The sequence below is a fragment of the Notolabrus celidotus genome, chromosome 6, assembly GCF_009762535.1.
Source record: "Notolabrus celidotus isolate fNotCel1 chromosome 6, fNotCel1.pri, whole genome shotgun sequence".
NCBI classification, from domain to species: Eukaryota; Metazoa; Chordata; class Actinopteri; order Labriformes; family Labridae; genus Notolabrus; species Notolabrus celidotus.
Window position 1 is genome coordinate 9,190,288 of NC_048277.1, and position 144,179 is coordinate 9,334,466.

At 41.3% G+C, this 144,179-nt stretch overlaps 3 protein-coding genes and 1 long non-coding RNA gene across 7 annotated transcripts; 2 read left to right on the plus strand and 2 right to left on the minus strand.

The window, feature by feature from the left end:
* Positions 1-5,692: 5,692 nt before the first annotated feature.
* btbd11b (BTB (POZ) domain containing 11b) lies at positions 5,693-107,566 on the minus strand. Of its 2 annotated transcripts, none has more exons than XM_034684861.1 (17): positions 106,525-107,566; positions 44,677-44,853; positions 32,873-33,077; positions 26,416-26,568; positions 26,007-26,172; positions 23,845-23,934; positions 20,701-20,802; positions 19,462-19,555; positions 19,035-19,170; positions 16,531-16,751; positions 16,257-16,435; positions 12,267-12,372; positions 10,270-10,372; positions 8,893-8,974; positions 8,713-8,781; positions 8,478-8,591; positions 5,693-7,426 (listed from the first exon to the last, which is right to left on the minus strand). In XM_034684861.1, exons 1-17 carry the CDS (start codon positions 107,375-107,377, stop codon positions 7,217-7,219), a joined length of 3,060 nt encoding a protein of 1,019 aa, XP_034540752.1. In that variant the 5' UTR covers positions 107,378-107,566; the 3' UTR covers positions 5,693-7,216. The 2 variants fall into 2 exon arrangements, with proteins under 2 accessions (XP_034540752.1, XP_034540751.1); XM_034684860.1 differs by having other exon boundaries at positions 8,457-8,591.
* A 7,185-nt stretch (positions 107,567-114,751) lies between these two features.
* cry1b (cryptochrome circadian regulator 1b) lies at positions 114,752-126,570 on the plus strand. The gene is made up of 11 exons (XM_034685562.1): positions 114,752-115,709; positions 120,190-120,298; positions 120,577-120,719; positions 120,826-121,010; positions 121,100-121,188; positions 122,547-122,687; positions 122,983-123,294; positions 123,699-123,850; positions 124,026-124,228; positions 124,652-124,768; positions 125,028-126,570. The coding sequence occupies exons 1-11, from the start codon at positions 115,552-115,554 to the stop codon at positions 125,108-125,110; spliced, it is 1,692 nt and encodes a 563-aa protein (XP_034541453.1). The 5' UTR covers positions 114,752-115,551; the 3' UTR covers positions 125,111-126,570.
* On the minus strand, positions 125,712-128,401 carry LOC117814310. The gene is made up of 3 exons (XR_004631554.1): positions 127,945-128,401; positions 127,071-127,144; positions 125,712-126,966 (listed from the first exon to the last, which is right to left on the minus strand). It is a non-coding gene; the product is annotated as an uncharacterized LOC117814310 (long non-coding RNA).
* Positions 127,607-134,122, plus strand: zgc:153031 (uncharacterized protein LOC557552 homolog). Of its 3 annotated transcripts, XM_034685564.1 has the most exons (7): positions 127,645-127,720; positions 127,835-128,213; positions 129,858-129,907; positions 130,744-130,849; positions 131,044-131,170; positions 132,061-132,176; positions 133,601-134,122. In XM_034685564.1, the coding sequence occupies exons 2-7, from the start codon at positions 128,107-128,109 to the stop codon at positions 133,689-133,691; spliced, it is 597 nt and encodes a 198-aa protein (XP_034541455.1). In that variant the 5' UTR covers positions 127,645-127,720; positions 127,835-128,106; the 3' UTR covers positions 133,692-134,122. The 3 variants fall into 3 exon arrangements, with proteins under 3 accessions (XP_034541456.1, XP_034541455.1, XP_034541454.1); XM_034685565.1 differs by lacking the exon at positions 127,835-128,213 and having other exon boundaries at positions 127,607-127,720; XM_034685563.1 differs by lacking the exon at positions 127,645-127,720 and having other exon boundaries at positions 127,805-128,213.
* The last annotated feature ends 10,057 nt before the right edge of the window (positions 134,123-144,179 follow it).

Sequence of the window (144,179 nt, forward strand, 5' to 3'; positions counted from 1 at the left end):
GCAACAGGGATAACCGTAGCCTTGACAGGAATGTCAAGAAATGTTGAGTCAAGAGCTTTGGAGAGCTTTACGAGAGGTGGACTGAGGCTGGAGTCAGAGCATTAAGAACCACCATACACAGACGTCTTCAGGAAAGAGAGTACACCTGTCACATTACTAATATCAAGACACTCCTGAACCAGAGACAGAAAAGTCTTACCTAGGCTCATGAGAGAAAGAACTGGACTGTTGCTTAGGGGTCCAAAGTCCTCTTTTTTATATGAAAGTTAGCATTTCATTTGTAAATTCTGGAGGAAGAGTGGAGAGGCACAGAATCCAAGGTGATTGAAGTCCAGTGTGAAGTTTCTGCAGTCTGTGATGATTTGGGGTACCATGTCATCAGCTGGTCTTGTTCCACTGTGTGTTATCAAGCCCGAAGTCACAGCAGTGTCTACCTTTGCGCGCAGGATTTAGCACCTGCCAAAAATACCACCAAATGATTTGCTGACCATGATATTACTGTGCTAGATTGGCCTGCCAACTCACACCATACAACCCACCAGCTACAAATGTTCACCTCCATGCCACACTGCACTGATGCAATAGGTCGTAATAATGGAACCCCAGACAAGGACTGGGTGTATATTTTGACATTTCTGTATTTTAATTCCTTTTTTTGATTGATTCTTGGAAATGATCTGATAATTTGAGACTCGGATTTCAGATTTCCATGATATATTAGCCAAAGTAATCAAAATTCAAATGAAAATAAAAAAGAAAATAACTTTTCCATGCCCCAGTTCGCAGCCACAGAGCCACGACTGGGGTAACAAAACTGGGGCACTGACTTTGCAGGAGTGACCAAGTGCGGTAAACGTCACAATTAGCCCAAACCTAGGAGTGTTATCTCTAATCATATCTACTTTAACTCAGAATATAAATGTATCCAATCAATGTTATACTGTGTGTATCATTTTAAACATTACAAGGTAACTCAACAGAGTTGCAACGTTTAAATCTGCTGAACTTCAATCTCCAAGGTTTTCATTTCTTATTTTAGGACCATGGAGCTCTGAAGTCTCTTGTTGCTGTTTCAGTAATTGTTTTCTTAAACTGCTTCTCTTCATCATTTCTCTCAATTGTTAAAAATATATATAATTATCATATTTTTGCATTTTTGTATGTCAAGTTTAACGTTAATCTTGCATCATATTTGACTCCAATACAGAAGTTAACAGGTAGTGACAGTTTTAAGGCACATTTCTGCAATGTTTTTTAAGCAAAATTGCTGAGTGAAGTTAGAAAAAAGAAGAATTACAGCCTTAGTGGGGATTAAAAATGAGAGCTAAGTTTATGAGAAATTCAAATGTTGCTTTTGACCTGTTTGCACCTTCTGTCTGCAGAGCTGGTTAACCAAAAATAATTACATGAATAAAATCTGTCAGGATGTGGTTGAAATCATTTATGTAATCTCCAAAAGTTAAAGAAATGTGCGGAATCCAAAAGACAATGATTCATTAATTTACTCATTATGCAATATCCCCCAAACAACTCCTCCTTTCTGTCTCTCTCAGCCAAAAGGACACCACCTGATCCATCTTCCTTTATTCCCTGCTCATTCCCTTCATTCTTCCTCTCCACACTCACCTGATGTTGATCCTCTTGAAAATACTTCCAAAATATTGTCCAACAAAAGTTTCCTCCAACAACTGCTCAGCTCAGCACATGTTGTCCAGTTTGTTTGGGTCTGCAGCTCCTCCTGTTCCCCATGCCCTCACCCTCCCTGTCACCCCCACTCTCCTCCTCTCTTTTCACCCCTCTCTTTCTCTCTCTCCGACACGTCATTCCTCTGAAACAGCTCTGAAAGTTTTTTGGAGCTCTTCAAAGCGTGGAGCTCAAACACATGGCTGTTGTGCTGCCAGTTCACTTTGTGCCAGAGGGAGAGCGCCTGTGCATGACAACAAGGGGAGGATGAAGGGGCTCGCGCTGGGGGCAAACACCCTTTCTACGCTGCCATTCGCTCATGCACACACATGCACAACAACCCACTCAGAGGAGTGAACAAAAGACACTCAGAGAGGAGCAACACACAAAGTTACGTGTGCAGGAATTCCAGTTCATGGGAAGAAAAGTGGGGAGAAGTTCACAGAAACAACTTCATATGTTAGTTTCTTCCACTGCAGCTGAATGTGAACCCTGTGGAGCTCCTCTTCTTGTTACTTAGTGCCCTGCATGCACTTCACAGCTCAGTAAATTAAGATGCCCTGCAGAGCTTTAGAAAAGAGGCAACAGAGACATTTCCAGCTTAATCACACACTCCCCTGTCTGACACGAGTAATCTGATGACAGATCATTTTTCCTTTAAAGAAAGATTATCCTAACTACTCGATCAGTGCATGATGTTCGTGTTAAAGTGTGTGTTCATTGTGTTAGTGTATAAATGTTTACATGTATGAGCGCCTCAGGAATCCATTCAGTCTTTTGAACACTACATTCTCAGCTCAGCATTGTTCCTGGGCGGCGGTAACCATAGAGACTCCTTAACAACTGCTGTCACCCTGTCCCTCGCCATTTTAATGTCCGGCCCAACTCACACACACACAACGACACACACAGTGCAAACCTCATACACACCTAAAGAGGGGGAGCATTTTGAGACTGCTAACAGAGCACAAAGAAGGAGATTAGTGAAACACAGATTACATGAGACACAGTTTAATTTGTAGTCTGTGGACAATGTTACAAAAAGCCTCTGTGCACACAGTGGTTTTCTTAATGTGTCTTTCATATGAGAGTTCACAGTTTCATGATTGTGTAGCCTAAAAGGAATAAAGCAAAATGAACTCCTCCTGCACATCTTATCATATTGTATTGTATGTATCATATTGTATCGTATCGTATGTATTGTATGTATCGTATCGTATCATATCGTATCGTCTGATATGTATTGTATCGTATTGTATTGTATGTATCATATTGTATCGTATCGTATCATATCATATCGTATGTATTGTATTGTATTGTATTGTATTGTATTGTATTGTATCGTATGTATTGTATTGTACTGTATTGTATTGTATTGTGTTGTATTGTAATGTATTGTATCGTCGGTATCGTATCATATCCTATGAATCATATTGTATCATATTGTATGTATTGTATGTATCATATCGTATCATATCGTATGTATCGTATTGTATTGTATTGTATTGTATTGTATTGTATTGTATTGTATGTATCGTATGTATTGTATCCTATTGTATTATATTGAGTTTATCAGATGGTATGGTATTGCACCTTATATGCGAGCGATTATGTAGCCTACAGTGAGCAAGTTGTATTGGGCATAAGTTCCCAGCACGGTGAGAGAAGACCCCCGACATGAAGCAGAGTGGTCTTGTCTTTTCACATATACAACCTGCTCACTATACATTATCTTTCTTATTACCTGGGCCACCACTCAAATATACAAACAAGTTGACTCCAATCATTGATCTAGAGTTGATTTTTTTTGAATTAAAAATGATTTATTTATGCAGCTAAAAAAGCCTGCCTTATTAACAGTGTCCTTATCAGCATGCTTACGAGTGGAATTAACATTAAACATAACGTTTTCATTCTCTGGCCAGAACAATCAGAGTCAAGTATTTAACTCAGCCAGGTGATTAGGAAGAAAGCAAGTAATAACATATCATGATGTATCAGATTGTGATAGTGTAATCCTAACGGCATTACTGATTGTATCGTTGAGTCCTTTGTATTGTGCTGAAGTATTTCATAACTTATGTTATTATATCATCTGTTAAATTATTGTATTGCATTGTACCATATTGTACAGCATTGTACGATGTCTTATCCTAATAAATGGTATCAAACTGTTATGTAATGTTCCTAACGCTTTAATTACATACCATGTTGTATTGTTTTGACATTCATGTTGACTCATGAAGAATGTATGTCATCCATTTTTAGTTTTATTTTCCATCTGTTGGTTCTGAAGTGAGGCACTCTGGGCTGCAGGTTTATATAAAAGGTGCTTATTAAAGCCGCTGTCAGGAACTTAACTTTGTGATGATGTTGGCGCCCCCTGTGGCCGTCAAAGGCATTAAAGATTACAATATAGAAATTGTCATTCGTATTGCTGATGGTCTTGTTTGCTTTTGAAGCTCATGAAGATGCATCACTGTTCATTTCAGTGTTTATTTATTTATTTATTTATTTTGTATTGGTCCGTTTTGTTCCGAAACCTTTATAACAAACTCAAAGTGTAGTGCAGATTTTTAATGGTTTGATGCAAGACTCGATCCTATTGTGCATATTTTGGAGAGAGGTCAAATGTTGTGCTGTGTGCCTGTGAACGCAGTGCGCAGAATGGCTTACCCCTTGTTAAAACTGCAAAATGTATATCTAAAGTCAATGTAGGCTCCTGGTTTTATGAGCAGATATGTTCATGAGAAGAAAGAAATTATCATCAGCAGCACGTCTTGTGAACAGCAGAGCAGATACACCGCACAGCAAGGTGTTCACTGCTGTTCACTGCTGTTTTCAACCTTTTAATTAAAGCGCAATGAGAATAAGGACACGAGGACAGGTCTGTCCATCACAGCTTTGATTTTCTCTCCATTCAGTAAATGTCCTTCCTCTGACTGCATTTAAACCACTGATTTACTCTACACCTTTACACCTCTTTCTGCCTGTCTCTCTCTCTCCTCACTGTGAACACACACAGCTCTGTCTTTGAACTTTCAGGCTCATGCTCAAACTGCTTCAACCCACATAAAATATGCAGCATGTTGTGTCTGCTGCACGGTGAAATGACAGATTTCACCTCATGTAACATCACCCAAAAACTGACAGAATGGAAGAGAAAAAGGATTTCTGACAAAATAAATAAACCGGAATACATCACAAATCAATATCAATAAACAAACAAACAAGCAAAAAAAAAAAACCGCTGTAAAGCCTAATGGACATGTTGATTTCCGCCCATCTGCCCACAGCGCCAAAACTACCTTTAAATGGTTTACTGACCGTGACAATACTGTGCTTGTTAGGCCAACTCACCTGACACTATCCTAAATAGAATCTTTGAGATATTTGTCAAGGGAAACACCAGACAAAAAAATACAGACTAGCTGAAGGCCGCTATCAAAGCGACCTGGTCTTGCATAACACCTCAGCAGAACTAGTACTGATGCAGTACTTCATGGCAAAGGGGCCCCCAAGTATTGAGTGTATAAATTAACACACTCATTGGACATTTCTACATTTTAATTCCTTTTATTGATACATTTTGGGAAACAGTTCTAATAGATTGAGATACTGGATTTCAGATTTTTATGAGCTATAAGCCAAAATCATCATAATTATGTAAAACAAAAAAATGCTTGAAATATTTCACTTCACATGTAATTAATATAAGAATATATGAAAGTGAACCTTTTTGAGTTAAATTACAAAATGTGCATTTTTTCATGTTATTCCTTGTTTGTTTTTTAGCTGCACCTGTCTTTTAGCAAGATGATGTATTTCTCCTCAATGTGCATCAATGATTGTCATTAGGTGCTGCCACTTCAAACCACCTCACCAAAGAGATCTAACCTTTCAGCAGTGAGGAGAAAATAATGAGACAGACTTCAAACTTTTGCGTCAAACAGAATACGAGATGCCCTCTCGCAGGCTGCACCAGAAGAAACCAAGACAGACGAAAATACTCGTTAAATTAATCTTTATAGAGGAAAGATAAATCAAGTCACACATTTACAACTCATTTGGTTTCACAATCCCTGGAAAACAAAAAGCTAACAGCATCATGTTCCTCAGACACTTTTGGGCTGTTACACATTTAGTGACCCATGCTGATGACAAAAATACTCTCTCTTGTGTTTCAGTCTTTACGATGTGAACGCAGCTCCTCTGTTAGATCTCAACATTTCAAACAGAAACAAAACAAAACACAGTCATCCCTCTGACATGCAACATTTAAACACTGTTATTTAAAAGTTGTTTTTACAGCAATATCCAATAAGACACATGAGAAAACATCTGTGGATATATACATTAACTTACATCTTCAATAGCTCTGTTTTTATGAACAATATTTACACCTTAGCAGAGGAAGGAAGAGTCCTGTTTCCTCTTGGCTGAGAGAGTTCTTCTACTGCATCGGTCACATTACAGGAACGTGTCAGTGGTTTGGCTTTGAGAGTATTAGCACAAGTGATGCTAAGTGACAAATATACACATCAATGACTCTGTACAGGTCCATGTGTTAAAGCGAGTGATCACAACATGGGGCAGCAGTTCTTCCCCGCAGACAGGGGGAGACACGCTGATGGCTTATTGTCTCTATCAAGGACTGTATAAAAAGAATGATGGCATCACAGCTCCCCCAAAGTGAAGCCAAAACATTTGGAGCTGCCCTCAATGGCTGGCTGCAGTACAGGTCGTAATCCCCGCCTCCTCCATGTTAACAGATGGGGCATGGGTCAAACTCTAATCTCAAAATTCAGGTTAAATAAATGTTTGTCAAACATGGTTTCTGTCATCATAGTTAGTTCTTATCACACTGATTTATGTCACAGTGTTTATTTTTCTGACTAATTTCGTTTGAATTAGTTATTTGATGCTATAAAAAGAGGGGTTGTGGCATCATGATTGACTGATCTGTTGACCAAGGAGGCTCCTGCAGTGCTGTGCTCACACACAAGGATCTGTTCTGCTGAGGACTGGAACCACCTGAGGGAGCTCTGATCACTCAGGTATATGTTTGGTTAGAGGAAGGATGTCAACAGAGCAGCTCCACCAGTCCATCTTTGCTCAGACTCTGGCCAGGATGTCAGCGTCTGTCTTGGAGGGTGTTTTGGCTTCACTTTTGTACAACAGACCAGGGGGCAGAGGTGGAGACCATCTCCATATACAGTCAATGGTCTCCACACACTGCTGCCAACGTCTCTCACCTGATCCATCTAGATCACTGTACATTGTTACAGTAATGAATGTTATTTTGGCATAATGCAGCTATCTTACGACAGTCATCTAGTACTGTAATTATTGACAGATATCTCCTAACAATCTGTGATAACAGGAAGCATATTAGCAACTGATGAGCTCCACAGAGACAAAGATCGTAACTGGACGGTCCACAAGTCTTATTTTGGTCTTGCTTCAGATGTAGCTCTCAGCACAGAGTCACATTTCTGCTGTCTCTCTGAAGATAACCTCTGCGCTCAGGGGATCAGACGATGGAGCCCTTAGAGGACGACAGGTGGATGGACTGGATGCGGCTGGCTAAAGATTTCTCCAGGTCTTGCAGGATTTCACAGCCCGGGCTGTCTGGAGGAGTGTCGTAGAGCAGCTGTTTGAACGGCTCCAGCTCGATCAGCATCACCATGTTCTTCAAGAAGTAGCCCTGGATGTAGGATGCCAGGTCTGGAGCATCCAGAAACTGAAGAATAAAACATAAGAAGAAAAACATGATACTCTGAAATCAGCACATTTTAAAGAAACTTTTGTTACACGGCTTTGTAAAGTTCAATACCCACAGCAACAATCTGTTATTTATGATAGCAGACTAATTTCCATCAGCTGTTTAAGAAAGAGATTTATGGTAAAAGAGTCTCAACTGAGTACTGAGTGTTTAAATGTATTTAAACAGATGATGCAAGTCACTCAGAGGCAGGAGTGACAGGATGTGGGGTTGCAGGTCAGGCAAAAAGAGTGTGCATTAATAGAAGAGCATGCAGCAGGTTGGGGGGTAACACAGAGGACATCGTGGCAGGGTAGATCTAAAGTGGGTGGTGGCAACTTTCCAAGTTAATACAGTTATGTGTTCAGATTCTTCCTGAGGTTTGGAAAGTTTAACATTATTTCAATTTGACAGACAGTAAGGTGTACTACATAAGGTCAACAGGAATAACAAATAAGGGGGTGACATGAAGGCAGATGAGTTGGCAAAGAGGGCACCAAAGAAAGGTACAGGGAATATGCAGGTTGGTACTAGTATGGCAGAAGTGAAGAGTGTAATTGAGAGGAAAATGTATCAGTTATGGCAAAAAAAAGTGGGACAGAGAGGACAAAGGGAGACATATTTAAGACATTGAAATTGGTAGGAGAGAGGAGTGGGCAGAGCATGTCATACTGCAGGGTAGGAGGTAGGAGGCATAAAGAGAGGTGTTGAGGAACTAGCTGAGGGAATTAGGGGTAAAGGAAGTCATACTGAAGGGGTGACTGAACAAGAGTGAGAGGACACAGGTAAAGGGGGCGCAAACAAAGGCACTACTGGTCTGCATGCTGTAAATTGCATTCTGACACCGACCCCTCGCGGCATATACAGTCAATGTATTCTATAGTCAGTTTTTTCCCCCTAATGGTCTGGTTTGCTTCTATAGCTCATATCACGATCATTAGTAATCATTTCAGTCTGTTTCATAAGCAGAAAAAAACCCTTACAGGAGCTTTAAGTCATGCATTCTTACATATTCTCTTCTATTTTTCACCTTCGTGTGGTTGTAGATCTCCACACACGTCTCAGTGTTGATGTTTTTGGAGCAGATGATCTCACAGTGTCTCTGCAGCGCCTCCAGCTGGAAGAACTTGGCTGCAGACAGGAGCTGGATAAAGCACATTCATTTTATTGAATTTAAAGAACACAATCTATTTCTCTTCTTCATCACCAGACGTGTAGAAGTTAAACAATGCTGAAGGTTTTACAGAGAAAGCTCTAACACTGACCTCCATGACGTCTGTGTTTCTGATGTGCAGAGCATCTGTCCCTCCAAAGTAGAGATACTGCATCACCAGCTGAGAGGATGAGACATATTTCACAGCTCTCATACAAAGATGAACACAGGATTAATCAAAATCATGAAAGGAGAGTGAATGCGAGGTTCAGGGGTCAGAGGAGAGTCTCACCTGGAAAATATGATATTTGACATTACTGATTTCGATGCATGTGTTTTCACCACAAGGTCTGTTTGCTAGGAGAGTTTTAAACCTTGAGGAAAGAGAGACAGAAAGCAGTCAGTGGAGGTGAATTTATTAAAAAAATACATCCAGCAGTAGCAGCACAGAGTACAGAGAGAAAGAAAGCATACTAAACCTTGGACCACCATGAGGGATGTGTTAGCTTTTATACGTAGCTTTAATCTTAATACGTGCCTCCTGTGGATGTTAGTGACCCTCCCCACACACTGCCACCTACAGGCCAGATGTTTCAAGTGTACCAGAAACTTCTCAAAGTCAAGATGGCCGACAGAAGGTCAAAAGTGTCTTGCAGTTTAGGAAAGTCTTTTAAATCCTTCTGCTAAGGAGCAATGTAAGAGTTGAAATTTCTCGGTATTGATTTAAGTTTGGAGAATTTATGATCAATCATCTGTCAACCAGACTGGACGTCATGCATGGCTGACTTTATTTCTGTTACAATTAACATCAATATGAATATTCAGATTTTGCAGTTCTTGAAAATATTTGATAAGGAGTGACTTTTCAGTTGATTTATCGTATCTGTGTCTTTCAGTTTTTCTCAACAAATAAATACTTTTGCGTGTCATTGCATCGGTTTCAAGGTCTTTCAAGGTCGTTTTACAGGTAGACCTTAAGTCCGAAAATCAGATCAGTGTCTCCTGTTGTGCTGCTCTTGCAGCCTCAAGGTACAATCTGTCGAGGTGGTTCAATCTCCGTGATATAATTTTCCCCTGAATAAGACAAAAAAACTCAAAGCTAAAATTAAAAAGACCTATAATTACTGCTCTGCATCCTGGTTAATGTGACAAATTGAAAATGTGTTGCTAAAAGAAATAAAGTTATATAATTTCCTTAACGTTATGAATACCAAACAAACTGTTTATCACTTTGCATGTGCTAGAAGTCAAAAATAACCTCAAAAATAATACAGCTCTATTTTTCAATGATTCATGCGTGTTGGTCAGTCATACGTTTGTTTTCTCTGAGGACATCTTGTCATCAACAACACATGTGAGTGATTTGTCATTTATCTTCAGGCATGCTGCGACAGTATGGATTGATTTTTTTGATGTTGTATGACATGAGAGTGAAATGGATGTCCTTTCTGGATCCCGATGTGCAGAGAAAATGAATTTATGGATCAGCACTGACATCACCTTTCAGCTGCAGATCAACACAGTAAAGAAGTGGCAGGGTTTCCTCATTGTGTTATAGATTGATGTATCTTTGTCTGTTATTGCAGCAAAGCAATGCTTCATGAGGCATGATGTGCAGGCTACACACATGTGCACAGAGTATTTCATGTTCACGTGTTTGTGAGTGTACCTGTTGGAGGCTGTGAAGAGCAGGACTTTGTGGGCGTAGAAAGGTTTCCCCTCCACCAAAAAAGTCACATCTGACATCTCTTTGTTGTTCAGGAAGTGAGGATCTGAAAGACACGTGGCCAGAAAACTTCATGTTTTTCTGATAATCATAGCTAACAAAAAAAACAAACAAATGTGGTGTAGGACTTAGCCTTATGGGCCTTTTTAGACACATTTCAGCTACACTCAGATGTTTGTGTGCTTATCACACACCACAAAAAAGTCTAATCTAACCGAGTGTTTTTATCTCATTTGTCACATTACACTTGAAGGGATAGTTAGGTTGTTATGAAGTGTATTTGTATGAGGCACTTGTCAATAGTAAATGTATCACCTACCGGGGAACCCGCTCAGTTCAGCCCCTTTAGTGAGAAACCTGAACAGAAGCTAGACAACCTCTGCAGACAGGGTCAGCTCGATCACCTCATTCAGATCAGTTTAACAAACTCTGATACAAAGACTGATGTCAATGTAAGTGTACGTTCTATTTAGAAAATATTCAGCACTTTGCTTTGATGTAAGAAAGCCACTTTGTTTTACACTAATCAAGGACACACCACACGTGTTCCTCCACCTACAGTGCACTGACCAACTGTTCAAGTCTGCGACTTTAAAGAGACAAAAATACAACCAAACTAAAAGTTGAGTGATTCTGACAGAGACGATGACATGCTGTTTACTGTGGACATAAGAGGACACCTTTATGAGCCAGAGTTTACACATGAAGAAGGAGAATCAACAGAACGAAGCAGAGAGGGAAGAAACTTCTGTTCTAACTGAGAGCAGGAGAGATCCCAAGTTACCTGATGGTGCAGATTTGTAAACGGTGAGACCATGGACCCAGAGAGTGGGACTTGGTAACAACAGTACTTCAGGACCTTTCTGAATCAGATGATACCAGTGGCTCACATACAGCTGCAGTCTGCGTCACTCACTTGCTGTTTTACCCACTTTCTTCAATTTTCAGAAGTTACATCAGAAAACCAAAAAAAGCTGAGTGCAAGAGCGTCTTCAAAGTATTTTTTTTTTTTAATGACACAACCCATGGTCAACCCCGTATGTTTATCTTATCAAAATACACTGTGATGCTAATGTATCAAAATGCACAATACATCAGTGACTTGTTAACCATAGACCCAACCAGCTGATCAGTGCACTGCAGGCATAGGAACATTTATGTGTTGCGTCAGAGAACAGCGCTGAAACAAAGTGGCTTTCTGACTGCAAAGTAAAGTGCTGAAAAATATCTAAATAGTGTGCACTTAAACTGACATTAGTGTTTGACTCTTACAATGAGCTAAATTATGTAGTAGTGTTGACCCCGTCTGCAGAGGTTGATAGTCTAGCTTCTGTTCTGGTTCTCCAGTCAGTTTCTCAACAAAGGGCCGAGCTGACCTTTAATACACTTACTGTTAACTAGTACCTCAGACAACCACACTTCACAGAAACCAAACTGTCACTTTAATGTAAGCTACATTGACCTGTCAAGGCCTGATATAAATATTATGCATTAGTTATGGGTAAAAATATCTGCCAATGCAGTAAACTAGATTTTCTCCTCAAGTGTCTTCAAATAGGAGTCACATCCTGTTTCAAGAAACTTATCAGGAAAACTTTGCTTGCTGCATTGGCAGATATTACCTTACTTTTGTTTTTTAATATCTTTAAATAAGATTTAAATCTGGCCTTGTCAGGTTAATGAGCTTATATTAAGGGTGATAAGACATTTTGACTTGCACTGAAGTGAGTACAGTTGGTAAGATTTGAGCTTAAGCAGTGCAGTCTCTGAACACTAGATGGCATCATATGCACTTTCTATTTCCTGCATTATAAACTCAAATGAGAAACAAACCACCAGAAAACATACATCCCAGTATTGGTTGTGCTCTTCCTTCCAGCTTTATTTTTAGGCTGTTATAATGTAAAGGTTTCACTGCAGGAAAAGAGACCGGCCCTCACCCAGACGTGACGCCGGCTTCCTCTTGATCTCGACCAGTTTGGGGATGGGGTACGGGCCGTAACACTGGGTGAAGATGGCCGACAGCTGCTGGCTGATCACCTCATTCTGAAACAAACACAGACAGAGGAACCAAACATCAGAAGGAGAGGGAAGCTGCCTGGGCGGGCGGCGCTCAGCCAACATCCAGGAGTTCATGTTACGCAAGAATTCAGGTACTTACTGTAACGCTGCTCTCCCACACAAACATCCCCAACACAATTATCTCCACAGTGAGAGGGAGACAACTCCTGCAGCCCTGTTTCTCACTCTGTATTCATTTCATGCAGCTAAATGTTCCAGTGCGACACATTTCCAGGGATTTCTCACACCTTAAAATGGAATCAGATGAATATCAGACTAAATTCCTACACCCTCATTTCCCCAGAGATCACCATATCAGTGAACTCCACCACAGTCTGAGCTGCTGTAGGAGTATGAAAAGGAGAAAGAGAGGAGAGGGAGAGCTTCTTATCCTGATACTAAACTTTCCATTTAGTTTGTTGGGAGCTTAAACTGAGGAAGAAGCAGGGGGTGTCTTTTCTCTGCAACACAGGGAACAGCAACCCCCCATGAGTGCATACAGACTGCTGTTCTTATTGAAGCACGACACAAACAACAGATATTTTCACAGCTACTCTTTCAGCCAGGGACGGACGCGCATGTCTGTGACTTCAGCAAACACAATGTGAGACAACTGACCTGGCTGGAGCCCGAGCCTGCAAGGGTTTCTCTGGATACTCTGCTTCCTCCCACAGTCTGAGTCAAAATTAATTTGAGATTGTTATTGTCCTGCAGGTGTGAAGATGAGTGTGAATAGTTTTCTGTCTCTATATGTCAGCCCCTGTGATTGACTGGGGACTTGTCTAAGCTGTAAACCCTCAGTCGTGTACACTCAAACCTCCCACAGCCCTCTGAGGATTTAGCAGTGAAGATTATTCTTGTATTGGACTAAAGTGAAATTATTTGTATTCAAGTTAAACTGCATCAAAATAATAAGAACTGAAATAAATATAAAATTGAGTCTTTATGCAGTTTTATGAGGTTTATTTTATTGTTCATATTGAGAGGGTATATATTTCTTATATTTTATGGCATACTTGTTTGTATTTATGGTTGTTGTTTTGTGTGCAATGTTTGTTTTTGTTTTTTCAAGTTGCTGAAACCAGTTTGTTCCTCTATTCTATTGCTCAAAGCAACGTTCCCCTCAGGAATTATGAATTATATCTAAAAAATTGAATGCTGTTAATAATCTCAGCCGCCATTGGTTGAAAGGCAGGGTTACACCTGGACCGTTTATCACCTGTTTATCACAAGGCTGGCACAAAGAGAGACAAACAACCTGACAAATTCACACCTACAAGCAATTAAGAGTGACCAGTTGGCCTGGAAGCATGTCAAGGGACAGTGGGATGAGGCTCGAGTACCCAGAGGCAAGCTATGCATGTACAGGCAGAACGTGCTAACTCCACACAGAACCAGACAGCACTACCCACTGCACCACCGTGCAGCCCTCAAACTGACTTAAGTGTATATAAGTAAATTGCTGAATGAAGGATTCAGCTGGACTTCCTGCAGATGAAAGATGAGCCGCCCCTGCCAGAATGACTGTGGTCCTCTTGGTGGAGCTCTGCCAGGGGTCCCTGAGGCCCCTCATAGAAATGAGGGTCAGTGAACCCTCCATACATCAGCAGAGACAGTCAGGGACTCACACTGCAGAGCTCCACTGACGGATGAGAGGGCTGAATGTGTGGTTTTGTGTTTGAAAGAGTCAGCATGTGAGTCTCAGCACGTCTACTTATGTGTGTTATTTATATTTGTGTGTGTGTGCAGATATTTGTTTACACTACGATCAGGCCCGCAGAGCAGTACTTAGCCAGGCAAACAGAGGAGCCAGACAGGGCAGCTTGCTGTTTTAGATCTAATATGGCTGCACCAAGGGGATCATAATCTAAAGTAATGAGAGCGGGACCTGATGTAAGAAGCAGTAACAAAAGGAGCTGAGGGCTTGTCATAAATCATTACCATTGTTAGTAATTGATATTGAATGGGCCTCTGAGGCTCTGTCAGTCTATGTGAAGCTTATGACCTAACTTCTTAATGACATCTTACTAATGGAGAGGAGCTCGGCAAACCAAGGAGATTTATTTAAGAGTATGGGGGAAAAAGTAAAATGAAAACATGTTAAAGACGGATAAAAATAGAGTTCAGAAGGATGTTTGTAAACAGTTTTTTGAAGGACTGTATCATAGAAGAAAGAAGTGTTGAGGAGCCAGATATTAACATGCCCTGTGTCAGGTCTGTAACTCTGGGGACTTTGGGAAAACATCTGTCCACCTTCCAAATTTAGAAGTGAGACAGGAAAGTTGTTTTAATCAATAAGTGGATATTTTAAATATATATTTCTTAATATCTTTAAACTTGACTGCATTAAATATGCATTTCTGTGCACTAAGACTGATCCGATAGAATTGTAAGAGGCAAGACATGAAACACTGTAGGTTACAAGACAGCAGGATATACAATACTAAGAGAGGCGATGCAATACAATATGATACCACAGATTACGCTGAGATACATACTGTATGTATATCCTATACAAACCCAAATTATCCTATATGATACTAAATGATATGATATGAAACAACACACAGGACACGACCCGACCATTATAATATGATACCAAATAACTCGACCTGATACGATGTGCTGCGATGCAATGAAATATGATACATTACGACAAGAAACAGCATCACACGACATGATGACATAATGAAACGACATGACACTACACGAAACAGCCTGTCCCACAAAAAGATATGATACCATTCTATATGAAACAATATCCCAATCCGGAACAAGACACGATTTGATACAAAGATACGATATGGTACCATGGGACACGATACAACTCAATTAGATAAGATACAGACGGGATACAATAAGAATTATACATTATGATAAAAAACAATGCACTATGATAGGATATAATGCAACTATTCAATCTAAATGATGAAGGTGGCTGTATTTTAACAAATAATTTAAATTTTTTATTACTTTGATTAAGATTTATGACTCATATTACTGCTGATATATTAAAGCAAAGGATTTAATCCAATACCAACGGTACGATGCAATGCGATACAGTTGGATACTATACAATACATTAAGATACAGTAAATGACATGATATGTTGCCCTTTTGAATTTTAGAGAATATGTATGTTGTTTCAGTAAACAAAATTTGGAACTGAACATTTAAATCAGATTAAGTTGAATGCATATTACTGCAGGAAAACTGAAAATTTTTAATATTTATTATCAAATCCTTTATTGTGTTGATGCAATACAATTGCATACAATAGGATATGATACAATATGATGCATTTGATAAGTTCGGATATGATCTGATATAATACGGTATGACAGAATAAACATTACAATATTGTCCAAATAGAGGGATTTGTCTTGGACTCAACAGCCACTATATTTAGCAGCTACTGCGTATTTATTAATGAAAAACAATTTTAAAAAGTCAACATAGAACAGTATGCTATATGATAGGATACGAGACAAGAAACGCTACAAGAAACGACTCGACTAGATACAAAATGGCCAGACCTAACACGACCTAACACGACACGACAGGTTTTAATACAATACATTAAGATAGGATTAGATTAGATTTGATTTGACCAGTAGGGCACAGTATGATATGGTTATTTTCACCAGAATTAAATTTCTCATGAACACTAATGCAGCTCACAGTTAGCTGCCTTTACTGTGGAATAAAGAACTATAAAGATAACAACCAACAAACATAAACATGTAAACAGAGTGGCACATACTAATGACATGAGCCTTGTAATAAACTGATGATCTTCTAACAAAACCATGTAAACCAGAAAAAGTACATACAATGACACTCTGTTTAATAAGCTGTATTTTCAGTACCTTGCTGGCTCTGAGGATCTGGAACATCAGAGGCAGGCCGTGCGTGATGAGCTCCTCAGTGTACTCCTCTTCCTCGATGCAGCTGAACTCTTTGAGCAGACCCTGGATCAGAGGTCGCCGGTGCTGACTGAAGCAGGTCCTCAGAGACTCCAACCAAGTGTGCAGAGTCCATGGAATACCTGAGACGCAGTAACAGAGGTAAACAAACATAAAAGAAAGTCTGACTGATGCATGCAGAATGCGATGCAGCTGCTGAGGGTTCGCAGAAACTGACCAAGGCTCCGTATGTCTATGGTGATGTCTACATGCCCGTGTTCTGAGCTGTGGTACATGGCTTCTTTCAGGGCTTTGAGTTTGGCCTTCCCGGTCCGGATCAGGTCAATCTGAGATGAACTACGACCTTCCAGCTCCGACCCCTCCGCTAAAATCTCCTCCAGTGATAGCACATCCCCTTTCCCTTTCTCTGTGTGGGACAGCAGCTTGCGGAACACGTTTCTGCAGGAACAAAATCACAGGAGCCAAAAATTCAGTTTGATTGGTCTGCACAGATTGTGACTCTGCTTTATTGCCTTTTATTGTTTGTGCCTTCTGTCCAATAACACCACAAGTGGGTACAGGTGCATTTGAAATCAAACCCACAGTTCTGTGTTTGTTTTCAGAGTGATATGACAGCCTCTGAGTCATGGCCATTACCGATAGGCCACCGCTATCTGAAATGAAATGCCTCACTGCTTTAATTGTTTTTGCTGCATAAAGCTCTGTTTTAATGAGCAATTATGTCCGATAAAAAATTCTTACCACATATGAACAAACAGAAAAATATCTCCAGGGCACAAGCGTTTAATTTTATGCTAATGTGCACTTGTCTGTCTTAAGAGGCTGCAGACAAAGAGGTGTAGATTGATCGAATGGACGTTTCGATGTGTTTGGCATTATTAAATGTAAAAAAGAAAACAGGGAGCAACACTTTACAGGCTCAAGCTATGTCTCATAGTTTTGCGTTTGTTAACTTAGAATGAGTCTTTTATATCTACAGAGGAACAGGTCCTCTTCCATGGAAGCTGCCATCTTGCACCACCATGTTTCTACGGTAGCACAGAACGGACAAACTAGCAACACGTGTTTTTGTGTTTAGTGAGTGGCCGTGTGAAATGCAATGGTTAGAAGAAGAAGAACAGAGAAGAATTTGTATTGATAGATGTTTTAGATGGTAAAAACTTGACAAATGGAGGGTGACATTCATCATGCATGATGGAAGCTTCTTGTCCTCCAAGGCCACTGTCCCTGCACCGACAGGAGGGGTGAGCAAGACAGCGTTTCAGACTAGAATCTGACCACTACATATCGCTAAATATTCCCATTTCCACAAACCAAACCTTTACAATAAATTAAGCTTTGCGTTATTTCATGCAGGACATAGACGTCATATGGCTGCTGGTTGAATCATTGTTTCCAATCACTCACAGCCAATCACAGCTCACACTAACGTAAAAGCAGTCCATTTAAACACGTCTTCCCTCTCACCCATGCTGCTCACTCTCTGCTGCTGTCGGTTAGCTTTGCCTCCTTTTCTCTAGTCTACCCTTGCAAGGGGGTTTGCAATGCATGGTTAAAATATGTGGTTAAAAAACACAGGAGGACAAAGACACTATTTTTTGTGCAAGCTTTTTGAATTAGACAGTGTTTTTTCATTTGTACAAGTTTAGTAGGTGCAAAAGTCTTGCAGTCCTTTGATGAATCTGGCCCTGAATCTCTTAGTAAGTGCGCAGTTAGCAAACATGAAACAGGCTCAATGTTTATGCAGGCAAGTGAAAATTAAGCACTGTGGGGCGCCGCTGGCCTAGCGGACTAAGCGCGCGCCCGATAAGGTCATGGCCCTCGTCCCAGAGGTCACAGGCTCAATTCTAGCCTCGACCATTTACTGCATTTCCTCCTCCGCTATCTACTCCCTGCATTTCCTGTCTCTCTTCAGCTGTCCCATATAATAAAGGCAAAAATGCCCCAAAATATTACTTCAAACACTCTGCAATAAAGCATGACAAAAAAATATTCTTCAAACATGCTTATGCATTGCAAAAGAGAGATAAAATGTTGAAAATATATAATTTTATGGACTTTGGAGATTCTTTCCCGCTGTGTTTGTAAATTAAATATGAGTACGTTATTCCTCCTCTGTTTTCTCTCTGCTGTGTTTTGCTCCTTGGACATGATTTTATGCTCTTCTGTCTCATTACCTCAGTCTTTGGTTGGTCTGATTTTGAATGATTTTGCTCCTTGTTCTCCTATCAACAAATAAATGAAATACATTTAAAAAATTTGGTCAGGTCAGATTGTGGATTGTTGTTCAAAATCTGGAGTCACCATACCGTGAGGTGTAACAGTGAATATGAAGAGGGTAAAATAAGTTAATGATATAAATGAAGCACTGTGTGGTGTCTTCATTTTCACATTTGTCAGATTGTGATGTTCTTGGTCTCACTCTGTTATATCTCAAACATAATCACAGTAAAAACACAGAGGCAAGAGAACGTTTGATCTGATGACACAAACTGAATCAGCATCAGAGGGGTTAATTTCATGGAGGAGTTGTGCTGAGTTTGTGTTAGTGCATAAACAAGATTACATGCCAAACAAACTGTGTATTCACTTAGGATTGGGTACTCATGACATAACAGGAATGTGTGATTTTGTGTGTGTGTGTGTGTGTGTGTGTGTGTGTGTGTGTGTGTGTGTGTGTGTGTGTGTGTGTGTGTGTGTGTGTGTGTGTGTGTTTCATACCTGTGTCCATGAGCTGCTGCCAGGCTGTAAGAGTTCATATCTCCCTGTGGTGCTGTTGAGATGCCGTTACGGTACATGGTTCCCACCATGGGGTCGGCCCCCCGCTCCAGCAGAAGACTCACCAGCTCGAAGTTCCCTGTGTTTACACCCACACACACACACACACACACACACACACACACACACACACACACACACACACACACACACACACACACACACACACGCACGCACACACACACACACACACACACACACACACACAGATGAGAGCGTGGAGCGCATTTGATCATTACTCTGTGTGCACGGCTCCTGCTGACTGTCAGGTGTTATTATCAGCTGTCTATAGAAGGCCAGCTGGTGTTGTCAGCGTGCTTCAGCAAGGTGTGATGGGTGGAGGGGGTGAAGTCATGCTGAGTCTCTGTACCTGCAGCCGCAGCCAGCTGCAGCGGGGTCTCTGTGTAGTTCTCCATCCCGTCCTGCAGGGAGCCCTCTACGTTGGCTTTGGCATCAAGCAGCAGCTGCAGAGGGGATGATGGAGGAGAAAGAGAGGATGAGAGGAGGTGGAGAGACGAAGGGAAAGTCATGTTAGATTATTGTTGAGATTCCCTCATCTGCAGATTGTTCATATGTCTCACTAATCAGTGCAGGGAGGAGAAGATATTTTCATTAACAGCTAACTTACAGCTCGGCCTGCAATCTACCACTAGATTTCAGTTTTCAGAAAGGAGTGTTTTCTAATTATTCATCCTTTCTTTGACTATATTATACAATTTACATCCTGGAATATTAAAGGACATATTCTTTTATGATTTGCAATATCCTCCCTCCTGGATCAGGGTTTGTTTTGACTGGTGGGATCGTCCGTTTTACACTGTAAACCACAAAACAGAAAATGATGGCGGAGTTATTATAAAAATGAAAAAACAGCTGTGTAGATCTGTTTTCTTGTTTGGAGGTTAAACGGAAAAATTAGAGGATGATCCTCTTCTTGTTTTTGCCTGAGTCTGTTACATCAAAGCAACAGATGTACAAAAAACTTCAAAAAAGTTGCTCATGTTCAATCTCAGAGACATTTACCATCTCATTAAGATACTGTAACTCATCTGGGCAATAATATTTTATAATTATATTTCTGAACAAGCCTTTGAATTTCATACCTTTGTGATGTCTAAAAACATCAAAATTACTTTAATTAGACATAAATGTGGAAAACTGAGTATAAAATACCTACAGTTTTATTGCTCTATGGTTTTGGTCTGAAATCAATCTGACTTTCTTTATTGTGATGCGTTCAAGTTGTCAAACTGGTGTGGGCATTATCAGTTACACTTGAATGATAACGGTTGTACCGCCTTGTTTCCTCTTTCCACTCAGTAAATACAGATGAAGCTTTCTGCAGGATTACAAGGAGGCCACGTTTGACAGACCCATTCAGACGTACGGTAAATATTGACCTGATAAATCCTCTGTACAGAAAACAAATCAAAGTTAACTTCCTGATTAATTTTGAGAAATGAAAATAAGAAAGAGAGACAGGAAGACAGTCGTTGTGGAGAACCATTTTCATCATCAACACTTTGATGCTTCGATGACCAAAATGACAATGACAACCAACCATGAGCTGAAGCACAACAAGAAGTCAGGATGAGAGAGACGTCACTACCTGCACCACAGGCACATGTCCATGTAACACAGCGAATGTGAGGGGCGTCGCCTGCCGCGTTTCGGGAAAGACTGAGGGGTGCTTGTGCACTGAGTTTGGCACCTGGGGAAGGGACACAGGTGGGTGGGGTTGGGAGAGAGGTGAGGGAGAGAGATATGAAGCCATTAACAAGACTACAGAGCACAAGACAAGCAGCTGCAGGGGGGAGAGGGGGGGCAGGGGAGAGTGGAGTGATTTACTGGGAACCCCGGGGCTGCAGAGAACACACTGTCTCTGTCTCTGTTTTTAATGAACACTGGTTTGATCCAGTCTACAAAGTTCTGGTCTTACTGGTTCCACTCTAATCTTTCCCCTCTCCTCTGCGGGGTTTAGCCCTCACAGGACTCTGAACAAAAGTCCCCCAGGTTCATCTCTCTGCTCAGGCTGGAGAGGCAAACTGTGGGCTGAATGAAAGCATGACACATGGGCACACGAGACACAGTCACATGACCAAAGCACAAAGACACTCGTCTTCTTCATGCTGCTTTAGGAACAAGGGGGAATAATGTTTGATACTGTGTGAAACTTTAACCTGTAGCTTTTGTTTTTGGAGCTTTGAAAAGCTGCTTCTTTTATCTTTAGGTAGATTTCAGTTTGATATCGGGATAATGTCACTACCACCTGCTTTGATTTGTTATTTTGTACTTGTATTATAATAAGTTTGTTTAACATGTTTAGTCTCCTGAAGTACATTCTTGTGCACTACAAACATTTGAAAAGTCCCTCATTATTCCCAAACTTGCACAAATTTTCTCCAAATCTAATAAACTAGAGCGTCATCTCTGTATATCTGATATACTTGTCTTGTCTAGTGACTCATTTTCGCTCGCTATCTGCTTCGTCTAAAGGTCTAACTCACAAAGCACATTGAGCTTAAGATCTTCAAGCGCAAACAGGCCAATAGAGTTCAGCAGCTCTGTGCGGTATGCTCTTGTTTTGCATCTGATTGCAGTGATGAGCTGTCAGCATCTCTCCTCTCTGCTGCACAGAGCTGTGCTGTGCACTCTCACCCTTACAGAGCTCAAATCTGTCCAAATAAAGATGATGAAATGGAGGGGACACTTCTGATCAGTTTAACGGATTCATGACAGATTTCACTGTTTATAACAAAGCTTCTTCTGTGGAGTGAACCAAAATGGCTTTGTCAAAAATGACCATCTCCACACATGGAGAAGTGTCCCTTCATGTGCCGTAGTAGAGCCTCGGACAGCCACCGCCAGACTGATTTGACTCCTGATTATAACTATAATAGATATGCCAAAGCAATATTCATAGCCTTAATGTACAGATGTGGTGTTTTTAGGTCATCCAGAAGTGGAATTGTTGTCATTATCTCTGGAAAAGTTAGGCATGACATCCCTTATAAATACTGCAGTAGAGTTATGACCAAATATTTCACTCTAACTGTGAGTGGCTGTTAGTGCTGGTGTTTGGGAACTACATTTATTTTTATAATGAGACTCTTTCGCTTAGGAAGAGGATGATTTTGATCCATTTGATTTCAAATGTATGGTGCACAGTGACTATGTTGCCTATGTGCAGTCCAGCTTAGAGAGCAATACACTTTTGTGTATGTTTTGTGAATCAGAAAATGTCTTTTCATCTCATTTGCAGGTTTAGTTGAAAAGCTGAACAACCACTCTGTGAATCAAACCTTTGGTGGCATGTATCATGCTGCTGTGTATTAGCTAAAAATGACCTCACAGTCTTAAACATGATTAAAGCCCTGTGCTTCTGTCACCTGTGCTGCTCCTTCTAGTCATTTTACAAGCGCTAAGTTAAACTTTCAGAAAGACAAGATTTTTGCAAAGCAGCAACATGCCACCACATAATCAGAATTGATAGACTGATCATACCTTAACTACTTTATCGATCTCTGCAGGATACGGGTGAGTAAACACGATTCCCCCAGACTTACTCGAAAGGATCCCACGCTCTCTGTTAATCTGTGTTTCTAACGTTAGAGATGATTCTAGACGAGATAATTCAAACTTCATTTATGACGGAATCTTTGAGGATTGAGTCTTTATGTGTCAGTGCTTTGTGCTTTGATCATAACTGATGAATGCATTAACTCAGTGGCTGATGGGACATGTAGTTGTTAGTGAGGATCATGAGGCCTTAACTGAACTGGCTCTGAAGTCTGCACAGTCAGAGGATGATATCTCGATTCTTTGAAGACTCTGTGAGGAATTCAGTTTGATTTAAGTCAGCTGATCTTTATCACTGTTTCATCTGATGGCTCAGCAGTAAATCTCTGTGACACGTTTTCTCTCTGAAAACTCATAAAATTGAGTCTCACTGCATTTTTAACTTGTGAGTCTGTTGTAACGTTTCCTCTAATGCAGCCGTGCAGTCAGAACCTCATGATCCAGCTCATACACATTTAGCACAGTGATGTAACACATAGGTGAGATGTGGGACAACATGTTTGGTGTCTCCTTTATAAGAGTTTTCAGTACTTAAAAAATCACTAAGCTATAACTTTAAGACTGAGGCCAACAAAGCAAACTGATCCTCAATGACTGATATACATCGGGAGAAATGTGCTGCAAATTCATGAACACATGCAAAATAAAATATAACAGCTGAAACTTACTGCAAAAAAAAACCTGTCCTTCAAAAAGCCAAAACAGCTGTATGAATATCAAACATGCTGCAAATCCAATGATTGCATCATTTTTTGCATTTGCAGAGTGTTTTGCCATTCATGCAGCTGTTTTGTCTTTAAGTGTCTTAATTTTCATTCACATCACTTTTAGACTTTTGCGTGTGTTTCTGATTTCCCAGCACTATTCTCCTAATCAAGATCACTGTGGATGTTGAAGATCAGTTACCCCTGTTTGCCATCATATTAGACTACTTCACTTAAAATGGACACACTAAGGTCATAAGATCCTGTCACAACCTCTCTCCTGTCTTTAGCTTTCCTTCTTGACATGCAGCCTCACTTGATCGATCAGTCAAAAGAAAGATAAAGATAAAGATATTCCTGTTTATTTGATAACAGCAGTCTGTACTTTGTGTGGAAATAATCTTTCATCTGACTTTGATTTAACCAAATGTCAAAACAATAACGGCGGTAAAATCTTCATCCTCACTGACCTCGCTGTTAATATCCGCTCCTGCATCCAGCAGCATCTGCACCATGGCCTCGTCTCCACGGACGCAGGCGTACATCAGCGGGGTCATTCCCTGCGCAAAAACACACAAACACAAACACACGCATGCAGAGAATATGAGCAAACACACTATATCAGAAGGTAAAGATACACTTCAGCTTCAACTGTATTGTCCCTAGGTTGAAATTAATCTTGCAGGCAGATAAAAACATCAACTGTATCAAACACATGGACTCAAAAACAATAAATTACTGTAAATAATGTGAAACCTCTCATCAGTCATTAACAGTGCAGAGGAAAATGCTCCTTAAAAAATAAAGACGGATGAAATACATTTTTATCCTGCTGCATTTCGCCTCAAGTAATCTGTTTCTCTGCTGGAGGGTAGGAGCTTCAATTAACCACGAAAGAGGATATGGAGGAGCCTTGGTTGTTACTCACTTAGAGGAGATGTGAAAGAGATCAGGTAAATTATCCTGGTGTCTATTAACAGTCAACTCATGTTGAGCGTTTGTTGTGGAAAAAGTAACAAAAGAGAGACTAGTTTACAGATCAGAAACACTCACAATGAGAACAATATCTAACACAGCTAAACACAGATCACAGAGTCTGTGGGCAAATGATGTTGCATTGTTTGCAGAGTGTGGCTAAGGTTAGCAGAGCTAGCACCACCAGCCTTCAGTCCTCCTTGCAGGTTAGGGTCCACATGCCTGTGCTGGTTCCTGGTTGCTCTAGTGGAGTGGTTATATGTCAGTTTAACCAGACACAGCCTACATACAACTTCATCTCCATTTACTAGATCAACATACTGATAAACCACGCCATGCTACCAGATGACATCTGTGCTTGTTTACATCCAGGTAGTAGAGCATTGTAGCATTATGGCAGCAGACATTAACCAGAGCTCCAGCTCCAGCTAGTGGAGGGAGGCTGCACTAGAGCTTAGACACAACGAATGGCCGACATTTCAGACCTACAGTAATACAAATATTAATAATTAGTTAAACCGACTGATAATTCTGGTGCTGACTAGTGTTGGTGATGACGTTTCATCGTGTAATTGACTTATCCTGCATATCTCCAGATTTTCTCGTCAAATAGCTACCCCTGCAGTGGTTTCAGGTACTAAACATCACAATGTAGAAATCATCCTTCTTGTTGCAGATTGTCTCGTTTGGTTTCGTGGATCATAAAAAAGCATCACTGTAAACTTCAGCCTGTTTCATAATCAACAAAAATATCCTCATGGGAGCTTTAATTTGCTGCACATCCCAAACCGGTCAAACTCCCAACCAATGTGTAGTCACTGCTGTGATGTTGTTGCAAAATGCATCTGTATTTTAAGTTTGAATTTCAATAATTACACCCAGATACTTTTAAAAATAAACTTGCTCCACAGTTTATCTCAACCTTCACTGCAGCTCTTGTGAGCACTTTTTCTCTTTCTAAAGATGTATTTGGTTCAAATATCTTAAAATTATGAGAGTAGAGAGAACTCAAGACGTGTTTTTGAGATATTTTGGAGGAATGAACCATGACCTTTTAAAGTAGCGCACAGCAGTGCTGCAGTTACTGTCTGGTTGAAACTTGTGTCCTTGACAATTGCTCTCCCTGCACCTTGAGGCTGATGAGAATATTATTATGCTATTGATTGGAAACCAGATGAATCAATACCTCCTCTGGGCCATCGGGACGACAGCAGACCATATCTGACAGAGACACCAAGCCAGATTCTGTTTCTGAGAGCTTCTGCTCAGATCAGCCCTGAACCAAGCGTGGATCTTTCCATGGAAAGTGATGAGTTACACTTGCAGTATTCCCCTGATGGTGTACTGTACTGGAGGTGTTAGCTGTGATATAACGCAGAGCACCTTCACTGAGAGCTGCAGGAGGAATGTATGGCAGAATAAGCTTTGATATTTATGACTGCCTCTCTGCTCACAGTCTGCTCAGTACTCAGAGGTGAAGGAGCTGCGCTTTACTGACCAAAGAAAGAGTTCAGATCCACTGGCTGTGCACACGTGTGTGTGTGTGTGTGTGTGTGTGTGTGTGTGTGTGTGTGTGTGTGTGTGTGTGTGTGTGTGTGTGTGTGTGTGTGTGTGTGTATGCATATGCATTATTGAGTGTGTTGACTGTGCCTCTAACCTGCTCACTCATGCTGTTGATGCCATCGGGCCCCAGCAGGTTGACAGCCTGCTTCACCAGGTCCGTGCGTCCACAGCTGAGCATGCGGAAGCCCAGGTCCTGCAGGAACTTTGCTTCAGTCGAGGCAGCATCCAGTTTCCTCGAGGCACAGAAGCAGTCATCCGTTCTGAAGGGCAGAGCACACAAAGTGTTTTAAATGTTTGCAATGCACCATATTTTACCCCAAACACCTGACAAGCTGTACTTCATATAACACTACAGGGAGGATGAGTGTGGTTAAATATCTGTTCTCTCTCATAAGACAGATGTGCGACTTTGACTGCAGCTTCACGTGTGCCTTGTTGGGTTTTTCACATGCAGATGAAAAGGCTGGATGCACACACGCTCAGCACACCGCTCACAGCCTTACCGGAGCTGGCGAGGCTCACAGTCCACTCCAGGCAGCAGCAGCCTGGCAGCCTGCCGGACGTCATCGCTGTCCACAGAGAAGCTGCGTCTGTGCTCTGTGTGGACCACAGACACACGCACCCACTCCATCAGAGGAGGCAGCACCATGAACGGCCTGTAGGGGGAGACAGAGGAACATGTTGTTTGCCATCAGAGACTCAAAGTCAACTTCTGTCATCCAAAGTACTTAGTGTGCCAGGCACTTGCAGAGAAAATCCACCTAATACAGAATTTGCATATGTTATTCTGGAGATCTTGCTCGGTGTAAGTGATGTTTGAGAACGGGATGAACTCTGCTAGGAGCTGAAATCAAAGACCCAAAACCAGCAGGTCACAGAGAGAAACTTTGATGTGAGAAAATGAAAACCGAGCACGATCACAGCACAGATTCAAACCAGAGATCAGAGAGAGGGAGGGGAAATACAAATACAGTGTTTTACAGTCTGAGTCAGCGGTGGAGATTTGCATCCAACAGGTTTCCTCTAAAATCCCTAATCCTGACAGAGTGATGCTTTTGTACTATAGCTGTGCTGTTAATGCTCAGCTGGTCACACAGAAGAAGCACTTTTTCTACAATGCTCTACATCCAAATAAGCATGACGCATCGTCACAGCTCCTACATGCCTTCAAATGCACTGAGATGACATACAGTCATGATGCATTGCACGTATCCTGTAACACTTTACAGGGTCGATTGCTCCGCTCCTTATTTATTTTGCATGAACATCGCTGAGCTCTCTATAAACATGATGGATGCAGAGTGTGGTTACTGCACGCTAACATAAGCAGCTCATTATCTGCTCAAATTAATGCAAGGGTTTAATGATGTTTTGCAAACTTACTGCACTGTAGAGCTACGCAGATGTGACCGCAGAGCTATGAAATGTGGCGTCACAGAGAAACAGTCGCATTAAGAGATTATCCTAAAAAGGATGACGATTCTGCAGGACTTTTCTTCGTTCACGGATGTTCTGCGTGCTGCTGTGAGTATCAATAAATTATATTCCTTTATTTCCCTTGTTTCTCTCCTCCTGCGTCAGAGCATGCTGCAGCAACACGGCATCCATATGCATGAAAATACATATGCATGATGTCACATTTGACCTTTGTTACTGTACCGACAGCATGTTATGGATATAAATACACACAGTGAGGCATCGTAAATCCAGTATGCAAAATAACAACCACTCTCCGTATGGCTGCAGAAAACACTTTGTCATCAAGAGTTTGTGAAGAATTCCAATGTGACAAAAAGCCTTAAGACTTTTCAGTATGATGCATTATTTTGTTTATTTGATGTTTGTCTTTAAAGGTGCGGCGATGTATGAACTGACCCTGCAGACCACAGCTGGTTTAAAAAAAGTCTGTCCTCAGGTGGGGTGTAGATGTGTCCACTTGGTTTGATTAGATGTTCAGTGGGATGTTCTAAAATTGAAAAAATGGTGTTTAGTTTTTGTACTCAGGACTAGTGATGGGTATTGCTAATATTTATTGGTATTGACACTGCTATCACACTCTGTAATGATCAGTCTTTATCAGTTTTACTATCTAAACCTTTCTGATGTTAACCGTCACAATCTGTCATATTTGAAGCAAATAGGATATAGCTTATTGTATTTTCTTTTAAATATTTGCCTTATAGAATCTTTGCATCAATAGTTTTAATGATGTGTTATAAGCTGATCAGAGCTCATGAGAATAAACTGCTCAAAATATCTTTCTTTCTCTTGATCAGTTAAATTTCAGGTCATGTGACGTTTTATTTAGCTTTGTCAAATAGTCATCTCACTGACCTGACCTTAAACACACTATAAGTGTAACCTTATGTTACCTCATTATTTTTAATTACTAATTTAACTCCAAAGTTAGGGTGTGAGTATCATGGCTGCTTTGAATGGAGGAGGATCACTGTCCCACAGTAGCAGTAGCGGCTGGACGTACAGCGCCCCTGGGTGTGGCCTCATGACTTAGAGCTGAAAGTTCTGCACAAGATAGACTACAGTCTTGTGTTACACCTGGTTGTAACTGCTCCACATTTTACACCCCCCTGACTATTTAAGGTAATAAAATCAGAATAAATAACCGTCACAGAACTTTAAAAAAGTTGCCGGCTGTGCGTCCTGGTTACTGGATGATTGATGAATGTGGGTTCAGAGGAAGGAGAGTAATCTGTGATCGGACACTGTTCAGACACTGAGCTGATTTGAAGGTTGTGTTTTGTCAGGTAAGCTCTGTTTGAATGAAACAAAGAGCTCTCCCCTCACTCTCCAGGATGTGTAAGATAGAAACAGGTCACCGCCCCCGTCCTGCAGGAGCTGATTACTCTCAGGTTTTCTGTAAATCAAGCTGTCAGCTCTGAGCTGTCAGTGCCTTCCAGTCCTGTCAAAGTTGGTAAACTCTCCCCACTTTCTCCCCGGCTCCCCAGTTCCCAAGTTTCCATGTCAATAGCTTTTGTTTCTTTATGTTGGCATGCCCCCAGGTATGAGCGACCCAACTCCCAGTATTTAGCTGAAGTTGCCCTGCCTCATCTGAACACTTGTTCTCTGAAAAGATCTCTAAAGAGCTGGAGGAGACCTTGTTTTATTCCACTACCACAGACAATAGGTCCAGTACAACCATGCAGCCCCACATGAGTCTGATGGTGCATTTTATCAACCTTGACTTGGTTCAGTGAAGGTCTGCCTTCAAACGGCAGACTTCTCCGATGACCACAAAGGTGAGCTAATCACCCAGGGACTGAAACCTTGTTTTGAGTCATTTGGTGTTGTTTTTTGAATAAAGACATGAAAATCAATTAAAATTGAAAATCAAGTTTGGTGTGAAAAAATCTGAGATGTATTATTGCCCTGTTTGGCCTTCTCCTCATCTTTTGCTTTGGTAACATATCACCAAACTCCAGTCCTCTTTGCACATTCAGCCATCTTAACAAACTACTGAGCAGCAGAATGATCTACATCATTGTATAGTTTAACGTCTCATTAATACCTTCATTCGTGGACTTCACCAAACAGTGTGTTAATGTTTTTGCACCAGTGGTTTGATTTAATTGATATAGCTTTATTGCAGATATAACGTTGCCTTATAGGACCAACGAGATTCCATAAGCTCAAACTTTCTAGTTTGGGGTTTTGAAAAAAGGAAAGCCGGGGTAAGCTTATAAAATCTGGTATCTTTCCCGGTCCCTATCCAGGACTACAGATGGAATTAACCATTGTGCTAATTCCAGCATATTCCCATTGATGCTGATGCAACTAGGTTGATGAACGAGAGCTTCCCTACTTCAGTAATTCAACTTTTGAAAAATTACTAAATTCACAACTACCCCAAAAAGAGAATAAAACAAGTTCAACATCACACAGAACATTATAAATTCTGAAGCCTCATATCTGCAATCATAATGCATACTTATTCAAACATATAGGTATAAAAATATACCATATATACTGCTGATGGAAAGTCTTAGTGCTTACTTATTCATGGATGAAAAATGGGATCTTGTATCAGGCCTCAAATCTGACAGTTGAATTGTATTCATCATATGTATTATTGTAATCAACGTATGAAACATCATTCAGATAAAAACATCAAGACTATTTAAAAGCAGCTAAAGAAAGAAGCTGCTCGTGTGTTTTCAAAGAGCTGTCACATTTCTATGCTGTAAATGAAACCTGGTCTAGTCCTCCAGGATTCAATACAGATCTGATCACAAAGGACGCCTTGACGCCTGGAGAGTCCTTGACACGTGCTCGGCCCACATCTGCCACTCAACGTTCATTACCCGCTCATCAATGCTCCTCTGACTCAAACAGAGGATCTTTAATGATGGTTTGATCTGCTTAGAAATGCAAACCCTGTGTTTTACTCTCTTCAAAGGAGGCTGACCTGCAGCCACGTGATGCTGTGGGTCCTGGAGAATTAATTGCAGCAGCTCACAACACCTCATCAAGAAGCAAGGAACGTAGCAATACACTCCTCCTATGGAAACACGAGTTCACCACAAGTTCAAGGTCTTTTTGTTTCCATGCAGGAACCCCGATCAAGCATTGTAATAAAGTGGAGACATTCCTAAGGAGGTCAGTGCAAACTCTGGGTTTCCCCTCAGTGAGGCTCTGGTAATGTGTTTAATATGTGTAAAACAAACATGCATGAATGTGATTTTTGTTATGGTGATTAAAGTGAAAAAAAAATGAGTTGAACAAGTTGGAAACACTTTAACTGAAAACTTTCTCCACTACAGCCGATAATTCTTCAGCCCAGGACCAGCACTGCTCAGGCTCAGCCGTCAGTGCTGGCGGGTGTTTCCATCAAACTGTAGGAAATACTGAATCTGTCCAGGTACAAATGTTAATAAGGTATAAAGAAAAAAAACCTGAACTTTCATAAAAAGTGTCCAAAAACTACAAGAAGCAGGATAAAGAGAGTTAACACCATGGAAACTTTGCCTAATCCTGATGTCATTCACACATAAGTCAGCGACACAGAGCTGCAGCTGCAGCCTGATAATGTCCCAATATGTCAGTGACTGTAATTATGAATACTGTTTGAGCACATGTGGGTGAACGCCCACCTCAGCAGCCCCTTCCTGCGACTGCTCAGGTCACCCAGAGGGCTCAGACAAGGAGCCAACACATGGACAAACCACTTTTATAAAACTGCACTTTCCTTCTAGAGGGAAACATCTGGAGTGCAGAGACACAGAGACACAGAAACATACAGTCTGTAGGAGTGTTCATTCCCAGCACAGTGATCCTCACAGCTCTCTGCAGGAGCAGTATAACTTCTGCACTGTGTCTATAAAGTGATCACTGAGGTGAAGAGGAGGGCAGATTCAGGACATTAAGTAAGTAAAGAGGGTTTCCACCTGTATGCCCGGTGGTTTTATTATGGTCCCAGTGAACGCTGAAGGTGTTGTATTTTTACTGTCCCACAGTACAGAACGGGTGGAGGGGTCTGATAGTTTAATCAATACCAGACAACTTTATTACACTGACTTCTTTTGGTCTGACAAAACAGAACATATTTCACAGCTGAAACCTAATTTGAGGTGAGAATAAAAATATACATGCTGCAAATGACAATGTTCTGGCTCTAAACCAAACACTGTGAATAAATAATGTGCTGTTGTACCTCTTAATCAGACTTCTCCTTTTACACAGCTTTCCTGCAACACTGCCTCCTGTTCTCTTGTGGAAAAACATATTTCAGTCAGGACCACTCTCGTCAAATGAACTAATAATTTGCATACAATAAGTTATATTTTGTGGTATGGCTCTGTTCTGGGAGCTTCCTACCCTTCTACGTGCCTATACGTGGAATGCCAAGCTTGAGGTTTGGAGCACACACCTCCCTTCTCTTTCATGTGCATACATGAAAAGCCAAGTCAGGGAGAGCAGCAGCAAACAGTAGTGTTGACATTCGAAATCTCTCTCTGACCTGATGTTTATTCCATGACTAACAGAGGAGCTTTAAGTACAAGGTCAGCAGAATAAAGCATGGCCAGTTTTAGGAGCTTTTTGATGAACATAACTTCCTACCTGGTAATATACAAAAAATGTATTTCTGTTAAGTTTAACCCTTATTTGTTTACTGCAAACTCCCCCCCCAAAAAACAACATTCATCATTTAATAATAATAATATGATAATAATAAATTGTTGCAGTTATTCAAGAATATACAATGTTCAGAGGCATCACTTTGTAAAACACCTCACCTATTGGGAACAGCTTTCCAGAGGGATCACATGAGAGGAAGGCCAGAGTACATTAATCTGCAGTTTACACAGACCTACAATCTGGTTCAATCCCTCCAACCATCTGAGTGGTGTAGTCCTAAACAGCCCAACAGAGAGTTATAGCTGTTTCCCTTCATGTGACATGGATCCTGGAAAGACGTATCGTACCGTAATGTATCGCACCGTAATGTACTGTACCATATTGTATCGTATCATATGTCATATCGTATCGTATCGTATTGTATCGTATCGTATCAATCATATCGTATCAATCGTGTCGTCTGAGAGATGCAAAGTTTAACATATTCTCCTTAGAAGCATGGCTTTCACTAACAAGCAGTTATGTGACTCATTGTTTAAGGCTGGATGATATTTCCAAATGCAACATGTGCATACACAATAGTCACATCACAGAACGAAGCAATGTCAGTCATATAACCTGAAACATATAACACAGTCACCAATTTCTCATTTCTCATAAACAATCTACAATAAACATCTGTCTGATGTCACTTTAATGCAGCCCCTCACTTTGAACACAGGAGTGTTTGCTGTGCATGCAGAGTCTGAAAGTTACCCTCACAGGGCTGGTGATACAGATTAAGAGGGAGAAGTTTTTCAGTGGGATAGCCTTTAACTTCTGATTCTAAGACCCCTCTTTATATTTACTGTGCACTCTGTTTCTCACCTCTCCGTCTGAAGTGTGACCTTGGAAGGCTCCACATTGGGGTTCTCCCACTCCATCTGCGGGCAGTGCATGAAGTAACAAAGCGTGTAGATCGCCTCGGGCGCCCACTGGATCGCACCGCTCTTCTGGTGGATCGGCGTCCCATTGTTGTGGTTTTTCATATACAGAGGCTGAAGGTAGTGCATGGCCCGGGACACCAGGTCACCTACACACACAGATAATACGGGAGACACAAACAGGACATATAAATGAGGAGGGACATACATATGAAGGCACAACATTAAAAAATATTCTGAGTGTATAGCCTTTAAAAAGCGTTAGGGGTCATCATTATTCCCTGCAGCCCTCGGTGCTCGTCTGTCCGGGGAAATTGAGAATTTTAGCACCACAATCAGGAAAAAGACAGAGTTCATCTCGGTCCTTTCTGTGCAGCTCGCAGAGGGACAGGGGGGAAGAAGCATGCTCAGGACTGCACTGTGGAGAATGAATATTTATGCACAAACATTAGCTACTCCCAGCTATTTCCTCTGCATAATTTGTCAGTGCTTTAAGGTCATCTGGTTGAGCTTGAAAAATCAAAGCTTGAGAGAACGCTGCTAATAAAAATTGGAATATTTCCTGGATGGGTGTAGAGGATATTAAAGAGTTCTTGGAAGAGCATGTTCAGTCACTTTTTTCAATACATAAGGGACAAAGATGATAATTTTTTAACGCAGCAGAATCAAACATCAAGATGGACCATTGGATATTTCTTTTACGGCAATAGATAGTCAAAAACTCATCCTCATGCGGAAAACATTATGAATTTGGCATCTTTGTTATTGAGTATGCTTACATGAAGAAACCCTGTTTTATTACAGCACAGGCACTGTCAGATCTCTGTCGCCTCTCCTTCCTGTCCAGACTCTGTGCACCGTGAGGAAATATAATGAAAAACTCTGAAGCATGGACAATCTAAAAGGAACTCTGTGTCACACTGTCCTGGTCAATTTAATACTATTCAAGGCTAAAGAAAGGAAATAGCACATGATGGCACTTGCTTCCCCGGTCTAAATGAGCTGTCCTATATGTGTGCACAAAACAATGTACAATACAGAGCAGGAGCAAACAGCCATCCCTCCGGACAAAAGTGTTTGTTTAGCATCAGAATTGTGCTATTTGGTGCTTGCCAAGATTCCATTTAGCCGGGACAATGTGTGAGGGGAGTGTGAAAAGGACGCCCCAGTGAGGGAGGAGCAGTCATGCAATAAAACAGTCAATCTCTCAGCCGTCCTCTGGGAAGAGTGAAGCTCTGCTGGACGACATGCCGGACTGAAGCAACGAGTAGAGAGTGCACACACAGCACTGACTGCCTCCTAATCCAACCTTAAAGGGAGAGTTTGTGATTTTTCTACTGTGACTGTATGAAGCAGAGTGCAGTAAGTAACAAGTAGCACTGCTATTGATTAGGGATGATCGGAGCGGACTAATTTCTTAGTTGTTTAAACAGAAATATATAGATTCCAACTACTTAACCAGTTCAAAGGTACGATAACAGTCAAAAATGTGCACAATGCATTCAACACAACTAAACACAGGATCACAGAGTCTGCAGGTAAATTATGCCAAATTGGTTTACAGAGTGAGGCTAACATCACAGCTAGCCAGCTTTCATTCCTCCCTGCAGGTTAATATACACATGCCTGTGCTGGTTTCTCATTGATCTTGTCGAGTGGTTGTATGTCAGTTTAACCAGACACAGCCTACATACAACTTTATCTCCATTTACTAGATCAACATACTGACAAACCGCACTGTGCTACCAGATGACATCTGTCACCTGTGCTTGTTTACATCCAGGTACATGAGCTTTATAGCATTATGGCAGCAGACATTAACAAGAGCTACAGCCCTGGCTAGCGTCGATTGGCTGTGCTACAGCTTAGACACAACATATGCCAGACATTTCAGGTCTCCAGTGATACAATTAATAATCATTTGTTTAACTAAATCAGGAGAGAGTGTGGAACAAGATGTTGCAAAGGGTCAAACCTAGGCCAATTGCCAAGAGGACCACAGCCTCTGCACATGTTATGTGCAATCCAACCACCAGACCAAACTGGCACCCCCACATTCCTCCTCTTGATCTGTGAAGCAACTCTGAAATCCTATCAGCAAAGCCTCTGTTCTCAGAGAACAGCTCAGAGATGGACTGTTTTGTTGCATGAGTTCTCCCAGCCCCAGGTATTCATAATACAACTTCTATTCATTAGCACCTCATATGACCCCACTTAAAAACACTAGCCTATCCCTTTAAGTTATGGCTCTTCAGTCTCTCTTTGTATCATCTGTTACTCCCTCAGGCATACCTGTATCGATTGCACCAATGGTGATACAGATAAACTTGTTACACCCCCCTCTTTGTCTGCGTGAGGTGAAATGAGGTGGTCAGCGTCAGGCTGGTTCTTATTTCTTATTTACGCTGGCCTCTGACATTTAGCAGAGCAGACTGGCAGTGCTGAGGAGGGAGATTATTCCTGAGAGAGTGCAACAGTGAAGCAGCAGCAGATTAACACATGAGGTGAGATTACTGCTGCTCCCTCAGCAGGTGTGCTCTGAAATATCTGCAGGAAAAAAGGATTATCTGGTTGTTTTCAGAGACCAAAAATCGACCCTAAAAGCTAAGAAGCCAAGAAGAAAAATGAAAGATACACAGAGGTACAGGCGTCTGATAAGCTTAAATGTCAATAGCCTTTTCATCACAAGAGTCAAGCCTTTAATCGATACCTCTTCCTGGTTGATTAATTCTGTATGCTAACAAGAAGAGGAGAGGTGGAGGACACACACAGCGGATCCTGCTCCTTAGGTTTCTCAGTGATTACCTTAAAGCAGAGGGAAATGCTCTGTCTTAAAGACATCACCTGATTTCAAAGTTTAAACGGCTCTGACTGACAGAAAGCTTCAATGCATCCAAAGTGCTCATTATTTCAGAGAGGCTGAAGGCTGTGAAATGTTAAACAGAGAGATAGAAAGCATACTCTTTTGAAATGAACACTCATTTATGATGAAGAAATTATATTCCAGCTTTTAAAGGAAATAAATATGCAGTAACCAGCTCTCCTTTGGGTATGGATGAATACATCTGAAGTGCAGCTGCAGCCAACGTCCCAGTCGTTGTGTTTCCATTATTGCAGCTATGCGGCCATAATTACATTTAATGGTCGCCTGTGGCCGTACTGACTAAACAAGATGCTCTCACTTTGGTCCGGCTGGAAACAGAGAGAGGTATGAGTCGTTCTGATGGAGCTGCTGCAGTAAATTCTGAAGCAGATGAGTGAATGTAAAGACTGAAAAAGATAAGGTTAGTAAACGAAGGAAAACAGACAGCTCGACAAAAAGACCTGTGCTCAGAGTCACTTATTTTAAAGATACGGGGAGCTTTTACAACAGTCTCTCCTCACTAACACACACATTTCCCTCTTTCCCTCATTCTCTCTCAGGGTGACTGCACATTAAAAGGGCTGAGGAGTCCAACAGTAAAGATGGGCAGTAAAGATTATCCACATCAGATAGCCACTGACGGGGTGTGGCTACAAATAGTTCCAACATTTACAGCATCATACTAACAGATTTAAATTATGATGGAGTAAACTAGTAATACATCCATGTTATTGCTTGATGCAGGCAGTGAATGAAACACTTTCCATTGAAATATGTGGAACAGCATGCGGCCAACATCATAGCAATCAATGCATTCCCAGGAGGGGCGTGGTCAAGTGTGTGTCATGATGATCAGCAGAGGGATGCATACAGGAGAGTCGTCACTTATTAATCTATTGTGCATCATGTCGTCTAGAAAAAAAAAATGTATATACTGTATATATAAATATTATATCCTGTTGTTTGAATAGCTGCCTGATCAACCTCTTGAACCAGGCTGCTAGTTGAAAAGGTCTGCAGTCACATCTTTCACAGATATTTTCCAAAGATGTTATTGACATGTCTCTCACTGCAGGATGTTTTTCCTGTCAGACAGGAGGGCAGCGTCTCAGGAGGTAGGACATGATGCAAAAAAGACGCTGTAGTAGTCACCATGTAATGTTTACTACAAGACACCGAAGATGGCGATGAAGCAGAGTCTGACTGTGCTGATAGGACGAAGCAACTACATTACGTGCAGGAATATTGGTGACATAAATACCATCACGCTTGTGGTGACTTTTACCTGCTGTGTTCACACATCAGTTCACCCCGACCTTTAGCAGAAAGTTTACCAGGGGGCTTGCAAGGACAGGTCCAGATAAAGTCAGGGGGGAAATCTGGATGTTTTGTACTTTTTTACTCTTTTATTTCCTTAAATGAGCTCTTACTATTCTTTTATTGTTTTATTTATTGTTATATTGTGTATGAATATATTGTATTTTAATATCTGTACAGCACTTGGGTCAACTGAGGTTGTTTTAAATGTGCTTATAAATAAAGTTTGACTTGACTTGACTTGACTTTGTTAGCACGTGCAGCTCACCTGGATAAAGTCAGAATTTTCAGGTGTTATAGGGCTAAAGTCACATCATAATCAACCGTCTTGTTGTCAGACACCTCACTGGACCTGTTATCCTCATTCTCAGCTCCACATTTTCAGTCTGTTAGGAGAGGTCAGCATGACTTAACGTTCAGAGCTCTCCTTTCTGACCTTACATTGGTGTTCTTTGCACATCCTCAGTTCAGTTTCTGCCTAAAAGAAGCTGTTTGAGCTGCTCTATCCTGAGAAGCCCCACTCCCTTCAGAATCAATGAAGAGAGAAGGTGTGTACTTCAATCAGAAGCTGTGTATTTATTTTTACCCATGTCTACCCTGCCAATAGCAGTACATTTTGAAAAGGCCCTGAAATGTTGACTAAGGTTTAAAATGTCTGCTGTACACAAAACAGGAAAAGCAATGCTTGGAAAATACGTAAAGAAGATGGGAACGTTATCTCTCTGTGGGATAAGAATGTGAGGTTTGATTTACACGATGTTAAATGTACTTTTAGTTACTCCATACCAGGACCCTGTTAAACAAAAGGCTACTTTTGATGCATCTTCAAAAATATTTACACAGACTCTGAGCAGTTCTGCTCATTTTCTGTCATGCATTCATGTTTTTATATTTAGTTGATTCAAAATAAATTAAAGGTTTAATGCCTCTGAACCTCTCCATCACCTTCACAGAGAGCATAAAGACGGCTCCATCTCACCACCAATCACAAAGATAATTGAATGGCTCTGTTTCCTCTCAGATTTTAACACATTCATGTGATAACACAGCTGTTTTGTTGTATTAAAAGTAAGATAAAACATCTAATGCTCTAACTTGTCTAACAACAAAAGGATGTTTGAAAGGCAAAGAGCACTGATGGCCATTAGCATCGTCCACTGTCAGATCTCAGCCGAAACACTAACAGGTGATTCCACCACGGCTGTTAGAAGAATAAAGCAAAAGATGAAAAGCATCAGATGAGTTGTAAAGAGAAAGAAGATCACAGCTTCTGCAACCATTAAGTCCAGGTAGACGTTCAGGAAAAATAATCAAATCAATAACCTGAATGACAAAGAGCACAACGGAATGGCAGGCTGCACATGAATAATTTCCCTGGTGTAATCTCTGTTTCCAGATTTTACATAAAAATGAAGGAGCTCTACTCAGAGGTCTGGATTTTCAGCATGGAAGGTGTTCTGGTTTGAAGTCTGAGTAGTTTTGACCAATAAGGTGTCAGCAGGCTTTGGTGTCTACAGGACAAACAGTCTGTATGGAGAGCAAAAGCAGGAGGAACACAACCCAGCATAATGACATCCCGGCTCCCATGGTTGGTAATTTGAGGAGGATTTATTTATCTCTATAAACAGATATCTGCATGAAGAGCAGCTAACAATCTGTTCTATATCAAACATTTACACTGAAACACAAATCTGCTTGATGCTGTGTCACTAAAGACAATCAGCGTTTAGATTTCCTAACTTCCTGGAATGTATCAGAAATGATGGATCTCACTTCCATTCAACAAACAAACATTTGAAAAGTTGATTTCTTCTCCTCTTGAGGACAGACCTGACAAAGCTTGACTTTTGACTAATCTGCATCATGATGTTGTTATTTCAGCAAACTTAAGGCCCGTTGATTACAAGAATATCTCAAAAACATCAGTTTCTGTTTCAGGTTCATACTATTGATGGAAGCCAGAGTAAAGTTTCTGTGGAACTTATTGTTTACAGTGAAACTGAGACTCACCACAAAGTGATGAACAGGCTTTCCTCTGGGAGATGTAATTAATGACATATCTGGAGGGAAAAATTGTGTTTATCTTTCAGTCTAAACACAGTCACCTCTCCAGCTGTTCATTGGATTTAAACACTGTAGTGCACGGTGAAAGGAAGCATTGGCTGGAGTTGGTTTGTTGCTAACTTTTGACTACCCCAGAAATACAGAGTAGTTGGCCAACTCTCTTAGAGATGTATATCCTCGTTGGAAGAAAGCTGAAGGGTTCTGGGATTCTCTATAAACAGATATCTGCAAACAAGTTCTGCAAACAGTCTGCTTTTAGTTGTCTCTCATCTTCACCTCAGTTAAAGTTGCTGATGGAACTGTGAACAAAGTCAGTTAATGAAAAAAGGACATCTAAAGTAGTGACAGTAAGTAACTGAGGGGGTTCAGAGGACCCTGACATACAACAGTTACCGTGAATTAAACATATTTCACTTAGATTCACATGAATTGACATGTACCTCTGAGAGTAGATTCAGCAAAGTTAAATGTTAGTTATGAAGGCAGGATTTAGTCAACCCTGACTGACAGATGATGGTCCACCAAGAGTCCTAATGGTTGCTGTATTTGCAGGGCTGTCATTTTGAAAATGCTAATTTGGCATTTGGCAGAAGAGAAATGAGAAAATTCAAAGAGGTAGATCAGTGGAAAACCTAAAAACAGAGTCTAAATGTCAGCGCAGAAAAACTGTTCATTCCTCGGATGCATATTTTCACTTTGCTGGTGAAGCCGATGTTCCTTTATTCCATGAATTTCTGTTAGAAATTGTCCTCTCATGCCTTCTTATCTGTTATTCTTTCTCTATTTGTTATCTGACTCTCTTTCCAGTAAACTATGTGACAGCCTGATAGTGCAATCATTGCAGGCGATTCTCCTTTTCTCAATTATTCATCTATTTTTCAGCTTGAGCTGTTTGCAAATCCCTCAGTTATTTACAGAATTCCTCTCCAGGCTGATAACATAACCACTCCACTGAGCTCTGCTATCATCCCTCAGCCGCTCTGCTGTCTCTCTCTGTGTTTGCAGAGTCAACACAACACAATGAGTCCCTGCTTGACCTCATCAATATGACATGGACAGTTGACAGTGATTTGCCTCTGTGCTGCATCCCCCCTTCAGTGAGGGGGATGAGCTCCTTGTTTGCTCTGATGATAAATGTTTACACTGGATGTACTGAAAATATTTATCCGCCTTCTTGTCACATCAAGATGCTCTGACAACAGAGAAGACCCTTTCCTTTTTTGGTGAGCTTTATTTTTATAACATGTCCATGTACATGAAGAAATAATATGTGTCTGCACTTCCTGTCAGCCTCAGATGGGTTTTCTGGAACGAGCTGTGACCATGAAACAAAGCAGCTCATCACTTCCAATGAGCATCTTGACTCTGTGATTATCTGATTATATCAAACAGGAAAACATGAAGCTCTCCTCTCAGCGGTTTGCAAAACAGCTTGTCATGACAGATTTGTTGTGAGCTAATAAAAGTTAACCCAAACACAGAAAGCAAACACGTGTGCAGAACTTTAAACTGTTTTGTGAAGATTCAGACTGAGTGAATAAAAAATAATCATATCCAATGTCTTTATTGATGCAGAGAAGATATCATTATGTAAACGGACTCCTCAAGCCTTAATAGCACCATACCACAGTTATTTAGAGAGCGTTCAGATCCCATGTTTCTCTGAACAATGACCACATTGTGAGTTGACAGACGTTTGATTAACTCTCAGAGCGCTTGTCAAAGTTTAAAGCGGAATTTTTTTGTTACTGAACGGCTGCAGTTCATTAGAGTTTCTATCTTTGACAGCTCAGCCCCGCTGACTCACTCATTTAAATATGCACATGCTCAGCAGGATTAGGATAAACTGATTCACTGATAGAGTGGGACAATAATGGTGACTTATTAAAAATGGGTTTCATATCAGCTAGTGATGTCATACCGCTTTAATATGAAGGGAACTTACAGGGTATGTTTCAAAATATGACATTAACGGAATTTAGGACAAGTCAGTTCAACATACCCAGTCCTGAGTGTAACGCTACAGTCAGAGAGAGCTTCAGGCTCACTTAAGAAAAAGGGGCGTTTATCCCATCGTTTATCACTTCTCCTGCACGAAAGGGATGATCACTCTTCAGTCACACTGATGTAATAAGAGGCGGTGATAAGTTTATGGAAGTAACTCTGAAAAAAAATCAACACAGCAAAAAAAAAAAAACAGGCCAATGGGCCTTGCTGCCACCTGCGTTGCATGCTCAGGCCCTAATTAATATGTGTACCACCCTCCAAGTGATTACAATATATTATCGTCCAGGGTTTGCAAGAGATTGAACTAAATTGTTTGTGGAGAGGCCAGTGACCTCATGTTCTCTTATTTGAGTACAATAACACCTTTTAAAAAATGTTCTCTTTATTCATAAATTATGTTGTTTGTGATGATGCCAAGGACTTCAAGCACTCTCTCTTCCTCCCTTGTTTTAAATGTTTGCAGTTCAGGTCATTGTGTGTTCTCTCTGTGAAGCTGAAAACAATTTCCCACATCAAAGTTTATTCTTATTCTTATTGTTGAAACATTTCTTCACATATATGACCTCAGCTTTTTGACACTAAAACCTTTAACTTTAAGCTCCACAGACCTGCTCAGTCTCTAATCTGACGCACTAAACTCCCCGAGCACTGATGGAGCAGACGTTCAGTTATTCAGAGCTACACACTCAGTGAAAGCTGCAGAGAAGAGGGAGCTGTCTGTAATGTGTGCTACATTCAGCTTGTTGTGTGTGCTTCTAAAACTTGTTTTTACAGTAGTATGTCTGATCATCTTTTAAATTGTTATCATCCCGACTGTTGAGAAGCTCTTGCACAAAAAGCTGCAGCATTTTACATCAAAGTGAAAATTATTTGTACAGTTTTACTTTTTAAAGTTGAGTTGTTAACTCTTCGACTTAAACAGCCAAACTTTTATTTTAGTGCAAAGGATCATTTTAGATCTAGTATACCTCATCTCGTCGACCACAGCTTGAGACTTTAAAAGGAACTAGCCTTCAACCTGCAACTTACAGCCTGCAGCGATGGTTTGAATTTAATGCTGGGGTTGCATACTTACTACGTAGGAACCATAGACTGTATAAATAATGGACGTAGTATCAGTGGCATCACCCATCTTTTCCTGAGTGCTGCTTTGAAGCCAATTGTCGGGGGGAGCCAGATTGGTAATGCTGAACTCAAACAAACTTCTGTCGAGTTAGTGTGAGGTAAAGAGGCAGGCTTTGAGCCTCCAAAAGCTACAGTGTTCCCACCTGTCAGTCAAGTCAGTCATGTCCTTAAATGGGCAAAACTTATATTAATATCTTCTGAATGGTTGCATTCGAAAAAAAATCCACCCCCCGTACAATGTGTGCCGATAGAGAAAAGAGCTCTTCAGACTGAAGACTTTTTTTGAACCAGGCTCTAAACATGTTTATTTTTGCTGCAAAGATTGTCTTTTTTTGAATGGGTGTGTATGTGGTTTCAGTTTGTGGTGGACGCTCGATGAACTGCAGTTTATAACACTTCTTATGGGCTTCATATTTGAGACTGGAGGTTGCCGCTTGGTAGAAACAGGCACAGAGTACACAAGACTAACAAGAGCTGGTTAGTCGAGGTGTTTGGTGATAAAAATAATGAAACAATAAGTACAAGAAGACAGAGATTTCAATAAAAATGAAAAAAGTATTTGTTTAAAAATGACTACATTACAGACAGGATTAAAATCTGTTAAAACCAAGACTGTCTGTAAAAAAGTTTGTCTCGATCCAGCCTCTAGATCTTCATATATTCTAGTGAATAAGTAAAAATGCTGACCTACTGGTCACCCTTCAGGAAAGGTTTGAGGACAACCAAAGTTAAATAATCCTCCTGGTACACTGAGAGACTGCTCCAAATGTTAGAGAAATCTGTTCGTGCAATATGTGTGAAGTTGCTTCTCAAAAACCATCACTGACGGTCGTTTTGGAGAAAAAGTATTATCAAAGTAAAAGGACCCATTTCCTGTAAACTGAGTTTTTTTACCTTTTTTTTTTTTTTTTACATTTATTTTCTGCTCAAAAAAGTTGAGAATAACAGACGTGCTGTTTCGTGGAGGAAGAAATATCAGAAAATCTTAATTTACACGTTTTTGTTTGTTTTGAGAGACAGACTTAAGGTGCCATCAGTACACTCAGTACCCCCCGTGACTACAGCATGGCTGAAGTCACTCTGCCTCTAAACATGTGTTGAGTCACTCAGCTTGGAGAGCTGCTTCATCAGGAAAACAAAATCAGCTCTGATATCAGATGGTCTAATATCTGCTTTGAAGGGTTTTCAATCCAAGAATGAAATTCTGGGGGAAACACCAAGTAATGAGCATGGAGCATCAGTTGGCATACAACTAATGTATTAAAAACTCCTGATCACAAGCCAAAAAGAACAGGTGTCACTGAAACACAGCAAGATTTCTGTCTGGAGACAAACTCTCAGATTAAAACTGTGTGGACACAAACACAGAGAAAGAAACTCAAACAATCATCTTCACAATCAGTGTTAAAGTGCTGCCTTTACTGCCTCTACATTTCAGTAAGTCATCTTCAGTACAGCATGATGTTAATTCAGTCTTAACGGACCCACTAAGAGTCAAACAGACAATGAAGCAAGATACACTGTGGGCGGAGCTACCTGTGATTAATACTAGCCTGTCAACCATCATTGTGCTGTCCTCCTCTCCGGTGACAGATGTGATATGTGTGACGTGTGTGATCAGGTTGTTTCTGGTGTTGCCTTTGCTATTCAGAATTAATAACCATTGTCAGGGTTTTTTTTACCAATCAGAGTCAAGTATCTAACACAGCAGGATGATTAGTAGGAAAGCCGGATAATACGAGTTTGTTAAAGCGTTGTTGGTGACGTCACATGCACTGGCCAGCTCCCTTCTTCTCTCCTCCACTCTTTTTTTGGCATCCTGACTTTGTACAGGGTTAAACTGTGACCTACATGATATTTGATGGGTCTGCCCACAAAATTTATGCTGCCATCTTGGTCCGGTCATCCTACCCATGATCCTACCTGTAAATGTTAACTGTACAAAAAATAAAGTAATACCATTTTGATGTTGGGTTAAAACTGAAACCTGGTGTTAATATCTCCATGGGTAATTTTGGGCCAATAAAAGCTCTCTCTATTCCACTTATGGACAGCCGACTTGGGTAGTTGTTAGCATGTGGCGCTTTGTTTGTGGAGCAGAGATCTTCCTAAAAGCTTTTGAGGGCACATTACTGTCTGACCTATCAACACCTGATGGTGACCAGATGAGCGCAGGGAGATCCAGCTCAGCTGCAGGATGGTTGATCGCTTTGCTCAAGAGCCATCGGTGTATTGAGGAAGGGATCAAACACAGTCCACCACTCTGCAGCCAGACTTTTTACCACAAACACACACACACACACACACACACACACACACAAACACACACACACACACACACACACACACACACATACACACACAGGACTCACTGAGTTCAGAGATGCTGCCCACTCTTGTAGCCAGTAAACACTGCTCAACCGAACGCAGCTCAGACTGACTGTAGGCGTTTCCCTCTCCGCTCTTCCCCGCTCGCTGCTGCTGCTGTTGCTGCTGCTGCAGCTGATGGTCTCTGTGAAGAGTTAGACCTTCAGGTAGGCTGAGCACACCTAAGAGAGAGGGGGAGAGAGGAGAGAAGCATTACACCCACGGCATGTACATTATAGGACCTGCAAAGTGACTATAACACTACATGCACACAATGAAAAAGTGTGTGCATGTAGGTCGACTTATTTTCATAATCATTGCATGACAAAACCTAAGTAATATTTCTTCATCACCTCTCTTCATAGATTTGTGTAATTAATGGTCAATATTTGCATGAGTGAGAATCTGAATGAAATACACAGAGTGGTGATTACAGCTCTTACTCTCAGCTGTGACAGACTCCTCCCAAAGGTGATAATGTGTAATACTTTAGATGGCTTTCATTATTCACACAACTGTGTGTGAGTGAGTCTTCCTCGCTGTGTGAGGGTGACGAGGCAGACTGCTCTCTATCACACTTTCTTTTTCCTCTGCAGCTTCGTGCTGCACCCTCTCCTCTCCTCTGCTCGCAGGCTGTCGACTTCCACAGTAGTAATTCTTTACTCAGCCTTTAAATGACTGTAAAAAGAGCGTGTGGCTTTAAGTGCTCATTTTTCATTATGTACTGCTAAGTTAATGTACATGCTGTCTGCAGTGAGGGAGAAACTTCATTCATCTTGCAGGAGCAGAAAGTGCAGGAATTAACTTTCCTCAATCTACAAAAACCACTATAACAAAACTACAAAATACACACAAGCTACACAAATTAAATGAATGCCCCTCCTATCAGGCTGATATTTGTACAATCCTTCACATATAGAAGTATTTGGGAAGTCAGTACTTATATTTTTTATAATTTGAATAAACAACAATTTAATCCACAAGTGTGGATTTTAAAAGGCCTGCTTCTGATTAAGCGTCTCTTTAGTGTTTGCTTTTGATCACAAATGGTCATAAATGATGTGACAAAAACATCTGGAAATGTACATCTTGGTAATAAGTCATTTTTTTACTGTAAAGCTATCAATCTGACTTCTGCACAGAATATTGCTTTATTATGTTTTATAAATCACTAAAATGATGTCAAAAGTTGTGCAAAACAGCTTTATTAAAGCTTCAGATTTTTCTGCAGTATTATTTGATTTAAAACAAGAAATTCAGCGTTTACTTTTTTCATCTGGACTGTACGGCATTAAGTTCTTCAAAAGCCCTGGATTTAAAAGACCTGTGTCTGATTTTACTCTGCTTTAGTGTCTGCTATTCAGCACGCCTCGTAAAAACCTTATAAAAACGGTGTGGCAAGAACATCTGGAAATGTATTCCTTGATAATAAGTCTCAGTTATTCAGAGCAGCTGTAGCAGTGCCTCTGTCTCATCCACATGTTAGCTCAGGTCAGGCAGAGATCTACAGTCCTGACAACCTGCACGACCCCGGAACAGAGAGCAGGAGAAATCACCATCTGCTGCAGTGGTGTCAGGTGTCCTGAACAGCCACAGTTTTCAGCCAAAGCTGCTGACAAGCCAACAAGATCAATTATGAAGAGAAGGACTTAAATTGTGTTTCTGCATGAGCTGATCTGCAGGTATTGCTCTGGAACACCTCCTTTATTGCATTTATTGTTCACATCATGCCCTGTTAGGATCGCTGCTGTGCAAACTCCAGGGAATCCATCTGAGGTCATTTAAAGCTGCAGGAAGGTGACCGTCCAAACTCCCGCTTTCTACTGAAACAATTACATAAAGTAAGTAACCTGCTGATTCAAGACAGACCTCTTCTGGTGTGCACCAATTAAAGGCTGCCAGTTATACATCTGAATAAAGCACTGCACAAGCTTCACTTAAGTCTCCACTCCTCTAACTTCAGCCTATTGTATATTTATGGGCCTATTGCTATTGTAGGCACCATTCACATCGGCAGTGTGTGTGAGAATGAATCCCGGGCTGCATGAGCAGACCTTGGACCTAACGCTTGCTGTGAAAAACCTGAACAAAACACCTTCTTGGTACACTCTAGCTCTGACTCTGCAGCTCCTTAACCTTGTTTGAAGGGACTACAGGAGCAGCTGACAGTGAAGGCTGAACGCTCTCAGGGTGGACCAAGGCAAGGTGACTCACAGGCTCTCTGTGTCCTAATGCACGGCCCTGTCTGCCCTCTGGGAGGAAATGATGGAGCTCTTACATGCCACCCACTGCAGCCACTCTCTCTCCCCCTGTGTCTCTCACTGTCTCTCTTTTCTTTCTGTGCACTGGCATGATGGGAGCTCCGGTCGTTGTCTTTTTGATTGTCACTGCAGCACAAATCTCTCTGGAAGTGGATTACCCACAGATTTCAGACTATAGTATAAGTGCACAAGATGTTTCACGTTGTAAAACAAAAACATTACAGGGGTAAGTTGTTTCAAAATGGAAGGAAGTGAAGACCTGTCACTCTTAAGGTGGACCTCAGTGACTGAGGAGAGGAGAGGAGAGGAGAGGAGAGGAGAGGAGAGGAGAGGAGAGGAGAGGAGAGGAGAGGAGAGGAGAGGAGAGGAGAGGAGAGGAGAGGAGAGGAGAGGAGAGGAGAGGAGAGGAGAGGAGAGGAGAGGAAGGTGATTGATGCTCAAGGCACAACACTGTCACTGGAGAAGGGTTTTCATCAAACTTCCTTTCACACATGATTGACAATTTCAGGACATTCAGTGTTCACAAATGTTCTCATATCACCTCTCCTCTCACACAATCCCTCGATGGAACTACTCCATTTGGTTCAGGTGAGGGGAGTATGCAGGTGGAAGAGGAGTGTCCAGTAATGGCTCCATTTTCTATGTTAACTGCCATCACTACAACATGTATCAGTGATGTGATCGGCGGCCAAGGGCAAAAAAACAGGAAACACATCAAACACAGAGCAGGACACAGCACACATAAAATTTAAACTGCACAAAAATATGCCGAGCATAATGAGAGGAGGTCTGGAGGTCCTTCCCCGAGGGAGTCTGGGGATAAAAACTTAATTTCCAATAGTCTGGTGAATTTTCATGCACTGTTTTAAACCCTTTAGAAAATCTGTTCTGCTGTGGACTGTACCTACCTGAGGGAGCTTTGGCGTTTCATCAACAAGTTAAATGTGTTTTTGTTAACAGAAGAGGCAGGACGATAATGCTGCAGCTCCACAGCCATCACTTCTGCACACATCTCCTGCATCCAAAACGTGTCACCAGCACATGACTGACTCTCAGGTAGGAACTAGAAAACACTGGATCTAACGTCTTGTACTGTATCGCATATTGCTTTAATAATTTTCAAGCTCATTAAAAAAATGTCACGAGTTGTGACGAAAAAGCTTTTTAAAAGCTTCCAAACTAGTGTCACACTTCAGTGCTGTAGGATAATGAACATCCAAACAAGGAGATTTTTTTATTTTCCTTTTTTTTCTCAGTGTTTGTGTGATGAACAACACACAGCTGTAAGTTTGGAACATTTGTCTGGGGTTGACTGGAGCAGTGGGGCAGGGACGCTGACCTGGATGTGGCTCTCACCCTGCACTTAAATCTATTTTAGAGAGACTCACTGAGAGGAGCACTTCTGCGGCTCTGCAGGGACACGGCCTACACAGATAAGATACAGAAACAGCAGAGTCTGCTTCTAATCAGGCAAAACATGAGTGCAGCAGTAAAGTTGTACCAACAATTTCTGACTGTTCCATTTAAGAATCAGGAGGAATGACAGAGTGAAAGACAGGGCGGGGGATTGGGTCGGGACAGCCGGGATACATTCATAGAAATATCTGAGAAATACTGGATTGTCCTGACCAAAACCTGGTCCAGAAGCTAATACACGGGGCTTTCAACAAGTGAAGACAGCTGTTTGTCACTGTAAACACAGACTCAAGGGAGCCAATTGGCTCAAATATAGTGATAAATGAGGTCAAATCTCTCAATCTGACTGAGGACAGGATGGAGATGCACACTCAATCCAATACGTACAGAAATAGACACACACATACTCTCTCACACATGCTAACACACAACTTAGGGGTATAAACCTGAATTTTAAAAAATCAATTAAGTTGTGGTGCTTTGTCTTGTGCGTCAATGTACACGTCTTCTAATTTGGAAAGTCACTGAGAGTAATTGTTTCAGTGTATAAAACATCAATCCATGCATTGACACAACTCATACGGTGATCTGTATGTGTTTCCTGTGTTTTAAGAGGAAGGAGAGAGGTAAAACATGCCGGCTGGAGCCCGGTGTATTTAAGTAGAAAGGCTGAAAACCTCTCTGTAACAGCAAACACTTCCTGCTGGTGCACCTTTCTCTTGAAGGGAATGAGAGCTGACACAACCATTGGTTTGATTCATGTTACACCCAAAACACACCTTTGAGCAATCAAGGGTCTTAATCCAACCCCTCTGCGCCCTGCACCTCACTTTGCTTTCAGATTAAGCGCTGCCTAGCTGGCAAATTGTTGTTGGACACGCTCTAATTCATTTTGAGCTGTGTGCTTTAGATCCTGTGTTTTAGAAAGTTCAAACAGAGACCTTTATATTTGAGTTTCTTTATTTGTTTATTCATTGTTTTCCTTTAGAAGATACTTTCAGTGCATAAAAATGAGGAGGTTGTAAAAAGAAAGCTCATATGTAGTGCAGCACTCTGTCTTTAAAGGGTTAATCATGCTGTTACTGTACTGTACTGTAGTGAGGCCCCTCTCTAGGCTCCGGCTCCACTCTGCCAGGCCAGATGGCGACCATATGTACACCGAGTGAACATACAGCGAGACATGGCGAGGTGAGAGCGGAAAACAGAGCAGTGACGTGTGTTCAAATGTGTCAGAATGCCTCTCTGTCTCTAAGTGGCTGCTTCATTCAGCCTGAATGATCTTTAGAGAAGAAAAAAGCTGTGATTATGAAACTCCGGTAGTCTGTGTGAGTGCTGTTATGCCTGGACGGAGGTTCGGTCTCGGTTTGGGCTCCCAGGTGACCACAGTTTGGTCTGAGGAAGCCACAAGTCTGTAATGGGTTAGACCTGTGCCGGCCGCACAGTTATGAAGGAGGACTGTGAGAAAGTACATGAAGACATGCAGAAGTCTGATTAAATTAGGAAACAGGCAGAGGGAGGAGGCATGTAAACACTGGATCAACCACAAACATGCACACGCAAACGCAGCCAGTAGCTGCAAACAAGTCAGACCAAGCTGCCTTCAGAACTGAAGTTTGTGCACACTGGAGTCGACACTATACTGATTATTACTAGTAATTAAAAGTCTTAATCCATGGCACTGGAAGTGGGCTGTGCTCTGCAGAGAGAACAAGCTGTTCAACAAAATCCAAACTTATTATTTACTTTAGCCAGAGGAAGAAATCCAAGAAACAGTCTGCTGATCATGTTCAGATGCTGCCATAAGACTACAAACAACAAAAAAGAGCTCTGAATTTGCATCATTTGTCCTCTGAGAGAAACAGACCAGCATCCTGACAAGGTTATAAATGTTTTTCATCACATTTCTCACATACACTCCTGAATTTTCAAGAAGTTTTTCTGAGCTCTGGCCCTGAAATTTTCCAAAGTTGCTGGTCCACGTGAACCCCACGGCTTGATTGGCAGGACGTGAAATCAAAAGCACAACGTCACAGTGTGATGTTTATAACATGATGGAGGATGATGCATCAGAGACCTACACTATGATGGCATGTTTGAACAGTTAAATCAATTCTACATGTGAACAGACGGATGTGGAGACACCTTGGATGTTTTTAATGCTGCTGTGTCCCTCTGCTGAGTTCACAACAGTCACATGATAAATATTATCATCCAGTCCGCTCACTCATGGGGATTTTCCGAAATATTTCATGCTGCTCACCACAATCTCAAACAGAAGTTTTAGGGCGATGGCAGGAAAAAGTCGGGATGAAGATTAAGTAAGAATTTAGGCTTTTGGTGTTCACACAGTATAATTGTGGGAAACTTTAAGGACTTTTGTGTATGTGTAGAGACAGCTTTGTTGTTCAGTGAAGTTTGAATTAGAGAGATTGATGAAACGAACAGGACAAAAGCTGATTTTGGGGCTTTTCTTTCTTATTGATTGCACAGGACATTTGACAGAATGTGAAACTGGGAGAGAGAGTGAGGAATGACTTATAAAAAGGTTCCACAGCTAGAATGAAAAACCAGGCTTCACACTTCATGTAACGTAGCCTCTGTACATGATTTAACCAGCGCCTCCAAAGACGACTTTTAACAGGTAAAAAGAAGAGGAGACACTAAAAAGAAGTTATTGATTTACATACTTAATTAATTCTGGGTGAATGTTTATGAGAAAGTTATTGAAAAGAAGACAAGAGGAGGAACTGCCTGTCGTTCATCTTTTTAAACATACGCTGCTGGCTGTGAGGTGAACGTTGCAGAGGACATTGTTTGGGTAAGGTATTAATTTGTGGACTTTTAAAAAAAACATTGTTTTAATAAAAAATATTAATCAACAAATGAATCAATGATAACATCTTGTTCCCTCATTGTCCCTGTCTGCACGATTACATTGTGAAACAAACAAACACTCTTATTGAGTCCATCCTCGATTTAATATGAGTCCTGGTCTCTGCTGACGGTGGATTTCATTACAGAGCGTCACTCATCCAGTGAAGCACAGTTTTATTAAGTGATATCTGCTTAATTTGTAAAATTAATTCTGAGGCTTTTGACGAAACATTTCCACCAGGATATATCACCAAACCCTGCAGCTGACCTGGACCTCAGATATTTTAATCTCACTTTCACTGGATTTATACTCAAAAATGTACTTTTTGGTTCACTCTCAGTGGGTGTAGATGTTTTAATGAAAGCTCTGATTGAAAAATCAAACAGAAGAGGGAAGCCTGGCTGAGAGACTGTTTGTGGGATGAAGTCAACATTGTAGAAGGTCAGGTCTTAAACAGGAACAGTAGATGGGATTATACCTGTTACTATATATCTTGACTGCGCCAGACCAGTTCACCTTGACTTGTCTAGACAACACTGGTGAGAAATGCTTTACTTTGTTAATATGGATTAAAAAACTGTTTTAAATGCAAAATAATGTAATTTAAAAGTGATTTAAATGTGAAATTCTATCACATTTTAATTTGACCACAGCTTGGTCCAATGATTCAAAATAAATGTCTTCCTTAGTGAAGAAAAATATAGAGAAAATGTAATTAAGAGGAAAAGAGGTCAGTTTGGGAGAGACTAAATCATTGCAGGCAGTTTGGAAATAGCATCACAGGAAGTGAGCTAAAAAAAGGAGACAGACACGAACAAGTCAAGTGGAAAACACACAAACAAGCACAGATACAAGTCATCAACACACAAAGGACCATGCACGCAAACACACACAGACACAGAGCTTGTGACGGGTGACCGACGCACAACAAGGGCACAGCTAGAATTACGCAATCTCCTCCAATCAGAGCGAGGCCGGCCGTCCTGCAGGCCGTGTGTTATTCCAGCCCGGGGACACCGCAGCTCTTTCACTATTATCTCTCTTTTCATCCCATTTCTTCTGTGGAGGGTAATAAGTCTGTGCAATATCCATGAGTCCAACACTTCCTGCAGGATGCTTCCAAGACAATACTGGCAATCAACGCAAGCAGGGAAGAATCTGAAGTCAGTGAGCCGTAATCTGTCTGCGCTACCTCGAACAGCAACGACACATTGTTTACTTCCCTCACAAGTATCTCTTAAAATCTGATATCTGATACTCACTCTGTGGCCCCACTGCTAGACTGTCTCAAATACATCAAAGTGAACATGGCCCTTCATTTTCTGAGGATAGAAGTCGTTATTTTTGGACCCAGTCGAGGCTGCAACGACCCCAACGTGGACCCGTCCCCCCTTGAAACCTTTCCTGAGACCCTGTACGAAATCAGGGGGCTATAATGGAGGATGATCTAAAAATGGACAGACCAAAGGAGACGTATCATGCTGATCCTTATTTTAATGCACATATATAATTTTAAAGTGATTGATGCCCGTACTAAACCCTGGCAAAGTTCATAACACAAGATACTTGCTTCAGGAGCCTCATTGGTCAACAGAACTGTCAACCATGATGTCATCAAATAACTAATTCAAACCAAAGTAGTCAGATAAATGAACACTGAGACATAAATCTGCATGATAAGAACTAACTGTAATGACAGAAACGATGTTTCACAAACATTTATTTGACCTGTGTTTGGATTTTAGAGTCTGAGCCATGGTCAATCTGTTAAAACAGAGGAGGCGGGGTTCATGACCTATACTGGGGAGCTCTCTAGTTGTTTTGGCTTCACTTTTGAGAAGCTGTTGTCTTGTCCCCTATCTTAAACAGCCCATGCTCTGTTTTAAATCAGCCCCCAAACCACAGTGTTACTCCTTGGCTTTTGTCCCGACATGAGAGATTGACTGAAGGAAAGAGAGGAGAAGTGTGTGTGCGGTCTGGTGCAGTATAGTAAAATGAAGGATGGAGCTGCTGTGAAATGTGACTCTGAAAAATATGAGTGGCTGCTGAAATTTGGCGACCAGTCGTAGCAGTCCAGTGTGGTGAAATAATTGCTCACTTAGCACTGAGGGCAGCAGAGTAATTAAAGGATATGACTAATGTCGTAAAATCAGATTTGCTGCAGGGGGATATTTTCCTGCGGGTCATTTTAAAGCGGTGACATCACATCGAGCTGCTTGTAAACACAGGGAGCGCTCAGTGGAGACACAAACATCTCAGAAATGTAAGGCGGAGAGCAGAGGAGATAAGATGGTGAATCCCTGAGGCGGGAGAGGTACACTCACGTCTCTGTGTGGTAATGCATGTGTTAATGTGTGTGTGTGTGTGTGTGTGTGTGTGTGTGTGTGTGTGTGTGTGTGTGTGTGTGTGTGTGTGTGTGTGTGTGTGTGTGTGTGTGAGAGAGATGAAGTAATTCCCAAGAAGCGTGTGGCGTGTTTGTAGAATGCTGGTCAGAATAGAAACAAATCACAGTACTCATGATCTATTAATGGTGTTTACCAACAACTAACTGTGGCCTCTGTTTAATGAACATTTCTGCATTGTTCTTTCCTCTAACCTTTAAAACTACGCTCAGTAAACTGTGCATTGTTTCAGCCTCCTGCTGCTGCTAATTTCACCACTCCTGTCTTTTTCTGTGTCACTTGTTTAAATGTCACTTTTAAAAGCAAAAGATTCACAGTTTTAAAAAAAAATAAGAAGGAACACGCAAGAGAGTGAGACATTTGCAAAAGGGGGTAAGAGAGGATGATTCAAAGTATTCTGGGCAAAACATCACACAAAGTGCAGGATGAGAGGGCTGATGACAAACGATGACACCAGACAGCAGTCTGCTCAGAGGAGGAGGATGAGGTTAAGGAAATAAGAAATGTCTTGTTTTAAGTAATGATGTAACAATGCACTCAACTCACGAGGAGATTCACAATACATCATGCACATACATTTTTCAAAGAGCGTTTAACATGTGTAACCCAGTGGACATTCAAACTAGAAAAAAGGGAACAAATGAGCGAGTAGACAGGGAATTCTGAAAATATTAAGCTTGCAACCAGCATTCAGCATTCGGCTGAAAAGTGAAGTCAGTGTGGAATTGTCTGTAACTGCAGTTCCTAGAGTGTCTACTAGAGTGTGTCTCCTGCAGTGAGTCAGTCCCCATAGTAGTGAACATGTTTACGGCAGTTTGGGTCTCTACAGCTCTTTCTCTATTCATGACAACTGTACGGGTTGAATTTATACAACTGACCTGTTCACATTAGATTAAGGATTAAAGTGAAGTAGAATGAGGGGGTGTGGTCTCTTTGACTTGGTGGGACAGGTGGGAGCTGTGAACTGTCTGCTAGGTGTCCCCTCAGCTAAGTCAGTCCTTGAAATTAACCTCTGGGCCGTGTTTGTGGTGTTGGTGCCTTTAGAGATGTGTCCATGTAAATATCAGACAAATAATCTCTCTGTCTGTCCATGCACTCTATTGGACCATCAGGTCGTTAGGGAAGCCATTAGTAACCATTAGTAGGCAGGTTTCAAAATATTTACTCACTATTTCCAAAATAATGTGGCTAGTTGTGAATATTAGTTAGATTTGTAGTGATGAGGGCCACAGTGATGATGATATGCTGTAATATTGGCCTCAACCTTCAAAGTGTGGCCATGTTTCAGGTCCATCGAGTGGCTCGTGGTGCACAATTAACACTCACAACACTTCCCTCTTTGCAAACAGTCTCCTTTGCATTATATATTTAAGTAAAAAAATAACAGTTTCCTGTCTATAAACGAGGTGAAATAATCTGATGTCTGTAATCTTCAGTCTCCAAGCAGGCTCTCCGGCTCTTGTGCAACACTACAGAGTCAAATCTGCCCTCTTGTTGCTGATTTTCCATCAAAACGCTTGTTTGTTCAGCAGGCAGATGAGTCAGACACCTGACTGATAACACCTGAAGCTCCTATTATCGTGCTTCAGTTCATATGAGGATACAACACACTGTCACTCTGAGCTTGTGAATTCATTGAGTGGGTATTTTTCTCGCACGTGTATGTTTTAACAAATGTGCATGTTCATGGTTCTTTACTTTTAAAATCCAGCACCAGCAGCTCAGGGAGAGAACAACACAGAAGTGGTTCTTTGGCATTTAGTGGCACACCTTCCCCTTCATGACATCAAAGAAGTTCTTGAGCTTTAAATCCCACTTCCTCTTGATTCATTCCTCTCTCCTGCCTTCTTTGGGGACAGGAAAACAGCAACTTCTGAGGCATACAGCTCTAAATTGCAGCGCTATTGTTCAACTCACCTAGCCCAATCTTTCATTCAGACTCTGTAAAGAGTCTCTGTGCAGCACAGACCCTGACTAGAAGTGGGCCACGCCTGACAGAGAGTGATGAGGCCGGGGGCTCTCAAACACTCCCTGTTGCTTCCCACTAACCCAGCACTTCCTCCTGGGAGATGACCCTTGCTGCTAGGGGCCTGCGTTGGCAAATATCCCTGTCAGTTTCATAATGTGAGGGCATTTGTATCCGTTATGTGATCGTTCAACTTTAAACAATGCTCAAACCCGAAGGGGGGAGCCCTGGTGCCCTAAAGCTGTACGCTTATTATGGAAAAAGTGGAGCGTCTGACAGAAAAACAATGCTCCCTTTGTTGAGTCTCAGAGTGAATGATTGCTCGCATACTTATGGGAGAAGATTTGCCAAGCTCTAATGGAGCAATTTGTAATATCACTCTCTACATCAGTCATGCAAGTTTACTTTCAAAGCATATCCTCATGCACGTCCCACCACTGAAATGAGACAGAAACAGTGCTGCAACCTCGAGCAATATACACAGAAGTAGGCGAAATAAAAGCTGCAAACACAGAGAGGCTCAGAGAGGTCATGTTGGTCCACACACAGACGTCATTGAACCATGACCTGTATAAAACATGGATGTAGTCTCAGTGACGTCACCCATCGGTCTCTGAAGAGGTGTTATGAAGCACAAAGATGGACAGTCCTACTAATTCCTATCCATCTTAAAAAGAAAGAGGTGGAACTAAGGCTGGAGCCTAGTCGCCTGGCAGACAGCGACAACATACCCACCTCAGCTCACCACAACCACGCCCCTAATAACTCATAACAGATTAGTTATATCAAAACTTGTGCTGCTGTTCAGTTGTTTCAGATAATTGGTTACAGAAACCAAAACTTTTGTTGTACCGGACTATTAACGTGTAAATCTGCCGTAAAGTAATATTCCTATGGCTCTGTCAGGGTTCTTGGCTTTTGGAGACAGTCTCTTGTGGTCCCTTGAGGAACTGCAGTTTTCGCTCTTCTGCACTGGCTTCATTTTCCAACCCTAGAGGTTGCTGCTTGCATCAAACATGTACATTTTGGGTCAGATTGACGTGTGAACACGTTACACTTCCCCATAGTCTATCTTAAACAGTCTCCAGTGTTTCTGGATCATGATTATATATGGTTTCTTCTTTGCATGGTTCAGTTTTAACCTGCAGTTAGATTGCAGTGATGAACTGTGTTCACACACAATGGATTTTGGAAGTGAACAGAGTCATGTCTTTTTTGAATGCAGCGGTGCCTGAAGATCCTGCCCATGGTTTTGGTCGTTAGATCTTTTAATGATATTATGTACTGTAGACGATGAAATCCACTCATTCTTTGTCATGTTACTCTGAGTAACATTATTCTGAAACTGTTGAACTATTTGCTCACACAGTCTCTCACAGAGTGGTGAACCTCTCTCCATCTTTCCTTCTGAGAGACTCAGCCTCTCTAGAGTGTTCTTTTTAGTCATGTTACTAACCTGTTGATAATTCACCTCATTAGTTGGGAGATTTTCCATTATTTCTGTGCTCTAGCGCCCTCTATTGACCAGCTGCCTCTGTGCCAAGCATGCAGTCAACTTGAGAAAGAAAGAAAGAAAGAAAGAAAGAAAGAAAGAAAGAAAGAAAGAAAGAAAGAAAGAAAGAAAGAAACTAGCAGTACAGACCTTGCACTGTTTGGTGCTTGGACTCTAACAACACTCATAAACAGCACACAAGGATCTGAATAAGAGAGTGTTCACAAACTGAGGCTGTTCTCTCAGGTTCAAAATCTCAGAGTCCATGCCTACAGTACGTGATTTAAAGATACACATAAACCAAAGCCAAAGCAAACATTTGGGGTATCATATTTTTGGAGTCCACCCTGCACCAAGCAGCAGGTAAAGGCTGGGTCTCCCCCGGCTCCTCCAAGCTCTCCCCCATGTTCCCCTGGCCTTTCTCCCTGAGGCACACTGGCTCTGCTGTAAGATGCTCTGAGGGCGGGGGAAGCTGGCTGGCAGGGAGTAGAAACTCTAAATCCAAATACACCAGCATAGGGCTAACACACACATGCCCACAGTTGTACACATCTACACACTCACATAGTATTCCTCTTTTCCTCTGTTCCTGCCTCACCCTGCAGCGTCGTGAGATTCATGCATGCCAGGAATATAAATGCAAAAAGAGAGTTATTGTTAAAACCGCCAAGCTCAGTCTTTGCTCAGCCCTTCACTTAGTTCCTGAAGGTGGAGTCCTCCAAACAGCAATGCTCAGATAGTGAAGTCTTTCAACGACACAAACAGAGCACTACTCAAAATGTTCAGTGACCTCAACCTCTGTTTATGTAAAAGAGAAAACAGCTTTCATATTTATTGTTTTTCCTACATGCTTTGCTTAACAAAGACTGCTTCACAGACAGTTCACAACAAGTTTGAAAAGGTAAACTGGTGAAATACTGAACAATAAATCAGAATGTAAGCAGCTTTAACAGATGCTGAAAGTTTTGAAAGTCATCATGTAGTATCTGGGTACAACCAGCAAACCATTGTGGACTGATTGAAGAGGCCACCCGGGTTCTTAAGGGGTTAGGAGGTGTTTGATAAATCACTTTGGGAATGAAGAGAAGGCCAGGATATGTGTCTTCCACCTGGTGATGAGACTAAAAGTACTGTTTTAGACAAGGGATACGCATTTCAAGCGAAAACACTATTCAATAATCACAGGCATCTATTCAGCGATTATTCATAATCAAGCGGGATGAGGTGCTACTAGGAGCGGGCGCTGGCAGCGTCTGTCTTGACCTTAATGTCGGTGTTGCTGTGACTCAGCAGCGCTCCGTGTGTGTTTAAATTTTACAGCCATGCTCAGTCTCTGAGATTATCTCCACTTCTGAATTTCACTCAACTACGTATTTCAAGCGACTGTCGCTAATGTTTTCGACTTCTTTCGCTATTTAATGCAGTTAGCATTCTTCTTCTACTGTTATTTAATATGATTAGCAAACAGCTTTAAGATGCTTTATAGCCACCGTCTGGCAGGAATACCATATTACAACCAGGCATGAAAATAGTACTTTCAAAATGAAATAATATTCACATTAACTCTTTGATTTTTAATAAGTTAACAAATATTCTAGCATCCGAAAACCATGTCCCATCCCTATTTTAAACCAGCTGCAGGGGATGGATGTAGTCTGAGTAATAACAGTGCAGAAGTCCAAACAGGACAGAAGCATACACAACCCTGTGCAAACCCTCAAAGAGTAAAACAGATCAAACTCAAAATGAGCTTTAGCAGAAAAAAGCATGATTAGAAATACAACCGTACATCAAGCTTTCTGCCTCTGACTTGTCTTGTTGTACGTCATTATGTCTCTTCCATCCATAGTTGAATGGAGGTGTAGAGACATGAGGGCAGCAGGGGAAGATTTAACAAGGAATGCTGCATTGCCAGTGTTTCCCACATAGACAAAGGAGATTTGACCTCCATTTGTATTTCAGAGAGACATAACAGACAATGTTACAACAGTGTAAGAGCTGATGTCTCTTTAGGGGGTGCTGATACATCCAAAATGTTTTACAAGTGGCAACCTCCACTGTTAAAATAATGAAGCCAATGTGGATGTGTAGAAAACTGCAGTTCCTTTAATCTCAACTTGAGGGTACCTCTAAAAGTCAAAGAGTCCCCATTAACACGCATGATAAAACAGTTTTACAGCAGATATAAAAACGTTTACAGCCCTCATTACCTTTGAAGGTATTAAGGTTTTCAGTGTTGCATAATTAGGGGCAACAGGGTCAGATTTTATTTAATGTTGATCCAAACAGGAAACAAAGTAAAAGGTAGTAAGAGGTCTACGGCAATGAAATCACCAGATGAAAGCAACACAAATAGTCTTTTCTCTCAAGCTTGAACATAAACCGAATTACTTACACTCAAGTAAGTCATAAAAAATCATATCATGACACCAGCATCATGAATCACATTGTATTATGAGTCGAGTGTATCGTCATATCTCCGAGCATGACACAAAAACTTCCAGAAGATTCTCATCAAAACAAAGGCTGGAATCAAAAACGACACAGACACATCCTGCAGCTGGTGCAGTGTTTCGTGAGAGGCGTTCAAGACTGCACGCTACTTCACTTTGAGAAACTGGGAGTGGCAGACAAGATCATTTGGGTTTGAGCGTCGGTCATATTAAGGAGGTTCCAAAGATACTTCTGGATTTCATGATCCCCAACACAATAAATCAAGAATCATCTCTTCCTCCTGCTTTTACTTTCCTCTCTCAACGATTCGTCATCCTCACCATCAAACTGCGTCTCAGCAGCTTCACCCCTCTAATCAGCACAGCCACATCTCCCCTTATGTCCCATCACAGAGCTGCATCCCAGATTCCTCCCAGCCCATGAAGGGCTGTGCAGTCCTTCCTCATCATGTCACTCATGCTTTGCTCATTAGTGCTAATTAATGGTGGCCCAGTCCCAGGCCCCTCCAGGCACTTCGGAGTCCAAACCTAAACCCAGCCCTCCCCGCGACGAGCAGCACAAGTTGTTTTTTTGCTTAGTCGGCTGTGGCACTTCATCAGTGCAGCTTAATGCACTTGGATGCATCTCAAGAGCTGGAAAATGTCCAAACCCAGAAAGCTTAGATTAAAAAAGACCTTCAGAAGTCAAATCTTCTGTATGAATTAGAGTTCCTCCATGGAGAACAGTCTGACTTTGGAGAGAAACAGATCCTTGGAGACCTGATGTGTCACTTTGAAGATCAGCAGTGTTTGCATGAGATTCTCTGAAGTGTTTCCACAAACCTGAATCCCTCAACAGTATCAGCGGAGAGTGCTCTTGGTACTGAACAGTAGTGTTTGTCCGTCAGAGGGTGCTTTGGAGAGGCTGTGGACAATACACAAGGAAAACCAACCCGACAACACAAATAGATGTAGTTTTAACTTGTTTTCAAAAAGTCCTTGCTTCTCAACCTGAGGCCAGTTTCTATGCACTAAAGTCAGTGAGACCTTAACACTTTAAAGTCAAGTGTAGATGTTCATCACAGGGCAATCCTGTAACCCAACGGCTATCATAGGATGATAAAATATAGTATGCCTCTGGGATCATAATCTTTTGGGGTATTTCCTGTGTAGCCTGCGGTTAGCAGTGAATGAGTTTCAGCCAAGACTTCCTCTCCGTGCTCTTCATTGTTTAGAGTTCTATTAGCGACTTGAGAAGTTACCATGTGTTCAGTTCAAAAGTGAAGTGATATTCACTCCTACAGATACGTCCGCAAAATAAGCCCTTTTGGCTCATTACGTCCCCCAGAGGAGTTCCCATTAATCTGTTTGTGGTGAGTCTCAGTTTCACTGTAAACAGTAAGTTCCACAGAGGCGCTACTCTGGCTTGCTTCAGGGGTATAAACCTCAGAAAAATCAGAAACTGGTGTGCGTGTGATTAACTGGTCTTAATTTTGTTGAAATAACATCATGATGCAGATTAGTCAAAAGTCAAGTTTCTTCAGGTCTGTCCTATCGAGGAGAAGAAAACTACTTCTACAATGTTTGTTTGTGAATCGAGGAGAGATCCATCATTTCTGATGCATTCCAGGAAGTCAGGAAATCTTAACTTTTTAAATCAAGCAGATTTGTGTCTCAGTGTAAATGTTTGATCTAGAACAGATTGTTAGCTACTTTTCATGCAGATGTCTGTTTATAGAGAGAAATAAATCCTCCTCAGATTACCAACGATGGTAACTGGTATGTCATTATGCTAGATTGTGTTACTCCTGCTTTTGCTCTCCATACAGACTGTTTTTCCTGCAGACGCCAAAGCCTGCTGACACCCGATTGGACAATGCTACTTGGAATACTACAGAACACTTCTCATCCTAAAATCCAGAGCCCCTTCTTAAAATGAGGATGAAAAACACGCCATTATTGAATGCATGATTGGTTGACTGTTACTGCACAACACTCATATCAGTCATTATTAATGGAGCTGTGCAGGCAAATGTCATGAGAATTCATGGACTTATAAGCCTGGTGCCTGTTTTATGAGTTCTGTGTCTTGTTGAGTAAAATGAGAGCAGAAACACCCAGAGGCCTGTCACACTTTAATATCATGCTGTCAACAGTCCTGTGGTGAAAAGTCTCCACAGCGATATTATTAGCTCTGTGATTTTTTACTCATCCATTCCTCTTTCACGCCTTGTTGTCAGAGAGGTCATTAATTGATTCTCTCTGTTTGTGTCACTTTCACCTTAAGACACTAATAGCAGTCTGCTCTGATTTCACAATGGGCACTCTCATATATATTATATAACGCTGACTTGGTTGCCAGGGGTGTAACAGCTACAGTCTTGATGTAAGCTTTGGGTATGAATAGAGCTCACTCCTCAAACTTCTCAGAAACACTGCTCGGCCTGTTCCATCAGAGAGGAGATCAAAGTTAAATCTCAATGACACTGCTTTCTTTTAATTTTCTCACATAATGCCCCCTTCTAGGACTGAACCCAGCCCTGAACCCGTGTGTATGTTTGGCTTTAGAGCATGTTTGTGCACATGACAGTAAGCGTGCCGTGGTGATGAAGCGCCTCGGAGCATGTGTGTTGCCTCTATAAGCGTGGACGTGTTTCTGCATGCATGTCGGCGCACAAGGTCACTAATCGTCCTTTGACTTCTTTCACGTGAGATGGTTTCACAGTGTGGTGGTCGTCTGTGTGAATCACTTCATGCCATGTCACATTAGCTACCTTTATGTTAAGCATGCCGGGTCCTTTCATTCCCAGAGAAATGTCAGAGTGACGGATGAATGACGGTGACACAGGCTTAAATATGTCAGAGGCCATAAGACACGTTTCAGTCACATAGATGGAAATAATCGAAGCATACAAAATACTTCAATTTGAGCGCAAGTCACTGAGACTTGCACAGATCAACAAACTACTGGGAACTGGAAGAGCCAAACGGCAATTTCTTGTCAACTGAACAGCTTTAACAAATAAAAACACAAGCTATAGAAACCAAAACTGTTTTTGTACCACGCTGTAGACATTTTTGATTCTGCTGTAATATTTTAACATGTGGCTCTATGGGGAACAACCCATTTTTGGAGCCAGTCTCCAGTGGACACTGGGAACTGCAGTTCTTTGCACTTACAGCAGGTAACTGGGACTGTAATCATTACAGTAATCACATTTTTTTCTGTTTTCTTCAGATTTCATATCTGTTTTTCTATGGTCGTCTTCTTGGAGGATGCTTTGAAATTGCTCATTGTCTTCCTGTTTGCCTCGTCATGATTTATGTATGCTTTTACATTAACTGTCATCTTAAGCAATAAATAAATAATTCCCACTTATGGCAAGAGACACATCAGTTTTCATTCTTTCCAAAACACAGACAGAAGTCTTTGTTGGAGTAACAATGAGCAGAAATTCAATTTCTTGAGTGATTTAAGTCCAGTCTGCTCTGCTTCATTTTCTTCTTCTTCTCTCTCCTTTTTCATCATTTGAGGTTCATCCAGCTCCTCAGCAGGGACCCGGCCGCTCCAAACTGATTGATGTGAAAACAAAATAAAGAAGACAGACTGAAAAATGTGTCCTCAGCAGCAGAGAGTCTGGGTACAGTGAAGGAGCCGCCTCAGAAACAGAGAGCAGAATTACACCGAGCGCTGCACGCTGACAACTTCACAATCAAATATCACTCTGAAGTTTCTCCAGACTTCTCTGAGAGTCTCTGCTCGGAGGGGATGTCAGGATCTGCAGCCATGTTGATTTGAACATGATGGCTGAGGCACAAAGTCAGCGAATGGAGGTTTAAGAGGACAAATATCTGTTTGTTTAGCTGCTGAAACTTTTAAGAAAGTATCTATCACTGCATAAAAAAACAGATTATTTGACATGTAAACACATGCAAACATCCTTGATTCCTGGGTGTTAACGGCAGTTTACTATGCTGCCTGTAGGTAATGCAGATTGGTATATACTTTATATTACCTACAGGCAGCATATGCTTAGCTTAGCAGAAAGACAGAGGGAAATAGCCATCCTTTTATTTTATGCAACATAGGAGATAAAAAATTAATTCTCTCTGAGACACACAAAGTATTAAGAGTCTCTTTGGAGTGATGAGCGAGGTCCGCTTTGCAGATCTGACATGCAGCCCTTTTCTTTACAGTGTTGAGGGAGAAATGCTCTCAGACCTTCCTTAGGACAGAGTGAGAGCATTTACATGGACTTGAGTATCCCAGTTATGAGCCTTATCCCGGTTATGGTGTTAACATGCATGCAGAGAAAACTGGTTATTCACATCCCTGTAAACGTGATCAATTCTTAGATCCCAGTTTCTGATTACTGTCTCCCTCACCTGTTAGCTGCCCAGATGAAGACACACTGCAGCTCTGAAGACTTTGAAACACACATGTAACTATAACTAGTTGGCTGAAGTCTCTAGCACCAAGATTAAGAGGGGAAATCTGCTTCTTCAATGACGATGTTGGTGAGAGAGTCCATTATTTTCTGTTCTCATGAAGCTACACTTCTGAGAAACCGTACACGTTTCCAATATGTGTAAAGGCAAGATTCTGAACTAGACTGTTCATGAAACTCTTTCAAATGTTGACAAATGCTAGCTTTGGCAGCATCACTGTAGTGTCTGAATTAGCAGCATTAGCCGTACCAAATGTGTGTCTTTCCGTAAATCCACTTCAGCTGCTGTAAAACAACGTGCTCGGCAACTCTGGAATCCTGACAGGTGAGTGAGACCTGACGGTTATTGCCTGCTTACGATCTAAAGCTAAAGCTAACACTGAAGATTCAAAGAAAATTGTATTGATTTAAATATAATTTATGAATACTGTCCCTTTAATTCTAGGTTTGGTAAAGCATTAAAATCTTAAGTTCTTCTGCTCTAACTTTAAGAGACCTTTTTTTTTTCACCAGTCCTGTAACTCTGATGAAGCTCATACTGTGATAACGTTTTAGATTGCTTTATGTCTGTTTCCCTCAGTTTGGTCGTTGTCTCTTTCACTCAGCTCTTTGTGCTCCCTCTGTTTCTGCTATGTTTCCTCCTCTCTCTGTCTTCTCTCTGCTGCTGACTGCTCAGACATGAACCACCAATCTAAAGTGTTTTGTTCTACAGATAAATTAAAATGTAGTGTTAGAAATATCCTGCATGCTCTTTACCAATTTTAACAAAAACTAATGTTATTGCCACAGTGTCAACAGGCAGAGGTGTGATGTTCTGGATTAATTTATGCTGATTGACTTGATTTGACCTAAAATAACACACTATTGTGATCAAACAGAGTGGGTTGATCAGGGCTTTCCATAGCCTTATAGCTGGTTTAATTTTGACATTTCATCACCCCTGCAGGGCTGAAACATCTCGGCGAGCAGCAGCAATTGAAAGGAAACTTGTAAAAAGAGGTTTGTTAGCTCACAGGAAGAAAGATATTACTTTTCTCATAAAGCCATGAGGAGGCGGTGGATGTTTTTAGGCGGTCAGGGGACTCAGAGAGAGAGAGAGAGCTGCCGGTCATGGAGAAAATGTAAGAGTCAGTGAAGAGTGTTCAGACTCACAGCAGGCTGTGTATTCAGAGATGCTCACAGCGTGATGGGAAGGTGCAGCAGGTGAGGCGTTAGGAGAGGAAAATGTTCAGGTATGCCGAGCTGGCAGCAGAGGTGAAGCAGCAAGTCTTAAGAGGTTAAGTGGAGGCTGAATGGAAGAGTTTGTTTCAAAGTTGTCTTAAACAGAAGGAGTGGATGACTTTCAAACTTCACAGAGGAGGGCAGAGCAGGTGAGGAGAATGAGGATGCGCGAGGAGCCTTTGAGTAGTTTGATGGAAGGAAAATGTCTCTTATTTAAGCTCTTTGCAGCAGCTACTGTTTTATTCAGGATTGGGTTAGATTATATACTCTATAATGGAAATATGGAGCTTATATCACATAGCGGTTAGTTATTAGAGACAGTTAATTGAGTTTGGTTGGCAGCCGCAAATAGCACCAAGATTTGCTTATCTTCCTGGTAATAACAGATTTGCGAGATCCCAAGAAACTGTGCATCATTTGTCCCCACTATCTGCATCCCCTCACAGTCTCATTCATGAAACATATTGCTGTAAAGATATTGAAGAAGAAACATACCAAAAACATTCTGCAGTTCCAAGTTTGCTCTTGTTTTGCTTCTGATTATTGATATGAGCTGTCAGCATCTCGCCTATCTGCTGCTCGATGTGAAGCATTTAACCCTTTGCGCATGATTTCAGATTGAGACAGTGTTGTTTTAGCTTATTTGTACAGGTGTGGCTGCAGAATCCACGCATTCCTCAAGTAAATCAGGCCCTGAGTGTTAAGGTTGTCTAATTTTCTGACCAATATGGATAACTACTAGTGTGAGGTAAGTAGGCAGATGCCTGGATAAGGAATGGGAATCAAGCCCTGTCCTGAAGGAGTCTGCTTTGTTGAACATGGGGAACTAATCAGGTGTTCCTCTGTTAGGAGACCATGTTCACATCCTTTATTTGCTCATTGTATAAAATGAGTTTAAATCTAAAGTGTAATGTGCTAAAATGTGTCTAAAGTTCAGCTGTAACTAACATACGGGTTCAGCAGGTCTGAGTAATCACATTAAGTTTCTTTCAGTGTGAAATGTCTTCTTTCTTATTAGCTACAGCTGAACTTTGGGTCGCTTCTACCCCTGAATCCACAACATTCATATTCTGCTGAGTTGGATATCACAGCTGGTATAATTTCAGCTATCAATATCAGTTTGCAAATACAATGCTCTTCAGTGTGAAAAGACACAAAGACTCAATTTTAATCCTTTAATCAGCCATTGAAAAGTTATTCAACATTTCTCTTTGTTTGTTTTTATGAGCAGTTTCGATTTTTTTAAACTTAGAAACTGAAAACGTTTCTCTGGAAACTTCTTGATTTGGAGCATTGAAAAGGACGACTGACTCTTCTTTTTGTTGCGCTCATCATTACAGGTGAAAGTATTTTAAACAGCTAATAGAAAATATGAGTCAATTATTTCCATTTTCCTGTCAAATAAAGCATTTAGAAAGACGCTCTCATCCTGAGCTCTCTGATGTGGTGCAGTGTCTGAAGTCTGTTACAGGACAGGTCCACACGTTGACTCACATCTGTAAATAAGGCAGCCAGTATGAGATGTGTCTAGCTTGATTGAGGAGAGATAAAATTAGAGCAAAAAAATCCTCCTTCTAAAGAACACTAACAGTGACTTATAGAAAAAAGAACAGGATTTCTATACCAATCAATTTCATGCCTGAGTTTCTTTTTATTCCCTGATTAAATCTTGTCAAATAAATGTATCTATAAAATTGATACCTAAGCTACTTCAAAGCGAGCAGCTCCTTTGTGCAGAAATAAAGACCTGTTGTTGTTGAAAAATGGTTTAATTCATTGATTCTTTCTATCTGTGGTTCCATCCTCTTCCTCCCATACTCAATAAAACCCTGCTCCTCCTGCCACACAGCACGACAAACAGTCGGGCACATCAAAAAGAAACAAATGAAAACGTATTGATTTATTTTGACCTCACAGACTCAGAGGAGCTGCAGATACAAGTTAGAGGGATTGGACAAATGCAAAGCTTTAGGAAACTTGTCATCTCATTTATTCCCCCTTATATTGTGTTAACTGCAATTTTTACAGTAAAACAAGTGAATCTGACAAACACGTGAGGTGACTTTCATCAGAAATCAAAGGTTGAAAGCATTTACAGGACAGATGCTCTAATTTGCTTTAATCATAAATAATATCTTAAGGTTCAAGATCTGTGTTCATCACACACTCACACAGAAATACAAGGACTGTATCACAGGTCCATAAAAGCTCTCACAGCCTATGCAGAGCAGTCTGGAGAGCGTTTGGACACAGCTCACCGTCTGAGATGTGATTTAAATTTCATTCATTTGAATGATTTTTTAACTTGGTCAAAATGTTTCTATTCTAAGCTCAATTTATCCAACGCAGCTAAGCTCAGGAGCACAGAGTCTGCAGGTAAATGGTGTCAAACTGGTTAACAGAGTATGTCTAACACTAGCAGAGCTAGCACCACCATCCTTCAGTCCTCCCTGCAGGCTAACGTCCATGTGCTGGTAACTCATTGATCTGGTGGAGTGGTTATATGTCAGTTTAAACAGACACAGCCTACAACTTTATCTCCATTTACTAGATCAAAATACTGACAAATCACGCTGTTCTAGATGACATCCGACATTTGTGCTTGTTTACATAGCATTATGGCAGCATATTTTAACCAGAGCTACAGCCCAACTAGTGGAGGGAATCTGCACTACCACTTAGACACATCATATGACTGACATTTCAGACCTAGCAGTTTAAGTGTAGCCCCCATGTGCAGAGGCTCTAGTCCTCAGTGCAGTGGTCACTGTCATTTAATCCCCTTACTCTCTCTTCACATTTCCCCACAGCTGTCCTATCAAATGAAGCCAAAAAATAAACAACGTATACGAGAAGATCATGATTTCTACAGCTGTAAATAAAAATGGAAACTAGACTTGTTTGAAGATTTGAAGATGTCGCCTCCACTGAAAGGCTTCCTCAGGTTTTAGTTCATACAACTCTGAGCCAATTTGGCCTCAGGTTTTGATTGCAGAGGAATAAGAATCTACAAACACACACACACACACACACACACACACACACACACACACACACACACACACACACACACACACACACACAGGATGTATCTTTAGGCAAACAAGTTAGAACAAACACAAGTATTAGACGGTTGATCATCTAGCTGTGTGTCTTAATGTGAAACAGGTTTGAAGCAGTACTGATTGGTCAGGACACCTGACGCCTGACTGTTACCTCTGGGGTTTCTGCTCTGCTTAAATGATCAATAAAGTTCATTAAGATAAAGAGAGACTGCTGCTGCTCTGCATGAATCCTCTAAATGAACGAGAGAACAATATGCCGCGCTGAACGTGCTGCTTTAATGGCCTATATACTCTGAGTGTGGGGGATGAAGTGGGGTAATTACAGTCAGAGGGTTTGCAGGATGAAATGGAGCTGCACCATCAGCTTGTGAATGGAAGCGAGTTCGGTGGACTTCAGCGTCGGAGCAGCTTGTGTCTCCTCGGTGCAGCTCGGCCCCTGCAGAGAGTTCATGTTTGCCAGAGAGTTTTTATTTGCCAATGAGCGACTGGCAAGCCATTCATTTCCTCCCCGAGGGGGCGGTACTGGCGATCCATTTATTAACTCTGGGTGAAAATGTGTGACAGAATCTCTCTGACACTGCAGGAATGCAGGTTTCATTTATTTATCCATCACAGGAAATAACACAGCTCGGGTGCATGATCAGAAAATACCTCTGAGGTCATGTTTGTGTTTCTCATCAGACATGGCAACCACCTGACTGACTGACAGGTAATCTGACCCCACAGCAGACGGCAGACACACACTGCACCAGGGTTTCATGTGTGTAAGCATGCGCGCACACACACACAGACACAGAGACAAAAAGAAAGTGTGTGTGTTTTCCTCCCCTGTCGTCCTGGTGAAACTGAAGCTGTGAATAATTCAGCCTGACTCGTTGATACTGACTCCACGGTTCCCAGGGACATCATAACATCCAACGCTGCTGAATATTAGATTGTGCAACATATTGCCTGCTATTACGCTAAAATATTCACACACTCTCCTCGTATCAGGCTTTCCAACAGTCGTATCCTCTGTGGTCGAAACATGGCATTAAGTCCTGGCAGGGTCAGAGGTTGACATCACAGACGAGGAGTGTAAGGGATTGTGGGAGGGGGAGAGAGAGAGGAGGGTTCTGCATTCACAGAGAAGAGAGAAGTGGAGCTGAGAGATAAATCTCATTGTTTATCGTTGTCACAAAATGAACGAGTGCAATAAGCAGTTCACATCAGACTGCCTTGAACCAAACAAACAAGAGACAATATTTCATTCACTCAACAATGCATTAAAAGCTGCATGATAAATCATGTAAGCATGCATTTGGGATGTGCAGATGTGCAGGAGTCACAGGGCGGGATGTGCAGTCTCGATTATAAGACCTCAAACACATCACACTGCTACCTCTTTGTTGCTTGATGCAAAATACTCTCGACTTTCTTCTTTTCCATGACTCATCTCCGAGAAAATTCTCCCTGACATCATATTCTCTCAGCTCTGCTCTCTTTTAATGTGTGTAGCCACCAGACATGCTTCCAGTGAAGGCTCACCCTGCAGGTCCCCTAAATTCACACCGGCTCAGGAAGATTTTAGTTTGATGCACCAAATACTTAAAACTCACTCCAGTAAAATGTCAAGCTGTTTTTTTAAGCTGATAAGCTGTAAACTTGAATTTCTGATGTTATTGATTTTTTTAAGTTTCTGTTAAACATATTAACTGTGTGAAGTAAGTATTACAGGTGTCCTAACTGTTGAGTTAAATTACTGTAAGGAAATGTTCTTTATGATCTTGACTTTAAGATTTGTTATTAAATAAATGCTGCTCTGCTCTGTGGTCTGAAACCGTGACTCAGAGGGAGGAGACAACTTCAGAGGGTTTATTCTGTCAGATACAGGGTTTATTATTTAAAGATGACACTGTTACACATCAAGAAATTTGAAGGAGTGCATTTACAGAATGTCTAATCAGTGTGAGTGTGGTGTTCAGTCATTCTGAGATAAGTCTGATGACTCACTGATGTCCAGTGATCCCTGGATAATGTGACAGCAGTTACACTTATCAGGAGTTCCAGTTTGGTTGCTTTATCTGTTTCATACAGGTCCTATATGTGTGACACTATTGTTCCCCATAACAGTAAGGTACATCACAACACACCAACATGAGAACGTCCCTCAGACCTGAGTCTTCCTCGGTGTTGTCTGACCTGCAGCCAGTCTCCATTTATCAGTCCTGTAGTTAACTTCTTTGATTGACTCTCATCCTCAGGTCTGTGGTGATTCTCTCCCTCCTAAATAGAGATCTGTCAGCTTTGTGATGTGGTTGTGGTGTAGCTCAGACTCAGAGTGCTTCATGATATTTAAATTCAGTTTGACACAAAGTGCAGATTACTTTGACCTGTCAGCTGAGCCGTCTCAGAGTTTTAAAGTGAAATGTGCCGTTCAAAAGCGCCATGGTGACACATAAACGTTGACGGCCCTGATAGAAATCTATGAAACTATACACTGAGTAGGTTCTCCCCTCTCTCCTGTGTTGCCATGGTAAGTTTCCTTAAGTCCTATGATTGAACTGAACTAAAACATAACTTTCTGATCCATGAAATGGAGAGCAGATAATGTGCTAGATGCGACAGTTCAACCCTCACAAAATACTGTCAGAACTAACAGAATAAGCAAGACATTTGTCCCTTTCAGCAAAAGACGATTAGTATGAGGACAGTGTCTCTCTGCTCCTCTGGACAGAGACTCTTACCTTCAGAGACAAAGGGGGACCGGGCCGAGCCAAACACAGACGTACAGTGTGAAAAGAAAGACAGCAAAGAGTGATGAGCTTGGGGAAGGGGGAGTGGAGAGCGGAAATCAAAAGAGAAAATCAATGAAAGGAGGGAGACGGTGATGGACGGTCAATAGATGTGAGAGGATTTGGAGAGCAGCAACTGACAGACACTTCCTCTTTCTCTAATATCTCAGAGATACAACCTGCAGAGATGTGACTGTCAGTCTGCGGCAGAGAGGCTTCTGCTGTCTCTGATGGTGACCCTGTGACGCACAGCTCACACGATTAAGGCTTTGACTGTCTCAGCATGACTGTAGCAATGCCGATGACATCCATTGGACTCTATGAAGCCTTGGATTCAGCACTTAGATTGTTCTCTGGGACCAAACGTGATCATATTTGGAGGAGAGGGTGCAGTTGAAGAGGAGCAAGGGGTTTACAAAGCCATGTTAGCAAAGCAAGAGAGTCTGCACGCCTTGATGATTCATTAGCTGGTAAATAAACCATCTAACCCCTGTGTTTCAATTACAATTCTGACTCCTCTGCACTGTCTGACGCATAAACATATGACAAACACTGAACAAAGCCAGGTATGACAAGCAGAGTATACCTGCTATCTGGTGCAAAAATATAAATATAAGTATACAAGCTTGTTAACAGGCTGTTGGCAAAATAAACCACACAGAGAGATGGATTATTGAGTCAATTTTTGGATTAAAAAAATGTCACCAACACCACAAACATGGCCCAGAGGTTAAGTCCAGGGACCGAATTAGCTGAGGGGACACCGAGCAGTTCCCACCTGTCACTCAAATAGGCCAAGTCTCTAATTCTACCTCCCTTTAATCTATAGTCTAAAGTAAACAGATGAGTTGTATACAAATTCAGCCCATACAGTTGTCGTGAATATAGAAATGAGCTATAGAGACCCAAACTGTTTTGGTACCAGGCTGTAAACATGTTTATTTCTGCTGTTAAGTTGGACATTTTGGACATTGACCCAAAGCATATCCCTCTAATCACCAGATCCTCCTTCTTTCACCTGAAAAACATAGCTCGACTCCGCCCACTGCTCTCTTTTTCTGCAGCTGAAACCCTGATCCATTCATTCATCACCTCCAGAATCGATTACTGTAACAGCATTCTATACGGTTCATCATCCAAAGTCCTCATCAAACTCCAGTACATCTAGAACTCAGCTGACCGTCGACTCATTCACTCCTGTTCCTGCGATCACATCACTCATATCCTCCAAAACCTTCACTGGCTCCCTGCCCCTGGACACATTCACTTCAAACTCCTCCTCCTGACTTACAAAGCCCTCCATAACCCCACCATCTCCTATCTCGCTGAAATGCTTCACCCTCACTGCTTTTATGATCTGTAAAGTGTCTTTAAGTGTCCTAAAAGTGCTATATAAAATACATGTATTATTATTATTATTATTATTATTATTATTATTATTATTATTATTATTATCATTATTATTATTATTATTATTGGGCTTCATGGGGACTGACTCATTGCAGGAGAAAGACTAGTGTACACCGGAGGTATTGTTATTCCACATTAGGTTTATTATTCAGCCCTGGAGGTCACCACTTGTGAGGTCAACCCTGCAGTATTTTCAGAATTCCCTGCCTGTTTGCGTCTTAACTCATTTTGTACAACTTGATAGATAAAAACAAGGAGGAAAATAAAAGTAACTGCAATGTGGCTCACTGAGCTGTTTTAAATACAAAGATGCGGTCTACCTAGGAACAATACTTTTATTTCAGGTTTGTTTCATTGTGAGATGTTGGTTATCAAATTAATTTAAAACTTATATTTATATATTAGACAAAATAGAATACCATCAGAGTTTTCCTCAATGCCCTGTAAGCAGGGGATGTGGCAGTTCATCGCCAGACAGTTAGAAAAACATGAGCCTCTAGTGGACACCCGAGGAACTGCACATTTTAAAATTGGCTTCATTTTTCAACACCAGAAATGGACCCTTGGTTGGATTACGGTAGCTGTTGCCATTTGATGGGAAAAGTGATTTTGTGTGTGTGTGTGTGTGTGTGTGTGTGTGTGTGTGTGTGTGTGTGTGTGTGTGTGTGTGTGTGCGCGCACGCACTCAGGACAAATCAGCCTGCAGGAGCATGTGAAACACAATCACTCCCCGTCAGCTCCAGCTCAGCAACTTTTACAGCACAGAAATAGGACTTTGTAGTCGACCCCTGTAATCACTGTTTATAAGCAGCGCCACAGTACAGTTCATCCAGTGTTTGTCCTTCATTTAGCTTCATGTTGAGCTATACAATGCTAAAACAAGGATTCAGGAAGAGAGCATGGCTTAAAAAAAGAAGCTTGGATGGTATTGTGACTTTCTCTTGTCCTACAGAAACAAACAACCACGGCTGAGCACACATCCTGAGGGTGTTGATACCAGAAAACCGCGGTGACATCAGGAGCTGGAGGCTGTCCTAGCCACTGGCCTGCAGCCATCCAGTTAAGGGCTCTAGGATGGAGAGCTCCACCCACCCTCATGTCGCCTGGAGGAGCTGCTCGGTCTCGACCGGAGGGCTGACAGACCGCTGGCTCACCCGTCCAGAACATTGCACTGATTGACCAGAAACACACAGAGACATAACAGCCCAACATGAAACTGTCAGAGGAGGGGGAGGAGAGTAAATTGTTGGATTGACTTAACACGAGTGGGAAGCAATAAAGCTGGCCACCACACACACTAATGACTCCAGCATGCTGGCTGCACGGCCCCTCCCTCTCCTCTTCCTCTCCTCCTGCAGAGACCTTGGGAAAAACCTCGGCTCATCCTCCACAGAGGACAAAGTTGTCGGTTTATGTAAGAAACAGTAATTCAGTGAGCTCTGTTTCCAAATAGATCTGACCTTTACAGAGGCCACCATGTTAATGTCCCTGTTAGAACAAATACAACAGAATTATGCTAATGCTACTGTTGCTAATGAATAGATATGACCTTTCTGTTGCTGTCCACTTCTCATCTGTGAGATTAATTGAGTGTTTTTTCCTGAGCTGCCCTGCAGAGAGAAAAATATCAGATACTGGTCATTAAACCTGCAGGCTGCGTACAGCGAGTGCCGACAGGTGAAGACAAAAAATCACCAACTGAGGGAGAGGGAGAGACAACCAGAGGGGATAGAGGAAGAGTTCAAAGGGGCATGCTCTGCCTCTCTCTGAAGGTGTGTTTGGTTTCTGACCTGCAGGTGTCCAGGGCACCTGGAAAAAAAGCAGTGTGGGACATGAATCAAACATGAAAGAGAAAATGTCCTGCAGGCCGCGGCTGTGAAGTGATGCAGCATGTATTTGAAACAGGTGGGAGCCTTCACATGTTCAGTTCACATTCATAGTTTATCATCATTACATCATCAGTGATGACGTGCAGCATTGGTAAAGATCTCTCTGCTACCTCTCAACACTTTTCATGGTGTGGTTGAAGTGAGAGATCTGAGTCTGGTTTATATCTAAGAAAGTTTTTTTTAAATGTAAATTCATTTACATTATATTTAAAGTTAAAGGCAGATTTTGGCTCCTGAGTGAAAGTTGAAGAAACCAGACAGTTTGTCATGTTACCTTTGCAACTCCTTGGCGTACACCGTAGTAAACAACATAACTGTTTTAGCTTGTTTTGCGCTGGTAACTAGCAGTCCAGGCTGCTATCAATAACATGCAGAGGAGACAAGTTGCCTTGTGGACCGGGTCAGTTTTATTGTCAGAAACACCATGAGAACATGCACACCAATCCACTCTCCTCCTTATTCTACTGTTTTCCTACATGTTTACTACATTACCCATAAGCCACCCCACTTAAAGGAGCAGGCTTAGGCCAGCAACAGTTAGTTTGTATTTGGGATTTTGTGCGTTGATAAGCTTCTTGAATCCCTAGTTTTCTACAGTGCTAATAAGAAGTTGGTCTTTGTGTGAAATGAGATTTTTCTCAGATTGAGATCATTTGCATAATTAAAAAAAATATATATTTGTCAAACTGTAAAGTGTGCCTCAGTTCAGTAGAGTATAATTTTGAATAGAGCCCTCCCCTTTAAAGTTACTAAGGATTACAGTTAATGTAATGTTATCTCCCACTGTGCAGTGAAAGTATCACACTTATTCAGTGTCCAGTTGCACTACGGCCGTGGTGGACATTAAATGTCTTTGAGATGCACAGCAGAATTTGACAAAAATATGTGTCACAATATTTTTCATTTTATCGCCTAGCCCTACTCCAAACAACTGGACTCATTCAGTTTGCTCTCCAAGACCTAGATTTTATTTTTCTTAATGTTGCATTTGAACACATCACGATGACGTCTTATTTACCTTTGCCTTGAGCAAGTACACACTGCAAGACAACCGGGACAATTTCAGGCCTGAGTCCCTCCTCTCTACAAGACACACTTCTACATAATATAATTTTCAAGGAGACAGTGAATGAGTGAATTTTCTAAAATGCAGAGATCCATTCTGTGCAAGAATACTGAAGTAATGTTTCTCTGGATAAGTTTCTCTCTGAAGCTCGTACACAGAGTTTTGTCTGCAGGTAGTCAACCCACAAACAAAATCAACAGTGTAATATAACACCAAGCTCTGTGATAAATATCACCTGAGTGAAGTGGGCTCAGTGATGGAGGGCCGTGGATCTGCTCTTTACTTTCTGAGTGATCACATTGTTCAATGTTTGTGTTGGATTGAGTAATATTGCACTGCGTATTGTTGTTGTATTTTGTAGGAGTCAGACTGCATGTTTTCATCCTCCTGCAGAACACACGCACACACAGCTGAACACACACAGGACGCTCCTTCATCGATCTCAGACATGCTGCTGTGGAGCCATTTTTACACTCTGATGTTTGACTCCATTGATCACAGATTGATTTCCTTTCATGTATTCGGAAGTGTGTGTGTGTTTTCTGGCCTCCTGCTGTGTATGATGACAGCTCATGATTGCAGGAGAGGTGCAGAAAACCATTAGCCATCTGGATGGTGTGCAGCGGCCTCAGAAAACATACATCTTCACGAGCTCTGGAGACATAACTCCTCTTTTTGTTTCTCTCCAAACATACAAACTTTTGTTTTTCACTGTGTCTTCTTTCATCCCAAACTGCTCCCTGATGCTTTTTATCCAAATTACTCCCTCATGAGAAACAAAACAGACCGTTTCTGTGTTTGATAAAAAAAAGCTACAAGCAAAAATTCTTCTCCACATGTGGAAAAAGTGATGCAGCTTTCTCTTATTCTTAATTCAGAGGTGTTCTGTGCCAGCTGAGCTCAGTGAAGAGCTGAGGAGTGGGCGACACAGCAGAGAGTGTAATGAGTGCACACAGGGTGAGGGATCACAGGCACAGTGTGACATACTCATCTCCTTCTCCTCGGGGAACCTGACACCACGGAGCACTACAGGTGAGAGAGGAAATTCAGTTTGCAGTTATCAGCACAGGCTCGATGTGTTCCAGACCTTTATCATCCTCCGTCCACCATCATTTTCATCCAGGGTACAAACTAAATATGCTGAAATTGCACATCTGGTCAGCAAAGAGCTCACTGTGAAGTTTGATGTAGCATCATTGATCTGCCACCCTGTTGTAAAGAAACATGTATGGACTTGTCTGTGAAGGCTCTCAGTCATCCAGGTCATGGTAATGTAAAATCTGTATTAACTTATTTGAGTGTAAAGTTAATCCCTTCCCAAATATTTGAAGCTGACTCATACATTTCCAGGAATTGAAGGCGAAGGAGCCGAAACCAAGTACTGAGTCTTAACATGAACACACTTTCTCAGAAATTGGAAATTTCTGTATTTAAAATTATTCTTGATTGATCTTATGATTTATTCTTATAATTTGAGATTCTGGATTTCTGATTTTCCTGAGCTATGAGCCAAAATCATCAAAATCAAGCAAAGAAAATGCTAGAAATAATTCACTTTACAAGAATAAAACATCTAATGAAAATAAAGGTTCCACTTTTTGAATTAAGTTTAAAAAGAATGTGACCTTTTTGACAATTTTCTAATTTGTTGAGATGCACATGTAAGGTATCTTTTTTCAGTTATCTCAATCTTAAAAAATAAATGTATTTAATACATATGTATTTATATTTATCTTAAATTATGTTGATTTTAGTCAGCGCTGGTCACATCACTGTCTGATTAATATTGTGTTCACACCAGACGTGATTAAAGTTATTTGCTTGCTTTATTCATGCGTAACTGAATATTTTGTGTTTATTCTCTTTATTCATGTGAAGAACTCACTCCAATGCATGTCAAATCACTCAACGCAAATACCCAAAGAGGCTAAATCTGGCAGTGCTAACTTGTTAGTACAAAAAGTGACCGACAAAGGTTTTCTCAACTAACCAGATAATCCGACCTCCTCCCTCCCTTTGCTCACAGTGAGCTCTTGTTTATTCCTGTTTGGATTAAAAAAAACAACAACAGGTGGAGTCGTTCAGGTCACAGTAACTGCACTGACAATATTAAACCACCGGTCTGTTCTGCACATCATATGTTGCTGGATGATCTCTGTGCTGATTGGCCATTGTGGTGCGAATGATTAGCTGGAAGTCTTTTTTTTTTAACTCTTGCAAATATGGGAATGAAGCGCGGAGAGTGTTGAGAAGTGAAACTATGTCTAAAAAAATCAGTGTAAACTTAAACTTTTTTATTCATGCAGGACTTTTTTAAGGGTCTAAAGGTCATATTTCTTATCTAGATCAGCCTGGTGGGAGCTCGGCAGCAGTTCCAAACACGGCCTGTGTTGACTGTTATTGATGCGTACCTCGTACAGCCTCACCATCAGAAAACTTTCCCTTTAAGAGAATCTTTGCCATGTTTTTGTTTTGAATAGGACTGTTTACATCTCTCATTGTACCACTAAATTAGAGAAATAAAAGACCACAGTATGATGTTTCCTCCTTCAGCTCTTGTCTAAATCTACATTTGCCCACCATTATACTGAATGTTGTCATCTCAGAGCGTGCTCAGAGGCTTTCTGCTGGTGATCAGGGAATGTTGTTCTCATCATAGACCGTATTCATGTGGCTCTCAGCCATCTTTCCTTCATTACACCATGAGCCTAAAACCCCAAAACCAACCAGACCACAGCCCTACATGTGGGTCCCCTCTGTGCAGTGCTTTCTCTCATCCTAATAGGTCCATCCAGGCACTCTGTGCTGTGATGTCATGGGGTAATTTTCATCAGCAGAGCTCCTCGTGAACATGAGAAATCAATGCAAGTTCAGACGGACGAGCAATTAATGATTATAAATGAACACTGTCCCCTGTGGCAGCACAGAGCCTGTGAAGGAGCAGCAGAGTGTGCTGCGTCTGCAAGGACAGAGATGACTAATTAAGAGGAGTTCATTTCATAAACACCCATCAGATAATGTGATGTGACACTGGTGTAAAAATGAGGGTGCTCTAAAGCTCCTCAATGATATCACGGCGGCGCATTGAGCCCCAAGAGACGAGCTGTTATTCTCCGTTAAAGACTCGTCATCAGCAGCTGCAGAGCCTCTTCTACAAATCAAAAGTACATTCTGCGAGTTAGTAACCCACAGATGGTCTGAGAGCTCACTTAACATTTACAGTGGATAAAAAATGTTCTACAGCATACAGCACCTTACACAGGTATAAGGGAGATCTTTGTGTCTCTCCCTGGTATCAAACCCTATTTTTTTTACCTCACACATTCACTCGAGATTATTTCTAACTCTTAGCTCCAGTTCCAGTGTGTATGCTCAAATATGACACCTAAGATAAACATATGCTGCACAGACACAGCACCCAGCCACATTGTGAAGTTTCCATGCATAGCGACAAAATCTGAGCTTTCTGATTGGTTCCTTCATGATACTAACTGAGGACCTGCCAGTGGTGCAGAGCAAGTCAACACAAACTACGATGAAGAGCCTGATAGATCAAAGTACTGCATGTCTTTAGTCATTACTTAAGGGAATAAAAATTATGATCCTTTTGTTTTGTAAAAGTAATGTCACTCTAAGATTCATGAGTTGTAAAACATCTAAGAAAATAAAAGTGAGGAAAACATAAATCCTGCAGTGCTCATTAGAAACAGGACGCTAACGGCTAAATTTCAACCAGATCTGCGTCTAGTCCGTCTCCGCTCTGTCACAACACTGGAGCTAATGGGTTTCATTCCTTGTCCATGTATGTACTTCCACTGTCTCTGCTCCTTTGCATTCTGCTAGTGTTTCTGATCCGGCGAATAATCGTTGATTCAGTATTTACCACATGAAAACCTTGGTCTCATGACTCCAGCTGACCAGTTGTGCTGCTACGTACCGGTCCCATACACTGAAAACACAACAGGTCTGTGTTGACTGACAAGAGAGCACGGAGGCAAACCACAGGACAGCAGAGCAAAGATGAACTGGACACAGATCTGGTGGAAGTCCGGCGTAAGTGTGCTTTCACACCTGGATTGTTTGAAGAAGTCTTTCTGAAACAGGTCTCTCCTTGCACTAGGTCCTTTGGACATTGTGGATACTGGAGGAACACGCATTTGTAGGGTCTAAAAAAAATGTCAAAGTGAAGCGGCAATCTGCGAACGTGAGTAATGAAACGGAAGTGTTAAAAACTGCAGTTCCGCGAGTGTCAACTTGAGGCTGGCTCCAGAAGCACAAGAAACCACCCATTCAAAAAACAATCTTTACAGCAATAATAAACACGTTTACAGCCTGGTTCAAGGGGGGTGGATTTTATTTTTATAACTCAGTAGTTTTGAAGATATTAAACTTGAGAGTTTTGCATAATTAAAAGCTTAGCTGACTTGACTGACAGGCAGACACAGTGTAGCTGTTAGCGAGGAAGCAAAAGGCCCTCCTTAGATCAACCAAAGTTAGGTTGAATCAGCATTTCATTATAGCAACCGCCAACGATAGGTTTCAAAACTTGGCTTCAGAAAAATATTGGTGATGCCACAGAGACTACATCCATGTATTAGTCCATGTATTATACATTCTATGGTCTAGATATAGTGTACACTTACACTGACACTAGATATCTGCATAAAAAAGTGCAGCTCAGTGTCCACTCTTAGAAAGCTTTACCAAAGCCACAAGAAGTAACCCCTCGCTCCCAGAATCTGTATGATCATTATACGGTCGCAGATATGTTCTGAGTTTGTTTACCTTCCTGTACATTTCAGGGCTGAAATATTCAAATGAGAACTTCTCATCAAAAGTAAAAAACATTAACTCCAGACAGATGATACTTTTAATGAGTCCGTACTAAAGTTTCCTCATCCATCCATCCATCAGCTTCTCTTTATGAGGTCTAATCATGAACTTAATCACATCCCACAACTCTGCTGCTTTTAAAATCTCAACATTTCGGGCCGGAGAAAACTTTAAATCTTAAAAATATGACTTGGAGGTGACTAGGTGATATATCTGTCATGGGTCCCTGAGCAGATCAAGATCACCCTCGCCCTGTTCTCATTTTTCTCCCACTGACATTGAGGCCTTGAGAGGACGCCTTCTGTGATAAGTCGGAGGTGATTTATTTGCTTGAGTCTGCATCACAAAGAGAAGGCATAAAAAGAAATCGCACTCACACAGCTCACAGCGCCCCAACTCTGATTATACATGAAGTGACCCTCTGTGTCGAGCACCAATCTGCACACATTTTCTCCTAACCTTCACAGAGCAGGCCCACATCAGAATCTGGATACAAGCATTTCTGTTATCCCTCAAATCAGAAATCCAATAAGGATTTTGATGGAAACAGATTGGACGAGGCAGGTCGGCTCTCCTTCTGATGGGATGAATATGCAAATTATTTCTATCACTTCTCAATCTCAAGGAGTAAATCCCGGTCCATGGGGAAAATTAAGTCCCACAGCATCTTCAATCAGCAGATCTCCGGTCCCATGCTCTGTAACGTTGCAGCAGTTGTCAGTATGTGTGTTTTTCAGGAGAACGTGCTGTGTTATCAGACATATCAATCAAAGTGAGGCGGGATTAAGCAGCCTCAGCACAGCAAACATCATGACAGCTAGGACGGCGCTTCAGATCCCAGCAGAGGATGGATGACGTGAATTTAAAGCACCCAGATCTCTGCAGTGAAGATAAGTAAGCATGAGGGGTATCTCTCCCTTTCAAGACCATTCAAAGGCATCGAGACAGCTACAAATGATTCATGGACGATATATTTTACTTTAAAACAAGTCTGTGGAATCAGTTTTACAGTGACACAGCCCTTCACTAATTTAGATGTTCCTTTTCTATTTGATATTTAACTCATTTCATGAGAGGAGCTCTGCTCATATGAAGCATCCAGTGAGCACACCGGGGACTCAACTCAGATTTTTGGTTGAAACAGGGTCAGATCAGTCCTGAATGTCCTCATTTCAACTATTTCTCTGTCAGTCTACCAGATGCCTTGGATCATTTGGGGACAAAAGTTACATTTATAGTCATTTATCCAAAACCACTTTGCAGCAGGATGTTACACTCCGTCTGAGCAAAGATGTAACTTTAAGGCATTTAACGTTTACACAACATCACAAATGCTGCACTTTATGAGCTGTGTGCTGTTAGCAAGAACATCATGCAGGCAGCAATTTTAAACACTAACGTTAAATCAGTTTTTATAAGTGCCACCATATACACTTAGTGAAACATCACAGAAGAAGAAGAAGAAGAAGAAGAAGAAGAAGAAGAAGAAGAAGAAGAAGAAGAAGAAGAAGAAGAAGAAGAAGAAGAAACTAGAATGCACATACAGCTCTAACCACAAAGGCAGAATTCTCAAAAGCCCCCAACACAGTCCTAATGGTTAATTAGGCACACCCATGGTTGGCCCGGGTTCGATTCCAGAATGCGGCCCCTTTCTCACATGTCATCCCCCCCACTCACTCACCTGGTTTCCTGCTCTATCCACTGTCCTCTCTTATCTAAATTAAGGTGTAACAGAGCAAAAAAATTTACTTCAAAAACACCAAAAATCTAAATAATGAATGCTTACTTAAAACTCAACAAAATAAGCTTGAAGGTGACCAGACTTTCATCAAGTTTTCCTTTTTTCATATAAATTCCACGTGACTTATCATTTAACATATGGAGCACTGCAGATTGCTTCTGTTTTCACATGAGTTGTTTTCGCTAATGTTACTCTTTAAAAGGTGAAAGGTCCCATGCAATAGAAAACAAGTTTTTCCTTGTCTAAACACTTTAACTTAAGAGGCTGTTCACACAGAGACGAGTTCAAGAGAAAACCTTGAACCTTTGTTGTGTTTTGGTCGTTCCTTTACTCAGAAACAGGGGCTGAAAACGCAAACTTTTGAAACCTGGTTCCAGAGTGAATCTTTTGAAAACACCACCCTCTCTGTTGCTTTGTAAACTGGCAATACGCTGACCCTGAAGAAATTGTATCATCTGCATGTGTATTACACTCCTAGTCAGATAGCTAAACTGGAGAAGGAGGATGACAACAACAACAATGCCGGACTACCAAGCTGTGTTTCTGCTGCTGACTCCACTGAGTATATTAGCTCATAGTTATCGGTTACCACCAACTACTGGTCTGGCATGCATACTCCAGTTGTTTTCAAAATTTTGTCATATAAACAAAGATACTTTCTTATAAATGTATAGTAAAGACTTTTCTGTTCTTTTATGGGGCTGTTCTCGTCTAAACAAGGTCATCCTCCAGCCTAGCAGTGAGTTACAGCTGGCCTCAATCATACACTTGCTTTACTGCAACGTCTGTTGTAGCACATATTGCTTGGTTTGCTAGTTCGCAAGCCAATAACAGCAGACGTGTCATTGTTAAGTGTCAGCTCTTTGTGATAATATTTACACTTTATTATGAGAAACATTTGGCTTGGTACTGGTGTGGGTTCTTCTGGAGCGCTCGCCATGTTTGTTTTGGTGTTTTTCCGCCTCTGCACCAGTCTGCATCCTCCCCCATCAGACAACATCCAGCAAATCAGCACAGCTTCATTATCAATGCATCCCGCCTACTCAGATCACTGCATAGATAATGAGGTTAGGAACTGAGAGGCTGCAGATCCTCAACAGAGGCTGAATTTGTGATGTGTTTTGTAACTAAGTTTAAAACCTTGATTAAAGGACGACTAGGATATGTTGTAATCGGCAAAATTTAGCATTATCTGAAACTTTTAAATCTGAAATCTGTCTGAAATCAATGCCAAAGCTTTAAACTGTCTGCTCCACACACATGGAGAGGAAGAGGAGGCAGAGTTCACTGCCTCTGATGCTCTGGATGAAATGTCAAATCTTTGTCTGTATGAATTTAGTCATTCCCAGAGGCCCCCTCTGTAACTCAGACACCCCCCCTCCTCCTTGAAACAGGCACTGTGAGGTCGACATGATAATCTTTTTGCCCCAACAGCAGGGGTAACATGCAGGTCAACTTCACTGGTTGGCCCTGAGGATCCCCCCCCCCCCCCCCCCCCCCCCTATTCTGTAATTTTCATCAAACAGCCAGAGGCGGAGGGAAAGGGCAGAGTGCAGGGTCTCCATCTTCACACCCCTCCAACATTTTCTCAGAGAATCTGCCTTAAAACATCAGCAAGCAGAGAACCGTCAGAAGGAATTATCAGTCAGATAACAAAGGACAACGCTGCTGCTGAAAAAAGAGTCTGCAAAGTTTTTAGAAAGGCCACAGAGGTTGCCTCGTTTCTGGCTGTGAGGATAAAAGTACGGTGGCTGGAAAGGGTTAACAGGTTTAAACTGCTAAAAAGATTTACATTAGGAGAAATAATCTAATTCAACAATCTACTATAAATACTTCAATTTAAAAGTGTTAAAAAAAAAAGTGCTGAGAAAGCCAAAAACAAATACATCAACAGCAAACATGCTGGAAATCTAAACATTTTTAGCAACCATCATCCCATCGTAGGTTGTCCTGTATGCTAATACTGGACATAACGTGGTGGGATATCAACTCACACTGTACGCACAAATCATATAGGGCACAACCAAAGATCTGATTCCTCACACTGCACGTATAAAATCACCACTGAGGGCTAAAAAGTTTAGACTTTAAAACTCCTACTCATGAAGTCAGACACAGTTGGCACATTTCTTATCTATATTTTTTAAACATGGATTATGCTTCCACTTTCTCCACCTCTGTTTTAAAATCTGTGTAAATATACCATGTTCAACATATTTACGAATAAAATGTGACGTCTTTGTTCCACAGCAAGCCTGTCCACAGAGCTGATCCGTGTTCGCTCTAGTCAATGCTTGTGTTCTCACAGAGAGTGCTGTCGTGCGTCTCAGCCCCCAAATATATTTCAAGGTTGCACATACATTTTAGAAATACATGTGACTGATAAGTCTTAATATATTTACAGGTTTTTCCTTTTCATGAACCGCTGAAATGATTTCATGAAATGGCCTTTCAGTATAATCTTTGCCTTTCACCGTCCAGCTGTACCAGCATGAAAGAAATAAAGATGCACACATGCACAATGCCTACACCCCTCCTCTCTGAGCTGATCATCACTGCTACCACTGTGGCTGTGCTGCGTTCAGGTACCTCTCTGTGGTTTAATCCACAGACAGACATCGGCTTTAAAAAGCTCCTCTTGCCAACAGAGGAGACCCTGAAAGTTCCCTTTAAATCCCAGATCAGCTTCTCGTCATCTGTCCTACACAAACACACAAACAAACAAACACACACACCCCATTTGCACTCTCTTGTCTTCTAGCTTCCAGTCCCACTGTTTCTCAGCTTGTTTTCATTTCTTGTCCTCCATCTGTTTCCCCTCTCTCTTTATAACTCCACCTGTGTGATTGCAGCACACAGAGCTCATTATCATGTCATCACTGTGTTAGTTCTGCAGGTGTGAGAAGGTTATAATTGCAGGAATCATTTTGCAATCAGTCATCACTGCCAGGAGACAATAATTCATATCCTGGCCGAATCAGCAGGACTTTGTGTGTTGGTGCAGTTTATTGTTCTCTGCTGGTCTTCCTCCTCTCAGATATAATCAGTGAGGAAGGTTAATGTTTATAATGAGACCAGAGACGAGAGGGAATAACACAAGGTGCAACTGGTGAATGAATGTCTTCCTACCCTCATATTAAGGCTGGCCTTTATATATCAAATACAATTCAGCATTTATTGTAATTCCTGAGTTTAGAGGACTGCAATCTGAATACCAGTCAAATATTGTCTGATATTATGCCTCTGAGAGTGAATATTTAGGGTATTTCCATTGAAGCAAGGAAGTAGCGATCAATGATTAGTGACCATGTGTTCAAATCAAAGATTCACCCCTCCAGATATGCCTGCAAAATAAGCACCATTAGTTCTTCATAGCATCCTCCAGAGGAGCACCCGTTCATACGTTTGTCGTGAGTCTCAGTTTCACGGTAAACATGAAGTTCCACAGAGGCGTCACTCTGGTTTACTTCAACAGGATGAACCTGAAACAGAAACTGATGTTCTTGTGTATTTCCTATAATTAATGTCTGAAGTTTGCTGAAATAACAAAATCAAGATGAAGTAAAAAGTCAAGCTTTGTCAGGTCTGTCCTCAAGAGGACAAGAAAACTACTTATATATGTATATATATATATATATATATATATATATATATATATATATATATATATATATATATATATATATATATATATATAATGTTTGTTTGTTGAATGGAGGTGGGATCTATTATTTTTGATGCATTCCAGGAAGTCAGGAAATCTAAACGCTGATTGTCTTTAGTGACACAGCATCAAGCCGATTTGTGTCTCTGTAAATGTTTGATCTAGAACAGATTGTTAGCTGCTCTTCATGCAGATATCTGTTTATAGAGAGAAATAAATCCTCCTCAAATTACAAACCATGGGAGCTGGGATGTCATTATGCTGTATTGTGTTCCTCCTGCCTTTGCTCTTCATACCGACTGCTATTCCTGCAAACATAAAAACCCTGCTCATGTCCAGCAGTTACATAGGTCCCTTGTAATCTGACTGGCCACATCAGGAGCCACCCCTGTGAACTATGATTTGCTATCTAACTTGTCGAAGGGGGGGACTAATGTCAAAATCAAATGATTGGGCTGTGTGGTGACAGGCTGCTCGCAGCTTTCTTTACATTTTGATGTCAAGCATTCCTTTCATTGGTGCTTCTACCTAAAGAAAAAAATCACAAAACCGTTTCATAAGACGGGAGCGGAATCAGGCCATCATACAGCATAAGCAAATTCTTGCAGTGCAACATTTTGGTATCTAAAATCCTCTTACAAATGTGTTTTCGACCAACAGCCTGCAGGAGTTTGCTTTCTACAATGAAGTACTTTAAATTGTGATTTAAAAAAAACAAACTTATTTTTAAGCCCTCAAATAATCAAGTTTAGAAGAACAACATGAAGTCCCTCTGTTGTGCAACTTTTGAGAGGTACATTATGAACAGGAATAACATCTGGCTGACACTTGTATGTTAGTAGTTAAAGTAGAAGTGGATTCATCTGGGGAAATAAATGATATCTTTTTGTATGTTTGCGTATGTACTTCATGCTTCTCCTGCATGAGTCAGTCCCCCAACTGGGCCACCACAAATAAAGTCTGAACCCACCCCAGCTTACACCTGATTGGTCAATATTCAAATGACAAGCAAAAACCAGAACACTTTTCATACAAAAACCCAGACCCCTGAGTTCATATTCTACATGTGTATGTGGTTATTATGAGAACTGAGTTTAAAGAGGTCTAAATGAGACTCAGAACAAAGAAACAGGTACCTTCAGGTAATAAATAACACATCATTGACATTTACTCTGGAAACACTGAGCAGCAGCAGCTCATAAAATGATTGAATTTGTTGCTTCATGTGTTTTTCAGCAGGTTTGGAGGTAATCTGAAGGTGCACGCTGAACCTCATCCTCCCAGTGCTCCTCAATCCTCCACACAGCAGACTCCAAGCTGTGAGACTGTGAGGATCAGAGTGTGCGAGGCTGAGCTGATGCAACTTGATGCCAGGTATAAAACTCACACACACAAGCACGCACACCTGTTCCATCAGCAGTGTGTGTGTGTGTTTCGTGTGCGCGCGTGAGAAACGGAGATTTAGCCAGAATAATATTCAGAGCACAATAACAGGCTGAGTCATTTATAGTGGCCTCTAATCACGTCTGTGCTGCTGTGTCAGTGATGTGGGTGTTTCCTAGAATTTAGCTGTGGTTATTAAATTATTCTGCAAACAAACACATCTCTTAACTCTCTAAAATGAGTGCAGTTATTCTGTGCTGTGACTCAGGGGTCGGCAGAGTCAGTCCTTCAGTCTGCTGGTCCACCACGCCCAGCCAGTCGACTGCTACATTGATTTCCATCTAACTTTGTTCAGTTATTCGAGGTGCACAGACGGTGAGTCTGACTGAATTTTCCTCTAGCGTTGGCTGAAAAATAAAATATCTTCACAATCTTTGGACGGGCTGACATTAAATTGGCTTCAGATTTTCGCAGACCGTATACACAACATCCAGACAACATGGCGACCCTGAAGACTAAGACCTCGATCTCTTCTACACTGACTGGCACAACATTTGTACAGATATATGTTATGCCCTGAGGATGTTTGCTTTATACAAGGGTATTGTTTCACTCAAAATACCATCTGTGCAAGTCATTTAATTGAAAATTACACGACTAAAGTCCCACTGATGGCACTCATTGGTTTCTAAAGGGGCTTTATGAAGCCCAAAGGTGGAGGTCTCCATTTAAAAATGCTGGCTCTGACCAACTTATTGCTAATCTAGAAACAGACAAAGAGGTGAAGCTAAGGCCAAAGCTACAACACACCAATCTATACATAACTATAAGTGTTAATAAATCAAAATGAATAGGTTTGTCATGAATAGAAAAATGAGCTATAGAGACTGTTTTGAACCAGGCTTCCAACACCAATCTGTTTACAGTCCTTCAAGCATTGGAGTAAGAAGTTAACATATTTGATTTTGATTCATTTTTGATCTCTGACAAAAAGAAAATCTTCTGTTGGTGTTAAAATGAGGTCTCCAGTAAGATGAACAGATCCAAAGACGAGGTCAGTCAACAACTTTTCAGGTTTTTTTTTTCTATACTGCTAAGTGCACCAACTAGGTATATGCCTGGGTGTAACCTTATGTCTTCTGTCTATTTAAGTTGAAAAAAACAGAGAAAGTAACGGTCACAGAACTTCAAAAAATGTGATGATGGTATTTATTGTTTACAGGATGATTGATGAAAGTGCGTCAAGATACGGGAGAGTAATACATGATCAGAAATTTCTGTCTGATCACCGATCTGACTGGGTCAGATTGGACCAGTCTGTTTTGAATGAAGTATTTACATGAGGCGTGTTTATTCAGATCAGGCTGTTATTCTGATTATCAGTGGTCTATGTAAACATCGCTAATGACTCCATGGGAGCAAATAAGAATCAAGATTACACTGACATGAATAGTTTTCTAGATTTATTTCATTATTTATTTCAACAAAACTGAGTTGAGTTGGATATAATTAATAGGTCAGCGAGCAGCAACCTGACCAGACATACTCAATGTTGTTGTTGTATTTTTAACAGAAATTCAAATTCTGACTAATCCACTAGTTTAACAGTAAAATACACAAGAAAACAGTCAACATTGAGCACAACTTTTTAAACTAAAAACATGGACCAAAGAGTCTACAGGTAAACTATGTCAAATTAGTGAACCGAGTATGGCTAACATTAGCAGAGCTAGCACCACATTGCAGTGCTGCCTGAGGGCCTGAAGATCACGTCTATCCAGTATTAGTCTGGGTCCTTGTCCCTTTTGGACAGAGATGTCTCCATATTCTCTGAATCTTTTAATGATATGATGTACTCTAGATGATCTAGAGCATCTAGAGCATCCTTCTTATACCCAAGTTGTCTCAAAACTCCACAGGCTAACTTTATGTTTTAAAATGTGTATTTATTTTTGACTCAGCCTCTCTTTTAATCCCATTACAATAAATAATTTGGAAGAACCCACCTCATCTGTAATCATTATAAGTGTGTCATTAGTTAATGATCTCCTTTGAAGACTAATATATGGGACAGAGTGGGTTTAGCAGAGCGTGTGCCAAATGAAGATGATTTCCCCAAAGGACATTTAGAGGAATGATGACTACAAGATGCAGAACTCTGGATACATTACTTCTCCTCCAGGATTCAGCACACTGCAGCCAAAACAAAATAACCATCTGAGTGTTTCTCTAAAGGAATGAAAAGGGTAAAGTGCAGGAGTTACAGTTACTGCATGCATCTGTCTCCTCACAGAGTGGTTGTTATTCTGCCAGTCTCCGGTCCACTCTCAGAGAGAAATGGGAGTAAAGCAGGAACGAGCATGTGTTAGTAATAAAAAACGTCATGAGGAAAATAGACATATACCTTCTCCTGTGGTAATCTGTACCACATGCTGCTGGTTCAGCCGGGGGCCGAGCAAACCCACTGAGAAGACGTTTGAGAAAAGCTGTTTGGCATCATGCACATCGACTGAGTACAAAAATGTTGATTGATAGCCCGACAGCATCCTGTCTCATTGACTTCTTCTCACCTCACCCACATACTGCCACGCCCACCACACACTGCAGTTTGATCCTGTCACTGTTCGGACATGTGTCCATCTGCAGCTCGGCCCCCAGCCCTCCCATGGGGCCAAACGTGGAGATTGACAGAACTATTAGAGCCCTGGCAGACATGTAGGACGGGACAAGGTTACCTCAACTCGCTTACAGTGGACTCATTATATCTGTGACCAATCAGAGAGCTGGACCGAAACAGATGGACTAAATGAAGGAGCAAGATTGAGAGTGAAAGTAAGGACAGACAAAAGAGGACATTCATATCTTAATAAGTCCTTTTAAAACCACTCAGCTCAGGGTCGGGTTGAGTTAACTATAAAGAAGAGAAAGAGGAATGGCGTGTTCGCTTGGTGTAAACATGCATATAGGAGGATATGCGATGACACACTCCGAGTCAGAAGGTCAGTGCTGGGAGCTCTCAGGGGAAGAAATGAGATACAGGTCTGCTGGATCAGAATCTGCACAGTATCAGCAGATTCAACGTCTCCTCGGGTGAGCTTCTGTTTGGGGCTTTTCTTCATGTTATTCACAAGTCTGATACATCTTATAAAAACAATAATTACAAAAATAAATCCAGCCTAAAGCAGAGTGAATCTAACTTTGACTGAGTACTGTATACTGAAGAGGTCAAAAATAGAATATCTAGCAGCCTTTGAATAAACTTTACAGCATGCTGTAGTTGGGTCGAGGTCTGACGCTGCAAAACCGAACCACTGACTGACGAGACTGTGCCGAACTCTTTAATATCACTTTTAACCATGGTTTTGTTGATATGTGTATTTGTAGGAATAAAACAAGGCCGGAGGGTTTGAGCTTCGAGAGCCCAAGGAGAGGAAATTAAAAAGAAAATCCAGATATTCATTTTTTTAAATCTTCCTGAACCACAAATATGTATAGATTAATAAAATTGATTTATTGCCTAGCCCGAGATCATATTCTGACAAAGAGATTAACATCACAGTGCAAAACCCCTGTTTAAATATGTTTACCAGTACAATTTTACAGTGAGTGATATCTAAGCTGATTAAAGAAAGTAGGAGGGGATTTTTCTTAAGAGAATACAGGATAAGCTTAGAAGTAAGATATGCCGACTGTCCACGGGGGAAACAAAATCAACACAAAATAAAACGTGTTGCTTTGACGTACAGACATGAAGCAGGACTGTTTTCAAACAGAGTTCACTCAGTATCAGCTTCAGTTGTGAGATATCGAAGTTTTAAAAAATCATAAAACAAGAAAAGAACTCTCTGATGAGTGTCTCTATCCATTTTCTCAGACCTCGTCTGAGTTAATAAGTTTAAATCGTTGCTTCGGGCAGAAACATTGAGCTCTCCTCTTCACACTGACTCACACTCTGACAGAGAGGCTTTGTGAGGAGCTGGACTGCTGCTCGATTTGGGGGAATGATGTCCTGATCTGACAGAGTTATCAGCTGAGGATTACCACGCACACACAGCAGAGGCTAACTGTCTCTGCAGATCATTTCTCACGTGTAATGAAGTGACAAGGAGTGAAGCTGCTGGTGGGTCTGTCACCTCCGTGCTGCTGTGATTAAGGGACAACAGGTGAGACGATGCAGGAATAACTGGATTAGAGATGCCAGCCTTGTGACTAATGTTACTGTGACTAGCTTAAGTATTCACCCCCTCTTAAACATTATACATTTTACAGTGTTCAGCAGACATCTGATGGATGCACAGGTTAACCTGAAGGCAAATGTTTGCACCTGGGCTAAGTCAGGGATTTTACAATCTCTGGACCCACTGGCCATCGTCTGATGCGATATATGCATCTGGAAAGATGATCAATAATGAATTGTGTTCCTCCTGCCTTTGCTCTCCATACACACGGGCACCAAAGCCTGCCAACACTTGATTGGTGTTTTGCATTTCAACAGGTTTTGAATGTACAAAGGAAAACTGTCAGTGTGGAGAGCAAAAGGCCTCATCTTTCATCTGATGATGATTATTTAGCTTTATTTAATGTTTATTAGTTGATATCAGCATCAAAGTGCAGCTATCAATCTGTTCCAAGACGCTGTTTACCAACTCCAAATCTATTCTCACACCTCGAGCTTCAAGGTGGACTGTAAAGAAGGGCAAAACACATAAAAGTGCTTTGTGTGTGTCTCTGCTCTGCCCTGCTCTCTGTCACACCTGGAGCTCTCATGTCTTGGTTACCCAGCAATTTGCGGGCCATGTTCTGTCTGCACCATGCACTCCGGAGGGGCATGTCTCTGCTTCATCCCATAAGCATCTAACCTCTCTCCATGCCCAGAGTATACTTTCAATGGACAAGTTGGGCAGAAAAGATCTGCCCAGAGAGGAAGTCAGACGTGTGAACGGCATTAAGCATTAGGTCAATTTCAAAATAAAAGACCACATATATGATATACTGTATATGAACATGAGAAACTGTGACAAGACTACTAAGAAACCCAAACAAATAAGATACCACAATAACCAAAGCAGGTCTGACAGAAATACTAGCAGGTGGTATGGTGCGCTGGACGCCATCCTTGGCCATAGACCTACATGTGCTGGTGATGGGGGCACAAAGGATTCAGCTACCGGGCTTTTAGAAGCTCAATTGCAGAGCTCAGAGCTGCAGTCTGATGGTGGAAGACCCTGCAGAGGGTAAGTGGCTCCTTGTATACTTACTTTAATAACACTGGTTATGTTATCTTCATCAAGTAAGCTATTTATCAACTGTCGGCCGGCTTAAATCACCGTGAGGTTTAGATCAGCCGTCAGCATTGAGGTGTGAATGTCGATAGAAAATAGTCCCCACAGTCTGTAGAACTCCTGAGTGGATTGTTCCATTTCAAAAAGTCCCAAGAAGAGCTGAGATTGGGGCTTTATGCAGTCAAAGCTTCTATATCTTCATTTGTAAAATGATTGGCACACTTTAAAACTGTACATTCTTTTGTTTTGGTCCATAACATTCAACCACAACAAGTCATTTTTTATGTGAAACATGATGAGGTGTGGAGATGTTTGAGGGTGTGAATCATTGTTCAACGCACAGCACAGTGCTGTGATCACATTAGGTGAGTTCATCGACTGTGGATCCACAGGTGTCCTGACGTGTCCTGACATGCCACCTTCACCATCTGAGGTTATCAGTTTTTGAAGTGACGAGAAAATTGATTCAAATCTCATTTCTGCACAGCTTACATCGAAGTAAAAAAAAAAAAGTTCATCAGTATCTTCTTCAAACTTCCCATCCAGACTGGCTCTTATTTAAACTGGATTATTTCTCTCTGAACAACAATAGGAGTTCAGACGGCGCGTCAGATACTGATGCTTCACCTAACTAATCCACGTGCTGCTACTTGTTTGCTGGAGTCTTTTTCCTGCTATAAAAAGAAAGAGGCATTACTCGTCTGGGTGTCATCTGTCACCCGCAGCTTCTCTTATGGATTTTCCTGTTTTGATCCCTGCCATCTGTGCCTCTCCTTCTCCCTCTGCTTCACTTCCAAAGTCGACACCATGAACAATTCCTTCTTAACCATCACCTCACAGATGTGTTACTCAGCTGATCTGCACCTTCGTATATTCTTAATATCAGCTGGACTTGAAGCTGGAGCAGAATAAAGTAAAGGTGAATTACCTTCATGTGCTTTGTGAAAACTCTGCAACCCTCCCAGAACATTTAGTTTAAAGGGAACAAACATCTCCAGGAGACAGATAAAGCAGCTCTTTGGTAAAGTCACTGTGGGGTACAAAAAAAGTAAATAAACAGGAAGCTGAACACATATTGCAGAGACTGTTAAAGTAATAACTGCTCACTCTCTGGGTTGATACGGTCCGGTCTAGCTGAGGGCTAATTTGATTTCAGGAGGAGGTGGAGATATAATGGAAACACACAGAGTTGGTCTGCAACCGCTCTCTGTTTTATCAAATTACACCACATCTTAGTGCCAGGGTATTTTGACTTTCAGAGATATCGTGCAAATTGGTGAAAGTGCCCCAGGTTGCTTTATTTCTTTTCAGAGTCTAAACAAAAATGTCTGCATTTAAATAAAAGACATCTCCTCCTACCTTTTAGAGAGGTGTTTCTTTGTGTCACTAAAGCATTATCTGCATGGGATAAGTATCATACATCTGGTAACTTGTGGACTAATATCAGATGTCAGTGTTTAGTGTGGCGCATTCCTGAATAAGCAAAGTCTGTAGATAACTCAAATTCAAAGACATTTCTGATGGGTTAGATCCTGCATTGTACAGCCTGATGGAGTTTCAGACAAAGAAGAGGACATCCACACCCAGATAGTACATGCATTGAAAACTTTAGGACATACCAGATAAAGCGTATGACTTTATGTCATATGACATTTTTATAAGCCACCACACAATAAAGAAGTTATATTAAGCCCTGTCTTCAGTCTTTCCCCCACATTTTTAATAGTCTCAGAAATTCTGAGTGTAAGAGGCTATGAGACTGATCTAGTGGTTGCAAAGCGTCAATAAATAAAGCACTGAGCTATTTTAATTTTATACAAAAAGAAAATCGAGTGCAGCTCAGGTTCTGGTAGAGGTGCTCTCTGACTCACAGTGAACCGCAGTGAACCCGGGCATGTTAGCGTTCAGAGGTGAGGCGTGCCGTACACAAGCTGCACACATCAACACAGAGAAATAGAGTTGTAACGAGTGTTCAGTAGTTAGTCTGACACACTGATGTTTTGTTTTTTTACCAAAAGCAACTCTGGTGAGAAGAATACTGAATAAAAACAATATACTTGTATGTCGTTTTATAAACTACAAAAATGAAGCAGATGCTTTTATGTAGAGCTGGGCGATATTGAAAATGATGTAATCACGATGAGATATTTAATATCAGTCGATATCGATAATTATCATGATAAATATCATATCATTCTTTCGTTTAAAGGGGACATATCACGCTTTTTTCATCAATATATATTGGTCTAAGAGGTCCCCAAAACATGTCTTTAAAGTTTATGCTCAAAAAAACACTTAGAAATCAGATTTTGGCATGCCTGAAAAGTCCTCTTCTTCATTCCTCATCAGAACACTCTGTTTTCCCTCTGACCACGCCCCCTCCGGAAGTGGATGTGCCTCGGCTCTCCAGCACGTTGATCTAATGTTTACATGTTGGCTGAATATACACGGCTGCTCAGAGATCGCGTTACTTCAACCCTCTGAATCTGATCCTGACGGAGAGGCGCCTGTAGCAGGACCTTCCTGAAGGATTGGTCACAGATTTAGTGTTTCTTGTTGTTTTATTTATCAGTATGTAGACGTGTGTCTTGGTACACAGCTACGAACATGTAGCTATGTGGCTATGCTAACTAGCGCTAGCACTTATCCATGATAAATAAAAATCATCCACCAGATCTTCAAATCTGCAGACGTGGGGAGTAAAACCGACCTCTGCCAGAAAGGCAGCAGGACCTTTTATGAAGGATTGGTCACAGATTTAGTGTTTCTTGTTGTTTTATTTGTCAGTATGTCGACGTGTGTCTTGGTACACAGCTACAGCTACAGCTACAGCTATAGCTATGTGGCTATGCTAATTAGCGCTAGCACTTATCCATGACAAATAAAAATCATCCACTATATCTTCAAATCTGCAGACGTGGGGAGTAAAACCAACCTTTGTGTTTATTAAGACAGCCTACAACTAGCATGCCTCCCTCATAAGCTCCTTGTTAGCACACATTTGTGCAGGGAATGAAAAACGGAGGAGGGATTCAGTATTATTTTATACAGTCTATGGGCTGAACAAGCCCTGAGCTCTGACTCCGTGACAGACCGGATATTGTTGTTACGTAACAAAAACACGGAAGTCTGAAACGGCTCGTTTCACACACATTTACAGAAAGGTGGAGAAATCAAAACAGGGGCAGAATGGATTTTTTTCATTCTCGGGGGGTTAGTAGACATGCCAGGGACACATATTTCAGGTAAAGAACCATTAAAAAGTCAATTTTGCATGATATGTCACCTTTAAGGTAAAGGTTGTGAAAGTTGAAGAAACTAGACAGTTTGTTAGTTTGTTTCTGGATTTATTTTTTCTGATAAGCTTCTTGAATCCATCATTTTTGATGGTGTTAATAGGAAGCAGGTCTTTAATGTGAGTTGATATTTTTGTGAAGTTTTAGTTTGTAGATTATTATTTTTCTCAGGTTGAGGTTAATTTCATAATTAGATTTAAATTTACAACAAATACATATCAAACTGTATTCTGTTTATGAGTTTAGTAGATTATGTTTTGAGTTGTGAACTCTCCTGGAAAAAGGGTTACAGACAGAGTGATGTTGTTTCCTGCAGTGCAGTGAATGCATCACAGTTATTTAGTGTTCAGTTGACCAACATAAAGGTGAGCACCCCTACCACCTGAGGAGGTTTATATACATGTTCACAGAGGCACCCAATGTTTACAAAAACAGATTCAATATGTAAACACACAAATAAATGTGGCTCCTACAACTGTGCAAGAACTTTGTATAGACAAGACAACCAGATTTCTCGTATGTGAACTTGGCAATAAACCTGAATCTGATCCCATCGAGGGTGCGTGAGGTGAAATTATTTTCAAAGAGGAAAATCAACTGTAGGCGTGACTGTTTTGGTGAAAAGCTCAGTGTATGTTATCAGTAGGGATAGGTACCGAATTCGATACTTTTATAGGTACCGACCGAATTCCGTCGGTACTACCGAGTACCGACTCACGTAAAATCAAACGGTACCATGTTTCGGTACCTGAATGCATACCTGTGACTGTGAGGGAGTGGAAGAGGAGGCGATTTTCCATACTTTCGCCCTGTAAAAAGTTTGAGACTGATCGGGTGGACTTCTCTGCTCTCTGCTCTCTGCATCTGAACAGGAGCGCGCCAAACAGAGCCTGCAGCTGACGGGCACGCGCACTTACCGCGAGGCAGAGCTGCAGGAGGATTATGTTTATTTTATACAGTCTATGGTTGAGACGGACTCTCTCGCTCCGACTACCTGCCCTCTTTATAACCGTTCCTGTGTGCGTGAATGCCCAACAAGTAAGTTGTGTGTCCTGTTATTATAAAGAGACGGAGAACTGACTTTTCCCCGTCCGCAGGCGTTCACGTGTGTTATTTGATAAACTCCCGAAAGAGCAATTAGACGCCACGAGCATGTGTCAGCAAATATATTTAATCACCTATATAATCCTGTTTCTGTTCATTTCATGTTAAATTAAATAAATATGTGAAGTATCTGATAGGGAATAAGTAACTGACGTAAAACAAGTCAATGAGAAACCTATGTTGTCCCAGACTCAAAAATATTAGATTGAGACCCCCTTCCTGTGTAGTGACTTGCATGGACAAGTTTTGTAACCCTTAGGTCAGCAGAGCCCAGGAGAGTATAATAAATAACTAGATGTTAAGATACGTTTGGGCTTGGTAGTAGGCTATGTCATTGGTTCACAGACCTATAAAAGGTCTTGGTCAACAGCATTCTGGGAGTCAGCAGATCTGCAGAGCTGTTCTCCCAAGCATTCCGGGTGCTTGTTCGATACTGGTTTTGATTCTTGAAATAAACATATTACTATGCAAGCAAGCCAGTGTCACGAAGATTCCTTCTGAATCTACACATCACGGGCGGTCAAGATACGACATATGTTAAATTAAACAAATTTGAGATTTTTTTATTTTAATTAACATTCATTACCACATAAACACACACAAAAGTACCTGGGAATTGGTACCGTTGAGTACCGGTACCGATTCCCAGGTACCGGGTATCAGTACCGTATCGGTTTAAATGTGAAAGGTACCCATTCCTAGTTATCAGCTGTCTCCTCTTCATGAGCTCCTCTGCACCGTACCAGACTCCATGTCACATCAGCACTCCTCATTCCCTCCTAAACCCGCAATTAATACCAGATCTGCTCCATGTGGGACTCTGTGAACGCTGAGTTTGTGTGTGTGTGTGTGTGTGTGTGTGTGTGTGTGTGTGTGTGTGTGTGTGTGTGTGTGTGTGTGTGTGTGTGTGTGTGAGTGTGAGTGTGAGTGTCAGTCTGAGTATGTTGCTGCCTGACATGCCCTGGGGTCTGAGGGTTTCCCCAACACAGATATGTTTTATCTCACTCTCAGACATATTGGGGACTGGTCTCGCTGGTACAGAGTGGTACAGCTGCAGACCAGAGTCATTCCTGTCTGCCAGTTTTCCCCCCTCAGCATGTGTGCACCAGGCACTGACCTCACACTGCAACACCGACACTTGGATAAGGAACAAAAGAGCTGTGAATGGAATGAGACCTGCACTCCTTCACCCTGTGAAAAAAGCTGCAAGAAATTGTTCAACACAACACGTCCTCAGCGGGTCTGATTCTGGTTTTCACACATGGCGTCTGAGGAAAGTGAAAACTGTAGAGCCAACCAGCTCATTTTCTGAGACCTGAAGTCTTTAAATGAAAACACCACCTCACTTCACTCTGTAATGGTCCGCAGATTTAAGGTGAGGTGCTGAAGTGCTGCAGTTTACTATTTTTGTGCCCTCACTTTCCCCAAATTTTCACACTTACCCCTTTAGTCAAGACTCAGAGAAGTATACTTTGAGCAGCAGCACTGATAACAGAGCGTGTTTGAAGCTATGAAAAGTAGGAGTGAAATGGGGACAATGCCACAAAGCAGCATGCCCAGTTCTTCAAATTACCTTAAATTATACTCCAAAAGGGTTAGATTTCACGTGCTACTGACAGCAGCTCCACAAAGACGCTGTGGATTTCTCCAGAAACATGGCTAGAAGAGGCTGAAACTGGTAGAAAAACATCTCTGACAGCTGTAAACAACGTTCCTATTCCAGCAATTCCTCAGATAACGGACAGCTGCAAGAACACTAAAACAAAAACCCATGTTATTCAGCAGACAAGAATCTCTACAGACAATATATAGGTTGCTTTAGTCAACTGAATCAATTATTTGATTGATATTATTCGATATCCTGTGGGTGCACAGTGGGTGCCGCTGTACAGTGATCCAAGTTTTACAGAGACCCCTCTTGACTAAACAGCAGCAGGACATAATGTATAGTCAGCACCTGTAACATAAAACGCTGATGTTTGATGCATTTGGGATAAATGGGAACAGAGGAAGTCATCAGAAGTCATGTGGTGTATAAGCTCAGTAAGTCTGTATTAAAATACTGCAACAACAAGACTAACCTATGCAACCATTCGAGCTGACACCATGCTGAGGTTTTACAACCTGTGGCTAAAGATAAACCTGGGAATCGCAAACAAACGCAGCTTCACAACCCATTTGTCTGCAAACTGCATCAAGCTCTGTGTGCACCATAGACTGTTTAAATAATGGATGTAGTATCTGTGACGTCACCCGTCTGTTTCTGAAGCACTGTTTTGAACCAACTGTCGGCGGGAACCATATTGGAAATGCTTAACTCAACCTACTGTTTAGCTAGTGTGAGGTAAAGAGGCAGGCTTTGAGCCTCTGAACGAGAGATGAGCTATCCAGACTACACTCGTTTTTTGTACCAGGCTGTAAACATTTTTATTTCGGCTTTTCTTTTTAATTGGTGTGGATGTGGTTTCCGGTACTTCGGAGCCAGACTCAAGCGGACGCTCGAGACACTGCAGTTTTTAACACTCCCGGTTTCAATTCTCGCGGCCAGAGGTTGCCGCTTGGTTGTACAGTGTACAGTTGGTGGAGTCAGTGAAGGCTCAACAAGCTGTTGAATCCCACGGTTTTCTTACAGTGTTGTGTCTCCTTTTTAATTTGGATTCCGGCATAATCTTGTAAATATTTGGTTTGTTCATTTTGAATAAAGTTTTTTTTTTTAGACTTTACAACAACCTTGGTGGATGATTGTATCAGGAGAGACGTGTAAGCAAGGACTACCAGCTAGCTTGCAGTTTTTTCGATTACAGTGGTGATATTCAACACGCAAATACATACAGAGAGAGTAGCGCTGAGTTCAATGGTTGGACAGACCCCTTTGTAACTACCGCTCCCCACTTCATTTCTAATGAGCAGTGTCTGTTCTGCAGATGCGCACTTAAGAGCAGACGATACTTTACTTCTTCATTCTGGGTTAAATTAGAGAATCATTTAACTTTAAATATTCAAAACCAATAACTTTTGCATAACTCAGACTAACACCTTGCAGTAATCTGAATGGGGAAAAGGCCTGAAAGTTAAAGCCACTTTCTTCGCTTGACTTTAGAGTTCCTCGACATCCGTCAAACAAGCCGGCTATGCCCAGACCTGCAAGTCACCTCACACCTGAGGTGTGATTAGAGACTCATCCTCAGGTGGTTTTGCTCCCTGAGCTCTGATATCACGTTCCTCTTGACTGTTTCTGTGACATGTTGGTGTAGTTAAGGAAATCAGAGAGTCGCTGTGTTCATGGGTCGAGGTGAAGTTGGAAGAAAGCTCCCAGCGTGCAGTGCAGGCTCCTGTTCTGACAGGCTAGACAGGAAACCCAACACCTACCTCCAAATAAACTGAGTTAGACACAGTGAGAGAAGCCTGAGACACCTCGATGTATATGTGTGAGAGTGTGAGAGTGTGTGCTGTATGTGTGTGTGTGTTGGCTGTGTGTGGGAGGTCTGCCATATGCTGGATGTGCCAACGCAGCACTGTGAGGTGCAGCAGGTGAGAACAGACAGTAAAGCATTAAATTACTACAAATCCTGACATATCAGTTTATGAAAATAACATGAAGGAGCTGTTCATGTGTTATTGTTTGAGCTGGTGAATTCAAAGACATCTCTTAAGGCTGATTTATACTTCTGTGTCTCCCCTAAGCAGCAGGGGCTGACGCGGACATGAGCCCCACATACTTGTGCGTCGGTGTGTCTGTGTTGCGCAGCAATTCTCCGCCGAAACGCATGAGGGCAGTGCGGTCTCTCTGATAGCCGGTCGCCTGCTTCCAGCCCCGCTATGATCTCTGTTTACTTTTCCACAGAGATTCAGAGCGTGTTATGTTAATCTACAGCTGATACATGTAGCTGTTTATCATACAGACATGATTACATGAAGAATAGAGAGGAGGAGATAAAATACACGGCCGATGTGCGGCAGAAGTCGCCGAGCGGGCCAATCACAGGGCTTGTGGTCCGCTTCGGCTCTACGGGGAGTTACATTTTGGAGGAGGTGCACGTCAGCTACGTGCGTAGGCCTCGGCGTAGGTATGGGAGCTACGCGGACCCCTGGCGTAGGGTACGCCGTTGATTCAACGCAGAAGTATAAATCAGCCTTTAGAGTGACCAATATGTGACATACAATATAAACCTCTGTACTTACAGGACTACTGTTCTATTTTAAGTTTATATCAGTGTTGATCTGGCAGCTACAAATTTAGTGTTAAAATGAACTGTTCTTTAGTTTCAGTCACATTTTAATCGTTTCTGCCCTCCACGGTTGTAGTCTACTTTAAGTAAATATTTTAGTCTGCCATATCTATAAAAAAAATCAACTAGAGTCAAATTTGGGCACAACATAATTAACATGTCTAAACACATGATCTCAAAGTCTGCAGGTAAATGATGTCAAATTACTTTGCAGAGTGTGGCTAAGGTTAGCAGAGCTAGCACACACTCACTCACACACACACACACACACACACACACACACACACACACACACATATAGACTCAGCGTTCACAGAGTCCCACATGGAGCAGATCTGGTATTAATTGCTGGTTTAGGAGGGAATGAGGAGTGCTGATGTGACATGGAGTCTGGTACGGTCCATCTAGTAGAGCTTTATAGCGTTATGGCAGCAAACAATAGACATAGCTACAAGTCCAACCAGTGGAGGGAGGCTGCACTACAGCTTAGACACAACAAATGATCATCCTAATAATTATTGTTTTGACTTGGTAATTCTAGCGCCGACTAGGCTGATGACGTTGAGGTTGACTAATTTATCATCATTATTTTCACAAGCAAAATCTGCATTGGTTAATTTTGAGTTTTAAAGTGACTTTACATTATTGACCATATATAGAGATGGACGGCCTCTTCCTTCTGTTGTCCCAAAGTTAGGCCAAAATATCCTAGTTACAGATATCCACAGCGGAACAGATTCTTGTGTGGATTTGAAGCAGACGATCACAGTTATGGAAAGTTCAATGACTCCTGTGTTAATGTTTGTTACATTTCCTCTCACCGTTCCTCCTCTACTCTGATAATCTGGTGCATGCAGCACTGCAGAAGACTCATTGGTCAACAGAGCTGTCAGAGCTGTGTTCTCGCCACTTCTACAGCGTCAAGAATATAAGTCAATGCACCCATTTTGTTATCCCCTCACCAAAAATCAACAGGTATCCGGTATATTATTGTGTGACGAGGGCAAAAATCCACTGCAGGGTAGGCTACTAGCAGAGAGTTTAATGTTAGTCAAAGCTAGCAGTTTATTTCATGTTGTTTCCACTAAGTACTGAAGTCTATACATATACCATCCTTTTAAATCACACAGTGTTAACTTAGTATCTTATGAGGTAGATTTTGTCATGATTAAGTTAGTCAGGCTATCTGTTCCCATCTGTTTCCAGGCTCTATGTTAGGTTGAGCTAAGTGGCTGCCGGCTGTGCTGGTATAATTAGCTACAGATATGAGGCTGGTATTAAGAGTGGTATCTTCTCATCTAATTTGCAGTGTGTTAAAGACTTTCTAGAAATGTCACACTGTTTCTCTAACCCTCTGAGGGAGAGTCGACAGCAAGCTGAAATTTTTGACTGTGACAGCACGAAAAAAGGAAATCAGCTCTGGTGAAAGAGACGCAATGAAAGATTTTCATAAAGTCCTCCTGACAAAGCTGAGTTAGTGTTAGCATAATATGGAAAAATCACTTCAATTACTCCCACTTGGCAGAAAGAGATGCAGAGGATGGATGGAGCGATACGGAGCTTCAATTTGGCAGGCGGCGGCTCGCTTAAGGTCAAGTCTCCCTCAGATTGACTGGCTGGCTTTGGAGACAACAAATGATGTGTGTCTGTGTGTGTGTGTGTGTGTGTCTCAACCTTATCTGTCCATGCACATGGACAGTCTCCTGAGGTTTAGAGGTCCTGCAGTGTCTCCATAAGAAATGTGAATGAGGTCTACGATGTAAAACTTCCTACATTTCCTCAACAAATACTACACAATGTAACTTTAAATACTACACATTGTACCTTTAAGTATTACACACTGTACCTTTAAATATTACACACTGCACCTTTAAGTACTACACACTGTACCTTTAAATACTACACACTGCACCTTTAAGCACTACCCACAGTACCTTTAAATACTACACACTGCACCTTTAAGTACTACAATCAGTGGACGCCTCTGTGGAACTTACAGTTTACAGTGAAACTGAGACTCACCACAAACCATTGAACAAGCGCTCCCCTGGGGGATTTAATGAACCAAGAGCTGATGGTGTATACTTTGCAGACACATCCGGAGGACTGAATTGTGCTTGTCTTTGATATGAAGTTACTTGTTGGACTGTAAGCAACACAGATGTAAGCGCTAACTGCTAGCCACACTGGAAACACAGAGAAGTTACCCATCATTCCTGGAGTCATATATCATTATCATACGATAGCGATGAGTTCTGTGATAGCATCCAAAACAACAAATACACAGACCTTTAATCGATTAAAACGCTGACCCTTTGTCTTCACAATGAGATCATGATTTAGTTTGCTTTAGCAGCACTATTAAAATAATCTGTAATTGCAGAGGTCTGTTTTTTACCTCACGACAGCTTTTTCACTCTGAATGATGAATTTCTGTTTTTTATACTTGTTTCAGAAGTCACATTTTTTTTTTATCAGTTTTTGGGTTTGTTAGAAAATGTTCAACCTGACTTCTGGCTGAAATGAGAATAACCTGTTTGACACTTTTTGCACAACTAAAGACAAAGTCATTTTTCAGGTGGGTGTTGTTGGTAACATTCAGTTTGTAATATGAAAATAATGGAGGCTGTCACAAATGAGCTCTGAGTTCAATCGTCACTGTTTTAAATCATTGGATGAAAGAAAGGCACTTAAAAGGCATTTGTTTTATTACTTAAGGGCTGCATTCATGATTCTGTTTCACCAGCAGAATGATAACTGTGCACACTTTTCAATATGAAAACATCAGTTTTATCCTTCCAGCTTTATTGTCATGCTCATGTCACAACATGATGAGCAACAACAAAAAAAAAGTCCAACTCAAAATCACTTCTCTAACTTTAGGTCAGACTATGAGAGGTTTGAATTACTTTTGACGCTCATGTTAGAAAACAAACCTCAAAGATGTCCTTCTCTCTACCATCAAACATGAACACTTGAACATCTGAAAATAATGACTCATCACTCACTGCAGGATGTTATTTAGATGATGGTGTGCGCCAGAGGGAGCAGCGTACCACCTTACTACATCTCGTGTGATCTCACAGGGAGACAGGTGTAAACAAACAGTGACTCTAACATGAAGCAGTGACGCTCTGCAGAGAGGGAGAACCAACGCAGAGGGCTGAACGAGTCTGGATGAGGAATCATTTGAGGAGTAGCTTTAACACAAATGGTGTATTCTTCAGAGGGACCTGGAGGTGTGATGTTCCTGTTACTATTCTGTAAACCACAGCATGTTAGCTATGGTTAGCCACAAAGACTAGAATATTTACTATGCTGACTGCAGTGGCAGACAAATAAATAATGTATGAATGTAGCAGTGATGAGCAAAAAATCCAGAGTGTACCTGCTCCTTGGTGCCAAAATTTAAATTTTTAAAGGGCCTGATTTTATCCTTAATAAACAGCCACTTCATATCATTACCCACACAATGAGACAGATTATTAATCCAGTTTTCAAATCAAAAATATCCCAACAACACCACAAACACAGCTGAAAAGCTCAATGAATGAATTAGATAAGATGACAGCTCGTGGATAGCAGCACATACCTGTCATTCAAAAACAAAGAGGCCACACCCTTAATTAGGCATAACTGCAGGTGTGTTGTACAGTATATAAATTCAGCCCGTACAGTTGTCATGAATAGAGAAATGAGCTCTAGGGACACAAACTTTTTTTGTACCAGGCTATAAATATGTTTATTTCTGCTGTAACATTTTAACATGGGGCTCTATAGGGACTGACTCACTGCAGGAGACACACTCTAGTGGACACTGGAGGAACTGCATTTTTATCAGACTTAAGTACTTTTTCCAACATAATCTTCATGTTTCAATCCTAAATTTTGAATATGTTTTTGAAAAATCAGGGTAGGTCTGATGAGTCTGAGAATTCCTTGGGAGGTTAATGATTGTATCTGTTATCTCTCGCATGAGCATAAAATCTGGGCTGAACATTGGTCCCACTCAGGGCCCAAAACAGATCCACCTAAGATTGTCAGGAGCAATGATTGTAGTAAAAATCACCCAGAGGCTCCTGTTTTCTTAGCCCAGACTTTCACATTTAACTAATAGTCTTCTTGCTCCAGACTTTTCTCTTGCATCCCATCAGATTCATCAGTCCACTGCAGCAGTGAGTCCTCACCACACCTCTACAGCTAGAGCCTCACTGCATGCAGAGTGGCCTGAGTGTGCAGAATGACCAAATAAATGTACTCATACAGTAAATCTGATGTTTTGTTGCATCTCTGTGTACAACGTTGTTGCCTTTTGCATCTAAATATGCAGAAATATAATGATACTGTATGTTGTGACTACTGCAAACAAATGCCCATTAATGAGTCTGATCTTGACTGTGCAGCTGGAGTCTCACAGCCATGGATTATTCTGGGCAACTGACCTGTGTGTTTAACAAAAAGGTTTCACTGTACCTTTAAAAACAAAGAGGTACAGTGAAAAAATAAAGTGCTCTATGCTTCTGTGGGTGATTCATCAATACAGACTCTCTCTAAGTTCCTATCTCTCTGTGTGCCTGTCTGTCTCTCTTTCTCTGCCTCACTGTATAACTGAGTTTTATTCACATCACTCTGCATAATGCATGATAGCACATATGTCCCCCGGGGCCTGTCATTACGTAAACCTGTTGCAAGAGGAGCCACAGCAGCATTTTTACAACATCCATCAAAACAGGGGCGAGTATGTTTCAGAGTGCTTTGTGATGTATTACTGGATAAACAGGAGTGATGTCTGAATGTAATTACACTTCTTTTTAAAGCGAACATCAAATAATAATTCTTTACCTGTGATAATCTAATGTGGAATCTACTAGAGAGGAAGTATGCACTCCAGAATCAGCAGATGTACTCATGAATGAAAGAGTCAAAGAATAAAACTGACCTCTGCAGGGCAACATGGTATGAAAACAACAGGAAAAGACCCTTCTACTGAGTGCTCTCAGAGTGAGGCACCAAGCTCCAGGATATCAGGCTTGCATCAGTATTTTGTGCATTAACAAAACAAGCACATACAGTAGGAGAACATGTGCAGTGTGACAGCACACATGACACAAAACAGGGGAAGCTTGCCTCAAGAAGAGCACTCTCTCTCTCTCTCTCTCTCTCTCTCTCTCTCTCTCTCTCTCTCTCTCTCTCTCTCTCTCTCTCTCTTCATCTGCTCTGTCACTCATCAGCTGCCTGCAGCCTCTGCAGCTCCATGAGAGCAGGAAGCAGCAGAAAGCTGCAAAAATGCTCCTCTGCGAGGAGGATGAGTCAAAGTTCACAGACACTCACAAGAGAAAGACTGGGATGGTGGGATAAAATATGTTCCTATCAGCGACAGAGTGCGACCTCTTTATTTTTATTCTTGTCATGATTCTGACATGTATGGTGCAACAGTGTGTGAAACTGTTTGATTTAGCATCAAATCCCTTGGTATAAAATGGAATCCTTCTCGTTGTAAAGCTGATGTGAATTTCTGCTGTGAGATTACATGATGGCTCTACAGGTGACATGAATTTAAATTTAGAAAGGGGATCCTGTTGCATTGTCTGCTTCATAACTCACCGCTCGCATTCTTCCCACAGATCAGGTGTTGCCAAGGTAGCAGAGACCCCCATATTTCTGCATCCCCGCTGAGGGCCTGCTCCAGGGTCTCCACGGTGAACTTGGGGATCCCGTTATCGCGCTCCAGAAGCTCACTGCGCAGAACCCGCGCGTACACCTCTCTGAACAGGCTCTCCATGCACCCAGCGAGGTAGATCGCTGCGTGCTCGTGGATCCTGACCGCGATCCTGCTGTCCACCATCCACCTGAAGAACTTCCCCACGTTGAAGACGAGTCCGCAGCGCAGGGACTTCCCGCGGCTGAACTTGTCCTCCTCAGTGCTCATGTTGTACAGGGACAAGGCACTGAGGGCCGCGCTGATGCAGCTCATCGACACGCTCCATGACAGGACCATCTTTATGGCACTTTGGATCTCATATTTGGTGCATTTGGCGTAGCGCAGGCTCATGCGCTGCGCCTCCTTGGCGACCCGGACCAGGGCCCGGCTGACCAGCACCGACAGCCGGAGCAGGACGTCCTGTGGTGGGGTCGGTAAGCTCATCTCCTCGTCCCTGCTCAGCGCGCTTGCCACTTCCCCGAGGCTCCACGGCACATCCTCAAGCTCGGGTAGTTTCGCGCACTGCCCGGTGCTCTCCAGGATCTCAGCGTCTTCGACCAGGACCGTATTAACAGTGTCCAGACTGTTGTGTCGACTGTGCATTGAGTCGGTTAGTTGCCAGTGAGTCCCCCCATGTGCCTCCGAGCAGCACAGCGACGCACTGGAAGACCTGAAGGAGTCGGCGGCTCCACCATAACCCGAGTCTAACGTCAAATCCTCCAGGGTCCTCGCGACTGACTTGCTACTCCTTGCCATAACTGCACTTCATGCTGCAAGAGAGGGCTTTGAAAAGTAGAGGAAAATATTCAGCACGATAGAGCCAAGATGCGCACGCGCCTTGCACGAGCTCAGCTGACAGGTATTATTATGCTTTCAAGGGAAAGTCAATCCGAGCTGTCGTATAAAGTTAGAGAGAAGTATCTCTCACAGCTCATCAGCAGGCATAGAGCTGGAGCAGCGCAGTGCCTGACAGAGGGGGCGGGCCTCAGAACCGAGAACAGCTGTCAGCCAATGAACTCTCAGGATGAAGCAGCAACGAGCTTTAATTGGATCACCTCAGAGGATCAATATACAGTATAATGTATGTTTCACATAGACATTTTGTGTTCTGACGTGTTTCTTCACTCTCTTAGGCTTACAAATGTTTTCCTAACGTTGCAGATGCATTTATTATTAGATTATCTATTCAAATAATTGTAGCCTACATAAAATATTAGAGGTCACAATGAGTTGTAACAGAGTCTCAGTAGTTTAATGTTAATGAAAATGGAGAAACAGTGATCACGGTGCTTGTTTGAATGTCTGAATCTGACAGAACTTCAGGGGATCACAGACACAGACATCCAGTCAAATGTTACATTTAAAATAAAACATGACAAACTAAATCATACCATACAGGAGAGTATGTTTTTATAACCATGTTCAGAGGACAAGTGTCTCAGAGGATCAGGTGTTAGATATTTTCTGAAGGTAACATGATTCAAGAGCTTTAATAATAGATGACATGCATAATGTATCATTCTGTCCTGCAGGAGAACTCATTGAAAAGGTCTGAATTACTCAAGGTCATTTAATGGATCACTTACAGGGTCTTACCTAGATGCGTTATTTTCCCTCCTGAAGCCTGGGCTCTATGAAGTCTGCATGAAAGCTATCCACTTAAAAAGAACAGCCTTGAGAAATATAAGTGCAAGCATCGTTTAATAGATGGGAGATATTCTTTATTGTTATGACAGCACTTAGTTTAAGTCGTTCAGTTCAGTTCAGATACCTGGACCTCCCTGATATTCAGGGCCAAACTGCTGGAAAGAATTCAAAGTGTTTATAAAAATTAAAAAAAATAAAATGACTGCATGAAGAGCAGATTGGTCAGAGATCTGTGTGACTGGCGCATCTTTACATCTGAGCAGCAGACAGACTGAAGCTTCTGCAGTGGACACCGATACACATAGGATGACTGTATCTCTGGAGCAACAGTGAACCCTGCTGCTCTGCACTCAAACTTCACTTTATTAAAAAGAAACATGGCATGAATGAGTTAATGGTGCAGGCTCTCAATGCACTGTCATTTGTTTTTGTTTTAATCTGTAAATAGATTATTGAATATAATTGACATTAGAAATAGATCCAATGCTTGTATGGAAACCCCCACATGCTCCCTTTTTGTCCTGAGCAACCAACAGAAGAGTTTAAAGCCTCATTTTACAGTCCAAACAGATGGATGCAGTTTAGTCCATGTATACTTCAACATCTGGGACTCTAACGTTCAAATTACACATATCAGTTTGACTGGTCACATAGAAAATGTACAACAATTATTATTATGATGACTATTATTGCATTAGTAGAGCACTTTTTAAGAGAGGAGCTTTCCAGAAACACGTTACAAGAGATTTTATTTATTTATTTATCAAATGCCAAGATACAGTTGAGGCAAGTAAAAAGCAACAATCACAGATATGAAAAAGATGAAAGGTCAAATACAGTTTAGATAACACCAGAGCTGTATTTAAATAAGGTAAAAAGGCAAGTCTGTAAAAAAGTGACAGGGTTTTAAAGCAGAAACTATTTCTGCTGACTGAACATCCAAAATATGATGGCCTAACTTCATACCTGCCTCAGTGTCAGGATCCAGGTGTGATGTAAGATGAAGTAAATGTAGAGAAAGAATACAAAATAGAAAAATAGGTAAATAGATAAAACAAATTAGGACTGTCAGTGTTGACACATTATTCATAATTAAATTAAGGTTTGAAATGAACATGATTTTTAATTTAACTCCATGCTATTTTGTCCCTCACAACACATCACAGTTAAGTTGCTGCAGCATGTTTCTCCTTCCTGCTGTGGTAAAGGAGAATAACAACAATAATCTGCACTTTGAGTGGAACTGAATTCAAATATTATGAAGTACTTTGAGTCTGAGCTACCACCCACGAGCTAAGCATACAGGTGCAGCCCATCCAACTAATGTCAAAAGCTGAAAGAGCGCTATTTAGGAGAGAGAGAATCACCACAGACCTGAGGATGAGAGTAAATCTGAGAAGTTAACTACAGAGCTGCTGAAACTGACTGCAGGTCAGTCAACACTGAGGAACTCTCAGGTCTGAGGGACGTTTGCAGATATTATGATGTGCATTACCGTCACTGGGAACAATAGTGTCACATATACAGTACCTGTATGAAATACAGCAACCAAACTGGAACTCCTGAAAAGTGCAAATGCTGTCACATTATCCAGGAAACACTGGACGTCAGAGAGTAATCAGAGTTATCTCAGAATAACTTACATTTCTTTATGTGTAACAGTGTTATCTTTAAAATGATATACTCTGTGTCTGACAGAAAGACTCTCTGAAGTCTCCTCCCCCTAAGTCATGGTTTCAGACCACACTGCTGCAGCAGTGCAGCATTTATTTGATAATAAATCCAAAAGTCAAGATCATAAAGAACATTCCATTTCATTCAATTGATTCCTAGATCAAGCACCAAAAACTCTGCACATGAGCCTTAAGAAAATAATCAGAGTGGTCAAAAAAAAAAGAGAATGAAGAACAAAAGTACATAAAACCCCCCAAAAATAAAAATAAATACAGAATATATGGTGCCTTATAACTCAAATGATAATGTATTAAAGTTTGAGGCAGGACTGGAAGGAGTTGACAGAAGGCGCAGGATATGTCGGGTGATTTGAAGGGTCTGGAGGTCAGAACAGGAGGAGGCAGAGTCATTTAAGGCTCTATAAACAAATTAAACATTCAGTTCAACCATGAAACATGATGGTAGCAGTAGAGGCACATCACAGAATGAAAAGAAAGAGGTGAGGATGTATGTCTCTGCTTCAACTGTTACATCTGCTAGGTAAAAGATCTTTCTCCTTGGTCATTACGAGAACCTGTTGCATGTGAATATGGTAACAACACATTAAAGAAGACGTACAGTTCAGATTGTTGAGTTCATGCAGACTCAAGACTTCGACAGGATGAGATCTAACATGTGGAAGACGGTAGATATGTTTATTAAATTTAATTTAAAAACTACGTCGCATCAATTCTTAAGTTTCATATTTTTCCACCTTCTGTTTCAAACAAGTTCTGGTAGTCAAAGACCACAACCTGAATGAAAAGACCTGGATTAATAAAACTCACACCCTCTTCCTCAAGGTCAGAGACACAGATAGAGACATTAATCGTGTTAATCCATCTCAGTGACTTCACTGATTGATCTACACCAGCGCTGACCTTTGAGAGAGAATAAAAGCTTTCACACACAGCACAAAAAACTTTCTCAGAATCACAAAGAGAAAGTATCTAGCAAAACTGGGTTATCAAACTGACCGTGAAGGTTAATATATTCCCAGCAGACAACTTAATATCGTGATTTCATGTCTTTGTTGGGTGAAAATGAGCATTTCCAGTTGAGAGGGTGCTTTAATGGACTTAATTTACAAGGAGCCGCGTGTCAGAGAGATAACAGCTCTGAAGCCGTAAGTGAAAAGGGTCCTTTAGCTAAATAAAGGTGAGAAGCAGTGTGAGCACAAAACAAATGGACAATGTTAAAGATATATCACCACAGTTAAAAGGATAATAATATTGCTCAGGTGCTTCAACACTTTGGTGAAGACTTGAAACTACGAGATGGATTTTCAGAGAGGCTCAGAAATCTAGGGAGCTATAAGATGTAATCCTCTGACTCTTATCTGCTGCCACCTGGATTTTGTCTGTTTGTTTGTTTGTCTGTTTTTTTTGTATGTTTTATCCAGTAAAATGTCTAAACATCCTCTGAAATACCTGACGCTGCACCAACATGCCATTTTACCTTCATTCACAAAAAAGACCTGGAGATACTTAAACTCCTTTACTCAGGGCAAAGACACTTTCACATGGAGGGAACAATTCTCCTGGCCCCAGGATTAGAGGTGCTGAGCCTCATCCCAACCGCTTCATATTCAGCTGCAAACCTCCCAACTGCCTGCTGGAGGTCCCAGCCTGAAGAAGCCAACAAAAGCTCATCATCCACAAAAAGCAGAGATGAAATTCTGAGGCCTCCAAACTGAAAACCTTTCTCCCCCATACTCCTTGAGATCCTTTTCAATGAAGTTCACAGACAGAGTCGGTGACAAGGGACAACACTGGCAGAGGTCTACGTGCTGGGAACGTGTCTAAATAAGTCAATAAGCTGAGTGTGTGGACAGAGTGCCCACTTTGAGACAGATAACATTGATTTGCTAAATTAAAACTAATTTCCTGTTGCCTTATAAACACAAATATGTAAGTTGTTCTAAAGCCAGCACAAATGAAAACATAAACACAAGTTTAAAAGGACGAACAATAACTTCTGTAAAAGACAAGTCTAAAAAATTAATGACATCAGGGTAAAAAAAAACTCCAGGTTAAGTCTGCCATCTAGTGTCCACTTGTGAAGCTACATTTTGGAATTACTTCCACTCATCTCATAGCTGCTGTAAGCTTAGGTCACAATAACCTGCAAGAGTGATGCAGCGATATTAACATGACACAGTGTATTTCAGTCATTTCTATGATGAAAGTGGGCGTAATTCAAAAACAGACAGCTGTGGTCACAGCTCTGCTATTATTTAGTCTGTAGATGAGGGATATGTGGCAGGGCGACTGACTTCTGAAGCCGTTTGAGAAAGAAACTCGTGTCATGATGACACCAGGGGTAGAATATCTCACATACAGAAGTCAACCAGTTTCTCCATCAGTCTGTTCTAGATAAAGAGCCAACAGTAGAATAGACATATAAGGTGTAATGTTCTGAACAAGTTAAAAGCCTGTACAGATGGATCAATGTATTAACAATGATGCTGTAGAGCTGCACAGGCCTGAGACATCCTGCTACACAGGATGATCTTCTTTTTTTATCACTGTACATTCTCCTTTGTTTTAATAATGTGTGATTCAATTCATTACATTCAGTTTGGTCCAGTTTGATACAAATTGAAAATTATATCTAAAGTAATTTTTTGTTCATAGTATTGAGTAAAATATAAAGACAATTTGTCTTTCAAAAAAACATGGCATGTTATTTGTCACAGGACAAAGGTTACACTTACAATACGAACTGAAATAATGATAAATAAAGACACAACCATGTTCTTGTGTCTCACAATGCAGGACTGCAGGCAGGCCAGTTTAGCACATGGACGTTTCTACTACAGAGCCATGCTGTTGTAACATGTGCAGAATGTGGTTTGGCATCGTCTTGCTGATATAACAAGGTCTTCCCGAAAAAAGTCATTGTCTGGATGGCAGCATATATATGTTTGAGACTTCCCAGATGTGTAAGCTATCCATGCCTTAAACACTAATATATCCCCATACCATACCAGGGATGCTTGCTTTGAACTATGTGCTGATAAAAAGTTGGGTGGTCACTCTCCTCTTTGGAGCAGAGGACACAGCGTCCATGATTTCCAAAAAGAATCTCAGATTTTCAAAGCTTGATCCGAAAAAGGCAACTTTACTTGCTTTAAGACATTTCACCTCTCCTCCAAAACGCTTCTTTAGTTCTGACCAGACTGGGGAAGAGCTAGAAAATGTAAGGCTCTACTAGGCTAATGACTGTCAGGATCTAGGCCAATGACTCTACTAACGACCTATTGTGACTACCTTAGTACACCATCGGCTCGGCTGATTTATACTTCTGTGTTGCCCCGACGCAGCAGGGGCTGACGCGGATCTGATGAGCTGATCAGAAATGAAGAAGCCTTTGGAGGAGAGGTGAAACGTCTTCAAGAATTTCTACAAAGTCCAGTTGCCTTTTCAGATCAAGCATTGAATTACCATGACTTGGATGACTCAGAACCTTCAGACAATGTTGGATTGTGATTCATCAGGATAGTTTTCCAATTTCCCATAGTCAGGTCCAGAAAAGTCACTGGTGTTTCTGGATTATGTTTATATGGTTTCCTCTTTGCATGGTACAGTTTTAACCTGCATTTGTATGAGTACAACATTATTTAGAGATACAAGAAAACCAACATAATCCCACTTTCCAACGAACCTTTTATGTATTGACTTTGACATAATCTGTTAAAATATCCTTTGATGCTGAACAGAAGAGAGATGTTATTATAAGTAGATATAAAATGCACACCTTTGAGAAATAATAACAGCAGTTAAGTCTATCTAAGTCTATGCAAGGTACTATTTCAAAGCTTTAAGATGTGTACATCATCAAACAAAAGTCTTTTAAAATATTTGTAAATTTTCTTTTTTTTTTTTTGTCTGAGCAGGATAAATGCCACTGGAAATAAGGCAAGTTTTTGATTATTTAGGAATATTGCCTGAGTTTGATGACATAATATATCCCAAAATCATGGGCGTCGTAGTGGGGGGAAATAGGGGACTGAGGGCCAAAGTGGAGAGGGGGGACCTTAATGGGCCTAAAATGTGTTTTCTACTATGCTTTTCTTTTGTTTTGTTATAACTGCAATAAGATAACTAAAATCATCTGAATAAATAAACAAACACTCAAAATTCCTTTCTGGAAATAAGGGGAGTCTCTTCCTGTCAACTAGATTGATCGGCTTCCTGATTTTGGGCTGAATCTGAATGAAAGTAAACTATAGGTTTTTAGAGTTGTATTTTACTTCATGAGGTTAAATTATACCAAATAATGCCCCCTTGTTGTTATTCAGTAAGTCACTTGGCTTCAAAAAATCTTGTTTAAAGAGGTGGACAGTCTGAAGGTCAATAATGTGCAGTTACATTTGGAGAAATTGTAAAAAATAATAATATTGATATGTAGCTTAGATTTGAGTCAGTTAACCAGGATAGTTTTAAGCATATATTTTTTGTTTAATGCAAATAAACCAGTATTATAGCATCAATGTTATATTGTGTAGGGTTGGCTGTGGTGATGGGTCCCACTGAGATATCTTTTCAGGGGGCCCAGAATTCCTGGTGAAGCCCCTGTCCAAAATGATGCAAGAATGACGCTATAATGTCTAAATAATAATGTTGATGATTTCGTTGTGAGTATGATCTGAGTACTGAATACTGTGGTAGAGTAAGCGGGGCGGTCTGTGTAATAAATCGAGCGCACCTGTTTATCAGCCTGGCCTCGCCGCGTTTCATGTGCTCATCCGGGTACTTCTGAGTGTTCACATAACTCCATTCAGAGCCTCCGATTAGCTGGTTTTGTCAGTCACTTTTGGACGCTTTTCTCTCATTTATGTTCCCTGTAGATGAACCAGAACCGAAATGACTGTAAAAACACGTCCGAACATGATCTTTGGGGTGTTTTAAAACATCGTGACACTGTACTGAAACAGTACACTGGAAGCACACTGTGAAAACGTGACAGGGGCACGGTTGTATAACAAATGATTCTGACCAATCAGAGGCCAGAGTTTTGTTCCTGCATGTCGTTGTGGGTGGAGATGTTGATACACAGAGGACGAGCTGCAGTGTGGACCAGGTGCCCGATAACAGCTTCTACACATTGTTTGACGAGTTACTGTGTCAAATCCGAGGAGGACCAACTCTAATAATCGAAAAAGGAGGAGATATTTTCGTGTTTCTATTTTTGTGGAGCTAACGTAAGTGTTCCGTGGGCTTTACGCAGGTCTCGTGTGATATACCAACGACACCAAATAGAGAAATATCATCGTCTGAACTGCTTTTTGGACCTTATTGTTCTCTAATGCGCTGATTTATACTCTGATTGCTGTTCGGGGAGAGATTCCTGCTTTTTGTGTGTATTTTCTGAAGTCACCTGGTGTCACACATGTTGCCCCCGCTGCTCAGCTCACATAACTCCGTGGATGAATTCATGGAGCAAGGCTAGACTGGGAAGAACCAAAAACATTACCCTACGAATCCACTGAACAGAGCTGTAAAGGACTGGAACCTACTTCCCCCTCCTTCTAACATCGCCTGGGACGAAGACACAAGGCAGCTGACATGGTAGTCAACACGATCCACTGGTTCAGGAAGGGACTGCGGCTGCACGACAATCCGTCTCTGAGGGACTCCATCCGGGGAGCGGATACCCTGCGATGCATCTACATTCTGGACCCCTGGTTTGCAGGGTCCTCCAACGTGGGCATCAGCAGATGGAGGTGAGGAGGGGGGGCAAGGGTCAGAACCTGCAATGTATGATGAGAATGTGGAACAGATCATGTCTAAGCCTTAAAACTATGATGAGAAATTCAAACAGATCATATCTTAATCTTAAGACTGATGGGAATGTCAAACAGATCATATCTAAACCTCCAAATTATGGAAATGTGTTTCTATCAATACTGTTACAAACCTCCAATGGATGAGGGAACAGTATGATATCCATTTGTTGGACAATGATACACACTTTTCTAATACAACCCAGTCTTGATTGATGTGATACCTTTATATCAACATGTTAGTAAAAGTAGGATACAGCAATAACTAATTAATGAAGAGCAAACAAGAACTATGTAATCCACAAAGTTAAACATAAACAACACAAGTTGTAAAAGTAACATGATGAAGTTATATAGAACAACTACTGAAAAAATGTGCCACAGTTCTCTTGAAGCCAAAGCTGGTACTGCTGCAGTTCAACAACCCACTGATACAGAATCCTCTGCAGTGTGTGTGACCTGTGCTCCCTCTACAAACAAGCAAACCACCAGAATAAAGCTGTATAAGGTATTATTTATGCTCCAAAGGGAAGAGGCAGACTTCTCGACTACTGTGTTAAAAACGAAACTAATGCGCAATTGCAACAGACTGCAGTCCCTCAAGTGTCCACATGCGGGTGACTGCAAAATCCAATGAAACCCAAATAGGTCCTGCGTCAAGATGCCCATAGTCACAGAGAAATTGAAACCAGTTTCCAGCCCAGTTCAGATTCAGAAATAGTTTTTTGTATTTAGCTTTCTAATATTACCTCCACACTGTCACATATCTGTTTTGATTTTACCAAGGCCTCAGAAACCTATGGATGACGTCATGGAGATTACACCCATGTAAATACAGACTATGTTCAGAGAGCAGCAACACTTTAAGTCAAAAAGCTAACCAGATATCTCTCCCACTATTGTTCGGATGCAAAATAGAGACTATTTATTCATCTGTACTTATTATTCTGTTCTATATCATATGATTAGTGTTCTTTCTGTTTCAAAAGGCAGCAATAAATAACACATTTAAGTTTCTAAATTATAGTCATGTGATTTTAGTATTGCTTTGAAATAATAAATGCACGATCAGTCAATCATTCAAGCTTTATTTATACAGCACCTTCCATATAAATCAAATGCAATTCAAAGTGCTTTAAAGTGATTGAAAACAAGAAAGAAGCAGAAATAAAATAATGGCAAGACATATTAGAAAAACAAAAGGATTTTGAAATAGAGACTAATGCACACTACCAACAATAAAATGTTTAATTAAAATAATGTTGATAATCGTGTAGTAGTGATTATTCCTCATTGTAAAACCATAAAAATCTATAATCACTGCATTCCTAAACTGGATGCAGTATTATACAACATCATTCAAACCTTTAAAATATTTTTAAAGGAGTTGAATGAAGTACACTTGATTGCTATCCTTGTCTTTTAGCTAACTGCTAATTAATATGCACAGATTCTGCACATCTCCATGTGACATCAAATCGGTGTTGGTTTAGTGAAGTCCTCCCTCTGACAATATTTTTTAGTCATAATAAAAGTCATAATAATAACTATTTGTGTAGAACATTTAAAGAAAAGTTCTGGGGCGCTGTTTGCCGAGTGATTTAAGCATGTGCCCCATGTACCACAGAGTCCCTAGTTTGACTCCCGGCCTCAACCCTTTTCTGTACGTCCTCCCCCACTCTCTACTCTCCACATTTCCCGTCTCTCTTCAGCTCTTTTATCAATAAAAGCAAAAATACCCCAACATTTTTTAAAAACAACAATACATGTCTTTCCCTGATTCCACGATGCAACAACAATCTAATAAATAAAAAATAACATTCAGGGGTAATACAACAAGTGTGCTAGCAGTCTTTCTGTAAGCATGTTGGAAGTATTGGCACAATGTGGGTAATTATATTTGTACACTATGGGATGTGTTTAAATGTCGGGCAACTGTGCAGGTTTTTCAGGTTGTGCATAATGTGTGCTCTTGTTTAGTGACTGTATGTGATGCGTTACAAGTGGATCTCATGGAGGACTAAGGTGGAATGTGTCTCTCTTTGGTTGAAGCATGACACTTAGACGGGATGATCTGTTTACAGATCGCTTAGTCACTCTAAGTAACAAACATGCAACTAAACAAACAAGGAAATACTTTGTTGTAGATCTTTAAGCTCAGTGGTCTTGGTCAGTCGTTTCTTCATCGTGGGATGGTGGTGATGATGGTGATGATGGTGATGATGGTGATGATGGTGATGATGCTTCAGTGTCTGGCTAGAGATAGTCAGCATCGTGTGCAACCAACGTGAGACAGATACTCTCCTGCTGCTTGTTCCTGAATGGAGGGCTCAGAAAGTGGGTCAGTGAGCCGCTCAGGTCGTTACAACATCTCCCCTCAGAGCTGACCCACATTAAACACACGCTCAACAGACCCCCCCACCATCCCTCAACCCCGCCCCACTACAGTCACCACACCTCATCCACCACGTGCACATCATAACCAACTCTTCACATGCAAACGCACCCACATCATCACTCCAGGCGCTGCACTTACCTCGGCTTTGTAAACAGACGGCTTAATGTTCCCGCCGCCGCTGCTGCTGCCTTAATGGAGAGGTCTGCCGAGTGTTATTGATGAGATTGTTCCCGAGCATACCCAATGGAAACACTTATAACAAAACCAAAAAGCACAATTGAGTTCTCACTAAATAAAACGCATCCCCTAGTTTCGGAAAAAATCCTTGTCCAGCATGTGACTTCAATACAACCTGCCACTCCTGTCCAAACACGGCTAACTAAAACTTTTTGACCCTCAGCCAAATGTTGATATCCTGTCCTTTAAGTCCTGGATGTTGACGTTGTGAGGTGGAGCCTCCATGGATCAGTCTTGGTTGTCCAGCTCTGACCAGAGATGCTGGATTAGACTGAGATCTGGGGAGCTTCAGGGGTCAGCATAGAAACCCTGAGAGGTCTGCAGCTCCACAGCACCAGTGAGAGCAAAGGAGTGTGCCATTACGCACAGAAGTGGAGGGGAAAGAAACACAAAGTTCATTTGGACATCTGTGCTAATGTAACTCATGTTACAGTGACTGGAGGGAGTGGTGTAGGGTGGAGAGGAGTGCTCTGTGATCTGTGGGGTATTTTGCTGGCCTCATTGACTTTGCAGGAGAGTTTGGTGTGGTGTTTTGATGTGAGGGAGTTGAACCAGGATGAATGGATTTAGTGAGTAAACAGTGAATGTTCTAATGATGAGACTTAAACGTCCCATTCCCCTTTTCTCACTGCAGTACATGTTACGCTGTCACTTCACCTATAGGGGGCACTCTTTCTGTTGTATTAGCCAGTCTTCAGTCTGCTGCATTCTGAGACATTAGAAAGTGCAGAGTGAAGTGGATGTCTTTTTAAAGGTTCACCAGAAGGGGGCAGCATCATCACACTTGTCCCTTCTGTTGACTTCTGTTGAATGTAGTTTCCTTTGCTGTAAGCAGAGCTGATGGATGTTATTGTTTTAACTTTTGAAAAAAAGAAAACGAGAGATGTTTTCTCAGTGAATAAATGAAAGTGAAAAAGACTTTCTGTACACTGCTGTGGTGCTGATGACACGAGTCTCACTTCCTCTACACTTTGGATTCATGTCGAGGCCTTTCATGTGCAGCTGTACGGTGCAGCTAATGTGGACGTAAACATACTGTGTATTCATTTTCCTTTCATAAACACTGCTCTTACGTTCTGCAGACATATGACTGCATGTATTTTTAACATGACAGCCTGCAGCCGTTACTCCTACAGATGAAAGCATTTGACATCTAATCAGCTTAATCTGTAAGTCCAATCAGCAGGGGTTACACACGGGTCTTGTGTTCGGGTCTCGTGTTCTGGTCTCAGAGTCTGAAATTAAATTTTAGACTCACCAGCCAAAATAATTACTGACATGTTTGTGTCACATGAGAGTTTTTTCCAGCACATTGCATTGAGATAATGAGATATTCTATCAAATATTAACGAAGAGGATAACGAAGCAACAGTAACCTCAAATAGTAATTTGGGGCACCTCAAAGGTGGAGGGAAGGAGGGAATTAAACAAATTAGTTTCTACTTATGAAGGGGTAAAATATCTTAAAAATGTCAGACGCGTCGTAGGGCCACTCTTGGCAGCACCTTCTATCAACTTCTTCTGTTCTAGTTTTGCAAGATACCTCCAAACATGATCTATTAATGTTGAAGGCACTGACTTTAACGTCACTATCCACTGCTGTTGGCAAGAGAGGTCTCTGTACGACACCAGGGATACAAAAACAATTTGAGTATGGCTGCAGAAACTTGTTTGAGGAGGAGAATGATATATATTTGAGGTCATATTTTCCACTCCTGGTGTGTGCTTAGCTTCTGTTTCATCTGTATGATGACTGAGTTGATCACTGTCTGCGTTTCATTTCAGGTTTCTGTTGCATTGTTTGGAGGACTTGGACGCCAGCCTACGCAAACTCAACTCCCGCCTGTTCGTCATCAGAGGACAGCCCACAGACGTCTTCCCTCGCCTGTTTAAGGTGGGACACAAGTTCACATTATACAGTAGATAATCGGTGTGGGACTTTGATACATCAGTTAACTCATGCATTGGCCCTCCTGATGAATCAGATAAGAAACCTAAAGATTTACTTAGTCCGCCTCACATGTAGTAGCTTGATCACAGAGAACCGATCAGTTTGTGTTTCCTGATGTTCATCAAAAGTCAGTTGATCTACTGTAAACATAGAGGGCTGTGTTCATCATTAACATGCTCTCCGTTGCAGAAGATAAAACCTAGCTCTTATCTCTCCCTCAGGAGTGGAAGATCTCACGTTTATCTTACGAGTTTGACTCTGAGCCTTTTGGGAAGGAGCGTGACGCCGCCATCCAAAAACTAGCCAGCGAGGCGGGGGTGGAGGTCATGGTGCGGATTTCACACACACTCTATGATCTGGTCAAGTAAGTGTTGACACCTCGAGCATTTAAAGAAATAAGCCTGTTAAAATCAACTCAGCCTTGTGTGTGAGAATTGTGTGTTGATTTCTTTCATGTTTTTCTCCTGAAGGATCATTGAACTAAACGATGGTCAGTCTCCCGTCACATACAAGCGCTTCCAGGCTCTCATCAACCGTATGGACCCAGTGGAGCCTCCTGCAGAGACGATCACACTGGACACAATAAGAAATTGTGCCACACCCATCAGTCATAACCACAATGATAAGTTTGGAGTGCCCACCCTGGAGGAGCTCGGTAAGTTTGTTCTCCATTTCTGAGTCCATGTTTTTGTCTTTTGCTCATGCAGCACAGACTTTGAGCTGTTCTTGAATCCGTGTTTTCAGGTTTTGAGACGGAAGGCCTGAGCCCAGCTGTGTGGCAAGGTGGAGAAACAGAGGCTCTTATACGGCTGGAGCGACACCTGGAGAAGAAGGTAACAAGACAACATTGTATCAGCACAAAATAATGAATACAAATCGTTATTATTAACTTTCTTTTACAATTAAAGAAGAGTTAGGGTGCTGGGTGATTGTTGATTAAAAACAGAATATGATGGTTTTGAAAAAAATCAAGTTCTAGTATATTTGATTGGAAAAGTGCAAAGATAACATATAAATGATGAAACTGAAAAATGTTACTGTTATATGAAAAATATATACTCATTTTAAATTTGATGCCAGCAACACGGTTCAAACAGTTGGTGCAGGGACAACAAAACAGAGAAAAAGTTGTGGAATGCTAAAAAATCCAAAGTACATAATATCATTCAAAGAGAGAATCTAGAGACATCTCTGTACAAAAAAGACAAGTACCAAAACCAAGACTGGATGGACGTGATCCTCAGGCCCTCAGGCGGCACTGCAAATAAAAACAGACATGACTCTGTAATGGAAATCACTGCATGGGCTCAAAATCACTTAAAAAAACATTGTCATTAAACACAATTCATCCCTACATCCACAAATGCAGGTTAAAACTGTGCCATGCAAAGAGGGAATCATATATAAACATGATCCAGAAACACCAAAGACTTTTCTGGACCTTAGCCCGTTTGAGATGGACAGAGGGGAAGTGGAAAACTATCCTGTAGTCTGAAGAATCAAAATCTGATATTATTTTTGGAAATCATGTACACTGTGTCCACGCTCTAATGAGGAGAGGTTCCACCCAGCTTCTTATCCAGGCTCCATAAATGTTGAACAATATGTACTATGCCTTTTCAGGGAACACCTTACATATTTCAGCAAGACAATGCCAAACCACATTCTGCACGTATTAGAACATCATGGCTCTGTCGTAGAAGAGTCTAGCTGCTAAACTGGCCTGCCTGTAGTCCTGACATGTCACCCATTGAAAACATTTGGAGCATAAATATGAAAAATTCGACAAAGGAGACCTTAAACTGTTTAGCAGCTGAAATCCGCTTTCAAGAATGAGACAACATTTAACTTTACACTCCAGAAACTGGTCTACTGGGTTCACCAACGTTTACAGAGTGCTGTAAAAGAAGTGCTGATGAAGACAACGGTAAACATGTCCCTGTCCTGTTTGAAACGTGCTATCATCAAATTCAAAATAAGCTTATATTTTTACGTAAAACAAAAATATTTTTCAGTTTCAACATTTGATATGTTGTTGTTGCTCTATTTTCAGTTAAGTGTAGACTTTAAATTATTGTTTGCTTTGAGATAGTGCTTCATCCTCATCTTCAGCCTGAGACTCATTCAGATTTCTTCTCAGACTTCACAATAGTTCTATTCCAGATAAAGCATCCTGCTGATCTTTTCACAGGCCTGGGTGTCACACTGTGAGCGTCCTCGTATGAACCCCAGCTCTCTGTTGGCCAGTCCCTCTGAACTCAGCCCCTATCTGCGCTTTGGATGTCTCTCCTGTAGACACTTCTACTTCAAACTCACCGACCTGTACCACAAGGTATGTACTACCACAGAGGAGACGGGGAACTATCAATCAGGCTTGATTCAGACGGCACCTTTCATACAATCAAAGTGATTTACAGCAATTAGAAACAAGAAAATGTGCTAAATATATTAATTTAATTGTTTTTATTCTGTTTGAGGAGTATATGGGAGTAAGTTTGATAACACAAGTATCATTATTAAAAATATTTAAGTATTTTCTGAGTTAAGGCTGAGTTTATAGATGGATTCAAATAAAAGCCTGGGCTGCTAAGATATGTTAACTTCATTCTGATTTTTGCTCCTCTCAGGTGAAGGAGAGCAACTCTATCCCTTTTTCCCCGTACGGTCAGCTGCTGTGTAGAGAGTTCTTCTACACAACTGCCACAAACAACCCCTGCTTTGACAAGATGGAGGGAAACCCTGTGTGTGTTCAGATCCCCTGGGACAGGAACCCAGAGGCCCTGGCCAAGTGGGCAGAGGGGCGGACGGGCTTCCCCTGGATCGACGCCATCATGACTCAGCTGAGGCAGGAGGGATGGATACATCACTTGGCGAGGCGTGCTGTGGCCTGCTTCCTAACCAGAGGGGACCTGTGGATCAGCTGGGAGGAGGGCATGAGGGTAAGGTCAAGTTTTCATTTTAAAATTTATTTTTTGTTTTATTTAAATATAGAAAAGAGGGCTGAGACATTAGAGCTCAATCAGTCTAAAGAAAAACAGACACAGGACAACGTTTACACAGAAACGTAGTCTCTTTTTTAAATTTGACACAGTGTTATACACACATATATATATATATATATATATATATATCTATATATACATATATAGATATAGATATATATCTATATATCTATATATATATATATATGATAACGCAGTGTGAACACAAGAAGACTCGAAGGGGAAAATGCAGCAGTGACTCATTTTTGTCATCTGAATTGGGACAAAGCAAACGAGATGCAGGAGTGATAGCACCAAAAGGTTAAAATAACCTCCGTGTATGCTCCCTGTGTCTGCCCCAGGTGTTCGAGGAGTTGCTCATTGACGCTGACTGGAGTGGAAACGCCGGCAGCTGGATGTGGCTCTCCTGCAGCGCGTTCTTCCAGCAGTTCTTCCAGTGCTGCTGTCCTGTGGGGTTTGGACGACGCACGGACCCCAAAGGGGACTACATACGGTCAGTCACTTTAATACTGAGGCATAGATTGATTTATCAGCAGTGTTGTGGTTTAATTCTGTTCCTCACAAGATAAAAAGTGTTCACACCACAGAGACTCTCCTTAGTTACTGATGAACAGTGATGAATATATTAACTCACTTTATTCTTCGTCCTTCCCTCTCTCTGCCTCCAGGCGTTATCTGCCCGTATTAAGAGGTTTTCCAGACAAATACATCTACGATCCGTGGAATGCTCCAGAGGAAGTTCAGAGGGCAGCTAAGTGCATCATCGGAGTCCATTACCCCAAACCCATGGTGAACCACGCAGAAGCCAGCCGCATCAACATCGAGAGGATGAAACAGATCTACCAGCAGCTCTCCTGCTACAGAGGACTAGGTAACCACATGACTCACACACTTGACGCTCATGTTTTATTTCTGATTCTTGGCCCATTTCTTTTTGATGCTGCCCCTTTTTTTACTCAAACCATGATGGGTCACATTTGAATGTTGCAAGAACCGAAAGAAAACTGCAACCCACTAGCCTCTGAAGCTTGACTTTTATTAACAAACCTTGTCTCATATCAACCACTTAACAGTTAATCAGCCAGGACTTCTATACACCAGCAGCATTGCTTTTTAAAATTTGAAGGCCCTTTAAAGACATGAAAAATGTGCCCTCATATAATGTAATTTTGTTGTTGTGTATGTAGTTTTGACTTGTTAGTAAATTTAACTCTCTCTCTCTCTCTCTCTCTCTCTATCTATCTATCTATCTCTCTATCTCTCTATCGCTCTATCTCTCTATCTCTCTCCCAAGGTCTTCTAGCCACAGTACCTGCTATCTCCAGTGGCTGTGCAAACAACAGCAACATCAGAGGACTCAATGTGGGGAGCAGTCAGAACCTCCATACACAAGAGGGGCTGTCTCGATCAGGTACGAACAGTTCGATAATCATACATGAAGAGAAGATTCTCACATGTTCAGTCAAAGTCATCACACTCACTGCTAAAATAAACACCAATGAGATGAGAGTGTGTTGGCCATGTGATGTCTAATGTTTGCTCCTCTGTCCTGGAGAGGGGCTGTAGGTTGTGACTATAAAGACTCTTAAAGCTCAAAGTGTCATTAAAACACAAACGTTATAACCTCTTGCTTTAATCCATGACTTTTGTTCTGTGTGGTGTCAATGCAGAGAGAGGACACTTGGCACTGAAGCGAAGCCATGAGGAGGTTCCCCCTGAGACCAGCTGTAAAACCATGAGGCATAGCAAATGACGTGAACTAGACTCAGACGAAGGGTCCCTCAGACAGTCAATCTGGACTGCATTGTCTCCTGCAGGACCCTCAGAATATGCTCAGCAGTGACTGTAAACTAACACATGTAACACAGAGGCTGGTGGGACTGGATCCAGCTGCAACCATCAGCTGTTTGCTTAAAAGGACATAATCAGATAAGATGATTGAACGTCGGACTGGATGGTCAGCTGCATCTCCAGATTAGACTCATGAAGCATCTCAGGAACAGAGGAAACACAGATTCAGCAGAGGGAGGACCCTCTAACACCTGAGGGCTGGACCACCACCATCTGAAGTCAGAGTTTGTAGTGTCATGAATCCAGCTCTCACCACCATGGTAACTGACTCTGAACTCACAACCTGCACCAAGGTGTGAGCTAAACATACCCAGGTAACCTTTCTGTCTCCAATGACCCTGAGATCACACGAAACAGTCACATGATGCTGGTTATCAACTTCATAAGTCCACCCAGAGTGTCTATGAGCGGGCTCACACAAAAAGGGGCGGGGTCAACGGCATCCAACCAATCACAGACACATTTAACTAAGTCAGTGCAAACAATGAAATTAAGAGATATGAAGTAACTCACACTCCAGACAAAATCAGCACAGACAAATTGACAGACACTGAGGTAGCCCCAAATAGAGTAGACATGTTTTATTTGAGCAGGGCCTTGGTTAACAGACAGTTGATAAGCAGCTCATGATTTTCGTTGCCTCAGACGGAGCTTTAGGTTTCGTCATCTTATGTTACAAAAGTAAAGTCAAACTCGTTCTGCCTCTGTGTTCAAAAAGCAAAAACATTTCATGTATGAAGTCTTCACATTGGGATGTTGTGGTCCTCCTGTTGTCTTCCACTGTAAAAAAGAAAAAAAAAAAAGGAATGAAAGCACTTATTACATTTTATTAACGCCCTTTACTCCACATCAGTGAGGTTGGAGAATAAACTGAACTAAACATTCTGACAGCTCTGGCCTCCTCTCCTTCATGTGGAAGTGGAACCAACTGATGGGAACACCATCAGGAGGAGTTTTTTTGACCCCCTCCCCTTCTGTGGTGTATGTAAAGCCCCCGTTCAAACGTATTTGGTATCTTTCCTCATGAACGAGCCCCAAACTGTTTATATCAGAATGTCACTCTGCCAGGATGAACATAAAGTGTAGGTCGATGCTCAGAGAACTTAACGTGACTGTCAGGTTTGTAATAAAGAAACCTTACAGAGAATAAAGATTTGTACATATTTATTGTTTTTGATTCTCATCTTTTGTATATTTGATCACAGGGTTTCTCAGCTCCTTTTTTGTAAAGAACATATTTACCAAACTCAAAAGACCTACTGTGAATGCACTCGTTTTTTCCCCCATGTGATCGTCAGTCTGTTATTTTTGTACAAACAATGACCAAATTCTAACTATATTAAAACTGAAAGAAAACACAAACCTTGTATCTGTTTCTGTTTTTCGACTTTATGTTTATGTTTCAAATATCTCTTCCTTAAAAAGAAGAAGAAGAAGAAGGTGGGGATGCTGTTTTCAGGTGGTCTGAATGTTCAATGCTTGTGTGATGAGATATTTGGTTTTGTTGATCAGTTTGTTGTGGAACATTAAAATATGCTGGTACTGTTTCATGTTGGAGCCATTTGCTTGCTAGTTTCATGACTGATGTAGTTTCATCATAGTATATAATAGGGGAGACTGGGGACAGGTGCAACAAGTCTTGTTCATCCAATCAGAAAAATTCTTAAGAGAATGCACTGCTTCTACGCCAGACTTCCACCAGATCTGTGTCCGGTCCATCTCCACTCTTCTGCAGTTCGGAGCTGCACCGCAAGACAGCTAGAGCCACAAAACAGGATTTCCCACAGTAATTAGTGAATCATTGATTATCCTGATTGATGCTACGTGCTCCGGCGTTCTGCAAAAATCTAAGTTTTGCGTACCTGCTGTGAAGGGGCCTGGAGTGCTGGAGCTGAGACTGAGTGGACACTGAGCCGGTGTAAGTTAGCCAATAGACCTGCCATCCAACATAAAGATAAAAGACACATTTAACAGGTGCTTGTTTAGTTTTTGAAAAAAAAAAGCTGCAACCTCCAGCGTTGAAGAATGAAGCCAGTGTGGAAGTGCATAAAACTACAGTTCAACGTGTGTCGACTTAAGGCTGTCTGTAAAGGCTGTTAAGGAGTCCATGTTAAAATGTCCAGTTTACATGAGGTTTGAACATCTCTACAGCTGGGTTCAAAAAGTTTGGACTCTATACTTCATTTAACTTTTCATGTCAGCTGTACAGGAGAGGATTCTTTTTTAATCTGACTCATCCACTTGCTTACATAAAGGTCTGAGTCTTTAGGCATAATTAAGGGCGTGGCTGATTTGACAGACAGGTGGGTGCGCTGTAGCTTTAAGTCAGGTGGCCTCAGCTCCACCTCTTGCCTGGGGCCCAGTAGCTTGTAATAAGTGCAGTTTGATCAACTTCTGCTCGACATTCATCAGCTTCAACTCACAAACAGACATGACAATTCACAATTCAGTTAAGTCATAGTTTGTTAATATTTTGCATCCATCCCTGACGAGTACTGACACTAGTGATGAGGTAAAAAGCAATGTCTGACTGCTCCTTCATAATGAATATTATGTAAGTTATGTCATATATGCCCCACACATTGTTTACTGAAACTAATAGAAGATATTTTATAACTCATATTAGGTAATTATTGACAGTATAATCAGTGAGGACGGCCCCTCGTGGATGCGTCACTCTCTCGTGTGATCTCTCATCGTTATGAAGGCTCGCTCTGCCGGGGAAAAAATTCAAACCGTTTCCAGGATGCACGGGAGAGTCCTCCGTGTCCAATCATAGCTGCAGCCCGGTGGGCGGTGAAGGAGGATTTCAGATCCGGATAAATAGTAGGAGACCCACGGGCTGAAATCCTGATCGCGAGCGTCTGGTGTAGCTGCTGCTGTGACCGCGTGCTAGAGATGGAAACGAGCCTGGACAAGGTGCAGAAGAAACCCGTCCGCCTCATCGCTGCCGTCTGCAACGACATGGGGATCGGGAAGAACGGGAAGCTGCCCTGGCACCTACCGTAAGACCGAAACCATCAGATCAGGATTTAGTCTCTGCAGAACCTGCTGATGTTTATCTAATGCTATAGGAAAACGACATTAAAAGGATGACAAGACATAAATAGCCTCAACAGACACGATACACGGATACAGATGTGAAACAGCTGTCACAGTGGTGATGGGAGTTTGGTTCTTTTCAGTGATCAGATCTTTTGGCTCAGTGAGCTGTTTGGCTCTCAAATGGCTCTTTTGTTTTACCTCAGACTTTTACCATCGGTCAAGTTTTACAATAAATTGACATATGATGGTTTTGTGTTTACTTGAACAGTGCATGTGAACAGTTGTTTACATTGTAAATAGTTATTTAACATTATTTTTAAAATAATAAATATTAGCCTGTCATTTTTTTTTTTTTCTATAAATATGTATCAGAATCAGAATCAGAATCAGAATCAGCTTTATTCGCCAAGTATGCTTGAACACACAAGGAATTTGACTTTGGTAAACTGTGCTCTCTTTGTACAAGGCATAAGAATAGGAATAAGAATAAGAACTACAATAAAAAATAAAAATGAAAATATAATAACAATAACCTTAGCTATAAATACAAAGAAACAACAAATAGCTTGACTAATATGTACAGGCTAAAATAATATGATAAAGTGCAGTGGTGAGTTGCAGAGGTAGTTTTACATTATAAAATAGAAGTTAAATAATACAAAAAATAGAAATATGGAATTCTGCTTGAGAATTGTTGCATTGTATATCTACATGTATATTTACAGAGAGTATTTATCTGACAGGTATGACACTGTTATGGTTTAGTGTATACAAGATTCTTTAACAGGTAAGGGAAAGTGTTTAGTGGGCATGATGTGAAGGCCTGCTCACCCTGAAGGGGTTCTTCCTCTGTAACATCCTGCTCATTGCCTCGATACTTACTTAAAGGATGAATCATTTTAAAGTTAAAATGGATTTGGAAATTACTGTTTTAATTTTAAAATGATTATATTTTGTCTGATAAAAGTTAAACTCTAAGTTTGAGCTGCATCTATGAAAGTATTTTTATAAAAACTCACTCAGCTGTTTTTACATTCAACTGAACTTGCTTTATAAATTAGCTAACTTAGCTGTTATTACTCACATTAGGCAAGGCTTTTATTCATAGAGTAGTTCAATGTGCTTTTAAAATATTAAACATTATTTACGTTCACATAAAATAAATAAATAAGCAACACAATGTATTGCAAGTCAAAATGTATTTTCCCAGGCAGAAACCTCGAGCAGAACCAGACTCATGTTAGACTGATATCTGCTGAAACCGTGTTTGGGTTGGAAAGAGGGATGTAGGTAGATGCAGAAAGAGAGTGATGAAAGTGGTGAGACAGATAGGAGTAGTTGTAGCAGCTGGAGATTGATGTTTAAAAACATTTTAATATTCAAAATTTGTGTGATTACTGATTTATTATCTACTCTCAGCACCTGCCAGTGTCATAGTGCTCTGAAGTCCATGACTACAGAGTCTTACTGTCCCGACGGACACAGGTTCACCTGCTGGTCTGGTCTAGTTATGCATGAACAGAGTAATGATGAGCATCTTTCTCTAACACTGCCTGACTTGTTGTTGATGGGATGTTGAAAATGTGTCTCTTTATCTCTTTCAGATCTGAGTTCCAGTACTTTCTGAACAACGTCACACGGGTCTCTAAACCAGGTAAGCCTCTTAAATCAAAGGACACCATGCATACTCTAATATGTTTCGTAAAGAACTTAATGTCATGGAGCTGAGACTGAACCATTATTTCAGTCAAATTTAATTGTGCAATAAGAGAAAATATAGAGCTAATAAGAGTAAATATGAGAAAGGTGTGTCTGGCTAACTTAGAACAAACACTATTAAAATTAAGTTAATAAGAAAACTAGAAATGAACAAACAACCATAAATTCTGAATTTAACTGGGTGTCAGATTAACTGATAAGTGAACAGGATAGATTTATGGCAGTGTTGCACACACCGTCAATCTCTCATTGGTTTAGATTCATTTGTTATGTAATCATTGAAAGAATCTTTACTGAACATTTATGTATCTATTTGGATGTGACTAAACAATTCAGCCTCACTATTCAGCACCAAAACTACAAGTCAGTTAAATGAAGTATGCATTTTTTTTTTATTGTACGCTGATAGCTCATAGCGCAGTGTTAGTCTGATTAAGCTCACTTATAACCAGGCGACTGAAGGCTGGTGGTGCTAGCTCTGCTAACCTTAGCCACACTCTGCAAACCAATGCAACATCATTTACCTGCAGACTGTGTGATCCAGTGTTTAGCTGTGTTGGATAAATTGTGCTCTTTTGAACTGTTCTCTGGGTGTTTTCTTACCTTTAGTTAGTCAGATTTTTCATTTCGGTTTAAGTGACTATAAAATGAGTCTCCTCAGAATATCTCTAGCTGGAGGTTTATCTCTGTGTGAAGATGAATGAAGATGAATGAAGTTTTGGTATCTTTTGTATCGTTGATTTTAATGTAAAAAATGTCATTCTATGTCAGGAAAGATGAACCTGATGGTTTGGGGCAAACTGTGCTGGTACTCCAACCCAGAAACTCTTTTCCCAATTGCCAATAACCTGCATGTGGTGCTGAGTAAGACACTAAAGTGAGTAAACACGCACGCACGCACGCACGCACGCACGCACGCACGCACGCACGCACGCACGCACGCACGCACGCACGCACGCACGCACGCACGCACGCACGCACGCACGCATATTTGGGCTTCACCACAGGCCAATCCCATGTTTTCATTGTAATTTATCCTTCTTAATCTCACGAACATTTCTCCTCTCACAGCACAGTCCCAGACCACGCCAACTTCCTGTGTCAGGACTTTGAGAGTGCCATCCACCTCGCTACTCAACCCCCCCTCGCTGATCTAATCGAGACCATCTGGGTGGTTGGGGGGACGCAGGTCTACGGGGTAAGCCTGGTCAGAGTCTGAAAGATGAGGTAGAGTTAGCTTAAAGCTCTTGCTGGGATATATTCCGTTTGTGCGGAACAGTTTTTTTTGTCTTTTAGTTCTTTAGAAAGAGTTGTCTTTGTCTCTTTAAGGGAATCAAACACATGTTGTTAGTTAGGGATGCACAGATCCCACTGTTTAGGTCCCGATACCGATACGATACCTTGGCTTTGGTATCACTCTATACCGATACTGGACCAATTTGCTCCCGGTATTAATTTAACAATCTCTTTTCCTTAATGTGAGGACAAAACTGATGTGTTTTGGCATCTTCAGGCTTTTCTAACTTTGTAAACCAAAATAAAAGGAACATTTTAATCTGACAGTATCATTAATCACGGATTATAAATGTGTACCAACAGTTTGGTGAGTAATACTTCATAACTAACTGGAATTACAATTGAACTTTAAACCCGAGCAATGGATAAGTGATGAATTAAATATTGTTGTTAGTCTGTTTGTAGTCTGAGTAGTATCGCTCAATCCAGTATCAGTGGGCTTTGTCATCTGCAGGAAAAATGGTCTGTATGGAGAGCAAAAGCAGGAGACAGAATCTCTGGAATGGAAAGTGATCGTTATAATGTCATGCATGCTATTCAAATGACATGGCATTAGATTAGATATACTGTACTTGATGGATGGCAAAACAAGCATTCAGCTCAGTGCGACTTCATGTGCCAAAAAAAAAAAACACAACAAACAAGATTGCCAACCATAAATACAACCCAAGTAGAGCGTAGGAGTACTCAATAAAATAAGGTACACAGAAATGCACACTTAACTTATTTATGGTAATTTAACTTAATGAGTGTTATTTAACTTAATGTGTTTATCTTGTTGTGTGTGATCAGGAGGCGTTGAAGCACCCGTGGTGTGACTTGGTTTACCTCACAGACATCATGGCCGACTTTGACTGTGACGTCTTCTTCCCCGAGTTCGACAGAGGAATGTTTAAAGAGCAAGAAAGGTTTGTGTTTTTCCCTTTTAGACTGTTAAGAAGACGCCCGTCTGTGCGGAAACTGTTTGTGAGAGAGAGAGAGAGAGAGAGAGAGAGAGAGAGAGAGAGAGAGAGAGAGAGAGAGAGAGAGAGAGGAGAGAGAGAGAGAGGAGAGAGAGAGAGAGAGAGATCAGCACCTTTCTGTCAGGCTGTGTTCTCATTGGTTGAAATATCAGAGTCAGCTTTATTGGTAAGGTATGTGTGTACATGTTTTTGACTTTGGTTCATATCACACCCAACGATTTGGAAACCAACAAAGTGAAAAGCTTTCAACAAACTGACCAGAGTTAAACTCAGAAAACACATTGAACACTGAAATCCTCACAATCTGTTATTGACAGACACACAGAAAGCTGAGTCATTAAACAAACATGAATTAAGGGCTAAAATAATAAAGCACAACAACACCAAAATCCATATCTGAAGGCCAGCAAGACAGAAGTCCTTGCTCCAAAACCCTCTTGCTCCTGATGTCATGTCTAAGACCAGGTGCACCTTGTTAGGGAACAACATACAGCAGTAACAGATCCACTTTGCTCTGTGTGCAAACATTATAAATAGTAAGCTAATATTTACACACCTACATTTGGCACGTGATGCTGTGAAGTTTTTCACTTCATTCTTTCCTTGTTTTGATGTTTTATTCATTTACTCTGTCAATACAAGCAGGAAATAATTGAGTTTTAGTCAACAAGAAGTTAAGTCAGTTCATGTTGGTAAGTTTCCTTTCACATCAAATCACATCTGTAACACATTTAACGTTTTATACCAAGACTGATAACATGTCTCTAGCTCCTTCTAATGAACCAAAGTTAAACCAAAATATCCCACACAACCCACATTTAAAGGGTGGTCGCTCCCTCAGGTGGGTCCAGTCCACAACAGGACAGATTCTCACCGTTATGTAAAGTTCAATGACTCTTGTTGTTAGTGTTTGTTACGTTTCCTCTCACCATTCATCCTCTACTCTGATAATCCGGTGCACACAGCGCTGCAGAAGCCTCATTGGTCAACAGAGCTGTCAATTATTGTGTCGCATCCCCAGCATCAAATAACTAATTTAAACTGAACTTGTCTCATAAATCAAAGAGCTGGTGTCTTTAAATGTTTTTAAATCTAAAAATTAAAGACTTTGAAGCAGGTCCTTCAGTGCCTATGAATTGTACTTTTTCTCTCTGTGTGTCTGTAAATCTGTGCTTTGTTTTACACTGCTGACTGTATTGTTCAGGGGTCCTGTCTGTTTTGACCTGTACAACAGCCAGTCAGTAGGGGAGCTATGACAATTTTGGCTTCACTTTTGGGGATATTTTCAAACAGTCCTTATTTTTAATGGTTTTACAATATCATTTAAGCGCCTTTAACAAACTTTGAAACTTGTTTTTGTTTCCACATAGATTTCCTGGAGTGCCAAATAAAATCCAAGAGGAGAACGGCATAAAGTACAGATTCCAAGTTTTCAAAAAAGAGACTGCTGAAGCTGTTTAGATTGCCTCCTCGTCATCATCACTCTCATTCCAAACTCTGTAAATATAAAATTATTCTTGTTGCATTGAAAAAGTCTGAGCACTGTGAGCACAGACACTTTATCAACATGTTTATATGTCTAATCTTAGAGCTAATTCCCCCACCACTGCAGCTGGAGAGACTTTTATAAGAAACAAATATCATCTCGGCACTCCTCCTCCTCCTGAGTGATGGTGCTCAGTAAATGTGCCTTAAGTGAGTTGGGTTCTTTTCTGAGCCTGTTAGACAGAACTAGTTTAGATGTTGTGGGTAATTTCTCCCATGATGCACTCTGATCATGGACCAAATCTTGTTTTTAAAAGGGTTAGAATTATAACAACATATTTATGAAATGTGATTGTGGGGATGTTTTTTACTCTAATAAAAACGAATCAGTTGTTCATTTTTTTAAAGGATAAATAATGTTTGTCTGTGACTTTACCTTGATGTGCAAATAATTCAATCTAAACTCATGTGGTTGCATTTGATGATTTCTGCCACTAGATGGAGCCACATCACTTAGACAGGAACTCAGACTCATGTCACTGCTCTCTCAACATCTCCAGATTTTCCCTTCCAGTTTCTGTCCATCTACAGTGATGGGAGTTATTTGGATATTCACACACAGACAAAACCACAAAGGGCTATGAGTGCATCATATTATAAACCCCATTCATCAGGCTTTGCCTCTTTTACAATTTCATATTAGTATTGTTTATGTTAGTAATGTGGAGTGGCAGAGGGAGAGAGTCAGAACCATAGACTGTAAATAAAAATGGACAGCGTTGCTCCGCCTCTTCCCGTTGTACTGTTCTGAAGCCAAAAAATCCCTCTCCTGGGCGCAGCCATTGTGCAGCCAGAGCCTGTGAAGCCTTTGTAATAAGCTCTGCCCTACAGCGTAACGTCACAAGACGCTGTGTGCCCTTTGAAGTTTCGTTCTACGGCGGCTGTGAATCAAAGGAAACCCGGAAGTAAAACCCTGTTTTTTAAACTCTAACAACTAAAGAATAAGAAACTTTTCAGAAAAAAAGAGGCCTTGGACACAAAACAGTCAAATACTAACTACATATAACCACAGCATGCGGATGTGAGAAACATTCATACGACGTGTATTTATTTTTTAAAGTTTGACTGCTCCCCTATTCAAATGAATGGGGGAGACAGATTTTTTGACCTATGCTGCAGCCAGCCACCAGGGGGCAGTCACACTGCTGAAAGCCTCACCACCAGGGCCGTATCCGGCACGCTTGGTCAGAACTGATCAGCTGATCCTCAGTGAGATGATCAATCTCTTCCCAGATCATAAACATTATTTCATTGTTTAAGTGTCAAATGCAAAATGTCCACCCAGTTATCAAAGTCTGTCAGCTGTATGTAAATGCACATAGGATACAGTCAGCTTCCATCAATCTAACTCTGTAAGAGACTGGTTTGCTGCTCATACTCCACTGTACTCCTCACTCCTGAATCCAACAGAGGAGTTGTTTTCCGCCTGGAGGTGGAGAGTGTATGACCATCGGCTACTGGATCAGAAGTCTCATGAATGTGATGGATGCTGCATGTGAGGACATCACAGGCAATCAGTGCAGAGGATAGGTGTGCCATGCATGGGAAATTTTCCCCTGGTGCATTGCAAGATAACAAATCAGATGTGACAGGATGTCCAGGAAGATAAGAAATCATGTAGCCGACTGTGAAGAGGTACAGAGTTTGTTTGTTTTTACAGTAACTTCTGCAAACCGCCAAAGGTGTTGTTATTGTCAAGGGATTTTTTTTATGTTTGTTTTTGAGTTTGCTTGAGTTTGAGTTCGCTCTATACAACTGACACAAAAACTAGGTTGGACAGTTCTCCCTGAACATTTTGGCTCGTTCTTCAAAACAGTCTATTTTCTCTAAATTGAAAGTGCAAACTGTCACAACAGTTTCATGGCACATCAAAACTGTTTTTGCATGTTAGCAAAAGGCTGTAAGAACCCCAAAACATTTCATTTACATTTAAAAACCTAGTTTTTGTGTCAGCTGTATGGAGCAGTGCCACCAAAAGGGAAAGCTGTTTTAAATAATTTGAGCCGTGTCGGTCAAAATGTAGAGATGCTTTTGCACGATGATAGTCACACATTACATCATGATTATGTCAAAAAATAACTCCCTTGGGAAAAAGCAAAACCCCAAACAAAAAAAAACATTCTCTACCCAATGGAAAAACAAAAAATAAAAAAAATTGTACCTCTTCACAGTAGGTTAAAGATGAGTTCTCATCCTCTTAGACATCCTGTTGGTCTTGTTGGTCTGGTTAGGGATTTTCATCAACATAACATCTGATGTTTTCTCTTCATGCACCAGAGAAAAAAAATCTCCCTTCTCTGATTACCTGTGATGTCCTCACCTGCAGCCTTCATGGCACTTAACAGAATCATCTGCTCCTGTGTCTGATTGTCATTAAACTTCTCCAACTCAAGGCTGAAAAGCTAAAAAATCTAAAAGCTTTCCAACTGATGCTGAATACTACAGAGTCAAACTGAACATATGGTTTATATCTAAACTTCAGCTTAGTTTGTGGGTGTTCACATGGAGTTTTGGATCATGATTTTAGTAAAAGGGATTTTCTCCTGATTAGTTGAGTCTGTTTTTAAGAAGAGGGAATTTACATGAGTCTGTCTGAATGAAGAGAGACGATAAAAGCTATATTGTGTTTAGATAAACCACAATATACAGTCTTACAAAGATTCAGAGCTGCACTGTTGACACATTTACATCCTTAGCTTCACACATCAGACTGAGATCATGCAAACGTCCTGACTCGTGGTTCAAATTTAGCCTCCTTCAAAAGTTTTCACTAATGCTAAAAGTTAACAGGTGTAGTTTGGACTCTTCCCATGTGGCTCCGCCCACCTTTCACCTGAGCAGAGGTACTGTGAGTGAACGCTGTAGAGGGGCTAACATGTTCTTTCATGTAAATATATGTCTCATTATTATGCAATCATTAGAAGTAAGCTGGAAATAATATTTGAAAGACATGCACTGACGTGCACGCTGCAGAAATGAGACAAAGAGGTTTTTGTCTCTGCGGACTGTTTGACGAGTCATGCTTAGAGAAACCCTGATGTGACTAACAACATCAGCGAGAAGGATGCCATGCTCCAAACCAGAACCCGGAGGCTACTTAAAGTTCAGCCAATTCTGATTTTATGACTCTTAAGTGATTTTTTATTAGAACTTTATCCCGGCTGAGTTTCAAAAGGAGTTGTTTTCTGAGTGTGAAGGACGAACACTGACACTGACTCTGCTGTAAGAGGATTTTATCAGGCTGGTCATGACTGAACGTTAAGATGGAGCGAAAGAAGCAGAGCTCAGTAAAGAAAGACGTTATGAACCTGTTTTTTAAGTTAGTCCTGTGACAGATGAACACAGCCTCTGTTCATGTCGCTCTTCAAGTAGAGAAGAGTTTTTCTGTTTTTAAAAAAAGTACAAACAGAAATCTTGCGTCACACAGCAGTTTACATGATGCTGGTTGGTCAAATGCTTGAGAGGTTACATGTTCACTACAAAGCTGGGGTGGACAGTTCGAAGCATGTGGATAAACCCAGTCTGTTCCTCTGTATAGGTATATGGGCAACATGTCTTTTGTGATATGACTGCATCAGTAACAGCTTTCCACTGTGTCTCTTTCTTGTCAAACTTGATTAAATAGGAATATGATTCAGCTAATGTTGGCTGCTTTTTAGCGGGTGTATGAGGGCTGTAGCGGTCTTATGCATCTCTTCCCACTTGGCTACATGCCTCTGTTTAATATGTTGAAATAAATCGTGCTACCGCCTTTAGCAGACTAGACTGCCGGACAAATGGTTCATAATGCTGGCAACCATGTTGTTGTCATGTGCCTCTGTAGGCAGTACACGTGGGGGAGGGTGTGCGCTACGAGAATCCAAGGGAAGGAAGTTAAACAGATTTTTATTTCTAAAAATTGTCCTAAACCACAAACAAGTTTTAATAGATAATAGACAATAGCGATTTATCGCCCAGCCCTACTTGAAGTTACAACTGATTGAAATTATGCAAGTTATCTCATTAACCATTACACAGGGTTCCCTACCGTCCTGGAAAACCTGGAAAACCTGGAAAACCTGGAAAACAGTTGACCAGTTTTCCAGTACTGGAAAACACCTGGAAAATGGGAGAAAAAGTCAAATGTCCTGGAAAATCACATATAGTCCTGGAAAATTATTCCAACATGGTTGCGTTTGACCTGACCCTATTAACAAAACACATCCCCATTCATTGAAAGTTGAGTCCACGCTGTGCTGGAAAAGACACGTCACTGCGCAACTTTTTTCACATCTTTTCTCCTTCACTTCATAATCATGCATTCACAGAAAACGGGGGTATATTGTTCATGTGTTATAGTACATTTGGCTCAATTACCGTACTCTAGCTCAGTTGTTCTCAAAGTGGGGTCCGGGGACCCCTGGGGCTCTGCGAACCATAGGGTGGGGGTCCGTGAAATAATTTGAATACATTTCTAATAAATTATTAAATTGTGCTGTGTCATTACAAAACAGCATACACCATTGTTATGATACCATTTGGTGACTCAAAGGGATATGTGAGTCTTGTTACTGTTAATTTTCTGAAAGGGTTTAAGATCAATTACTTGAAAAGTATAAATGCTGTCATGTTGAGTCCACAAGGAATGAAATGACCCTCTGTTTTAAAGTATACAAGTGGTATTTACTTGATTCAAATTGAAGTGTTATCTGTTTATCACTATGGTACAGGTCTGAAGTATTTACATTGATACGTTTTACAATACAAATAGTTCCAAGAGCATCTAAGAGTGCAAATGGTAGTAAGCATGTGCTTTAGTGATGGGAAGTTGGGCTCTTTTCAGAGGGCCGGCTCTTTTGACTCGGCCCCCAAAGAAGAGCCGTAGCCCATGGAGTGTAGCCATATATTTTACCTTAATTTTGCAAAAAATAATGGTTTGCGTTGAAAACCCTTTAACATACAGTGATTTTATGAGAAGCCTTATAATTGCCCAATTGTGTGTATTTATTCTGTTAAAAAACATTCTCACCCTGATCCTAGGGTTAAGGTTAGGGTTAGGGTTGTGATTAGGGTTAGGGTTGTGGTTAGGGTTAGGGTTGTGATAAGGGTTAGGGTTAGGGTTGTGATTAGGGTTAGGGCTATGATTAGGGTTAGGGCTATGATTAGGGTTAGGGTTGTGATTAGGGTTAGGGTTATGATTAGGGTTAGGGTTAGGGTTGTGATTAGGGTTAGGGTTGTGATTAGGGTTAGGGTTAGGGTTGTGATTAGGGTTAGGGTTGTGATTAGGGTTAGGGTTAGGGCTATGATTAGGGTTAGGGCTATGATTAGGGTTAGGGTTGTGATTAGGGTTAGGGTTAGGGTTGTGATTAGGGTTAGGGTTGTGATTAGGGTTAGGGTTAGGGCTATGATTAGGGTTAGGGCTATGATTAGGGTTAGGGTTGTGATTAGGGTTAGGGTTGTGATTAGGGTCAGGGTTAGGGTTGTGATTAGGGTCAGGGTTAGGGTTGTGATTAGGGTTGTGATTAGGGTTAGGGTTGTGATTAGGGTTAGGGTTGTGATTAGGGTTAGGGTTAGGGTTGTGATTAGGGTTAGGGTTAGGGTTGTGATTAGGGTTAGGGTTGTGATTAGGTTTAGGGTTACGGTTGTGATTAGGGTTAGGGTTGTGATTAGGTTTAGGGTTACGGTTGTGATTAGGGTTAGGGTTGTGATTAGGGTTGTGATTAGGGTTAGGGTTGTGATTAGGGTTAGGGTTGTGATTAGGGTTAGGGTTAGGGTTGTGATTAGGGTTAGGGTTGTGATTAGGGTTGTGATTAGGGTTAGGGTTGTGATTAGGGTTAGGGTTGGGATTAGGGTTAGGGTTGTGATTAGGGATAGGGTTAGGGTTAGGGTTGTGATTAGGGTTAGGGTTGTGATTAGGGTTAGGGTTAGGGTTGTGATTAGGGTTAGAGTAAGGGTTGTGATTAGGGTTAGGGTTGTGATTAGGGTTAGGGTTGTGATTAGGGATAGGGTTGTGATTAGGGTTAGGGTTGTGATTAGGGTTAGGGTTGTGATTAGGGTTAGGGTTAGGGTTGTGATTAGGGTTAGGGTTGTGATTAGGGTTAGGGTTGTGATTACGGATTGGGTTAGGGTTAGGGTTGTGATTAGGGTTAGGGTTGTGATTAGGGTTGTGATTAGGGTTAGGGTTGTGATTAGGGTTAGGGTTGTGATTAGGGATAGGGTTGTGATTAGAGTTAGGGTTGTGATTAGGGTTAGGGTTGTGATTAGGGTTAGGGTTGTGATTAGGGATAGGGTTAGGGTTAGGGTTGTGATTAGGGTTAGGGTTGTGATTACGGATTGGGTTAGGGTTAGGGTTGTGATTAGGGTTAGGTTTAGAACCAGAACTTAAGCATACAGAACCAGAACCAAACTCATGCAAACACGACCAGAATCAAACTCAACCAGAACCGAACCAGAATCGAACCGGAACCCTACCAGAACTGAACCAGAACAGAACCGAATCAAACCAGAACCGGATCAGAACCGAACCAGACCCGAACCAGAACTGAACCAGAACCGAACCGGAACCAAACCGAAACAGAACCGTACCAGAACCGAACCGGATCAGAACCTAACCAGACCCGAACCAGAACCATACCAGAACTGAACCAGAACCGAACCGAAACAGAACCGAAACAGAACCGAACCAGAACCGAAATAGGACCGTATCAGAACCGAACCAGAACCGAACCAGACTTGAACCAGAACCGGATCAGAACCAGACCAGACCCGAACCAGAACCATACCAGAACCGAACCGGAACCGAACCGGAACCGAACCGAACCAGAAACGTACCAGAACCGAACCAGAACCGAACCGGACTTGAACCAGTACCGAATCAGAACCGAACCAGACCCGAACCAGACCCGAACCAGAACCGTACCAGAACTGACCCAGAACCGAACCTGAACAGAACTGAACCAGAAACAAACCAGAACCAAACCAGAACCAAACCGGAATGTAACAGAACCGAACCAGAACTGTACCAGACTTTAACCAGAATCGAACCAGAACCGAACCAGAACCAAACTCAAGCAAACAGAAACAGAACCAAACTGGAATGTAACAGAACTGAACCAGAACTGTACCAGACTTTAACCAGAATCGAACCAGAACAGAACCAGAACCATACCAGAACCGAACCAGAATCGAACCAGAACCAAACCAGAACCAAACTCAAGCAAACAGAAACAGAACCAAACTGGAGCAAACATTATTAATGTCCTCAGGTTGGCATTGAGAAAAATCCGATGCCTCAGTTTGGATGGGCTGATCCGATTTCTCCTCTCAGTGAGTATTTGCCCGGTCTTTAAAGAAGACTCTCTCTGAAGGAACAGATGAAGCCAGGATACACAGCCTCCCCTCCATCACCTGTATCCTATATCCTCACATATGATTGGCCGTATGGCCGCCATGCTGACCAATCAAAACAAAGTTCTGCTGTGAGCAGAGCTGGGGCTGAGCACTGAGAGAGCTAAGCAGCGAAAGGGAAAAACTGGGAGCCGGCTCTCTCTCGATGCGAGCCGGTTCTTCTGATTCACTATAAAGCATCGGCTCTCAGAGCCGCAGCTTTGGATCATGACACATCACTAATGTGCTTAATCTGTGTTACAATTATGAGGGGGGCATGGACATTTTTCTCATCTGTAAGGGGTCCCTGGCTCCAAAAAGTTTGATAACCCCTGCTCTAGCTAGTAGGAGTGCAAACTCCCGATAGTGAAAACAAACGGAACAAAAAGAGCGACACAGCTGCACAGAAACTCCACGTTGTAGACATCGCTGATCATAATAGACATCGCCATGCAGGAAGACAGTTTACATTTTTTTAAATCTCTGAGAGATCTTCAAATACAGAGTGTGTCTTTACACCGGTGCGATTTTTTTCAGAGTTTACGGTAACTCAAATAAAAAACGTGACATTTGCTTTGTTTTATATCGACCACTTAGCAGGATGAATATCATGATTAAGCAGGTATATTTTGAGTTTGAGTTGAGAAACATTTGTGACCATTTTTGTCATTCAGTTCTATTTAGGTCATTAATGCACTGATCCTCTGATCATTATTATTATTTAATTATTTCAGTAAGGCAGCTTCCTGATTCCTTTGCTGGCTCTTTTGTTTTTTTCTTAGCTCATTTTATATTTTTTGAGAAAAGAGAAAGCTGAGATGTTGCCCATCATTGTTACTTGGTTGCACTAATAAAGTGAAGTGCTGTACATCTGTGGTTGCATTATTCTATTATCAGTTTGCCATCATTTTTAAGTATGTAAGAGATGATTTCATTGATAGCCATAGACTACATGTCTTTCAATGTAGACTTCCACTGAGAGGAACATATTAGACTATTTAGGAACTAAATTAGGAACTAAATTTAGACGGTCATACCAGCTTGATCATCAATGAAAATGTCCTGGAAATGTCCTGGAAAATGATCTCTGGAAAAGAGTGGGAACCCTGCATTACATTAACCTGAGAAAATACAGACATTTATAAAATTAATATACAAAGAAAGAAATCCTATCTTACACAAGCTTATTTGTAAAAAAGGTAGTGCTGAAAGCATGAGGGGCTGATTTTAATCTTAATTTCAGTAGTGGTGAAGTAAAGATATCATTTTTCTTTCAGCTGTAGATACAATTTTAAATTGGCCACAAGGAACCTCTAGTTTGTGCTGATTTAGCGCCCCCTGTGGAAAAAAAAGTGAATCCTCTTTCTTAGTTTATCATCCATTCTTTTGTAAGTGTTGTTTTATGATGAAAGAATCTCCTGCAGTGCTGTGTGCACCGGATTATCAGAGTAGAGGAGGAACAGTGAGAGGAAATGTAACAAACACTAACACAAGAGTTATTAAACTTTACATAACCCTGAGAGTCTACTTCAAACCTACACAAGAATCTGTTCTGCAGTGGACTGCACCCACCTGAGGGAGTGACCACACTTCAGCAATAAGAGAAATGTGGGTTTTTTTTGCCTAGAAGAAGAGGTGGGATGTCAATACCACTGCTGCTGCCCCCTAAATGCACAAGAAGTCAGTGCCTGTTGAGGGGGCAACGTGAACATCAGGGGAAATGTGGTGCAAATGCCTAAATTATGTAAATTCAAAAACACATGCAAAAGTCCAGAACAAAGGCAACAGCAGAATGAAAACAAACAAAAAAGATGTGATGCAAAATGCAGAAAAAACAGCAACAGAAACAGCGAACATGCTGCAAATACACAAACGATGCTCAATCAAAAACACACAAAAGCAGAAAACATCTGCAAAAGTAAAAACTGCTGCAAACTAAGACTGTAACAGAGGTCCTGTAGTGATCCTCTGCCCTTGTGAGCCACCGTATTTTTGGCTTCACTTTGTTACAGGCTGAGGTCGAGTTGCATTGTCCACAGCATTCATAACCAGCTACAGACTCCTCACAGAAATTTAAAAAAGGTGAATTTCTCTCCTACATTTCTCCTTCTGATGAATATTCTAATAAATTAACCGACAGGACTTTGGTCTAACGTCGCTGGCTTTAATGAGAGATATTTACAGCAGCACTCGTCTTCAGTGCTCCAGCTCGAAATGGAAATTATGGCTCTTAATTGCAGGTGTCACCTGATTCTGGAGAGATACGACCTGTAAAAGCAGTTTGTTATCAACCAGTGTCTGCTTTGAAATGAAAAAGGAGAATTTATACCCGCTCTTATTAACCTCTCCGGCTCGTCTGTGTGATTCAAGAGGACACGAGGACTGTGGGTAAGAAATAGAGGTGACCTACGTGTACACACCTGAGGCTCGGTCTCATCTGCTCGCCTCGATGAATCCTGATTAACTCCTCGTATTTATCACCTAGCAGCACCACCTAAAGACACCGCCCACCTGCAGCATGAAGGATTTAAGGAATATCTGGGCTCTGTAACCTTCAGTCTGTTAGCTGCAGCGTGCTTCAGGTATGATCGCCACCTCTCCAGGGTCTCACGTGGAAATGTTTAGAACACGAGTGGAGCATCATCCATCTGCTGAGCTCAGATTCATGACCACATGCACCCAGTCTCCCATCATCCAGCCTGGAGTCCAGCTGAGTGAGGCAGAGGAGGAAGACAGGAAGAGAAAGCTGTTAACGTATATAACCCCCTCCATTCTTCCTCCCCCTCCTCCTCCCTCTGGACACACTCGTCCCCTCTCTTTGTTTTGACCCTCGCCTTCCACAGTCTGAGAGCCAGAAAACCTTGAGGCATAAAGTCATGGCTTCATTAGCTGTGCAGCTCACTTCCATTAGAGGAAAAAGAAACATGTTTTAGGGGCTTTTCCAGCTTTGAAACATTAAGAGACATTCAAAAAGAGACAGAGGAACATTTTCAGAACGCCCTCTCTCAGCTCAGACAACGCTCGGAGAGATTGTTTTAT

Coding starts and splice junctions, on each gene's coding strand:
- btbd11b (XM_034684860.1), bottom strand. CDS start 107,377: ATGGCAAGGAGTAGCAAGTCAGTCGCGAGGACCCTGGAGGATTTGACG. Junction 20,803..23,844: donor GAGCGGATATTAACAGCGAG/GTCAGTGAGGAT, acceptor TCCCTTCCCCAG/GTGCCAAACTCAGTGCACAA. Junction 16,752..19,034: donor GCAGCAGCTCATGGACACAG/GTATGAAACACA, acceptor TTGTTCCTGCAG/AAACGTGTTCCGCAAGCTGC.
- cry1b (XM_034685562.1), top strand. CDS start 115,552: ATGGTAGTCAACACGATCCACTGGTTCAGGAAGGGACTGCGGCTGCAC. Junction 120,720..120,825: donor ACACTCTATGATCTGGTCAA/GTAAGTGTTGAC, acceptor TTTCTCCTGAAG/GATCATTGAACTAAACGATG. Junction 123,851..124,025: donor CCCAAAGGGGACTACATACG/GTCAGTCACTTT, acceptor CTCTGCCTCCAG/GCGTTATCTGCCCGTATTAA.
- zgc:153031 (XM_034685564.1), top strand. CDS start 128,107: ATGGAAACGAGCCTGGACAAGGTGCAGAAGAAACCCGTCCGCCTCATC. Junction 129,908..130,743: donor CACACGGGTCTCTAAACCAG/GTAAGCCTCTTA, acceptor ATTCTATGTCAG/GAAAGATGAACCTGATGGTT. Junction 132,177..133,600: donor ATGTTTAAAGAGCAAGAAAG/GTTTGTGTTTTT, acceptor GTTTCCACATAG/ATTTCCTGGAGTGCCAAATA.